General features: G+C 49.0%; 1 protein-coding gene and 1 non-coding gene across 3 annotated transcripts; both read left to right on the top strand.

Moving 5' to 3' along the window:
• The first annotated feature begins 20349 nt into the window (after nucleotides 1-20349).
• Nucleotides 20350-83693, top strand: LOC119952285 (lysophosphatidic acid receptor 4-like). Of its 2 annotated transcripts, none has more exons than XM_038775908.1 (2): nucleotides 20350-20791; nucleotides 81080-83693. In XM_038775908.1, exon 2 carries the CDS (start codon nucleotides 81234-81236, stop codon nucleotides 82281-82283), a length of 1050 nt encoding a protein of 349 aa, XP_038631836.1. In that variant the 5' UTR covers nucleotides 20350-20791; nucleotides 81080-81233; the 3' UTR covers nucleotides 82284-83693. The 2 variants fall into 2 exon arrangements, with proteins under 2 accessions (XP_038631836.1, XP_038631837.1); XM_038775909.1 differs by lacking the exon at nucleotides 20350-20791 and adding an exon at nucleotides 54936-55014.
• Nucleotides 83694-141232: 57539 nt separating this feature from the next.
• Nucleotides 141233-141314, top strand: trnas-gcu. The gene has a single exon. It is a non-coding gene; the product is annotated as a tRNA-Ser (tRNA).
• The last annotated feature ends 2865 nt before the right edge of the window (nucleotides 141315-144179 follow it).

A 144179-nucleotide genomic window follows, 5' to 3' on the forward strand; every position in this document is an offset into this window, starting at 1 on the left:
TACCTAGTGACGGTGATGCTTCCAAACTCTGCCCAAAACTCTGTGCAAGGTTGATACTGGGTTTCTCACTGCCAGTGAGTGTGATGCAATGTGCCATGATGATGTGCCTGTCCTGTATGAATAACTCTCAGCATTTACGAGCTCCGAGATGTGGATGAATAACTTCCAGCAGTGCTAGGTGTGGTGAGAGTGAGGTGAAGATATGAATGTGAGGTATGAATGTTTGGTAGAGATTGTTGGTAGGTGAGAGGTATCGGTGTAGTGCATTGGGCAATATATGATGCCACTGGTACAATGGGTGTGGTATGGCATGTTTGGGTGCATTCACTGAACTTGACCACTCATGTGAGGTCATTAAACTTTCATGGCACGGCATCTAGATCCTTGCGGCTGCACTACTGAAATTGGTGGTGAAGGTTACCCACATCCATTGCTTTCACAGCCTCTGCCCCCATAGGCCTTCTTGGTTCATTGTGGATCGGGAATCGATCTATTCTTTTCACCCCCTGCAAGAAGACCTCCAGTGCTCCCCGGGAGAAAATTGAAGCACTCCTCCTGCCTTATTGTGCCATCTGGGGCCTTTCTTACTGACTTCTAGAATGACGTCCATCGCAATGAACAGATGGCATGAAGTTTGCATGCTGGCTGTATCTACAGCAACGGGCACATGTTAATCGTAATCTACCCCTGCCTATTTCTGGTCAGATTTTGACCCCTCTTGTCAGTTACCTGTATAAAAACGACTGACCTTATTTACAGCCTGTTACCACGTTACATCTAGTAGCTAGTTGCCATCTCTGGTGGAGGCAAAGGGACATGTTGGCCATCTCATCAAGACATTTCCTGTGTAATGCCCGGATGGATATTGTGGATTCACTTTCCCATTTGGAATATACAAAGTAATGCTGAAGAGGTGTCCCAGGTTATCCATCAGTGTGTGTAATCCAAAAGAAAAAGTACTGGAAGTTGGGCACAGAAGTAAAAGCCAGCACTTCTGTAACTACCATTTTTGCAGGTGTCTCTCTCTCTCAACACAGGTTGTGGAATCAACATTAACACCAACCACTTGTTTAGAAAAGAACATGTGAAAAGTCACAGGGTGAGCAGCCCTGTTTCTTGGTCTGCTTAAAGGAACAATTAATTCTACCAAATATCAGCAAAGTACGTTGTGGGACATTAGGCAGCCTAAGTATGTAACATATTCTGATTCACCCGTGAACCAACTTCTTCGAAATTTTATGAAATGAAATCTCGCAACCCGCTGTGAACCATTCACTGTATAAGACCCTCTCACTTCAATTGTAACTCATCAAAACCATTCAAAAGAGTATTGGCACACCATGTGGGAAACGGGAGTACATAAATCAGATTGGTGTAACTATAACCGGTGAACGTGCACTATCTTACCTGTATCTAATCTTTGCGTGTGAATGTGTATGAGAATGAGTTTGTGAAATGTTGCATTTAATTTAGGTATCTGTGTGCGAATAAATAACAGCCTTTGTTTCTAAATGCACAAATGCGTGCTACTGAATTATATAATAGGGCCACACACTCTAAGGGGTAAAAAAAGCTCCTTGAGGCTATTTTGCCATTCAGTTAGATAATGGCTGATTTATACAGCAACCCCATTTCCTGGGTAGTGTCGCAGTATTGTTAGTGGACTAGTAATCCAGAGCCTCAAAGTAATGCTGTGGCGACCCGGGTTCAAATCTCACCTTAGGACGATCAAATTTGAATTACATAGAATTACATAGAATTTACAGTGCAGAAGGAGGCCATTCGGCCCATCGAGTCTGCACCGGCTCTTGGAAAGAGCACCCTACCCCCTATCCAAGGTCAACACCTCCACCCTATCCCCATTACCCAGTAACCCCACCCAACACTAAGGGCAATTTTGGATACTAAGGGCAATTTATCATGGCCAATCCACCTAACCCGCACATCTTTGGACTGTGGGAGGAAACCGGAGCACCTGGAGGAAACCCACGCACGCACGGGGAGGATGTGCAGACTCTGCACAATTAAATAAGAACACCTCAAATTAATAGTCCAATTGGATTTGTTTATTGTCACATGGACCGAGGTGAAAAGTATTTTTCTGTGAGCAGCTCAAACAGATCATTAAGTATATGAAAATAAAATAAAATACGTAATAGGGCAACACAAAGCACAAACGGTAATGATGACCATAGAACCATTGCCGATTGTTGTAAAGACCCATCTAGTTCACTATTGTCCTTTAGGGAAAGAAATCTTCCATCCTTACCTGCCATGTGATTCCAGATCCACTGTAAATGTGATTGACTCATAAATGTCCTTGAAATGGCCGAGCAAGCCATTTGGGCAAAGAAATGCTGGCCCCACCAGCTACACCCACATCCCATTAATAAGTAAAAACTGTGCATCCTTTGAAATTGGCAGGCAACAAAAATCCATACATTTTAGTCTTGAAAATTTTACTGATCCCAGCATCCACATACATAAGAACATAAGAACTAGGAGCAGGAGTAGGCCATCTGGCCCCTCGAGCCTGCTCCGCCATTCAATGAGATCATGGCTGATCTTTCCGGCCCGAACACCGTAACCCTTAATCCCTTTATTCTTCAAAAAAACTATCTATCTCTATCTTGAAAACATTTAATGAAGGAGCCTCAACTGCTTCACTGGGCAAGGAATTCTATAGATTCACAACCCTTTGGGGGAAGAAGCTCCACCTACACTGAGTCCTAAATCTACTTCCCCTTATTTTGAGGCGATGCCCCTTAGTTCTGCTTTCACCCGCCAGTGGAAACAACTTGCCCGCATCTATCCTATCTATTCCCTTCATAATTTTATATGTTTCTATAAGATCCCCCCTCATCTTTCTAAATTCCAACGAGTACAGTCCCAGTCTACTCAACATCTCCTCATAATCCAACCCCTTCAGTTCTGGGATTAACCTAGTGAATCTCCTCTGCACACCCTCCAGCGTCATTATGCCCTTTCTCAGGTAAGGAGACCAAAACTGAACACAATACACCAGGTTTGGCCTCACTAACACCTTATACAATTGCAGCATAACCTCCCTAGTCTTAAACTCCATCCCTCTAGCAATGAAGGACAAAATTCAATTTGCCTTCTTAATCACCTGTTGCACCTGTAAACCAACTTTTTGCGACTCATGCACTAGCACAGCCAGGTCTCTCCGCACAGCACATGTGTTAATATTTTATCATTTAAATAATAAACCCTTTTGCTGTTATTCCTACCAAAATGGATAACCTCACATTTGTCAACACTGTATTCCATCTGCCAGACCCTAGCCCATTCACTTAACCTATCCAAATCCCTCTGCAGACTTCAGGTATCCTCTGCACTTTTTGCTTCACCACTCATCTTAGTGTCGTCTGCAAACTTGGACACATTCCACTTGGTCCCCAACGCCAAATGATCTATGTAAATTGTGAACAATTGTGGGCCCAACACGGATCCCTGAGGGACACCACTAGCTACTGATTGCCAACTAGAGAAACCCCCATTAATTCCCACTCTTTGCTTTCTATTAATTAACCAATCCTCTATCCATGCTACGACTTTACCCTTAATACCATGCATCTTTATCTTATGCAGCAAACTTTTGTGTGGCACCTTGTCAAAGGCTTTCTGGAAATCCAGATATACCACATCCACTGGCTCCCCATCATCTACCGCACTGGTAATGTCCTCAAAAAATTCCACTAAATTAGTTAGGCACGACCTGCCCTTTATGAACCCATGCTGCGTCTGCCCAATGGGACAATTTCTATCCAGATGCCTCGCTATTTCTTCCTTGATGATAGATTCCAGCATCTTCCCTACTACCGAAGTTAAGCTAACTGGCCTATAATTACCTGCTTTCTGCCTACCTCCTTTTTTAAACAGTGGTGTCACGTTTGCCAATTTCCAATCTGCCACACCACCCCAGAGTCTAGTGAATAGAACATAGACATAGAACAGTACAGCACAGAACAGGCCCTTCGGCCCTCGATGTTGTGCCGAGCAATGATCACCCTACTCAAACCCACGTATCCACCCTATACCCGTAACCCAACAACCCCCCCCCCTTTTTAGGACACTACGGGCAATTTAGCACGGCCAATCCACCTGACCCGCACATCTTTGGACTGTGGGAGGAAACCGGAGCACCCGGAAGAAACCTACGCACACACGGGGAGGACATGCAGACTCCGCACAGACAGTGACCCAGCCGGGAATCGAACCTGGCACCCTGGAGCTGTGAAGCATTTATGCTAACCACCATGCTACCGTGCTGCCCTGTTGGTACCGTGTTTACCGTGTTGGTAAATTATCACTAGTGCATTTGCTATTTCCCTAGCCATCACTTTTAGCACTCTGGATTGCATTCCATCAGGGCCAGGAGATCTGTCTACCTTTAGCCCCATTAACTTGCCCATCATTACCTCCTTAGTGATAGCAATCATCTCAAGGACCTCTCCTGTCATAGCCTCATTTCCATCAGTCACTGGCATGTTATTTGTGTCTTCCACTGTGAAGACTGACCCAAAAAACCTGTTCAGTTCCTTAGCCATTTCCTCATCTCCCATTATTAAATCTCCCTTCTCATCCTCTAATGGGCCAATATTTACCTTAGCCACTCTTTTTTGTTTTATATATTTGTAGAAACCTTTACTATCTGTTTTTATATTCTGAGCAAGTTTACTCTCATAATCTATCTTACTCTTCTTTATAGCTTTTTTAGTAGCTTTCTGTTGCCCCCTAAAGATTTCCCAGTCCTCTAGTCTCCCACTAATCTTTGCCACTTTGTATGCTTTTTCCTTCAATTTGATACTCTCCCTTATTTCCTTAGATATCCATGGTCGGTTTTCCCTCTTTCTACCGTCCTTCCTTTTTGTTGGTATAAACCTTTGCTGAGCACTGTGAAAAATCGCTTGGAAGGTTCTCCACTGTTCCTCAACTGTTCCACCATAAAGTCTTTGCTCCCAGTCTACCTTAGCTAGTTCTTCCCTCATCGCATTGTAATCTCCTTTGTTTAAGCACAAAACACTAGTGTTTGATTTTACCTTCTCACCCTCCAGCTGTATTTTAAATGACTAAATCATAGTCATTCACGATGATTTGCATCATCAACTCATTTACCTTATTCCGAATACTACGATTATTCAGGTAAAGTACACTTATGTTGGCTTTTATACCTCTGTTTTGAATCTTAACACCTCGATCAGTAACCTCTCCTAAGTTATATTTCCTCTTAACTTTTCTCCTAATTTTCCTTGTCGTTGAACCCATATCTTCATGTAACAACCTGCCGCATCGCTTACCATTTACGTTTTTACTTCCCGTTTTATTCCTTTTAGTATTACTGGGCCTATTCACTGAGCTCCCCTCAGTCACTGTATCTTGTACTGTCGCCCTTTTTGATTTTTGACTTAGGCTTCTCTGCCTTACACTTTCCCCCTTACTGCCTATTGTTTTTGTCCCTGTTTTACTACCTCCCGACTTCCTGCATTGGTTCCCATCCCCCTGCCACATTAGTTTAAACCCTCCCCAACAGCTCTAGCAAACACCCCCCCCCCCCCCCCAGATCATTGGTTCCAGTCCTGCCCAGGTACAGAACGTCCGGTTTGTACTGGTCCCGCCACCCCCAGAACCGGTTCCAATGCCCCAGGAATTTGAATCCCTCCCTCTTGCACCATCTCTCAAGCCACGCATTCATCCTATCTATCCTGACATTCCTACTCTGACTGGCTTGTGGCACAGGTAGCAATCCTGAAATTACTACCTTTGAGTTCCTACTTTTTATTTTAACTCCTAACTCCCTGAATTCAGCTTGTCGGACCTCGTCCCGTTTTTTACCTATATCGCTGGTGCCTATGTGCACCACAACAGCTGGCTGTTCACCCTCCCCCCCCCCCCCCCCCCCCAGAATGTCCTGCAGCCTCTCCGAGACATCCTTGACCCTTGCACCAGGGAGGCAACATACCATTCTGGAGTCTCGATTGCGTCCACAGAACCGCCTGTCTATTCCCCATACAACTGAGTCCCCTATCACTATAGCCCTGCCATTCTTCTTCCTGCCCTGCTGCACAGCAGAGCCAGACATGGTGCCATGAACCTGGCTGCTGCTGCCTTCCCCTGGTGGGCCATCTCCCTCAACAGTATCCAAAGCAGTATATCTGTTTTGCAGGGAGATGACCGCAGGGGGCACCTGCACTGCCTTCCAACTCTTGCTCTGTCTTTTGGTCACCCATTTTCTATCTCCCTCAGTATCTTTCACCTGCGGTGTGACCAACCCGCTAAACGTGCTATCCACGACGTCCTCCGCATCACGGATGCTCCAAAGTGAGTCCATCCGCAGCTCCAGAGCCGTCAAGCGGTCTAACAGGAGCTGCAACTGGACACACCTCTTGCACGTGAAGGAGCCAGGGACAGTGGACATTCAAGTGAGAGCTCCAGAAATACAAGACCCTTTTGCATGAACAAGGGCTTCCTGATTTCACTATTTAAAACCTAGTTGGAATAATATTATGCCCTCTTATTTTGATTTCCCCCATCAGAAGACTGGTCTACAGGATCATTTGAAATGAGCAATCACGACTTCTAGAATTTAGGAGACACTGGTGACAACACGCGACTTCTTGTTTGGCTGAAATATATTTAGGTGTTACAAATGTCAAATGTGATTTTGCGAAATGAATTATTTGCACTTCCTGAGGAGTGGTTTTCAGGTGGAAAGCTAGCACTTCTCTGCGACTGTACTTGACTTTCTCCACCCAACCTGAATTCAATCTTCCCTTGGTATTCAAGCACTTTTATTAAGAGTAACTATTTGGCTCGTGACCAACTAATGAAAATTCTGGCTGAAGATTTCATCCTTCCTCGTTGGCACTGAGGTGATGAAATGCAGCATGTCTCACTGACACCAGCTGGCTCAACCCTGGTTTGCATTGAGGAGGAATCCAGCAAAAAGAATGGTGACTTCTTTTTTCCTGCAAGAAACGTTCAGTTAACCTCACTCCTGATCACACTTATGGAAAAGTATTTGAAGCTATGTTTTAGGAGGTACAGTACAAGAAACCATCTTACCCATGTTAGTCTGTATGACATGTTGTGCTACTTTAGATCACCTTAAGAATCTCATCAACTCGATCATCAGATGTAGCAATATTATGAAAATTTCAATTAGTATACCGTGGGGCAGCATGGTAGCATGGTGGTTAGCATAAATGCTTCACAGCTCCAGGGTGCCAGGTTCGATTCCCGGCTGGGTCACTGTCTGTGCGGAGTCTGCACGTCCTCCCCGTGTGTGCGTGGGTTTCCTCCGGGTGCTCTGGTTTCCTCCCACAGTCCAAAGATGTGCGGGTTAGGTGGATTGGCTATGCTAAATTGCCCGTAGTGTCCTAAAAAGTAAGGTTAAGGGGGGGGGGGGGGGGGGTTATTGGGTTACGGGTATAGGGTGGATACGTGGGTTTGAGTAGGGTGATCATGGCTCGGCACAACATCGAGGGCCGAAGGGCTTGTTCTGTGCTGTTCTATGTTCTATTAGTGGATTGAAGTGAATTAGCAACTTCATTTTCCTACAGTTCTTCCAATGGTTCACCCGCACCGCAGGTTTTGTGGGTGCATTCAATGGGAAACCCATTGACAATAGCAAGACCAGAAGATCCCACCACCTGCTACTGGCGAATTGCCCAAGGCTGCCGCAGTACATTCCACGAATGGGGAGGGGGGGGGGGTAATCTTGCCCATCGGAAATAAGGGTGGGTGGATGAGATGTGAGATGGTGAATGGGGAGCTTTGGAGAGGAAATGGAGATGGTGTGGCTAGGGATGGAGATAAGGGATGATCGGGATCATAGAAAGGTGGATTTGGAAGATGGATAATATGGAAAAGGGAATAATGGAGGAATGTGGCAAAATGGGGTCGGTGGAGAGAGGACTTGGGCAAGAGAGGAGGATGGAGGAGAGAACAAAAAGACGGGGAGAGAGGAGTGGGGAGGGAGGAGGATCAGGAGAGAGGTGTATGAGAGGAAGGACGTGAAGAGAGAAGGAGTATGGAGTGGGGAGATTGGAAAAGAGGAAGGTTGGCTGAGCGGGGAGAGAGAGGGAGATGCATAGAAACTAGAAGCTGGGTGGGCCATTCGGCCCTTCAAGCCTGCTCTGCCATTCATAAGGCTGCTTTAGCTCAGTGGGCTAGACAGCTGGTTAGTGATCCAGAACAAGGCCAGCAGCGTGGGTTCAATTTCCGTACCAGCTTACCTGAACAGGCGCCGGAATGTGGCGACTAGGGGCTTTTCACAGCAACATACTTGTGACAATAAAAGATTATTATTATTATGATCATGGCTGATCATCAAGTTCAATACCTTGATTCCTTTCCCTCATATCCCTTGATCTCTTTAGCCCCAAGAGCTATAACTAATTCCTTCTTGAAATTACACAATATTTTGGTCTCAACTACTTTCTGTTGTAGTAAATTCCACAGATTCACCAGTCTCTGGGTGGAGAAATTTCTCCTCACCTCTGTCCTAAAAGGTTTATCCCTTATCCTCAAACTATGAGCCCCGAGCTCTGGACTTCCCCACCATTGGCAACATTATTTTTAAATCCACTTGGTCTAATCCTGTTAGAATTTTATAAGTATCTATGAGATCCCCTCTCATTCTTCTAAACTCCAATGAATATAGTCCCAACCAACTTAGTCTTGCCTCATATGATAGTTGCGCCATCCCAGGAATCAGCCTGGTCAACCTTGGCTGCACTTCTTCCACAGCAGGAACACCCTTCCTCAGATAAGGACACCAAAACTGGACACAATACTCCACGTGCGGCCTCACCAATGTCCTATTCAATTGCAGTAAAACATTCCTATTCCTACACTCAAATCCCTTTGCTATCAAGCCGACATACCATTTGTCTTGAAAGAGAATAAAGCTTTGACAAAGTCATCGGACTCATAACGTTAGCTCTTTTCTCTCCCTACAGATGCTGTCAGACCTGCTGAGATTTTCCAGCATTTTCTCTTTAGTTTCAGATTCCAGCATCTGCAGTAATTTGCCTTTGTACCATTTGCCTTCTTTACTGCCTGCTGTACCTGTGGGAGAGAGGGGAATGGTTGGAGAAAGGAGGTGAGAAAGAGATAAGAGCAGAGAGAGCAGGGAGCGGCGAGGAGAGGGAGAGAGAGCAGGATAGGGGAGAGAAGAGGAAGGAGAAGGGAGGTGATGAGGGGGTGGTGAAAGGAGAAGGAGGGCGGTGGTATAAAGATGAGAGGCAGGGAGAGACAGGGAGGGATGTGGAGAGATAGGGAAAGAGGGTGCGGGAGGAGGAATGTAGAAGGGGAGGAGTGAGAGGAGAGGAGAGGAGGACAAGAGGGGGAGATCGGGAGACATGGGAAGGGGAAGAGAGGAGGATCACAGAAAGGAATGGGAAAGAGGGTGGGAAAGGGGAGTGGAGAGAAGAGAGTGGAGAGAAGGGAGTGGAGAGAGGAGAGTGAATGGGAGAGAGGAGGGGAGAGAGAAGACAGGAGGAGGGGAAGAGTGCAGAGAACAGGAGGCGATAAAGCAGAAAAAAGGGAGAGCAGATGAATTAGCAAATTAAATAATGGCGGGGGTGGAGATAGCCAGCAGAATGCATTTGTTTTAAAGTCTCTGCTTTCATGTTCAACTTATGTTTTGAGCTTGTTGAGCTAACGATTGCTGCCAGTTGTTATTTGGTACATGAATCATGCAGCCATCCTGGCACTTTTCCAGTGTGGTTTCCTGGTTCCAGGAATACAGGGAGCTCAGTGTGGCCTCAGGTCACTTCCAACAGTAAATAAATACACATTCCGAATTGTAATCACTGCGCAGTAACAAAGCCCCTCAGTTACTAACTTTTGTCATAAAAATGAAAAATAAATAAATTGCTGGGAGCCATAGCAGCCCGAGTGTGAGAAAGTTGGTTCACAAGGTGACTATATTCTCTGTTCCTCGTCCAGTTTGTGTTACTGTATACGTTCTCTGTTTGATCACCAGATGAAGGCCCATCCAGCAAGTGTCCCAGCCCTTGCTCCGAATTTGCAGCCTATTTGAGCCAAGCAAAAGCAATCAAACATTCATGCCTTGCTGTTCAAATCCAACTCGGCTTCCTGGTGTCCTCCCTCACCCTGCCAACCCAACACCCTAGTCATGCCCCTCCCTCTTCAAATCACCACCCGCATCCACCCACCCCACCCCCACACCCCCAGCAGCAGCGAGCTGCTCTAGTTGTGTCCTGACATTGCATACCACCTTATTTCCTGTTACCGTTGCTTCATTTTCAGTTGTCTCTTCTCCTGCCGCTAAGATCCCTGTTCTGTGGGACTCCGCGCATGCCCTCAAACATCCCTCAATAGCCCTCCCTCGCCACTCTTTTACCCTCGTGCTGTTCATTGTCATGTTGGGCACTCGGGGATGCGTCTGTCTCTGTGAATTGCAATGGAACCTATTTGTCAACTTCCCTTCGGTTGTTTATAACATCCATGAAACTTTACAGCACTATCGATTAATCGAAAAAGAAAACCTGCAAAATCAAGAGACGCAGGCAAATGTTTGGGGGAAATGGGTTCAAGACCCACTCAGGGAGCCGATGGAATTTCAATTCAATTAATAAATCTGGAAATATAAAGCTAATGTCTGCAATGGTGACCACAACAACTATCATCGATAACTGTAAAAACCCATCTGGTTCACTGATGTGAACTGATGGGTAGCACAGTGGTTAGCACAGTTGCTTCACAGCTCCAGGGTCCCAGGTTCAATTCCCAGCTTGGGTCACTGTCTGTGTGGCATCTGCCTGTTCTCCCTGTGTCTGCGTGGGTTTCCTCCGGGTGCTCCGGTTTCCTCCCACAGTCCAAAGATGTGCAGGTTAGGTGAATTGGCCATGATAAACTGCCCTCAGTGTCCAAAAAGGTGAGGTGAGGTTACTGGGTTACGGGGATAGGGTGGAGGCATGGGCTTAAGTAGGGTGCTCTTTCCAAGAGCCGGTGCAGACTCGATGGGCCGAATGGCCTCCTTCTGCACTGTAAATTCTATGACTCTATATTCCTTCGGGAAGGAAATCTACCGTCCTTACCTGGCCTGGCCTACATGTCATCCAGACCAGGTTGACTCTTAACTGCCCTTTGAAATAATCCCGCATACTACTCAGTTCAAGGGCAATTAGGGAAGGGCAACAAATGCAATAACACGCACGACCAATGAAATAAAATCAAGTCAAACGATTGGTTGCAGAGCATGTTATCTCTGGCTCATCAGAAGGAAGCCATGCGATGTATAATGGGAACTGTAGATTAGCTAGGATGTGCGTAAGTACAGAATGTGGTGATCGGTTTTCTGACCCATGACCGAGGCAGCGTTCAATGTCATGATCCATCAATGGAATCTGTCTGTTGCGGCTCCCCCTCCCCCAGCCAGTTAAAGGAAGTGTGGATGCCGGATGTACTGAGAAGACAAGACCGTGTCCATCTCCAAGCCGGTCAATTTCTTTGCTCCACTCCAGTTAATTGGTCAGACCTGGTCCAAACACACACTGAAATCATAACTGAGCATCCTGTGAGAATAGTTCTTTCTGCCGCAAGTTAACAGCTGCCACAAACATCTGTCATTACTGGAAATATCCCAGCATCCTTTTATTTCTTTGACAAGGGCTGCGGAGGAAAAAAAGAGATGCAATTAGAGAAAGAAGGGATAAGAAACATAGAAAGTAGAAGCAGGAAGAGGCCCTTCAGCCCGTTGAGTCTGTTTGTCATTTATTATGTCCATGGTTAATCATCAAGTTCAAAGAGAAGGGAGGGATGAGTGAAGTGATGGTTAATGGAAGGGAGGAATAAGAGAAAGGAGGGGTAAAGGAAGGGAGGGACAAGGGATGGAGGGATGTGAAGGGAGGGATAAGGGAAGGGAGGAATGAGGGACGGAAGGAATAAGGGAAGGGAAGGATCAGGGAAGGGAGTGAAAAGAGGAGGGATAAGCAAATGGAGGAATAAGAGAAGGGAGGGAAGGGGGAGGGAGGGATAAGAGAAAGTAGGGATAGGGAAGGGACAGATCAGGAAATGGAGGGATAAGGGAAGGGAGTGATAAGTAAAGGGAGGGATAAGAGAACGGAGGGATAGAGAAAGGAGGGATAAGGGATGGAGGGGTAAGGGAGGGGAGGGATCAGGGAATGGAGGAGTAAGAGAAGGGAGGGATAAGGAAATGGTGGGATAAGGGAAGGGGGGATAAGGGATGGATGGTTAAGGGAAGAGAAGGATCAGGGAGGGAAGGGATAAGAGAAGGGAGGAAAACGGGAAGGAAGAGGGCTAGAGATTGAAGAGGGGAGGGATGAGAGCAATATAAGGGAATGGAGGATAAGGGGAGGGATAAGACATAGTAGAATTAGGCCATTTAGCCCATCGTGTCTGTTCCGCCATTCAATTATGGCTGATATTTTTCTCATCCCCATTCTCCTGCCTTCTCCCCATAACCCCGATCTCCTTATTAATCAAGAACCTATCTATCTCTGTTGTAAAGACATTCCACAGCCTTCTGCGGCAAAGAGTTCCACAGATTCACCACCTTCTGGCTGAAGAAATTCCTCCTCCACGTTTTAAAGGTTAGTTCCTTTAGTCTGAGATTGTATCCTCTGCGTCTAGTTTTTCCTACAAGTAGGAACATCCTCTCCACGTACACTCTATCCTGGCTTCGCAATATCCTGTAAGTGAGGAACAAGAGAAGGGGAGGATAAGAGAAGGGAGGCATAAAGGAAGGGAGGGATAAGGGAGTGGAGGGAGAAGGGAATGGAGGGATAAGGGAATGGAGGGATAAGAGAAGGAAGAGAAAAGAGAAGGAAGGAATAAGGGAAGGGAGGGATACGGGTACGGAGGGATAGGTGAAATGGAAGGCATAGGAGATGGGAGTGATAAGAGAAGGGAAGGATATGAGAGGTTTAAGTGAATGGAGGATATGGGAAGGGAGGGATAGGGAATGGAGGGATAAGGAAAGAGAGGGATAAGAGAATGGAGGGATAAGTGAAGGGCGGGATACGGGAAGGGAGGTTAAGGGAGGGATAACGGAAAGGAGTGATAAGGGATGGGAGTGACAAAGGATGGAGGCATGAGGGAAGGGAGAGATAAGAGAATGAAGGGGTAAGGCAATGGACAGATAAGAGATGGGAGGGACAATAGAAAGGAGGGACAATGGGAAGGGGAGGGATAAGGGAAAGAAGAGATAAGAGAAGGGAGGAATAAGGGAAGGGGGGTTAAAGAAAACAAGGGAAAAGAGAACGGAGGGATAAAGCAATGGAGGGATAAGGGTTGGGAGGGATAATAGAAGGGAGGAATATGGGAAGGGGAGGGATAAAGGAATGAAGAGATAAGAGAAGGAAGGGATAAGGGAAGTAAGGGATAGGGGAAGGAGGGATAAGGGAAGGGATAGATAAAGGAAGGGAGGCAAAAGAAGGGAGGTATATGAGAGGTTTAAGTGAATGGAAGATATGAGAACGGGAGGGATAAGGGAATGGAGTGATATGGGAAGGGAGGGATAAGGGAAAGAAGAGATAAGAGAAGGGAGGGATGAAGGAAAGGGCAGATAAGGGAAGGAAGGAAAAAGTGAAGGGAGGAATAATGGATGCAGGGATAAGGTAATGGAGGGATAAAGGAAGGGAGGGATAAGAGAAGGGATGGATATGGGAAGAAGGGATAAGGGAAGGAGGGATAAGAGAAAGGAGAGATAAGGGAAGGGGATAGGTAAAGGAAGGGAGGGATAAAAGAAGGGAGGGATAAGGAAAGGAGGGATAAGGGATGGGAGGGATAGTAGAAGTAAGGGATGAGAATGGTGGGTTAGGGAATGGAGGGATATTGGAAGGGCAGTGATAGGGGAATGGACGGCTAAGGTTGGGATAAGGGAATGGTGGGATATGTGAAGGGAGGAAAAAGTGAAGGGAGAAATAATGGATGAAGGGATAAGGAAAGGGCTTAAGAGAAGGGAGGATAAGAAAAGGGAGGGATAAAAGAGAGGGATAAGAGAAGGGAGTGATAAGACAGGAATAAGGCAGGGGAGGGTTATGGGAGGGAAGGGAGAAGAAAAGGGAGGGATGAGGAAATGGAGTGATAAGGGATGGATGGGATAAAGGAATGAAGGAATAAGAGATGCTAGGCATAAGAGAAGGGAGGGATAAGAGAAGAGAGAGATAAGGGAGGTGAAGGATAAGGGTGGGATAGGGAAGGGAGGGATAAGAAAATAGTGGGATAAGGTAATGGAGGCATAAGCGATGGGAGGGACAGGAGAAGGGAGGGATAATAGAACGGTGGGTTAAGGGAATGGAGGGATCTGGGAAGGGGAGGGAAAAGGGAATGGAGTGTTAAGGTTGGGATAAAGGAATGGAGGGATATGTGAAGGGAGGGATAAGGTAAGGAGTGATAAGGGAATGGAGCGATAACAGAAGGGAGGGATAAGAGAAATTAGAGATAAGGGAAGGGGATAGATAAAGGAAGGGAAGGATAAGAGAAGGGAGGGATAAGTGAAGGAGGGATAAGGGAAGGAGGGATAATTGAATGGAGGGATATCAGAAGGAAGGGGTAATGAATGAAGGGATGAGAAGGGTGGGATAAGGGAAGGGTAGGCTCAAAGAAGGAAGAATTAATGGAATGGGAAGATAAGTGAAGGGAGGAAGAAGGGATGGAGGCATTAGGAAAGGGATGGATGTGGGAAGGAGATATAAGGGAAGTGAAGGATAAGGGCAGGATAGGGAAGGGAGAGCTAAGGGAAGGGAGGGATAAGAGAATGGTGGGATAAGGGAATGGAGGGAAATGGGAATGGAAGGGACAGGGAATGGAGGGTTAAGGTTGGTATAAGGGAACGGAGGGATATGTGAAGGGAGGGAAAAGTGAAGGGAGGAATAATGGATGGAGGGATAAGGGAAGGAAGGGATCAGAGAAGGGAGGATAAGAGAAGGGAGGGATAAGAGAAGGTAGAGATAAGAGAGGGGATGGATAAGCGAAGCAGTGATAAGGCAAGGATAAGGCAGGGGAGGGTTAAAGGAGATAAGGGATATAGGTAAAGGATCAGAAAAGGGAAGGATAAGGAAAAGAAGGGATAAGAGAATGGAGGAATGAGGAAATGGAGTGAAAAAGAAGGGATGGGATTTGGGAATGAAGGAATAAGAGATGCTAGACATAAGAGAACGGAGGGATAAGGGAGGAGAGGGATAAGGGAATGCAGGGATATGTGAAAGGGAAGACACAAGAGAAGGGAGGGATAAGAGAGGTATAGGGGATGGGAGGGATAAGGGAAGGGAGTGATAAGGTAAGGGTTGGATAAGGGAGGGTTAAGGGACGGGAGGGATAAGGGATGGGAGGGATATGGGATGGGAGAGATAAGGGACGGGAGGGATAAGCGAATGGTGGGATAAAGGAATGGAGGGATGTGGATAGGATAACAATAATAATAATCGCTTATTGTCACAATTCGGCTTCAATGAAGTTACTGTGAAAAGCCCCTAGGCACCACATTCCAGTGCCTGTTCAGGGAGGCTGGTATGGGAATTGAACCCGCGCTGCTGCCTTGTTCTGCATTAAAAGCCAGCTATTTAGCCCACTGTGCTAAATCAGCCCCTAAGATCAGTGAAGGGAGGGATAAAAGAGAGAGATAAGGGAAGGCAGGGATAAGGTAAGGGTGGGATAAGAAAAGGGAGGGATTAGGGAAGGGTGGGATAAGGAAAGGGATGGATACGGGAAGGGATGGATACGGGAAGGGATGGATACGGGAAGGGATGGATAAGGGAAGGGTGGGATAAGGGAAGGGAGGGATAAGACAGGGATGGATAAGAGAAGGAAGGGATAAATGAAGGGAGGGATAAGTGAAGGGAGGGATAAAAGAAGGGAGAGATAAGGGATGGATAAAGGAAGGGTGGGATAAGGAAGGGTGGGATAAGAAAGGGAGGGATAAGGGAAGGGAGGGATAAGGGAAGGGAGGGATAAGTGAATGGAGGGATAAGGGAAGGGAGGGATAGGGTAAGGGAGGGACAAGGAAAGGGATGGACAAGGAAAGGGAGGAATAAGGGAAGGGAGGGATAGGGGAAGAGAGGGATAAGGGAAGGGAGGGATAAGGGAAGGGAGGGATAAGGGAAGGGAAGGATAAGGGAAGGGATGGATAAGGGAAGGGAGGGATAAGGGAAGGGAGGGATAGGTGAATGGAGGGTTAAGGGAAGGGATGGATAAGGGAAGGGAGGGATAAGGGAAGGGAGGGATAGGTGAATGGAGGGTTAAGGGAAGGGATGGATAAGGGAAGGGAGGGATAAGGGAAGGGAGGGATAGATGAATGGAGGGTTAAGGGAGGCATAAGTGAATGGAGCGATAAGGGAAGGGAGGGAAAAGTGAAAGGAGGAATAAAGAAATGGAGGGATAAGAGAAGGGAGGGATAAAAGGAGGGTAAGAGAAGGGAGAGTTAAGGGAAGGGGAGGGATAAGGGAAGGGAGGAATAGAAAAGGGGGGTATAAAAGATGGGAGGTATAAGGGAAGGGAGGGCAAAGGGAAGGGAGAAATAAGGGAATGGAGAAATAAGGGAAGGGAGTGTTAAGAGAAGGGAGGAAGGGATGGAAGGATAAGGGAATGGAGGGATAGGGAAGAGGAGGGATAAGAGAAGGGAGGGATAAGGGAAGGGTGGGATAAGAGAAGGGATGGAAAGGGAAGTGGAAGGATAAGGGAAGTGGAGGGATAAGGGAAGTGAAGGGATCGGACAAGGGGAGCAATAAGAGAATGGAGGAATATAAGAAGGCAGGAATAAGGGAAGGGGAGGGATAAGAGAAGTGACAGATAAGGGAAGGGAGGGATATGGGAAGTGACAGATAAGGGATATGGGAAGGGATGGATAAGAGAAGGGAAGAATGAGGGGAAGCAGGAGGAGGAAGGGGCAAGGTAGAGAGAGAAGCAAGAATGACATCAAAAGATGTGCAGGTTAGGTGGATTGGACATGCTATAATTTCTCTTCCATGCCCAAACGATGTGCAGGTTATTTGGAGTTTTGGATATAGAGTGAGGGAATGGGTGTGGTAGGGTTCTCTTTCAGAGGGCCAGCGCTTACTCAATGGGCAAACTTGCCTCCTTCTGCATTGTAGGGATTCTATGATTCTATGAAGGGGGAAAAGGCAGAAGGGACTAACAAGGCAAGGGATATACAATGAATGGTAGGACCTGAGGAAGTACAGCGGACCAGAGAGACCTTGGGGCCCATGTCTATAAATCACTGAAAGCAGCAGAACTGGTAGAAAAGGTGGTTAAGAGGGCATATGGGCTTCTTGCTGAGGCATATTATAGAAGAGCAATGAGGTTATAATGGAGCTATATAAAACACTTGTTAGGCCACAGTAGAATACTGTGTGCTGTTCTGGTCGCCACACTATAAGAAGGGAGTGATTACACTAGAAATGGTGCAGAGGAGATTCACCAGGATATTACCCGGGTCTGAATGTTTCAGCCATCAAGACAGGTTTGTTAGACTGGGGTTGTTTTCCTTGGAGCAGAGAAAGCTCAGGGGGGACTTTATTCAGGTATATAAAATTATGAGGGGCATAGGTAGGGTGGATAGGAATAAACCTTATTGGAGAGGTCAATAACCAGGGGGCACAGATTAAAGGTAAGGGGCAGGAGGTTTAGAGGGGATGTGAGAAAAGACTTTTTCATCCAGAGACTGGTGGGAATCTGGAATTAACTGCCTGAAAGGGTATTAGAGGCGGGAACCCTCACAACGTTTAAGAATGATGTGGAGATGCTGGCGTTGGACTGGGATGACCACAGTAAGAAGTCTTACACCAGGTTAAAGTCCAACAGGTTTGTTTCAAATCACTAGCTTTTGGAGCACTGCTTCTTCCTCAGGTGAATGAAGAGGTAGGTTCCAGAAACATATATATAGACAATGTCAAAGACGCAAGAAAATGCTTTGAATGCGAGCATTTGCAGGTAATTAAGTCTTTACAGATCTAGAGATAGGGGTAACCCCATGTTAAAGAGGTGTGAATTGTCTCAAGCCAGGATAGATGGTAGGATTTCACAAGCCCAGGCCAGATGGTGGGGGGTGAATATAATGCGACATGAATCCAAGGTCCCGGTTGAGGCCGTACTCATGTGTGCGGACTTGGCTGTAAGTTTCTGTTCGGCAATTCTGTGTTGTCACGTGTCCTGAAGGCCGCCTTGGAGAACGCTTACCCGGAGATTAGAGGCTGAATGCCCTTGACTGCTGAAGTGTTTCCCGACTGGAAGGGAATATTCCTGCCTGCCGATTGTCATGTGATGTCCATTCATCCGTTGTTGCAGCGTCTGCATGGTCTCGCCAACGTCCCACATTTCGGGACATCCTTTCCTGCAGCAGATGAGGTAGACAATGTTGGTCGAGTCGCACGAGCACCACCCTGGTGGGTTGTGTTCTCATGTGTAATGGTGGTACCCATGTCGATGATGTATTTGAACATTTAAGAAGTATTTGGATGAGCATTTGAAACACCAAAGCATACAAGACTACGGGCTAAGTGCTGGAAAATAGGATTAGAATAGATGGTACTTGATGGCCGGTACGGACATGATGGGCCGAAAGGCCTTTTCTGTACTGTCAGAAACTCTAAAACAAAAAGGGGTCAGTGGAAGAGTGGAAAAGGGAAGAGGAAGAGAGCGGGGTATGGAGAGAGAGAGGGGGATGGGAAGAGGGGTGAAGAGGGATAGAGTGTAAGAGAATGGGAAAGAGTGGGTCAAGAGAGAGTAAGGAAAGTGAAGAAAACAGGAGAGAGGAGACAGTGAGGAAGAGAGGGGGCAAGACTAGGGCAAAGGGGAGATTAAGGAAGAGGGGAGGGAGCCAGGGAGAGAACAGGAAAGAGAACGGGGAGAGGAAAAGGAGAGAACAAGGAAAGAAGAGTGGTTGCGAGGGGAGGAAGAAGGGTGGAGGAGAGAGAGAGAGAGAGCAGAGGAGCTGGGGAGAGATTGGGGTGGAAGAGGGGCTTGTAGGTATGAGAATGGATGGGATAAATGGGGATTGGAGGGATAGGGAAGAATGTGAGTGAGGTGAGATGGTGAGGGTGTAAGTTCATTCCCATAGCGGCAGCAAGTCTTCAAGGTGAACAGCCTCTGGCATGTTAGAATAATGTAGGTAAGGGAAGTTGGCAAATTAGATCTGTAACTTCAGGATAAGGATTGACTGTAAGGGCTGGGATGCGAAGCAGGGGTGTGCATGTGCCACGGCTGCATTAGGCACAAAGGAGACCAACTCCCTCACCATCACCAGGCTAAGCATCGTGATGGCTGTGAACAAGCACCATCATATCTCACAAGTGTACCTTTGACCAGCCCAAATACAGCCACCTCGGTGGATCTTTGCACACACTTCAATGGGGTGGCACTAGGTGATGACCCCAACATGAGTGATCAGGAGGAGGTGAGAGAGGCAGAGGCAGCTGTGGGGAGTTCCGCTTGGAGGATGGAGGGCACGCACAGCCCTGCTGAGCTGCGAACAAATAAGGAGCCCAGGGAGTCACCGGAAAGGATCCTCTGCCAAGACAGACAGCAACAGATGTGTTTCCACATGTGAAATTTCTCTGTGGGAATAAATGGGCAGGCTGGCTCCTGATGCTCAGGACCTTCTGCTGACAGTGTTGTCCTCAATCACCACTAGACCCAGCATCTGAAAGTGGTGCCACCTGTACCCACTGCTGCATTTCTTGTGTTTGCCCCTGCCCTCCCCTCAATTGTGATTGGCATCCTTGCCCCTCCTCTTATGACCCCATGATGCCTAGAGGGTGACCACTCCTACACTTCCTGAGCTCATTTTGGAATTCTCTCCCCTCAACATGCCAATGGCCAAGTTCCCCTCTATACCCTTCACCCTGGGATGGCTGATTGGCAGCTTGTTATGTGTCTGCCTGCATTCGGCTGGCTTGCCCTGGACAGTGCATGCAACCCAAGAGCCCCCTCAACAAACTCTCATTGAGCTCTTTATCCGTCTTAATTTACCTGCTTAATGGATTGGATGGATTCTCAAGAGTCATCCTCCCTCCGCCCTGGGTACGGTGTCCTGCCCTTGATGGGGCCTTAAACTTCAACTCCCAATCTTAACTGGTGCGCCCAATTTCCGCCATGATCAGATTCTCCCTCTCAGCTTTGTTTGGGGAACGAATATGACCTTCCAAATTGTAAATGGCTTCAGAAGTTCAGTTTAAATAAACAATAAAACAATGGATTTTTAAAAAATCTGTTGCTGCCAGCTATAACCTCGTGGGCAATGGCTCAAAAGATTGTTCGATCCCCCCCCCCCCTTAAGTAGAATAAATACGACGGATCTGCTGTGTTGTTCCTAACAGTATGTGTTAGACACGAGGAGAGCTCCTCGGGGGCTCAACTGACATAAATGAAACCATCTGATGGGGGTGGTTTGGTGTGTGTGTGTGTGACCAATCATGGGGTGGTGGAGTGGAAGTATAGTGCTGGGCTTAGACAGGGATTGAGTTACAGACAGGGAGCTGGTTGATGCTGCACAGTGCGGTGAAAATCTCTGGCTCCCAAGTCCAAAGACTGCTGCTCGGGACTCGTGCAGGTTTTGGAGCCTGTTTCAAAGATGCCACAAGGCAGCACCGACGTCCCGCACAAAGCCTCAAGGTGTGGCATTCGAAGCCAGGAGCGAACAACAGGGGGAAGGAACTAGCCTGAAGCCAGCTATTTCTTTGTAAAGTTGCCGAACGCGTTCAAAAAGTCTTCACATTTGAGCTGAGTGAAGACGGGGCTCCTGAAGTGAGCGGAGGTGAACCGCAGCCCGGGCTGCTCGGTAAGTTTATTTTCCCTCCCTCCCCAGTTCTGAGGTATTCTCCATGCTTTGCGTGTTTTCTGCAAGGACATTTCATTATTGTGGCGCCCCCCGCCCCCGCCAGTGAGTGGCAGCTCCTTTGATCCACATACTCTCCGGTTACTGATTTATCCCATACTAACCTCGGTACTGAGCAAGAATCCAGCTGTAACCTTTTGTGCAGAAAACTGCCTCAGAGTTCCCTCCAATTCGGCCAGCTCCCTTCGCCCCCCCCCCCCCCCCCCCCTTTCTTTTGTACAATGGCAGGCAAGAGACTGCTGGACTTCTCCCAATAGAATCGCCAGCTCAGGGTTTTCAACTTGGTGGGGAATGAAGCTGATAAGTGTGTGTGTGAGGATGTGTTTTTAAAAAATATATACAGCATTTGAACTGAGACTCGCTGCCGTCCCCACCCTAAACGGCGTGGACAATAACACAGTTGTACCAAGATGCTGGACATTAACAACGAAGTTCTGTCAGCATCTGAAAGAAGGGCTGGATTAAATCCTGGGCATGCAATCCTTCAGACCCTTGCTGAGCCTCTATGTGTGTTCTCGGTTTGTTTAAGATTCTGGCCAGTTTGTTTTCTCCCCTTTTTTAAATTAGAGTTTGCACAACACTTGTGTCACCAGTATGTGTGATCATACAGATAATGGAGACAATGCAGATTGACTAGTACACTGACAGTTCGACACATCGGTGCAAATCCACACACTAGAGAGGGATTGCTTTGAAGTGTAGTAACATTTGATCATGTTACAATGCTAACGTGTCTTGGGTGAGATAATAGACTGAGGTCCTGTGCAAATTGTTGATACCATAACATGATTCCAAAGAAGAACAAGGGAGCTATCCTTTCTGACCAATATTGATACATCAATCAACATCGCAAAATCAGATTTTTTTTTAATAAACATTTTATTGAGGTATTTTTGGTATAGTGACAACAAGAAAATAAACAATAGACATGAAACCATAAACATAGTGCAAAAGCCATTTACCTCTCGTACAGATCCCACTCTTATTGACCCCCAACTCTAATCCAAACTACTCACCCTCCCCCCCCTCCCCACCCGCCCCCTGTCTGCTGACGATTAATTTCCCGCAAAGACAAACGGTTGCCACCTCCGGGACCCTCTCAAGGCAAACTTGATTTTCTCTAAACAGAGAAAGCTAGCCATGTCCAATAGCCAGGTCTCCGACTTCAGGGGCTTTGAGTCCCTCCAAGCTAATAGTATCCGTTTCCGGGCTACCAGGAAAGCAAAGGCCAGAACACCTGCCTCTTTCTCCTCCTGGATTCCCGGGTCTTCTGACACCCCGAAAATCGACACCTCTGGATTCAGCGCCACCCTTGTTTTTAACACCGTGGACATGTCATCCGCAAACCCCTGCCAAAATCCCCTAAGCAGTGGACATATCCAAAATATGTGGACATGGTTCGTCAGTCCTCACACATTTTGTGCACCTGTCCTCCACCCCAAAGAATCTGCTCATCCGGGCCACTGTCATGTGAGCCCGGTGAACAACCCAAATTGTATCAGGCTGAGCCTGGCACATGTTGCGGACGCATTGACTCTACTCAACGCGTCCACCCACAGACAATCCTCTATCTCACCTCCCAGCTCCTCCTCCCACTTGCGTTTCAGCTCCTCAGTCTGCGTCTCTTCCAACCCCATAAGCTCCTTACAAATGTCTGAGACGCTCCCTTCTCCTCCCCACCCTCCAGAAACTACCCTGTCCTGAATCTCCCTTAGATGTAGGAGCGGGAAGGTTGACGAAGGAAGGCCTGCACCTGCAGATACCTGAATTCATTTCCCCTCGCCAATCCAAACTTTTCCTCCAACGCCCTCATACTCGGAAAGCTTCCCTCTATGAACATATCCCCCATCCTCTCAATCCCCGCTCTCTGCCATAACTGGAACCCCCCCGTCCATACTCCCCGGGGCAAACCGGTGATTATCACAAATTGGGGCCCAGACCGATGGTCCCACTGATCTCACATGCCTCCTCCATTGGCCCCAGACTCTCAGGGCCGCCACCACCACTGGACTGGTGGAGTACCATGCCAGCGGGAACGGCAGAGGCGCAGTTACCAACAGCCCCAAACTGGTGCCCTTACATGAAGCCGCCTCCATACGCACCCATGCCAACCCCTCCCCCACTGCCCACTTCCTGATCATGGCTATATTTGCCGCCCAGTAATAGTTACTAAAATTTGCTCAAATTTGGCAGCGCCAGCCCGCCCTCTCCCCGACTCTACTGAAGCATTACCTTCCTTACTTATGGGGTCTTGCCCGCCCAGATGAAGCCCGTGATCACTCTGTTGACCCGCTTAAAAAAGGACTGTGGAATAAAGATGGGGAGACACTGAAATACAAATAGGAATCTCAGGAGGACCGTCATCTTCACCGTTTGCACCCTCCCAGCAAGAGACAACAGAAGCACATCCCATCTCTGAAAATCATCCTTCATTTGATCCACCAGCCGGGCCAGATTCAATTTAGGCAGCCGGTCCCATTCCTGCGCCATTTGGATGCCTAGGTACCTAAAGCTTCCCTTTATTAACCTAAACGGCAGCTCTCCCAGTTGCCACCACCTGTCCCCTCGCCTGGACCACAAATATCTCACTCTTTTCAATATTAAGCTTATACCCTGAAAACCGGCCAAATTCCCCGAGAGTCCTCATGATTTCTTTCATCCCCTCTATTGGGTCCAAAATGTACAGAAGCAGGTCATCCGCATAGAGCGAAACCACGGACCAGTCCTCTCCAGGTTCTCGAGGCTCTCAGAGCAATTGCCAATGGCTCTATAGCCAGCGCGCAAACAACAGTGGGGAGAGGGGGCATCCCTATCTCGTCCCCGGTGCCGTCTAAAATAGTCCGATGTTGTCCTATTCGTCCGTACACTTGCCACAGGAGCCTGATACTGTAACCTGAACCAGTCAATAAAGCCCCGCCCCAATCTGAACCATCCCAGTATCTCCCAAAGATAGTCCCATTCTACCCAATCAAAAGCCTTTTCTGCATCCATTGCGATCACTACCTCCACCTCCCTACCTTCCGGAGGCATCATAATCAAATTTAACAACCTTCTTACATTGGCCACCAACTGCCTGCCCTGAACAAACCCCGTCTATTATCCCCAACGATGTCCGGAACACAACCCTCGATCCTGGAGGACAAAGTTTTGGCCAGCAACTTGGCATCTACATTCAACAGGGAGATAGGCCTGTAGGACCCATACAGCTCCGGGTTCTTGTCCCGCTTAAGAATAAGCGGAATTGTTGCCAGTGAGGGCAACACCCCTCTTTCCCTTGCCTCATTGAACATCCTCAACAACACCGGCCCCAATATCCCCGAGAACTTTTTATAAACCTCCACTGGGTACCCGTCCGGATCCAGGGCTTTACCCGCCTGCATGGCCTTCAAGCCTGCCACTATCTCTTCCAGCCTGATTGGGGCCCCCAGCCCTTCTACCCGCTCCCATCCACCTTTGGGAAATTCACCCCCCCCCCTCCCCCCCAAGAAGTGCCTCATCCCCTCTGGCCCGGTAGGGGGCTCCAACCTGTACAGCCTGCTGTAGAAATGTGAGTAGAAGGAGAACTCCTTCACCCTCGGCTGCCCAAATCTCCATGGATCCACCCCCCCAATCAGCTCCATGAACCCTCTTAGTTCCTTTGCCATTGCTGGCCCCCTGCCCGTTTTCGAGCTTGACCGGTCCAAGCCAGGGTCCATATGTGTGTTGATGTCCCCTCCCGTGACCAACCTATGCGAGTCCAAGTCCAGTATCTTCCCCAGCATCCTCTTTATAAACTCCACATCATTCCAATTTTGCACATACGCATTTATTAATACCACCTGCACCCCCTCTAGCTTCCCACTGACCATAATGTGCCGACCTCCCACGTCCATGACTATTCTACCTGCCTCAAACACCACTCGCTTATTGATCAGGATTGTGACCCCTCTAGTCTTTGAATTTAGTCCTGAGTGAAAGATCTGACTGACCCAGCCTTTCCTCAGTCTAACCTGGTCCGTGACTCTAAGGTGCGTCTCCTGCAACATCACCACGTCTGCCTTCAATCCCCTAAGATGCACGAACACACGTGCCCTTTTGACCGGCCCATTTAACCCTCGAACATTCCAGGTGATCAGCCTAGTTGCCGGGGGGGGGGCTCATTGCCCCCCCCACCCCTCCGCCGATCAACCATTCCCTTTTTTAGGCCCGCCTCCAGCCCGTGCTCCGCACCTCCACCGGTCCATCCCCAGGCAGCCCCCGCCCCCAACCTCCTCTCTGTCCCTCAGCCCATGTCCCTCCCTCATCAGCAGAACATTCACCCCCCTCCCCCCCTAGTAACAACACCCTGTAACCCAACCCCTTTACTAAACCAAACATATGTACACCCCCCACTGCGCTTCCAAGAGCTAGCTCACCCAGCTAGCTTGGTGGCCCCCTTCCCCAGCGCCAGCTGGTCTCCCACCTACTGTTTCGTCACCCCCCCCCGCTCATACAAACAAACTCCAACATGAAACAATCCCCACACAATTGCCCAACAAAAAAACATCAAGATCAAAACAAGCACACCTCCTTCCCCCAACAGTGCAAATGAAAACCTTAACTCACTCAGCTCTACCGCTGGTTCCAAATCAATGCAAACGGCATCACAAACATCTTCCATGAAATGCAAAACAAGAAAGTTTTTACAAAAACAGAGAAACAAAAAGAAAAAACAAAAACATGAACGTTGCAGCCAATTTCAAAAGATCTCAATCCTTCACCTGCCCTTTTTCGCAAAGTCCAACGCGTCCTCAAGCGACTCGAAGTAGAATTGCAGATCATCATGCGTGACCCAGAGACGGGCTGGGTATAACAGTCCAAACTTCACCTTTTTCTTAAAAAGGATCGACCTGATCTGGTTGAAGCCTGCTCTCCCCCTGGCCACCTCCACACTCGGGTCCTGGTGAACCCGCAGGATGCTATTGTTCCATTTACTCAGTGTCTGCTTGGCCCACTGTAGAATGTGCTCCTTATCCGAGAACCTGTGGAATCTCACCACCATTGCCCTTGGGGGGGTCTCCCATTCGTGGCTTCCTCGCGAGTGCTCTGTGAGCCCTATCCACTTCCAAGAGCTGAGAGAATGCCCTATCCTCCAGCAGCTTCACAAACATGTCTGCGATGTATGCCCCTCCGGGAGCCCGACGATTCTTAGGTTCTGCCGGCGGGACCTATTTTCTAGGTCCTCCACCTTCTCAGGAGCTTCTTCTGCTGGTCCCTCAGCATCCCCACCTCCAGCTCCACTGCAGTCTGATGTTCCTCCTGCTCAGTCAGCGCCTTCTCGACCTTCTGGATCGCCTGATCGTGGGCGTCCAATCTAAGCTCCAGCTGCTCAATCGACTCTTTTATCAGGTCAAAGCAGTCTTGATTCTGCGTAGCAAAGCTTTCGTGAATGACATGCATCAGCTGCTCCATAGGCTGCTGGGTCAACAAGCCAGAGGTCCGAACCTCCGCCATGCTGTCTCCTGCTGAAGCTTCAGCCCAAGCCTTCTCTGTATTTTTGTTTCTGACCTTACGAACACTTCTAGTCCTTCTCTCCATGCAGCAAAATGGGAATTCAGTAAACAATTGCCACTAACATCTATTTTACAATTCAAGTCCGGTAGAAAAACGGGGGAAAGTTCCAAAAGTCCGGCCAGAGCGGGAGCCATCAAATGTGTGACTTACTCCTTCATAGCCGCCACCGGAAGTCACAAAATCAGGTTTAATTATCATAACTGCTGTTTGTGGGACCTTGCTGGGTAGAAAGTGGCTGTCAAAGGCGTTTTATTGACTGTGTCACACTTTGGTCATGGAAGGTGCTATACAAATGCAAGCCTTTCTGTCCTTATTATCTACCAAAAGAACTGGGATATCCTAATGGTTGCAGTTTATAACCGGTACTTGGAGCAAAGGCAATGTGGTGGCATTGTGGTAATTTGGAGGGGACAATTGTCTACCCCTTTTTTAAGAAGTCACCTGATTTTCATTCTATCTGCCTCTGTTAACTATTCTTCCACCCACTTCACTGACTGCCTGACAAGGGTACATTCCAAAACCAACCGAATGCCCATAAAGTGTGCAACTATATGCCAATGATGCAATCAGGCAGCATGCCATCTTAACCCAAAGCCTGACGAGTGATGGACCCCTGGCCTCATTTGATTGGGTAGCACAGTGGTTAGCACTGTGGCTTCACAGCCCCAGATTCGATTCCCGACTGGATCACTGTCTGTGCGGAATCTGCATCTCCCCGTGTCTGTGTGGGTTCCTTACAGGTGCTCCGGTTTCCTCCCACAAGTCCCGAAAGACGTGCTATTCGGTAATTTGGACATTCTGGATTCTCCCTCTGTGTACCCGAACAGGCAGCGGAATGTGGTGACTGGGGGCTTTTCACAGTAACTTTATTGCAATGTAAGCCTACTTGTGACAATAAAGATTATTATTATTTGTGTTCCTGACATCCCAGACTTTATTATAAAGTTAGATATCTGCAATGACGAGCAGTCATTTGTCGCTCTCGCATTTGGAGAGCATCTTTCTGACATCAGCCCTTGCAAGAAAACTGGGGAGGAAGATCTTTCATTTTTTATTAGCCCAGAAACCATATCAGATAGGTTTTTTTTAACCTCTATAATGAATGGCCTGCTGACAAAATCAATAAAATTTGCAGAATGTGTGATTTCTGAGAATGAAATTTCTTTTGTACCATTATCTGCTCTGGAACATGGTGCCTTTTGTTTGAAGAGGAATTTTACCCATAAATATCTTCAAAAACCAATGCCTTCAGAAATGTTGTTGTACCTGGTCTGGATTAAGCAGACATTTCCTTAAACCATTTAATGACTCGGACTCCACCCCACAATGGGGTAACAAGTTCCACAAATTCACCACCCTCTGCCAGAAGTAGAGGGTGTAATTCACCACCCTCTGCCTCCTCGCCTCGGTTCTCAATCTCCCGCCTCGCAACCTATATCTGTGACCTTCATAGAATAGAATCCCTACAGTGCAGAAGGAGGCCATTTGACCCATCGAGTCTGCCACAACCCCTCGAAAGACCACCCTACCAAGACCCAATCCCCTTCCCTATTCCTGCAACCCCACGCTAAGGGGAAATTTAACAAGGACATTCCACCTAACCTGCATATCTTTGGACTGTGGGAGGAAACCGGAGCACTCGGACGAAACCCACGCAGTCACAAGGAGGAAGCGCAATCTCCATACAGAGGTCAGAATCAAACCTGGTTCCCTGGCGCTGTCAGGCAGCAGTGCTAACCACTGTGCAACTGTGCTGCCCCTCATTCTAGATTTCCCTCCGCTAGGGCAGTTGCCCACTCAAATGTGCCAATTACGTTTTACAACAAATACTTAAAATCCAATGGCATTTCGCAACATACACTCTACCAGTCATAAAAATCCTCCCTGAACACCTAGCCTCTGTTTGCCACTGTGTGGCCATCTTTCAATCTCTTTGCTACCTGATCCCCTACACCCTCAGGAGTCTCTAAGTACCACCGTATCATAGCTCGGCACAACATCAAGGGCCGAAGGGCCTGTTATGTGCTGTACTGTTCTATGTTCTAAAAGTTTACATCTACACTGCCGGATTCATACATGTGAATTGTTACTTTACATCATTTGCAAGAAATGGATTTGCTTTTCCCTCTTCTGTTTCTGTATAGTAGCGAGATATCAAAGGAGTAAACTGACCGTCACACCAGTAAATGACGAACAGTTCCGAGAATACTTAAACTGTATTCACAGTTGTGAGGCTTTCATGTTTGCGAAGTAGTTCACCAGCCAGTGATTGACTAATTAGGTCTGAGGGAAGTGTAGGACTTGGATGCGGGTTCTGTACTTATGCTGGACTCGTGTCAGAGCAATAAATGGCCCTTTTCATCATGACTTTGGACTGGTGTGGGAGGCCTCTAAAGATAGCTGCAGGCCAAATTAAAAATTGCAGGGTGTTTTGCATCTGGCAGGATCAGCAATGGGAACAGCTGCTAAACTACTAAGGATTTGAATGGTTTGCTGTGAATCTTGTCATCAATGGGCTTTCACTCTCTGTTTTTTTTCTGACTGATTTCGTAGATGTACAATGTTTTTGATTTTTTTTTAAAAACAGGGCATTTGGTGAAAATGCATAATGGTCAGGAGATGATGGAGCACGAGGCAGGATTAGGTTGGGGATGGTTGTTGTGCCGCTGCATAAGTCCAGTGTGCAGATGCAGTAAAGAAGACCTTGGGGTACACAGCCAGAGAGTTTTTATTTGTTGGATTGTGGGATTTGGCTGTTGCTGGCATGGCCAGTATTTATTGCCTTCAAATGTGGTGGTGAGCTGTCTTTGTTGAACTGCTGTAGTCGGTGTAGTGTAGGTTGTTATGGGCCAGCGCTTAGAAACTCCAAAGTGTATTATGAAGTTCACCTGACCTATATGTTGAATTTGGCTAGGATGAGCACAAGAACCTTCATTCAGGTGTGATTCATCAGACTTCCTAGGCGCTTTTATCAAAACAAAGTTTATTATGAAAATGTAGTTAACATACAGCAAGAATTTCAATTACAAAAATAACAGCTGCAGTAATCTATGTATATAACTCTTAATGAATCCCCCTTCATAGCTGTTCCAATTCAATACAAAATCCAATGAACCAAAACCCACTTTAAGGGTGTTGCCCAGCACACTGTAATCTCTTTTGAATGGGACTAGTCTTTTCCTTGAGATCGAGCCTCCAACCAGCAGATTCAAAACTCCTTCCGGAAAGCAGCTCTATATTTAAAGTTACCAAGGCTGTTTGCCACACTCAATGTGCTTTCCGTTCCCTAGTAGAGCTTTAAAATGAAAATGGAGAAACACTACTTCTGCAGTCCAAAGCAACAACCCAAAACTGAAACCCAAACACTAAACCCCCTCTCACCTGACAGCCACAGCCCAGCTCCATCCACAAATGACATTACTGAAGCCGTGCTCCAAGTCATGTGGTCAGCCCAAACCTTTCTTAAAGGGACACGCACATGACAAGGTACAATAGTGCCGTTGGAGATGGAGTTCATCACAGAATCATAGAATTTACAGTGCAGAAGGAGGCCATTGGGCCCATCGAACCTGCACCGGCCCTTGGAAAAAGCACCCTACCGAAGCCCACACCTCCACTCTGTCCCCGTAACCCAGTAACCACTTCTAACCTTTTTGGACACGAAGGGTAATTTTGTATGACGAATCCACCTAACCTACACATGTGATTCATGTGAGAGGAAACCGGAGCACCCGGAGGAAACCCATGCAGACACGGGGAGAAAGTGCAAACTCCGCATAGACAGTGACCCAAGTCGGGAATCGAACCTGGGACCCTGGAGCTGTGAAGCAACTGTGCTAACCATTATGCTACCATGCCCCTACTGTTGCATGATTCTGGCCCAGCAATAATGATGGAATTGCAATATATTTCCAAGTCAGGTGTTCTACTCCAGAAAGTTAGGTTGAAGGATAGAACTGGAGCCCATCTTGTGCACAACATGTGACTTGGAGACTTACTCACAGGTGATGTAATGTTCTACATACTTGCTGCCTCAATGTCTAGGTGGTAGAGGTCACTGGTTTGGGAGATACAATCGAAGAAACTTGGCAAGTTGACACTGTCTTGTAGACCGTGCATACGGCAGCTAAGATGCATCAGTAGTGAAGGATGTGAATACTTAATGTGGTAGATGGGGTGCCATTCAAGCAGCCTGCTTTTCCCTGAGTTTCTCAAGAGGCGTTGGAGCTGCACTCACCCAGGCAAGTGGAGAGCATTCTCTTGAGCCTTGTGGAAAGGCTCTTAGGTGCCTGGAGATGAATTATTCACTGTGGAATGCCCAGTCTCTTGACCTCTTATAGCTACAGTATCATGATTGGTTCAGATGGAACACAGAGCCCAAGGGATAATAAGAAGATTCTTGTATATGGCACTAGTTTATTCCCATTTGGGCTACAGTATTTAGTTCTGTAGTGCTTTGAACAGGGTAAAGCTGAGGTCAGCCAAAATGGGGCATCAAGCTGTGAAGGCAAGTTATTCAGGGTTTTGAGATTCCAACTGACCCCAGAAAAATACTCCAGGCATTGATACCACCTCAGAAAAAGAAAAGCAACAGGTAGCTTTGTTACTGGATTTTAAAACATAAAACGAAAAAGGAAGAGGAGTAGACCATGTAGCTCTTTGAGCCTGCCCCGCCAATTCAATATGATCATGGATGAGCTTCTGCTGCAACCCCACTTTCCTGCTCACCCACCAAATTCCATGATGCCTGAAGAGTCCCAAACATTGCCTACCTCAGCCGTAACTGTATTCAATGATGGAACATCCATAACCCTCTGGGATAGAGAATTCCAAAGATCCACCACCCTTGGCGTGAAGTAATTTCTCCTGATGTCCTAAATGACCGGCCCCTTAGCCTGAGTCTGTGCCGCCATGTTTAGACTTCCAGACCAGTGGATACAAATTGCCCAAAGGAATTGTGGAGGCGTGTAGTCTCAACAAATATAAGAGAATCTGTTTTTGACGTGGCAAATTATGTGAGGTGAACGCAAGAGAAAATGAATCAGATGGAACTTGGTGGCCTTTCTGCTGCTTTATATTCCAATGTTTTATTTGTGGAACCATGTTATTATGCCTTTACCACAGCTGACATGCATGTGTGCTTTCATGCCCATAATGAGCCCAATACAACCTTCCAGCGATTGTTATCACTGGCACCATAGTCCCTGAAAGTAGATGGTTGTGCATTGCCAATTGTCTCTATGCCAAGAACCCGCTCAATTGGTATTGGTTGAACGTGCATGCCATTCACTGAAAACCAAAGCTTTAATCTCGTCATCACTTTTCTGTTTTTCTGAACACTGCTCCATTTAGTTGTAAGGGAATGTGAGAACAGGAATGGCCGACACATCCCTTATGCCTGAGGGAGGGACATTGGGTCTTGGGTGGAGAGTTCAAGATTTCCACTGTGAAGAAGTGTACGATATCCCTGAAGTTACAAGTTGTAACTATTTAATAAAAAATACTTGAAGATAAATAATTATTGCAGCATCTATTGTGCCACCATGACACCCCAGAATGTCTTCCAGCCAGTGAAGTATTTCTGAAATGTAATCACTGTTGTAAGGTTGCTCTAGACTCTCGGGAATACTTTCTCTCGAGTGGATTTGATAATCAGCTTAATCATTTCAAAGATTGGATCTCCTTAATCTTCTATAATCGAGAAACTATAAAGTTGTGCTCTGCAGCCTGTCTTCATAATTTAATCCCTTTATCTCCAGTTCCATTTTGGTGAATCTGCACAGCAGTCCCTCCAAGGCCAATACCCATTTTTCCTGTGGCGTTGTGCCCAGTATTGAATGCAGTCTCGATTCAGAGTCTAAGTTTGTGCTGTTATATTTTCGCTTTCACCCTTTTGTATTTTGGTGCTCTTTGAGATGAAGGCCATTCGGCATTGTAATTATGTTTGTACTTTACCACTGCTAGGGTGGAAGGAAGTCTTGTAGCACAGTGAGTAGCATCGCCATCTGAGCGGGAAACCCCGGGTTCAAGTCCCACTTACAAACTTGATGGGCCAAATGGGTTGATTATCAACTTAAAGATCCTTCAGGTACACCTATGAGAGGTGGTAAGTCAGAACCTGCAGAAGGTAACAGCTAAACACTGCAATATCTTGCATAACATAACCATGAGCCAACACATGGAAGTACATGGTTGACCATGCCCTCTCAGGGCATGATTTCTGAAGAGAGAGAGAGATTGTCCACTAGCTAGTCTTTTGTAAATAGTCTTTACGATGAGATATTGAACCAAGGCCCTATCGGCCCCCTCAAATGGAGATACAAGGTCCCAAAGAATCAACCGGAGAAGATGTGTCCTGGCCAGCATTTAATTTCCAAACATATTGCTAAAATTGATTAGCTGGTGCGCAAATTGACTGCCGCATTTTCCTGCGTGATGGCACATCAGAAGTATTGAAGCTGCAAAAGCTACTAGATAAACGCACGTTCTGTTTTTGTTTATTTTCAAAAGAAGAAAATAGCATTTTATTCTAAACTAAGAATCTGAATTTGCAATCTAGATTTGAAACTAAATATTTGAAGAATAGATCTGGTTTGGTGGAGACGTGCCAGTAGCGTCTAGAAAAAATATTTGGCAAACTTTTCATTTGCAGGGGGATGATTAATAACCAGAAGTGCTGTGCATCAAATGAGAGTTTAACAGTCCCCTTTTCACTTCACTGTAGGATATGCAGGCTGTGTGTAAGAGGAAAAGCCTATATGTTGAATGAAACTTTCTGTGTCTCTCTGGGCAAAAAAAAAATACCAGTGTGTCCAACAGTATATAATGCCTCTGTACATATACACTCTTTGTTCTACTGATGGGTGCGACATACTCCTTGTTCTACTAATGGGTGTAGAGGAAGAATGCAGAATCTATTAGAGTCATTGAACAAAGGTATTTTTAACTTAAAATAATTTGATTTAGTGGGCAATTGTGTCAGATTCTTATTTAATATATGGTACTCAAACTTTGGATCCAAATATGATTCAGAATATAATTATTTGCCAGAATTCCGAGGGTGAAATGGAAGGTAAATGGCTATTTTATTTAAATATATCTAATTCCATGAGGATTTTTACAGAATGACCAGTAAATCACTCAACAAATTACACAAATACATTTCCCATTTGTATTACAAGGACAAATGAGAGTTTGCCATCTGTCCCTTGGAGAAAGTGGGATTTGAGGTTGGAATGAAATTGTGGGTGGTCTGTTCAGAGAGCAAGATAGCAATTAATATAATGAGGTTCAATACCTCAAGTTAGTTTACGAATAGTGCTTTTATGAATACTTTTTAAAATTACTGCGCTGAACATTGAAATATATAGTGATGTGTACAGCAATTGGTAGTTAGGCAATAATTGGAGTTTCCTGCCCACTTTTTTTAAGTATTGACAAAATTTGGCACAGAAACTGTGTAGTGTTTCCGTGGCCAAAATAGAGTTTAGAAAAGCATTTCATGCTATCATTGTTTGTGCGTTTCCTTGTTGGATTTGGATGGGTTCTGCAGTCAAAGCCAGTATTGAAACTGAGTATTTCAGATGACTGAGGTGATTATAGCTGGAAAGCAGACAAGCTTTCAAATGAATCTTTTTTTGTTAGCGTTTTAACACAAATTGACACATGGAATGTCAGAGGTTTGAGTGGAGGACATTAAGGGATGGTTTTACCAAGGATTTTATATGGTCGATTATGGAGAAGCTATTTCGGCAACTATGGCTGGGATTTTCTTCATCCGATTAGAGATGGGCGTGTTCAGTGTCAAGATTTGAAAACTTCTCGAGGAGGCATGGCTGCATTTCCCACTTAATTTTAATAAATTTGCATTTCAACATTGAGGCCACAAGCCAGAAGCATCCCTCGACGGCATCAGATGTAAATCCCATGTCTGTATGATTCACAACAGACTTTGAAAGGCATTCACCTGGCGACCTGAACCTGGAGGTGAATTCACACAGCTTAGCGCAAGGAAATGGCTCCTTGGATTCAGAGGGGGTCACGGGTAAGTCTCCATAATGGCTTCTGCAACATTACCAGAGAGAAGGGAGAATAGGGAAGCTTGGGCAGCAGTGCAAGAAGAGTTCATGGCAGCACGGACTGAAGGTTGAATGGAAATGTCTCGGTAATAGTGGGAAAGAGGGTGGGGTTGAAGGAAATGGCCAGGCAAATGGAAAAACATGTTAAATATGAGCACTCGTCCACAGCTGAGACCACTTGGCTTGAGCTCAATTGAGTAGGTCTAGTCCAGGGATAGTACCCACTCACGCAGCACTAATTCCTGGGAGTGCTTGGTCAGTATTCAATCTCTCGAGTGCAATGAATCCTAAGTCTAATGAAGACTGTGGTGCTGCAGAACCATTGGGTGACACCGCAAGCTTGACGTTCCCCTTGGAAAGGTGGCCATGGAACATTGAATGGTACGCCCCTAATCTCATGGAAACGTCAGCCTAGTGTTCAAAGCAAACCGTAAAGCGATGGAATGTAGGTTAGGACAATGCATGTACCTGAGATGAGAACTCAGGATGCCATCAAGTGACTGAAGCTGTCGCCATGGCGGGGATTTTGAGCAAATATCATGTTCAGTAAACAATGGCATCCATTTGGTGGTCAGAACTCTCGTGCATCAAAGGGGCCTTGAGAGGCAATAACTAAGCGTGGTCCTTAAGAGACAATTGCTCAAATTTCTTTGTGATACAGCAGTGAAGGGAGTCAGGAAGTTGGAACCTGGTGATCTCTGTGTACCTCATTGCTTATAAGCAGGAGAGAAAACCAAGATGAAAAGCGATGGCGGCACCTGGATTACCAAAGGCAGGAGCAGAACCCTCCAGACTAAGGGGTGGTGGGGCCTCTGCACATAGAACATAGAACAGTACAGCACAGAACAGGCCCTTCGGCCCTCGATGTTGTGCCGAGCCATGGTCACCCTACTCAAACCCACGTATGCACCCTATACCCGTAACCAACAACCCCCCCCTTAACCTTACTTTTTTTTAGGACACTACGAGCAATTTAGCATGGCCAATCCACCTAACCTGCACATCTTTGGACTGTGGGAGGAAACCGGAGCACCCGGAGGAAACCCACGCACACACGGGGAGGACGTGCAGACTCCGCACAGACAGTGACCCAGCCGGGAATCGAACCTGGGACCCTGGAGCTGTGAAGCATTTATGCTAACCACCATGCTACCGTGCTGCCCCATTGGAAGATGAACTCCAGACTGTCATCATTCCCAGGTGCATCAATAGAACCAGGATCTATAGACAGCACATGTGCTACATGCAGATTAGCGAGAACCGGTGTCCTGACTACTGTGCATATCAAGAGAACTGTTCACATACACATGCCACTTTCTGCAGCTTTTGGTGCCATGGGGACTAGAGGGCATCTAGTGACAGTGGAAGTGACCACTGCACTCAAATTGGGGGTCTCTCCAGCCTCCATTCACAAATGTATCCAGGAGGTCATGGATGCCATTTTCTCGAAGCTACACAACATTGTCAGCTTTGACTGAGATCAGGCTAGCTAGGAAGCCAGGGCTGGTGGTTTCTAGATTCCGACAGATGCAGGGTGCTACCAACTGCACTAGTGTGGCCCTTAAAATCTCCTCGGCAACAAGCAGCCCAGTATGTGAACCACAAAGGCTTTGATGTTCAGCTGGTCTATGCCGTAACAAATGGATCGTGCAGGTTTGTGAAGATACCCCGGCAGTGTGCATCCTCCGCAAGTCTCTGATCTCTGACCGCTTCCAGGGACAGCAGAGGCTGCAGGATTGGCACCGGAGACGAGGCCTTCCTGCAAAGGACATGGCTGATGCTGCCATCCAGCAGCCTCCAACCCTGCTGAATTGAGAAATGAGCTTACCCTCTGACTCCTGCTGAAAGAAAGTAAAACGAGGGTAATGCCGCAACCCGGAGTTTGGTGGAAGATGGGCACCAAGGTTCGGGTGTCTTGATCTGGTTGAGCACTCCGTATACCCCAGAGGGTGTTATGCGTCATAATGGCTTGCTGCGCGCTACACAATCTACTGATGGGGGGAGAAGCTCAATGGTGGGATGAACAACTGCACGTCTCCTCCGATAAGGCGATTGAAGGTGAGGATACAGGCCAAAAAGGCAATTGCTCTGTGCAGACTATGCAGGTGTGCTCATGAAGCCCTCATAGCCACAGGATTCCAGGAGGTTGAGGAAATTCTTGAGAACTTGACATTGCATCTGGGAATGTCAGCCACCTATCAGGCTGAGTGCTGCACACACACATGAGATGCTGCTGAGATATAGCAGGCACATGGATGTTACCAGCACTTGATCCTTTGGGCATCACCTGTTCCCCACAGCACCACACCTTCCCCATGTCAGGAGTACTAACAAGATTGGGGCAGGAGCGCCTCTTAAGATGCTGAGCACACATGAAGGAACCTTGTGACGTTTGTGAATGGGATTTTTACAGCAAATATAAGCCACTTTGAGTACAGGCATTGCTGACCTAGAGGGTGACTTTGAAGCCAGACAGTCACTGTGCTCGAAAGGCTGCATGCTTCACATGGGGAAAGGCTCTGAAGGCTGACATTTTTTTGTGTAGGAACCAAGATTTCACATCTGACTGACATGAACACTGTTCATCATAACAAGGCACCTCTTGGAAGTGTATTTACAATGATCTGTATTACATCATGCCCACATTGTGGAACCATGTTTCCTTGACCTTTCTAACCATGTTGCTGTTTTGGTGCATCCACAATGGTGGCCGCCTCGGACTGCTGAATGCCATACACCCTGTGTCTGTGATGACTTTGAGTGTCCTCCTGGAGTGTCAAGATCTGGAGGGCCTCGGTCTTGTTGCATAGCAGGCCTCACTCTGCATGTGGGGCTGGAGCTAATGAGATGACTAAGAATCTAGAACAAGAGGTGACCGGTTGGGAGGTGGTAGATTTAAAACTGAGATGAGGAGGAACTACTTCTCGCAGAGGATGATGAAATTGTGGAACTTGCTGCCCATAGTCCGGTGGAGTCTGAATCATTTAAATGGTTTCAAGAAGGAGATAGATATATTGGGATATGGGGAACCGGTAGAGAGGTGGATATGAGATTAGCAATGATTGAATTGAAATGTAAAGCAGCCTCGAAGGGGTGAATTGTCTACTTCTGCTCCTAATCCCTACGATTGGAAGAGGAGATTTTTGTGGGTCACTCCGTGTCACCTGGATCGATTGGCCCTGAAATGTGTCAGCTGATCCTCCAGCTGATGGTTTCCGAGGGGCACCTGGCTGGTTCCTTGAGAGGTTTAGAAAGATTAGAGGGGGATCTTATTGAAACTTGCAGGATACTGAGAGGCCAACATACAGTGAATGTGGAAAGGATATTTCCACTGGGAGGAAAAACTAGAACCGAGGGCACAGCCTCAGACTGAAGGGATCACCCTAAAGAACAGAGATGAGGAGGAATTTCTTCAGCCAGAGGGTGGTGAACCTCTGGAACTCTTTGCCACAGAAAGCTGTAGAAGCCAAATCAATGAGTGTCTTCAATACAGAGATAGATAGGTTCTTGATAAATAAGGGGGATCAGTGGTTATGGGGAGAAGGAGAATGTGGATGAGAAACATATCAGCCATGATTGAATGGTGGAGCAGACCCGATGGGCCAGCTCTGGGACCAATGTCTTATGGTCTTAGTTAGAAGCAACTGGATTGGAACCAGTTTTTCCCCAACATGTGACTTAATCCTCAAAAGGGCTCTCGATCCAGCGCTTAAAGACATTACAATTGATGAGAAGGTCATTGACGAGAAACTCTGCTTATCAGCTCAGAATATCAGTGCTCATGCTATAGAGCTGAAGAATACTGGTAAAAGGCACGATGAAGCAGAGGAGAGAATCCTTACTGTCGAATGTAATTTGTTGGTTGAAGCCGGCTTGCAATCCTGATGTCAGAATTCCTGAATGTTCTGGCAAACCGAGACAATGGAAAATGCCTGGGTTGTTGATTTACCAGAGGTAGCTGAGGGTAAGCTCCCAGTTAAATTCTTTGAGAGCTGGCTACCAAGTTAGTCTGACTACGAAAGCAGGGTGAATTAAGTTAGAAAGGGAACATTATATCCAATCTTTTGAGGTCAAGGGATAATCAGCTCCCTGGCCTGTAACTATGCATTTTCATAATTTTGCCAAAGAGTTTTGGAAGAGGAGTGACATAATGATGGAGCAACAGCCTCTTTCTTTCAAGTTTCTCGGTGGTGATACAACAAAAGCACAAGGGTTTGATCAAGTTGGAAAACAGCTATCGGACTGCAATATGCCGCGCTACATGCTGCTACATTGAGGGTGATATCCAACAACTCTGTGAAGACGTTCCACAATCGGTCAAGGCCATGGTCTTTGTGAACCCTATAGAAAAACAATTTTGCAGTTTACAGTAAATTCTGGACACTCTTCCTTGTCATTATACTTCCTTCCTGATACTTAATGCTGATAGGGCTGATTTGATACTCACAATGAGTGTTTTATCCTTAATACCAGACATTTTCTTCTGTCTTGAATAGAAAACACCCCTCAGCATGCTCCTTCTAGTTAAGGATTGTGCTGTGCAGGTTGTATACTAGGGCTGTGAGATAGATATCCATCTTTTCTTATCTGTACATTTATATTGGTAGTATATGCTTTCTGGCTCCTTTGCTTTAATCATGATAAGGACATGTTTGCAGACTCGCAAGTGAGAGGCACCCTTCCTCCTACGCTAACAAAGGTCACAATATCGCTGATACCCAAAAAAGACAAGGACCTGATGGAATGTGGATCATATAGACCCATTTCACTGCTTAATGTAGACATGAAGATACTTGCAAATGTCCTGACCAAGAGACTGGAGAGCTGTGTACCGGAGGTGGCTGCAGAGGACCAAACGGGCTTAGCTATGGGTAGGCAGCTAACTGCGAACATCAGGCAGCTGCTGAATATAATAATGACCCCCTCAAGGGAGAGAACACCAGAGGTGATCATCTCTCTGGATGCAGAAAAGGTGATCAACAGAGTTAAATGGAAGTGGTTTGGCCTGGGGACAAGATTCACCACGTGAAACTCTTGTACAATGCCCCCAAAGCGAGCATTCGGACCAACATAACCAGCTCTGAATACTTCCAGCTGCACAGAGGCATACGGCAGAGATGCCCACTGTCCCCACTCTTGTTCGCTTTGCCGATCACTCTGCGAGACGCAGAAAGCTGTAAGGGCAGCCAAAAAGGGGGCAGAGGACACAAAGTGTTGCTCTGTGCGAATGACCTGCTTCTCTATGACTCAGACCCACAGAACGCCCTGAAAGCAATCATGGAACTTCTGGTAGGGTTCAGATCCTTCTCGGGCTACAAACTCAACTTGGGCAAGAGCGAGGCATTCCCGGTGAACCCGAACAGAGGAGGGACAGAGCTGGAGGGACTACCATTCAAACCATCCCAAAACAAATTCCGTTATCTGGGGATCCAGATAGCCCATGACTAGACACAGATCCACAATGGAACCTGACCAGTCTGGCGGAGGAAGTAAAATACTTACAGGGATGAGATGCACTTCGCTTTCCCTGGTGGGGAGAGTGCAGACTATCAAAATGAACGCACTTCCGAGGTTCCTCTTCCTGTTGAGATCCATACAGATCTTCCTCCCCAAGGCCTATTCCCACAAAGTAGACAAAATGTTTGTGTGGTGGGTAAGAACAAGAGGATCCCTAAGTCGACACTGCAAAGGAGGAAAAACATGGGCGGTCCAGCCTTGCCAAATCCACAGTACTACCACTGGGCAGCCACAACCGAGAGGGTGAGAGGATGGATAGGAATCATGGAATGGGTGAGGCTGGAGGAGTCCTCCTGCAAGGGAATGGCCCTCCACACACTCGCCACGGCAGCGCTCCCATCTTCCCATCAATGTCCACATCCAGCCCAGTGGTGGGAGCCACATAGAAGACGTGGAAAAAATGAGGCAACATTTCGGTATAACCAAGATGTCCTCCGTGGTCCCCATCTGTGATAACCACAAATTCCCACCAGCCATGCTTGACGCCACCTTTTTAAAAAATGGAGAAAGGACGGGGGGACGCTCGTGCTTAGGGACCTTTACACAGGGGACAGACTTGTGACCTTGGACTTGCTGACCCAGGACTTGGGCCTGCTGATAGCACAGGAGCTCCGGCACCTTCAAATTAAACAGTTTCTCCACAAGGAGAAGGCAAAGTACCCCAAAGTCCCTAGAGACACCCGACTAGACGAACCAATCAACACGGACAGTAAGGAGGGGGGGGGAGAACTATGGGAACATACACGGATAGGGCAAGACGACTACTGGACGAAGCTAGACGGAAATAGGAGGATGAACTGGGGACGGAAGTGGGTTGGGGACTCTGGAGTAAAGCACCAGCTCCTGCGCTAGGCTAAGCTTCATGCAGTTTAAAGTGGTGCACAGAGCCCACCTAACCAGAACCGGAATGAACAGGTTCTTCCCAGAGGTGGAGGATAAATGTGACCGATGCCAGAGGGGCCTGGCCAACCACGCCCCACATGTTCTGGGTCTGACCCAGACTATCCGGTTCTGGACAGCCACCTTTGAGGCGATGTCCAAGGTTGTAAGGGTGGAGCTGTACCAGAGATTGTGAGGTAATGCATTTTGGAAGTTCTAACACAGGTCGGGAATATGCAGTGAATGGTAGAACCCTCAACAGTATTGACAGTCAGAGAGATCTAGGTGTACAGGTCCACAGGTCGCTGAAAGTGGCAACACAGGTGGAGAAGGTAGTCAAGAAGGCATATGGCATGCTTGCTTTCTTGGCCGGTGCATTGAGTATAAAAATTGGCAAGTCACGTTGCAGCTGTATAGAACCTTAGTTAGGCCACACTTGGAAGTATAGTGTTCAATTCTGGTTGCCACACTACCAGAAGGATGTGGAGGCTTTGGAGAGGGTGCAGAAGAGATTTACCAGGATGTTGCCTGGTATGGAGGGCATTAGCTATGAGGAGCAGTTGAATAAACTCGGCTTGTTCTCACTGGAACATCGGAGATTGAGGGGCGACTTGATAGAGGTCTACAAAATTATGAGGGGCATAGACAGAGTGGATTGTCAGAGACCTTTTCCCAGGGGAGAGGGGTCAATTACTAGGGGGCATAGGTTTAAGGTGCGAGGGGCAAGGTTTAGAGGAGATGTACAAGGCAGGTTTTTTACACATAGGGTAGTGGGTGCCTGGAACTCGCTGCCGGAGGAGGTGGTGGAAGCAGGGATGATAGTGACATTTAAGGGGCATCTTGACAAAAACATGAATAGGATGGGAATAGAGGGAGACAGACCCCGGAAGTGTAGATGATTTTAGTTTAGGGGGGCAGCATGGCTGGCGCAGGCTTGGAGGGCCGAAGGGCCTGTTCCTGTGCTGTACTTTTCTTTGTTCTTCGTTGTTATTGGCAGTCTTTAGGGTATCAGACCAGCCAGATCTCCATACGGGGAGGAGGGCCGACACCCTGGCTTTTGCTTCCTTAATCTCACACCGGAGAATCCTGCTCAGCTGGCAATCAGCAGCACCACCCACAGCTGCAGACTGGCTGGCAGACCTGGAGAAGATCAAGTGCACCATCCGAGGGTCGGAAGAGGTCTTCCACAAAGCGTGGGGGCCATTCATCAGCCTGTTCCAAGACCTGTTCCATTCCAACAGCGACTAGGAAGATAAGGAAGGGGGAGAAAGAGGGAGGAAGGGGGGGGGGGGGGGGGGGGGGGGGGGCGTGGGGAAGAGAGGGAGGGAGACAAGGGAAAGCACCCACAAGAGAATGGGGCAGGCCCCCCCTTCCCCACAACACTAAATAATAAAAAATATGAGCCCCGACAGAAAGAAGCGGAGCACAGTACGTGGCACCCAGGCAGAAGGCGACATTAAAGAGGGGGAATAAACTACCAACGAGGGGCGGGTGGGAGGAAGGGTGGGACCTCGTGCAAAAACCATTGTAAATAAGACAAACCTGTTTGTAAATATCAGATATATTTGAGTTGTTACTCTGTAAAAACTGGAAATACTAATAAAATGTTTTTAAAATGATAAATATGAGTAGCGCCACTGCTGGGGGGGGGGGGGGGGTAGGCGAGTACAGTAGGGGCATTTGGTACTCCTCCTTAGTGTGGTATTTTGAGGGGGAAGACGCCTTGTGTAAAATTGGAGAGGTAACCCTACAGGTCCTCACATTTTGAGAACAGTACCCCCTTAAAACTAGCAAGGCTGAATAAGCAATGGCAGCTGCTACTTTAAAGCTTTTCTCCTGGAGCGTGCAAGGAGTTCATCATCCGATTAAAAAGATTTTGTCTTCCCTTAAAGGAAATAGTTGACATAGCTTTATGAAATGAAATGAAAATCGCTTATTGTCACGAGTAGGCTTCAATTAAGTTATTGTGAAAAGCCCCTAGTCGCCACATTCCGGCGCCTGTCTGGGGAGGCTGGTACGGGAATCGAACCGTGCTGCTGGCCTGCTTGGTCTGCTTTAAAAGCCAGTGATTTAGCCGAGTGAGCTAAACCAGCCCCCTTGCAGAAACTCATTGAGATGACGAGGAGCACCTACAATTGAACAGGGACTGGGTGGGGCAGCTTTGTTTTTGCCTCATTCTCGACCAGTAGCTGAGGTGTTGCAGCATTATTCAATAAAAATGTGCCTTTTTAGAATGGAGGACAGTGTGAAGATAAGGGGGTTAAGTATATGATCATGAAGGGGTTACTGTCTGGGGAAAGTGTCTTGATAATGAATGCCTATGGTGCCCCCAAATTATTTCCCTGATTTGTTATTAAGGTCTTCATGGGATTGCTGAATTAGCATCAACTAATTCCTTTTATAGGTTGGGACTTCGACTGTCAACTTAATCCTTTGGTGGACAACCTCTCTGTAACTAGAAATCTTCACCCCCCCACTCCGCACCCAACAGCCAAAGGCATCAGTTTGTGAGGAGGTAGGACGTTTAGATGTGTGATGAACACTGCATCCGAAAAGTTCACTTTCCTTTCTACCCCCTACCAATGTCATTCTAGAATTGAGTGAATCGTATACTCAATAACATCCTGCCTCCTTCCCCCCCGTCGCAAGTAAAGATCTTTGGAGATTTGGTCATCTTTGTTCGGGGTGTATTCTCAGGCTGAATTTGATCCCTACTCAGTTCATTCTCTCTCCGATGCAAGACCTTCAATCCTGTGGGAAACCTGCACTGGTGAGATGAATGTTCTGCCGAGGTTATTATATCCTTTACAGATGCTGCTAATCTTGCTGTAAAGGAAATTAATGGGCTGCCCAGTTCTTTAACAGCGAACAAAAAGTAACCTTGCTCAAACATAGCCAAACCTTAGCTTCCCAGTTCAAAGTGGGGGTGGGGGAGGTAAGCGGTGCTGAATATTAAAATGTATCAGTTAGCTTCTCATCTTAGATTCAAATGGGAATGGATCATGAAGACCCTGCCTGCATTTGGCTCGATATTGAAGCTAGCCAGTTTGTGTACTCCTTACAGGCCCTGTGCACTCAAGTGTGAAAATCCTACAATTCACACTTGAGCATGGTGGATAGTCTGTGAGCTGGAAGGGAGATCTTCCACTCTCTCTCCCATTCAGGGCAATCTGGATTTCCCACCAGGTCTTATGGACCATGGATTTGATATCTTCGAGGGATAGGATTCTTCTCGGGTTGTGAGATATGTTTAGTGATGCTTCCTTCTCTTTTTTTTTTACATAGAATTTACAGTGCAGAAGGAGGCCATTCGGCCCATCGAGCCTGCACCGGCTCTTGGAAAGAGCACCGTACCCAAGGTTAACACCTCCACCTATCCCCATAACTCAGTAACTCTACCAAACAGTAAGGGCAATTTATCATGGCTAATCCACCTAACCCGCACATCTTTGGACTGTGGGAGGAAACCGGAGCACCCGGAGGAAACCCACGCACACGCGGGGAGGATGTGCAGACTCCGCACAGACAGTGATCCCCGGAAAGTTACTTTTGAGTAACTATGTCAACAAATTGATATCCCAAGATACTCCTGATTCTATCTCCTACATCTTTGATGCTAATGACTCCCTGGGAGAAAGAATCTTCATATCCACGGAACCTTAATCAATTAATCAGCACGTTTTATGACACCATGTGAATATACTAGAGAGCCTCTGTTTTTTTTGTGGAAAAATCTTTGCAGTGAACATTGATGAAGAGACCTGGGGCAATATATGAGAAAATGCTAATAGAATCCCAGACTGTAATAGATGAAGAAAACTCAGTTTCAAATACTACACCATCTGCATTACTTGCCAAGCTTAAGACACCGGTTAGACCCTACCATTTGCTTGCTGTACAAAGTAGTCGAAGGAGACTCCAAACATTGGGCTGAATTCTCCCTTTTGCCGGCAGTCCGGGGGGTTCCCGACGGGGTGGGGTTGCCCCACAATGGGAAACCCCGTTGACCAGCTGGTGATACAGAGGAACCCGCAAATTGTCTTTAGTCCTGTGTCAAAATTAACTCCTACTGGTCGAGTGTACTTCAAGACCTTGAAAAGATACTCAATACTCCATTCGAAATTGTTAAGTTTGGGCTCCCAGATTGAAAGATAATTGACAATAGTGGGAAAAGGCTGTATAATATCCTAACATTGCAGCATGGAAGAATATCCTTTGCTCCTAGATTAGCGATAAATCTCCTTCAGTACACAATTGGCATAACATTATCTCAATGGAATTCCTGACCTGGAATCTTCCCATGCAAATCAGATGCATTCCGAAAAATATGGGGTCCTTATCTCAAATATATAGTGCTCCTACCAGCTTGGCACTTCCACCCAGGCACCTTGGCAGTGCCAGGGTGGCAGTGCCAAGGTTCCTGCATTCCAGGGGGAAGGCCAGAGAGTCACCCTGTATTATTATGTGGGCCAGTACTGAACGGCACCTGGCTGCAGTCTCATTGGAGACGCTGGTAGATCCCGGGAGGCCGTAGATTCCCGGTAAGCTCGCCTAAGTAGGTTTAAAACCTAATGAGCAGCGCCGTTTGGTGATGCCCCTTTTCGGCAAGATTCTGATTTTGATGCCTCGCGGGACTTGGGTATACCCTGCAAGCCATGAAGGCTGCCGGGAAGCCTGCAGGAGACCACTCTCAGGATCTACCGCCACGGTGCGCTCGCGCCCGAGTGCAATGCAGACAGTACATCACACCCAACACGTTGGCAAGGCAAAAATCTGAAAGCCTTGTGAACCCCTGGAATCTCTTCAGAGAGCCTCATTTGAAATTGTTTAACAATCTTGTATGGGCATTATTAGCAAGGACAGCATTAATTGCCCATCCCTCCCATCCCTATTTGTCATCAAAGGGGATACTGCAATCCATGCTACCTAGATCCAAGATCAGTTCTGATGGAACAGTAATATACTTCCAGGTCGGGATGGTGTGTGACCTGCAAGGAAAGGTGTAGGAGGCGGTGTTCCCATTTGTCTACTTGTCCTTGTGGATTTGGAATGTGCTGCCGAGAGAGCCTTGGTAAGCTGCTGCAGTGCATCTTGCAGATGGTATAAACTTAGCTCCTATGGTGGATGGGGGTGCCAGTTACGTGGCCTGCTTTATCGCTGCCATGGTGCCTGGGTGGAACTGCCAAGCTGGTAGGAGCACTATTGTTAAATGTTCTGCAGGCTGCACCCATCTAGGTTATAGTGAGGGAGAGGGTGGTGTAGGGGTGCCCAGACTAATTCTGGGGTTAGGTTTCAAATCCCACCATGGCTGCTGGTGGAATTCAAATTCAGTGAAGGATGGTGAGCAGGAAACCATTTGTCGTTTTAAAAAAAAACCATCTGCTTCACGTGCATCCTTTTAGGGATAGGCTACCTGTGACTTCAAGCCCACAGCCCTTAACTGCCTCTTGAAATGGTGTGACAAGCCACTTTAGTTCAAGGACAATTTGGGATGGGCAACAAATGCTTAGTTTGCCAGCAACACCCAGATCCCTATGGATTAAAAAAAATATCCATCTTGTGTGAGAAGGTGAGCCACTTACTACAGGATTTCCAGCCTCTAACTTGCTCTTGTAGCCACAGTATTATGTGGCTGATCCAGTTTTGTTTGCAGCAACTCCCAGGATCCTGTTTAGAGGGGGAAATTCAGCAATAATAATGCAGTGGTAACAGCGGGGAAGAGGCTGCTTTTGAACCTGTTAGTGCGTCCGTATTCTTAGACTTTTCTATTTCCTGCCCAATGGAAGAAGTTGAAAGAGTAAATAACCCGAGTGGGAGGGGTTTTTGATTATGCTGCCCGCTTTCCCATGGCAACGGGAGGTGTAGACAGAGGCGATAGATGGGAGGCGGGTTTGTGTGATGGACTGGGCGGAGTTCGCAACTCTCTGTAGTTTCTTATGGTGTTGGGCTCAGCAGTCGCCATACCAGGCAATGCAGGCACATAGGGAGGGGTTTTTGATTATGCTGCCCGCTTTCCCGTGGCAACGGGAGGTGTAGACAGAGGCGATGGATGGGAGGCGGGTTTTTGTGATGGACTGGGCGGAGTTTGCAACTCTCTGTAGTTTCTTATGGTGTTGGGCTCAGCAGTCGCCATACCAGGCAATGCAGCCACATAGGCTTTTTTCTATGGTGTATCTCTAAAGGTTGGTAAAGTTAATGTGGACATGCCGAATTTCGTTAGTTTCCTGAGGAAGGATAGGCGCTGTTGTGCTTTCTTGGTCCTCGCGTCGAGATGGGTGGACTAGAACAGATTGTTGTGATGGGCACACCTAGGAATTTGAAGCTGTCAGCCATCTCCACCTCAGCCCCGTTGATCCAGACAAGAGTGTGTATAATACTTTGTTTCCTGAAGTCAATGACCAGCTCTTTAGTTTTGCTGACATTGAGGGAGAGATGGTTGTTGTTACACAGCGCTACTGGGCTCTATATCTCCCTCCTGTACTCTGACTCATCATTGTTCGAGATCCGACCCACTGTGGTCCCCAACCAAAGAGGGAGGCCCTGTGCCGGGCCGGTGCACTAAACATCCAATTAGAGGCTGATTACTCATCAGCAGTGTTGAGTGAAAGAGTGGGAAAACTGGTAAAGTACAAAAGTACAGCTAAAGCAGGCGCCCGCGAGGCGAGAGAGGCTGTTGAGGTTTGCGAATCAAACCACGAGGAGGTGAGCAAGTCTGCGCTAGATGTCAGCACTAGCAGATCAAGGCCAGCAACAGGTGCACGAGGTGAGACGCCCCGAATCAAGCCATGAGGATCTGACTAGTGGAGGAGAGGACCCAGGTCCACAACAGGTGCATGCCAACACCGTGAGGTGAGAGAGAATTGTGGAGGCAGGCTGCCTTGGAAGACCAGACAAGCGAGGTGAGTGAGATTGTGTGAATGGGAGTGAGGAGTGGGAGAGGGAGTTGGGTTGCAGACTTACAGGGAGGGAGTGTGTGTGTGAAGGCCAGGTTGCATAATGGAAGGAGGGAGAGTTTGTGATGGGGTTGTGGGGTCCACGGGTATGGAGAGTTTTAGTGGGGGGGGGGGGGGGGGGGAAATGGGCAGAGGAAAGTAGACTGAGTGTTTGGAATCCATGATCCGAATCACATCTTCATAGTTAAAATATGAATCCCATTTTTGCATAGCTTGAACCTAATTTTAAAAACATGGCATTGAGATTCCAAAAAAAACGCCTGCTCCTCCAGACACTTTGGGCTTCTTAAAGTCAAGATCAATTTCTTCAGCAGTGAAAGTGACACCTGCCAATCTGGCAGTCAAAAATGCAGAAAATTAAAGGTGAGGCAAGAGGACGAAGTATTGAACAGTGCACAAACTGCACATTCATCCTCATTCAAAGTATAGGTGAATCATCTGATGACTTGGACTTGATGATTTCTGAAGATCCTACATCGCCTGAGAAAGTTGAACAAGAATTGGACTCTGAAATGGCAATGGAACTACTAGTTATTACTGATTCTTCTGTAGAAGTGAGGGAAGAAACCTTATGGCCTTATGGCCAAAATCTGTTCCACTGGGTATGGAAGAATATTTTGTACTAAAAAAAAACAGAAAACATTGGCAATATGGAAAATTTGAGAGAGTTTTGTGATGAGGTCGAAAGCAGGCTGGATCCCTTGGGTGAAGAGATGTGGGATGACGGAAATTAAATTGATTGAATTTTTTGTTTGGGAAACCTCTAAAGTTGTTTGCAAATTATTGCTTGACCCGAGTGATGCTGCCAGACAAGGGCACTGATGTCTTGGACTCACTGGGCACTTCACTCGCGTGAATTTATAGCAACTTCCTTTTGTGAGAGGAAGTAAGGAAATTGACATTTTGTGAGACTCTGTGAAATAAACAGAGTGACAGTGTATGCATCTTGTTGTTTGGGTTATTTGCTCCTGAACTGGCATTTGCTCCTGCACTGGCCTTTGCTCCTGCACTGGCATTTGCTCCTGCACTGGCATTTGCTCATGCACTGGCCCTTGCTCCTGCACTGGCCTTTGCTCCTGCACTGGCCTTTGCTCCTGCACTGGCCTTTGCTCCTGCACTGGCCTTTGCTCCTGCACTGGCCTTTGCTCCTGCACTGGCCTTTGCTCCTGCACTGGCATTTGCTCCTGCACTGGCCTTTGCTCCTGCACTGGCATTTGCTCCTGCACTGGCCTTTGCTCCTGCACTGGCCTTTGCTCCTGCACTGGCCTTTGCTCCTGCACTGGCCTTTGCTCCTGCACTGGCCTTTGCTCCTGCACTGGCATTTGCTCCTGCACTGGCCTTTGCTCCTGCACTGGCATTTGCTCCTGCACTGGCCTTTGCTCCTGCACTGGCATTTGCTCCTGCACTGGCCTTTGCTCCTGCACTGGCATTTGCTACAGTGATATAATCGTCTGATTTTCTTTCCATTCCATTGCTCATCAGTAAGTTCCATGTTTGCTCACCTCAAGACGCACATTACACCATTGACCATCTTTACCGTCACTTTGACAAGAGGTAAAGCTGGATTACAATTCCGCAATTATTCATGCAAACGTGTATTTACAAGTTTAAAAACCAGTGATCAAGGTGTATATTTTTGGATTTGGGGGCGTGTAGGGTGCAGAAAAGGTGAGTGTCAGGCCCCACGAACTGTATACCTGGCAATGGGCAATTAATGCCGGCCTTACTACATCACCAGATTGAATTTAATCTGGGGGGCGGCACGGTAGCACCGTGGTTAGCACAGTGCCTGGGTCCCAGGTTCGATTCCCGGCTTGGGTCACTGTCTGTGCGGAGTCTGCATGTTCTCTCTTTGTCTGTCTGTGTGGGTTTCCTCCGGGTGTTCCGGTTTCCTCCCACAAGTCCCGAAAGACGTGCTGTTAGGTAATTTGGACATTCTGAATTTTCCCTCAAGCAGTGCGCAGGCCCAGGGCCCAGCGGGGTGGACCTCTTCCTCCTGATGTCAGCTCGCCGATCAGGCCCAGTTTTCTTTTCAGCAAATTACCCGAAGCGGCGGCAGAGAGCAGGTCATGCTCCCCTTATGCTGATCTCACGTGTTCTGGCACGAGAGAGATTCCTGCATTTTGCCTGGAGTGCTGGTGTGAACTCCAGGACCTGTGGTGAACAACCCATGAAGAAGAAGCTGAAAACAGAAACAAAGCAGCATAAAGATTGAGGTATGGTTTATTAATTATGCCACTGCAAATCAGGATTCAAAGTTTGATGTACCATCAATTGGACTCGAGACACGATTAAGATCCAAACATAGGCTTTAATCAGCTAGTTGTTAGCCCGGTGGTCGACTACAGAGAAAGGCCGACCGCCGGGAACTCTGGGTACTTATATCCCACCTCGGAGGCGAGGTCTACTTGCCTCTCGACCAATTGGTGAGCAGTCACATGACTAGTCCCAGCCAATCGGACGAGAGGCACATGACCAGCCAGAGCCAATAGGAAACCCATGCTCTGCACCAATGGCAGTGCTCACATTCATACCACCACATTCACCCCTTGTGGAGAAAGAAGGGAGGGGTGTAAGTGGAAGAGAGAGAGGGGGGGAGGGGGGTCCGAGGACTGGTGGTATGAGCAGTGAAAATCGAGAAAGGTGGGCTGCCCACTGGCTTGTGGTAAAAAAAAACTACTACTACTAAAGGTGCAACAGAATAACAACAAAGTCCAAAATGTCCCATGGTCGCATCAGGTGGACACGATCAGCCTGTCGGGTGCCCGTGGTGTTCTGGATGACCGTCGCAGTGGAGCCAGTGACGTTGGGCCGATGGTCGTCCTTGCCTCCTGGAGCGTCGGTCGTAGATGTGTCTCCGTACCCCGGGCCGGTAGTGGAGACGCTGTAATCGGGGAAGAGGGGGTCTGTGCGCTGGGTCGTGGGGGCGCGGGAGGCGCTGAGGGGAATTGGGGTTGGGGGGGGGAGGTGTTGGTGTAGGGGGAGAAGGCCGCACGCCTGCGTGTGCCAGGTCCTGAAGCGAGACCGTATCCTGCCGACCGTCGGGATACTCCACGTACGCATACTGCGGGTTGGCGTGGAGTAACTGGACTCGCTCAACCAACAGGTCGGACTTGTGCACCCGCACATGCTTCCAGAGCAAGATGGGCCCGGGGGTGGCCAGCCAGGTCGGGAGAGGGGATCCTGAGGACGACTTCCTAGGGAAAACAAGAAGACGTTCATGAGGTGTTTTATTAGTGGTAGTACAGAGGAGAGACCGGATTGAGTGAAGGGCATCGGGGATGACTTCTTGCCAACGGGGAATAGGGAGATCTCTGGACCGTAGGGCCAGCAGGATGGTCTTCCAAATGGTGCCATTCCCCCGCTTGACCTGACCGTTACCCCGGGGGCTATAACTGGTCGTCCTGCTAGAGGCTATGCCCCTGCTGAGCAGGAACTGACGCAGTTCGTCACTCATAAAGGAGGACCCCCGGTCGCTGTGGATGTACGCGGGGTAACCGAACAGGGAGAAGATGGATAGGAGGGCCTTTATGATGGTTGTTGTGGTCATGTCGGGACAGGGGATGGCAAAAGGGAAGCGGGAGTATTCGTTGATAACACTCAAGAAATATGTGTTACGGTTGTTGGAGGGGAGGGGGCCCTTGAAGTCTATACTGAGATGTTCAAAGGGGCGGGATGCCTTGATCAGATGCGCTCGTTCGGGACGGTAGAAGTGCGGTTTGCACTCGGCGCAGATGTGGCAGTCCCTGGTGACGGTCCTGACTAGGGCAGGTTGCGAGTCTTAATAAAATGGTAAAAATGGGTGACCCCTGGATGGCAGAGGTCCATATGGAGGGAGCGGAGGCGGTCAATCTGCGCGCTGGCGCAGGTACCGCGGGATAGGGCATCGGAAGGCTTCTTGAGCTTCTCAGGACGATACAAGATATGATAGTTGTACGTGGACAACTCGATCCGCCACCCCAAGATCTTGTCGTTCTTGATCTTGCCCCTCTGTGCATTGTCGAACATGAAAGCTACTGACCATTGGTCTGTGAAGAGGGTAAACCTCCTTCCGGCCAGATAGTGACTCCAATATCGCACAGCTTCGACTATGGCCTGTGCCTCCTTTTCCACCGAGGAATGGCGGATTTCGGAAGCGTGGAGGGTTTGTGAAAAGAAGGCCACAGGTCTGCCCGATTGGTTCAGGGTGGCCGCCAGAGCTACGTCAGACGCGTCGCTCTCGACCTGGAATGAGAGGGACTCGTCGATAGCGCGCATCGTGGCCTTTGCGATATCCGCTTTGATGCGGCTAAAGGCCTGGCGGGCCTCCATCGACAGGGGAAAGGAGGTGGGCTGGATGAGGGGGCGGGCTTTGTCGGTGTAGTTGGGGACCCACTGGGCATAATAGGAGAAAAAGCCCAGGCAGCGTTTGAGGGAGTTGGGGAAGGGGAGTTCCATCAGGGGGCGCATGCGTTCGGGATCGGGGCCTATCACTCCGTTACGCACTACGCTACGTAGTGGCTACCAAGGATGGCTAGACGGTCTGTGCTGAACACGCACTTATCCTTATTATAGGTTAAATTAAGGGGTTTTGCGGTTCGGAGGAATTTTTGGAGGTTGATGTCGTGGTCCTGCTGGTCGTGGCCGCAGATGGTGACGTTATCGAGATACGGGAAGGTAGCCCGTAAACTGTGCTTGTCGACCATTCGGTCCATCTCCCGTTGGAAGACCGAGACTCCGTTTGTGACACCGAATGGAACCCTGAGGAAGTGGTCGAGGCGCCCATCCGCTTCGAACGCAGTGTACTTTCGGTCACTCGTGCGGATGGGGAGCTGGTGGTAGGCGGACTTAAGGTCCACCGTGGAGAAGACTTTGTATTTCGCGATCCTGTTAACCAGGTCGGAAATACGGGGGAGAGGGTACGCGTCCAGTTGCGTAAACCTGTTGATGGTCTGACTGTAATCGATGACCATCCGGTTTTTCTCCCCAGTCCGAACTACCAGCACTTGGGCTCGCCAGGGACTGTTGCTGGCCTCGATCACTCCTTCCTTAAGGAGCCTCTGGACCTCGGACCCGATGAAGGTCTGGTCCTGGGCACTGTATCGTCTGCTCCGAGTGGCGACAGGTTTACAATCTGGGGTGAGTTTAGCAAACAAGGAAGGGGGGTCCACTTTGAGGGACACGAAGCTGCAAACAGTAAGAGGGGGGAATAGGACCGCCGAATTGGAAGGTTAAGCTCTGCAGGTTGCACTGGAAATCCAGGCCCAAGAGTGCCGGAGCGCATAGACGGGGGAGGATGAGGAGTTTGAAGTTTTTGAAAACCCTCCTCTGGACCGTGAGGTCCGCTATGCAGCACCCGGTGATTTGGACAGAGTGCGAACCCGAGGCCAATTCAATCTTATGCTTAACTGGATGGATGGGGAGCGCGCAGCGTCTTACCGTGTCGGGGTGGACGAAACTTTCCGTGCTCCCGGAGTCCAGCAGGCATCTCATTTTGTGTCCGTTGAGCTGGATCGTTGTCGTAGTCTTGGTGCGCGTGCGTGGTCGTGACTGGTCGAGTTTGATGGAAGCAAGTCGTGGTGAGAGTTCCAGATCATCCTCGGTGGCAGAGTAATCGCTGGCAGGGCCTTCCGCGTTGGCCCAAGGTGGCGGTGCCCAGGACCCACACGTGGAGCCGGGGCCCCAAGATGGCGGCGCCCATGGCCCGCACATGGCGTCCGGGGCCCCAAGATGGCGGTGCCCATGGTCCGCACATGGCGTCCGGGGCCCAAGATGGCGGCCCCCATGGGAACCTCATGGTGGCTGGGGACAGGGTCAGCGGCATCTGCGGGCCGGCCGGGGCAGCTGGGATCGAGGGTCGGGAGGACCGTGGGGCCGTTGCGGGGGCCGAGAGGCGGGCCGGAGAGGTTGGTGCGCGGTGCGGGGCCCTGGGGGGGCCCGGGGGGGGCAATCCGCGGTCGCTCCGGGGAACAGCAGCGACCGACTTGGTCTAGCAGACCACCGCGTAGTGGCTCTTCTTCCCGCAGCTCTTGAACAGAGCGGAGCGGGCCGGGCAGCGCGGGCGGGGATGCTTGGAGAGACCACAAAAATAGCAACGGGGCCCCGATAGTTTGTCGGAGCGACCCGCAGCGCAGGCTTGGGGGGGGTCGGGGTCCAGGGAGGACGGGGTGGCGCGTGCCATGAAGTCCAGGGGGTCGCCGCGCGGCTGAGGGCGTATGCACGGGCGTTCAGATCAGCAACCTCCAGGGAGGTTGCAAGAGCCCGTGCCTCAGCTAGGCTGAGGATGTTCTTCTTCAGTAATCGTTGGCGGATAGAAGGGGACTGCATGCCAGCAACGTAAGCGTCTCTGATTAGAGGTTCCATGTGCTCAGTCGCCGAAACTTGGAGACATGCGCACGTTCTCCCTAGAGCTATGAGGGCTATGCTAAAACTCGTCAAGTGACTCAGGAGATGCCGTGCGTATACTTTGTTGACCGGCCGGAGAAAGTGTCCTTTGAGAATCTCCATGGCCGCATCATAATCGCTTTCGTCCTCAATCATTGAGTATACCGCTGTGCCCACGCATGAGTGGAGGATGTGGAGTTTCTGCTCCTTGGTGGGCTTGCTGGCTGCAGTTGTCAGGTAACTGTTGAAACACGCCTGCTAGTGTTTAAAGATTGCAGGCGCATTTGAAGCATGTGGGCTGGTGCGGAGGCAGTCAGGCTTGATGCGAAGCTCCATTCCAAAATTCTAGCTGATTAAATTGATGTACCATCAATTGGACTCGAGACACGATTAAGATCCAAACTGTGGCTTTCATCAGCTAGTTGTTAGCCCGGTGGTCGACTACAGAGAAAGGCCGACCGCCAGGAACTCTGGGTACTTAGGCGGGGTCTACTTGTCTCTTGACCAACTGGTGAGCAGTCACATGACTAGTCCCAGCCAATCGGACGAGAGGCACATGATCAGCCAGAGCCAATGGGAAACCCATGCTCTGCACCAATGGCAGTGCTCACATTCATACCACCACAAAGTTCATGTGTGTTATATGTAGAGAAGCACTGGAAAATGCAAGTTTAAAACCCTCCGAACTTCAAAGACATTTGAAGACTAAACATGGCAAGTTTGAGGACAAACGTCTCTGATTTATTTCAATGGATGCAGTGACATCTTCAATCATTAGCTGAACATTGAATAACGAAGCAAGTGAGGTAGTGAGGATCAAGCAGGCTGACCTGTCGCATTAAAGGTAAGTGAGAATGGTGGATAGCAAAGATCGGCCGGCATGGGTCTCAAAGGATGGCCGGTTGGTAAAAATGGGTCCCGGCCAAAAATGTTTGAAAAAGCACTGCTTTTCGATGCATCAGCTTGGTTCAGTTGGACACCATTTCCAACCGAGGCAAAAGGCTGTGGTTTCCAACACATATGGTGTTTTTTGTGCTATCTTCCAGACCAGGTGTTAACCAAAGCCTCTGTCTGCCTGTTCAGTTGTCTGCAAAAGAAACGTTAATACTATACAATAAAGCACAGCGAGGCCTCTTACTGTCCAGACCAATATTCATTCTTCAATTGAAACCAAAACACACACAACCAATCCTCCATCACAATTGCTGATGCTGGGACTTTGCTATGTGCAAATTGTTGCTATATATGCCATATAAGAATAGGGACTACAGTAATAATTGAATATGAAGCATTTGAGCATTCCTGAGGATGTGAACATTCATTATCACGTTTTTTTTCTTCTTCCTCACTAACCTGATTATTGTACCCATTTCTGCAACAGAAATGCTTCATAATATAGTTTATAGACTCTATAAAAGGCAAGTTCAAATCATGTTCACTGAAGAATATTACAGCTTTAAACTTTTGCCACTCTCTCTCTCCTGGAAACTTAATCTTTTGAGATTGGCAGTTTGCAGAAGATATTTTTAACAGCGAGTTTAACACAATCATTTCGGGTCTATTGATGGAAACCAGTGGTTTCCGTTCCTGTTTTCACAGTAAAAGGTAACGAAATACCTCATGTGATGCATTCCTTCAGAAATAAATGCATTCCCATGTTACTGTGTAGGAAAGCCTGAAACAAAAATACTTGGGATTTGTTCAAAATGAATACGTTAAACAAATTGGTGGGATGGAGAGATGGTGGTATCGGACTGGTGTCAGAAATTGGCAAGCGTGCTGGCCATGCTGGGAGCACCCGCTTGATCATGAGGCCAAGATTCAAAGCAAAGAAGGTCTCATCGCCTCCAATTAAAGCTAGCAAGCCCCACAGGCCAATCAACACCCGGCCAAATTCATGACATGCAGCCCTGTGTCCTTGGAGGGGTTTTGAGGTAAACTGGGCCGAGCTGAGAGTCTGGGTAGGCAGCCGCTCACTATATTGCTGGTACTAGCTTTAAAAAGAAAACTTGCCCATCCGTAGGGGGTGTTAAGCAATACCTTTTTTTTTTGTTTTTTAAAAAATAAACACTCGTTAGGCCAATATAAACCCAGAAAAACTGCATGGAACATGAGGCTCATAGTGGGGTGCTACTATAGAATTGAGGCCCATGCTTGGAATATTTAAGGGCCTGATGCTTGGTTGAGGTGGGGCACTGGGCACGCAGCGCTCACTATCAATATCCAGGTGAGATTGGAGTTAACTGATTGTGTCTGCAAATTGGTAGCCTCTCCAAAGCCCAGAACTCTAATTTTGTTTTCCAAGAAATGAGTGTTGGAACTATGGGTGCGATCGAACCATGTCCCATAGCGAGTGCACTTAGCCACCTGTCTCCCCGCCCTCATAGCGCCGAGAAACACAACAACAGCCGAGGCGCTGCGTAGCCTGTCCCAGTTGCCGGTGGGCATTGCCGGGGCACTCCAGAGCCTGTCCCAGTCGCCAGTGGGCATTGCCGGGTCACTCCAGAGCCTGTCCCAGTCACTGAGGAGCATCAGAAGGTGTTGACACCGTGCTGCAGACATTGGGGAGCCGCCAGGGCAGGTAGAGCTAGATGACACAGGGAGCCGGGGTTCGATCCAGCTGCCCCTCCGTCCCGAGGTGAACCCCAGGGCTCTATGGGCACCAACTGGGAAGAGGGGGCACTGTGTGGCAACAGCGGCCACCAACTCCTGAGACCCACCCCTGACAGCGGCGCATCTCGGAGTCAGCACCCGGAGCAGGGCGGCACGGTGGAGCTTGTGCTGCCAGCTCTTAGAGGGTTATCATCATTCCCCCCTCCCCCCCGCCCTCGACAGTGACCCGCTGACAGTGTCGACAGAGTCCCAACACCCTGGAGTGATGTTACACAGACCCTGGGAGGGTGGAACAGAGTTGGGGGGGGGGGGGTGGGAAGAGAGAATAGGGAAGGCTGGGGGGAGGGGGGAATGATGGATGAGGCCATGTCCTATGTGAAGCAAGCGAGGATGAGGGCCTCCGGGCTTGTCAGACCTTCGCCGCGACCACCTGACCTGTCCTGCGGGTCCTCTTACCCTCCAAGAACCAACCGGCAATCCTGGGGTGGTCCTCGAGAGGCACCGACTGCCCCAGGCTGCACACTTCCTGGGAAGTGTGCACACACGTGCATGATCTTCCATGTGGTGGTTGTGCAAGAGCTGGATGTTCAGGGAGTGGAACCCCTTTCCTGTTGATGGAGGGCACTCGCTGATAGTCTATTGAGTGGACAGCAACATGTGTGTCATTCGCTCCCCGTGGACTTGGGGCGTCCCACCGATGTCGGAGAATCCTGCTGCCCAGACATCCTGTTGGGCCTGCTCCATGTCAAAGTTGGTAGAGTTAGCTGCCCTTGCAAACAGGGCGTTCATGACTTCACGGATGCACTTGTGGGCTCTAGTTTGAGATTCCATACTGTCCCCATTCTAGCCCTGGAATGATCCTGAGGTATAAGAATGTCAGGGCTGTGGTGATCTTAATGGCCACCGGGGGTGATATCCTCCTCAGGTGCCAAGTCCACAAGGACGTGGCTTCGGTCCATCCCGTGTAATATCTAATAATAATAATAATCGCTTATTGTCACAAGTAGGTTTCAGTGAAGTTACTGTGAAAAGCCCCGAGCCGCCACATTGTGGCACCTGTTTGGGGAGGCCGGTACGGGAATTGAACCCGTGCTGCTGCCATTGTTCTGCATTACAAGCCAGCTGTTTAGCCCACTGTGCTAAACCGCCCCTCTGTAGAGAATTGGAGAGGGTGTGAGACTGACAACCAGCAGCGTCGTCCACCATGGACCTTCCATCCCCCACACTCCCTGGCCATCTGGCACAGCCTGTACCCCAGACACCCGCATGTAACGTTAGCTGGACTGGGCGCTGGTCCCCTTCCCAGTACACACACCCACCCTCAATCGTCGGAATGGCCCCGATGCAGGGGCTCGGCCTCTGAATGTTCGTATGTTGGCCGCTATGTCCGTGGTGTTGCCTCCCACAGTGCACAGGCACAGTGTCTCGACATCAGAGTCTGAATGGGATGCTAGGCGATAATGTCTGCATGCAACATGGCACGCCCATTCATTGGAATCCACTTAGGAGCTGTGAATTGCACACTTAACTACGATTGCCAATTATCCTTTAGCCGCGCGGAGGGCACGTGGTCAGCAATGGGAGTTGTGAGTGGTTGGTGGTGCAGACAGGCTGGGGTTGAGATTGCACCGTAATGGGAACATATGATCCAGGGGGTGGCATACCCCCCCCCCCTCCCCCTGGTCGGGCCCTGACCCTTGGCAATGCCATCCTGACACCTGGGCGCCCTCACCCTGGTGATGCTCCTGCTGGCTTGGTAGTGCCACCTGGGCTCCATGGCAGTGCCAAAAGATGAGGGCCTGAGGGCCACCCTGCACTATCCTCTTTGGAGTGAGTTGGCAGATCTCAACATGGAAGAAAATGGCACCACAGGAGTCTTATTACTCTCGGCCTTGAGAAGGCCACATCAGCCAGGATTGCCCACTTTAAAGTCTATCACCGTGGACCTTAAATGAGATCAGGCCCATCCCTAACTGCAATGCTTGCCATCGATGAATGGCCACCTGGCAATCCCTGCCTAGATTCCTATATCGGGAATAACCATCTGGGCTAACTATTGGATTGAGCACTGGTGTAAATGTACCTTAGCTCAGTTGGTTGGATGGCTGGTTTGTGATGTGGAGTGTCGTCAACAGCGCAGGTTCAATTCCCGTTGAGGTTATCCATGAGGGCCCCACCTTCTCAAACTTTCCCTTGCCTGAGGTATGGTGGCCCTCAGGGTGGCACAGTGGTTAGCACTGCTGCCTCAGTGCCATGGACCCGGGTTCAATTCTGGCCTTGGTGACTGTCCGTGTGGAGTTTGCACCTTCTCCCTGTGGTATGCTTCGGTTTCCTCCCACAGTCCAAAGATGTGCAGGTTAGGTGAACTGGCCATGCTAAATTTCCCCTTGGTGTCCAAATGTTAGGGTTCATGAGTATGAGGCAGGGGAGTGGGTCTAGGTAGGCCGTGGTCGGTTCAGATGCGATGGGCCGAATGGCCTCCTGCACTGTAGGGATTTTTTTCCGCAAGCAAAAATAACCACCAATCAACACTCCCTGTCAAAGGGAGGAGCGTCCTATGGGACTGTGGCAATTTTCATTTCACCTCAAAATACCAACCCCATAAAGAGGGGAGAGGACAAAGAGGTAGGAAGCAGCATATCCATTTTGTGATCTGTTTGACTTGAACAAAACTGAACTACAAAATGCACCTTGACCAGGTTTCGTTCTGGAATATTGCTAAAATACATTGACTGAGAAGAGACACTGACACAGCAGTGTTTATAATTCTAGGCAGAATTTGTTCCGTAAACTGCCAACTCTGGCTATCTTCCAACCAGTTCCCTTCAAGAGCAAGAGTAACAACGGATCCCAGTGCACTGACTATCAGAATCATAGCATTCTCACAAAGGCGGCCATTCAGCCTATTGTGGTTATGCCAGCTCTTTGAAAGAGCTTCCAAAATAGTACCACTTCCCTGCTGTTTCCATATTCCCTTCTTTGACAGGTATTCCCTTTGAAAGTTACCACCTAATCCACCTCCATCACCTTTTTCAAGCAGCACATGCTAGATCACTGTGCGGAAAATCATTCACCCAGTGATCAAGCCTCCTGTCACACATACTTGCATTGTTTAAATGTCTGCCTATGTCATTTTATTGTGTGTTATACTCTCAGTAACAGAACATTCACAATAATCCAAGTGAGCACTCTGCTACCTCTTCGCTATTACACCAGTGAAATTCTCTTTCTGTGGATTGACTACCCTTCTTGGGCGATGCCACTTATTTGTCCTTGGAATGTGAGCACCACTGACCAGGTCAGCATTTATCACCCATCCCTAATTGCCCTTTCAGTAAGTGATGGTGCACTGTCTTCTTGAACTGCTGCAGTCCATGTGGTGTATTGTACATACATTCAGTGCTGTTTGGGTGGGAATTCCAGTACATTGACCCAGCATCATTGCCTCTGCTGTTGCTGTATCCGCTGCCATTAGCTGTGTATTAATATCATGTGGAGCAAATCAGATTGGCATCAGTGAATTCCATCTCTACATACGTCTTAAAGATGGCACAAGTCTCTTTTGGAATAGAGCACTGTCTAAATATTCAAGTGCTTGGAGCTGGATCCACATCTGGGATGAAACTGACAGAATTAAAGTTTTTTTTCCCCCACTTTTGGCTGCAAGGGCCTAATGGGAAATATGTTTGGGTCTGAACTTCAATCGATTTGCGACGCAGACCTGCACTTGCAGCACAGAACCTGCGCCTTAATTTATCACTAATTGTTAGTCCTCATTCTGGGGTGGCCACGGGTGGGTAGTGTGGGGACTGGAAAGTTGCCAACTGCTGCAGTAGGCCATGCTCCTCCGAGAGGCTAGTTTTGGGGGACATTGTTGGCAAAGTATACAGTGCTTCTACTGTGCATCTCACCGGTGCTAAAGCCAACCTGGGTAGATTTGATGCTGACAGAGGTTGCCGAGAAAGCAAGTATTCATTTCCTCAGCACCAACATCCCTCCCACTTGAAGGCAGCGAAGAGACAAAAAGAAAACGAGTTCCGTAAGAAAATTTCAGCCAATGAAATACCAACTTCAGCTTCAACAAAATCTGCCAGCAAAATTGCTAAAATACAAAGATGTTTTTCACGGTTTCATGGGTTAACTTAGCATGTTAAAGTGCAGGGAAGTGTTAAATTAATTTACTTTTAGTTCGGTTTGAATTGGTTTAAGGCGATCATCTTTTTAACAAAGAAATACTGCTGTCAAGAGTTAAATAGAAAGAATGTGTTCGAAGCCATCCTCGTCCCCTCTTGCTCCTGCAAGCTTAATGGATTTTAAATGGCCCAACATCACAATCCCAGGAGATGTTGGTCCAGATGGTCTGTAAGTGCAATAGGAAGTAGCAGAACATCATAGATTAAGAGATAGTCTTGTCAACTTGTATATTTAGTGGAAGTCGATACTCCAAAATTATAGTGTTTATTCATTGGTACTCTACTACTCTGTAACAAGTCAGTGATGGTCTGAACTTCTCAGTTCATTTACTGAGCAATTATCAAAATACCTGTGTGTGACAGAGGAACGATCCAATTGTAAATTGTCACTTAAAGAAATCAGTTGTTTTCCCAAAAGGAAAAACAGTAAAAACTGGGAAATAAGAATAGTGGTCTGAACTGTTTTTATCCTTCTGGGTTGGAGTTTTTAAGAGAAGAAACTGGAAAATAATTTAGGTGATTATAAGCTCTTAAACAATCAGACACGGCATTATATGTTTGTGGGGAGCAATAATGAAGTTGTCTTTTTTTAGCTGAATCTGCAGTTTTGGGTGAGAGCTCTAAAAGCGGAGGTCTCCGATCGATCAATCCTTATTGAACGTGTCTGACCCTGTAATGAGCACATTTCCTGCCATCTAAGCAAATGCTGGGCGTCTTCAAAAGGTTTTTGTTTAGATGTTGTCTCCCTCCCACACACCACCCTATGCATTTGATTGATTGAAGTAGATGGTAAATGAATAAGATTTCTTCTGCGAGGCGTAAATTAAATCGTGAAGTTGGCGGTGAGGGTGGGGGTTGGCAAAATATTTTGCGATTAAAAAAGGAAAATGAAAGGAATAATTATATTTGTTTTGGAAAAAGACAAAAAAAAATTCAATGCCACATTTGTGCAGATTGATGGACAGACCCAGCTACATGCCAAAAATGCTTGTCAAGCTGGTACTTAGTTACAGCACATAATCTTGTTTCAGGACGAGAGATTCTTGAAGCGCAGTCAAAATGGGTTTGAATCAAATCTCATTAACTCAAGAATCTGCAGCAAACCTCATCTCAGTTCAGCCAAGAGTCCTTTTCTATGGGGTGGCACAGTGGGCACCAGGAACCGGGTTCGATTCTGGCCTCGGGTAACTGTTCTCCCCGTGTCTGCGTGGCTTTCCCCGGGTGCAACGGTGTCCAAAGATGTGCAGGTTCGGTGGGGTTAGGGAGGTCGGCAGGGACTGGGCCTAGTTATTGGAGGGTCGGTGCAGATACAATGGGCCGAATGGTCCTCCTTCTGCACTGTAGGAAATCTTTGAAATGATTATTTCATCCTCCTGCCCCCTTATTATTGGAAATTTGTTTGTGCAATCCTCCTAACGTCCCTCCCATCAACTTTGACGATGCTCAGATTGAGGAACAAGCCTGCATTGAACGGTTAGGAATCTGGATTCAAAGTGAATCTGAAATGGGATTACCAAGTGAATGAAATGTGTTATGAGCAAGTGAGAAGGGGTGAAGTGGCTCTCCACTACTTTCCAACCTCCTCGGTTAGTCACAAGAAAAAGGATTAACGTTCCTTTTTCATGAGGGTATGCCCTTTTCCAAATCTTTGAGTATAGTTTACTATTTAAGCTGTGAGCAATAAGACGACAAGCAAACTAAGGTTTACTTGAGACAAGGAAAGAGCATGGGCACGGTTCCCCATCGGCTCATGCCGCAGTCGGGAAACGTGATTGGGCAGAGAATTGGTTTTGACTCCAAAATCGTGCGGGCGCCAGTTTCACGCCAAATCACATTTCTCAAGAACCTCGACAGCAGCGTCCGTCCAGAACGCACATACAGTAAACACCGTTTGCATATTATTAATGGGCCTGAGCCGGTATTCTCCAGGACCGCCGCGATGCTCCACCTCAACTGGGGCGAATTCCCACCGGTGAGGTTCGCTCGTGCATTTAAAAATCGTGAAACAGGCACCTTGGCCGCTGAGAGAGAGAGAGAGGGAGTATGTAAATAGTTTGCTGACAGTCACGTCGCTGGCCAGGGAGCTTCTGCCAGGGCTGGTGGGAATAGCTGTGGGGCCGGGGTGGACAGGCACGGAGCACCATTGCCGTGGCCTGCAAGGCAGTCATGCAGATTTGACGCCGCTGACTGCTCACTGTGAACTTAGTGCCACGGGTTGAATGGGTGCCCCCCCCCCGGACACCCTCCGAGGTGCTCTCTGGCCCCAGCCGACAAATCAGCAGCATGGGCGCGCTCCAGTGCCATCTTGTTGGCTGGGGTGAGTGTGTGTGGGGAGTGAAGTGTGTGTATGCGGCTGCAGCTTGTCAGTCTCCTGAGTGTCAAATCACGGACCAGGCGAATCCTGCACCATTTTTCCTTGGAAGCGATTGTATTCCACGTGGCGCCAGTGCTAGCCCCTCAACGGTCGATGAATTGTTCCAGATGATGCCCCACTTTAGCTGTCATGGAAGTCCACTAATCCTGCCCAACGTCAACACTTAGGGCTGGATTCTCCCATTCTGAGGCTATGTCCGTAGCATGTGTCTAGTATTATGACCAAAGCTTCATGCCGATGCTCCGGGTGTCAGCAGCCATGCAACATAAAACCCCCCACTTTCCCTGCAGATACGGACAGAGAATTGCTGGGCCAGTGGCCGCGCATGCGCACGGCGGCAACCTGCAGCGGTCGTGCCGTACAACTAGGCGCTGGCTGTGCGCGGACCTGGCCTGCCAGATAGTACCCCCCCCCCTGTAAACCCCCTCACCACCCCCGGACCACCACCGTCTCTGCAGCATACTCAGCAATGATGCCGATTTGGAGGGGGTGGAGCCTCCAAAAACAGGCACCGCCCCCCCGATTTTGGCATCAAAAGGGATGCTCCGGCCAATTGCCGATTGCGATTTCGGCATCGGCAATCGGAGAATCCCGCCCACTGTCTCCGGAAAAGAAAATCCCGTCCAATATATTAAGCCCTGGAATCTAATTTTAAAAATAAATAAAATCATGCACGGTTTTTCTTCATTGATCCCTAGGTTCTAAATGTTGCAGCCAATTTTGGTTGAGCCGATTTTTTTTTTGATGCCGTCAGACGTGGAAAATGTCACCAGCAAACCAAGATCTTGTAATAATTATAAGTATCTGCTAAGTTGGCATTTCAAACCAGGCGACAATTTTATTCCAAAAGAATGCTTCCTGTTTTTCCCTTGCACCTGTGAGTGAGAGAGGTCAGAGTGAGTGGCTGCATGACCACCCTCCAACATGGAGGAACACATGACCCTTGGGTACTGGACGGAGGCTGCCTCCGACTTCCCTTCCCCTGCCAGCCGGGCGGCCCATTCCTTGACTCCTTCCTGAGGTATCTTTCTCATACTTGCAGTTTAACAAACAACCCACTGGATTGTGTGCGAGGGTACTTGATGCACTGCAGGTTGTCCAGAATGTTTCTGGGGCAGCACCCTCCAGACCGGTGAGCCCAGACATTTATGGAGGATAAGGCTCCATATAGCAACACATTAGCAACACTTGCTAGTTCCTGCACCCCCCACCTCCCCTCCCTCCGACAGCATCTGAACTCTTATGGAAGGGTCAGGGACCCACTGTGGACCCCTCCACCTGCAAACTAGGTGTGGGGCCATGAGGCATTACCTTATCACATTGAGTAGCTCTTGTTTGCATGAGCTGCACAAGATGGTGTCCTTGACACCGAGGCCCATGTCCCCTCTGCCATTCAGTAGGTGAGTATGAGCAGTGGAGGGTTCCCTTACCCTGATGGAGCGAATTAAATCATTGGGCGCGATCTAACGGAAAGATTTCAGGCGGGGTTCCTCCCCGGTCCTGTCGCCGTCTTCCCACTCCTATCTAACCACACTTCGCGGGTCTTGGGGAATTTCTCTCCCAGCTAGCCCACACTGGGCGGAAAAAGCACCGTGGTGCAACATGGCCGGTAACTTCTGGGAGATCCGCTCCCGGGATCTGCCTGGCTCGCCACACCTCGCGCGACACTGGGAGGTGATCAAGTCCCCTTGTGAGCGGGATCACATTGTGGCAAATCTGCATATTGGAACGAGACAGCTTCTGTAATGTGCAGTTCCCTGAGGTAATCAAGGCGTTGGGATCTATCCATTTTGCCTTGCAGACCTCGGGTGAGTGCTGTTCACTAATGGTCTCCACAATAGGGAACAGATGAAATGGAACTCGTGGCATTCTCCCAGGGGGTTGGAGACCCCCAGGTGCATGCCCTCTGGTGACCCCCCTCCCTTAGTGAGTTGGAGGTGGTTTGGGGTTCACGCTGGGGTCTCGAGATCAGGATACCATTTTTAAATGCTGTCCTTATCTCTCCTTGCACTGAGGAGTTTTGGCGAGCGGGGCTCCCCATGTTGGAAATGGGACTAAGTACAGCCTCGGCCATGCGTTCCTCGCTGAGGCCCTCTAACCGGAGTCGCGTTAGATTGCGTTGTGCTTCTCAGAACTGCGAGCGCCAGGAAACACGCAGCTAAATGTGCTCGCTATGGGACAAAGTTCCTATCTGGTTCAATCTTGCCCTTAAAATTATTTTCACCACTGGGGAGCTGAACTCGCTATTCAAACCTGCTGCTCCGAGATCAGGCTACCATTTTGAAACAGTGCCCAGATTGCTAAGTGATTGATGGTCCAACACACCCACCACCCATGGGCAATGTGACCCCACACATACATGGGCACTACCCCACAAGTGAGAAAACCCCACTATGGGGTCACTGAGGGCCTTGACCCGTGGTAGTGCTCCTTTCAACCTGGCAGTGGCACCTGGGTACCTTGGATGTGCCATGGTGGCAGTGCCAAGGTGCCCAGAGAGAGGCAGGGGGGCATCCTGCCCTGCCCCTGACCACCCAGGGGCCTCCAATGCCTCCCTACCCCCACCCATGCATCCCAGAGCCGTTCTGCCTAGTCCAGGTTACTGTGGACCAGTACTAAATGGCGCTTGGCTGAGGTCTCCCTGGGGAGGCCGGTAGATGCCGGGAGCAGGTTAGATCCAGTGTCAGCGTGCAAGACTGGGTCGTGCCCATTGTGGGTGGCACCAGATCACGACACCTCGCGAGACCTGGTTAGACCTCACGAGGCACCGCGGGTGTCAGGAAGGCTGTGTGAAGTTTCTCCCGGCATCTACCAGCCGGGTCGCGCCCCTGTTCGGATGGGACACAGCCTGTAGATCGCACCCATGATCTAGTTCTTTCACTGCAGGGTAGTCCTCTGATGGAAGCTGTGGGCACTGACCACCCTGGGGACTTCCTCCCTCCCATGCTGGGTTGGTCAGATGGTTTGCTGCCCTCCTTCCATCCTCTAGGTAGAGGATGCCTCTCCTGGCTTCTACCGCATTGAGCAGTATTCCACAGATGCGTCTCTGAATTTCCTGACCGGAACTCCCCATAATCAATGGGCTGTCTCTTTTTTTTCCAAATGTATTTTTTTCAAAACTTATACAAAAGGTTACAAAACATAAACAATTCGGGGAACAAACTCCCCAAATATTTTCCCCACCCCCTCGTGACAAACAGCTTCTCAAACAAGCAGTGTCCACTACTGAGCTCTGGGGTGCTGCTGGGATTGATGGATCTGGCAGCCAGTCAGATTGGTCAGTAACTCCTGAGAGCAGGACTTTCTCTCACTGAGGGTCAGAAATCTCAGTGAACAATATAACCTGCCCTCGGTCTGTTATGTCTGCAGACGGGCTTCCTCGGCAAGCAAGTCAGACACAGAAGGCAAAAAAATGTTTGATCCAGTATTCTTATTTTACTGCTTTACTGGTGTTCCATTTTAAGTATAAAAGACCAGTTCAGATCAGTAATCTTATTTCCCCCTTTCACAGATTTTCTTGTTTTGTTTCACCTCTGATACAGCATATTTAATGCTTCTTTACTAAAATGGCTACATGGGGAATCCAATAACAAAACTAATTGTGGCTGGAGGGAGTTTCCATGAGGGGTGGGATGGGTTGTTGCATGGAATGGAGTAAACGCAATGAAGATAGCATGAGAGGCATGGCATAGGCATGGGCAAGGGCAGCACGGTAGCATTGTGGATAGCACAACCGCTTCACAGCTCCAAGGTCCCAGGTTCGATTCCGGCTTGGGTCACTGTCTGTGCGGAGTCTGCACATCCTCCCCGTGTGTGCGTGGGTTTCCTCCTGGTGCTCCGGTTTCCTCCCACAGTCCAAAGATGTGCAGGTTAGATGGATTGGCCCTGGATAAATTGCCCTTAGTGTCCAAAATTGCCCTTAGTGTTGGGTGGGGTTACTGGGTTATGGGGATAGGGTGGAGGTGTTGACCTTGGGTAGGGTGCTCTTTCCAAGAGCCGGTGCAGACTCGATGGACCGAATGGCATCCTTCTGCACTGTAAATTCTATGAGAATAAGAGTAGGGCATGGTATAGATGGATGAGACGATGGAATTGGTTAAGTGGCAAAATGGCAGCGACAATTCTTTGGTTTAACTTGTTATTCCAAATCTCTTTGTGTGCTGACAATGAAGATTCAGTAGATTTAAATGAAAAAATGTTAGAAAAACAGTCAGTGTTGATTCTGATGAAGAAGACCCCCATACCCTTCAGAGATTCTATACAAGTTTCCAAGCCGTCTAACTCGAATGAGCATGTCACCAACACACACCTAAACTAAGGAAGGAGCTGTAATAATGTTGCTACAAAACTCGAAACCGAAACAAAAACTGGGGCCGGAATTCTCCGCCCATCCACGTCAACGGGTTTCTCTGTTCCGGCTGCAGTGAATGGAGTTTTGGCTGAGCGAGGGGTGAACTCGAATAGGAGAATCCTGGCCAAGGAGCTGGATTTTCACGTTAGAGGTGAAAACAGGGATATATGAATTGTCCCTTCATTGTGATTTCACACCCTCCCCGGTCTTGAGATTTACAGTAGGTGGAATCCTCCAGGGTTTCATACCCTGATTGGCCTGGAGGTGGGGGTGGAGGTGTACCTGGTCCTGCACGGGCAGATTAAAAGGCCTACCTCGGTAACCAAAAAGTGTCGGCACAGTGCTCCCGAGGCATCAGCAGCTCTCCTATCTACAGTTGAACTTTCTGACTACTTTTTAAACTTCCCCTCACTCCCCTCACCATCTTACCTTTGCCCTCCTCACACATTTTCCACTTATTGTAACAGTTGAAACTCATTAAATTGCCCGTAAAACTCCCTAAGTTAACAGACTTCCAGCCTTGCTACCTCAACAGATGGTCAACTGAATACATAAAATCAATGGGGGAAAATTACACTTGGTTGTCATACTAGGCTGTCCTTTTGAAAATGTGAAATATCCTTTTTATCCATTAGATAAACTCAGCTGATCTGTTGATCTTTTACTTGACAACTTTTTTCCAGTTGGCAGAACGAAGAACCTTGCAACGGCATTGTTTGAGTGGTAGTTTCATCTTCCACTTGTATCACTCCATCACCTTACTGAACACAGATATACTTCATGATGCAGTGGTGAACTGGAAAGAGGGGGAAAAACATTTCCTTTATCTTTTAAACTCTTCCCTCCACCAACCCGTGGTTAAACCCTCCATTGGACTGGTGTAAAACCTTGACCTCCTCCAAGAAAATTCTAAAACTTAAAACTTATATTGAGTCCACAACACTATGACTTTCATCCTGCGTGGGTGTGGGCGGGTTCCTTTCCCCCACCCTCGTTAAATTGGGGGGGCAGGACCTCGGGTCACCCGGTCCTGCCTCCATTAATTCCAGCAGGGTCTTGAACTACAGACCTTACGTCTTGGGACAAGCCATTTGGAAGCTGTTTTAGGTGATGATAGGTTCTAATGGGCAGAGTTTGTGGGAACAGTGTGTCCATTTCTCGAATAACGTTGAGCCCATCAGATGTAAACCTGCTTTTTCAACTCCGGAAAAAATTGTTCTCAGTTAAACGTTCATATTCCAAACTATACAAATTACAAGGTCAGACACTCGACGCAATTCCTATTTATATCCTAGGCCTGTTTTTTTACACACAGACAGCTTTATGCAGCTTTTTCCAGAGTGTGAATGTTAATTATCAAGTCTTTGGAGAAAGAATAAAGAGAAATCCTGGGTGCGATTCGCCCATGCCGTCCGTATGGAAGAATCGGCGTGCACGCCATTTTTTCCCGCGCGCCGGTCCGACACCGTTCCGCAATTCTCCCAGACGGCAAGAACGGCGACATCGAGGTCAGCGCCGCGCCTGCTGGAGAATCGTCCGAGGTACCAAGTACGGCGATTCTCCGGGCCCCCCGCTATTCAGCGGCCCGGGTGGACCAAAGTCCCCACGCCGTCGAGTTGACACCTGGTAAATAAATTCGTCAGCTAGTCGTGCTGGCTGATGATGTGGCGGAAGGAGGTGAGTGGCCGGTCTCACGTCGGCAGCAGGTGGTGGCGTCACGGCCCGTGCTGGGGGTGGGGGGTGGGAGGGCCCTTGGAGTAGGATGCCACAGTGGCCGGGGTGGGGGGCGTTTGGAGGAGTATGCCGCAATGCCAGGGGTGGGGTGGAGGGAGGAGGAGGGGGTGGAGGAGGAGGGGGTGGAGGGAGGAGCGGGGGTCGAGGTAGGAGAAGGGGGTGGTTAGGAGGGGTGGAGGGAGGAGGGGGTGGTGGGAGGAGGAGGAGGGAGGAGGGGGTGGTGGGAGGAGGAGGGGGTGGAGGGAGGAGCAGGGGGTGGAGGTGGAGGAAGGAGGAGGGAGTGGTAGGAGGAGGGTGGAGGTAGGAGGAGTGGAGGTAGGAGGAGGGAATGAAGGTAGGAGGAGGGGTGGAGGTAGGAGGAGGGGGTGGAGGGAGGAGGAGGAGGTGGAGGTAGGGGGTGGAGGGAGGAGGAGGAGGGGGTGGAGGGAGGTGGAGGGAGGAGGAGGGGGTGGAGGGAGGAGGAGGGGGTGGAGGGAGGAGGAGGGGGTGGGGGGAGGAGGGGGTGGGGGGGAGGAGGAGGGAGGTGGAGGGAGGTGGAGGGAGGAGGAGGGGGTGGAGGGAGGAGGAGGGGTGGAGGGAGGAGCGGGTAGAGGTAGGAGGAGGGGATGGAGCTAGGAGGAGGGGGTGGAGGTAGGAGGGGGTGGAGGGAGGAGGAGGGGGTGGAGGGAGGAGGAGGGGGTGGAGGGAGGAGGAGGGGGTGGAGGGAGGGGGTGGAGGGAGGAGGGGGAGGAGGAGGAAGGGGAGGAGGAGGAAGGGGTGGAGGTAGGAGGGGGGGATGGAGGTAGGAGGGGGGATGGAGGTAGGAGGAGGGAATGGAGGTAGGAGGAGGGGGTGGAGGGAGGAGGAGGTGGAGGGAGGAGGAGGAGGAGGTGGAGGGAGGAGGGGGTGGAGGGAGGAGGAGATGGAGGGAGGAGGAGGTGGAGGGAGGAGGAGGAGGGGTGGAGGGAGGAGGAGGGGTGGAGGGAGGAGGAGGGGGTGGAGGGAGGAGGAGGGGGTGGAGGGAGGAGGAGGGGTGGAGGTAGGAGATGGGGATGGAGGTAGGAGGAGGGGGTGGAGGTAGATGGGGATGGAGGTAGGAGGAGGGGGTGGAGGTAGGAGGGGGGAGGGGGGGGTGGAGGGAGGAGAAGGGGGAGGAGGGGGTGGAGGGAGGAGGAGGGGGTGGAGGGAGGGGGTGGAGGGAGGGGGTGGAGGTAGGAGGAGGGGGTGGAGGTAGGAGGAGGGGGTGGAGGTAGGAGGAGGGGGTGGAGGGAGGAGGAGGAGGAGGAGGAGGAGGGGGTGGAGGGAGGTGGAGGAGGAGTGGGTGGAGGGAGGTGGAGGGAGGTGGAGGGAGGAGGGGATGGAGGTAGGAGGAGGGGGTGAAGGTAGGAGGAGGGTGTGAAGGTAGGAGGAGGGTGTGGAGGTAGGAGGAGGGCGTGGAGGAAATGTTGCCGCCTTGCTGTTGGGGAGGGGGAGGTAAGGACGGGCACGGCTACCTGCGGGAGCGACATGCCAGCCGGCCTTCCATGGCAGGACGGTGGCGGAGACACACTTCCAAGTGCAGGTCACACTGATGAGCCGAGGCAAGTGACGCCTCAATGAGGAGGGACGGGGTTAAGTGCGCGGTGGACGGAGACTGTGGGCAGGGCGAAGGTTCCATGTGTGTCTGCAGTGGTACAGGGCAGCCGGGGCAGCCGGGGCACCCATGTATCCCATGGGCCCTGGCTGTCGAGGTGTCAAAGCGCCATCGTTGAACATGTTATCGTCGTCTCTCTCTCTCTCTCTCTCCCCCCCCACCCCCCCACCCCCCATTCGTGGAGGTCATTATGTTGATGCACCATCCAGCAATGTTTGCTGCCGTGGCGGGAGTGGCTGGCCTGCAGGTAGCCATTCTTCGCCGCCGCCAAAGGCGGCTCAGAGCAGCTGCTGCAGCAGCGGCTGCAACAGAGGGACTGGCTGCAGATGGCCCCGTGCCAGCCGCTCAAGCCGCAGGCCCTCCCACCCGACAGGCGCATGAGGAGGCGGAGGGTGACAATGACCACCACATCGTCAGGCATGCGGAGGACGCTGATTTGGATCCTGATGGGGCACAGGAGGAGGAGCAAGAGCAGGTGGTTGTGCCAAGGCGCCGGAGACGCCCCATGCGGCCTCGAGTGTATCGCGACCGCATGTCATTCCAGGAGCTTCCGAATGCGGCATGCAGGAGGAGACTCCGATTGAGTCGGGAGACCGTGGCACATATGTGCCATCTCGTGGCACACCTGGCACCACGTGGAACGGGGTGAGGACATACTATCCCGGTGGCCGTCAAGGTGACAGTTGCCCTTAATTTCTTTGCAACGAGATACTTCCAGGCGTCGAGTGGGGACCTCTCTGGAATCTCGCAGGCATCAGTGCACCGGTGCATCTGGGCCTTCACCGACGCCCTATATGACATCGTGGAGAGATACATTAATTTTTAAGAGGACCGCGCACACCAGGCTGACCGGGCAGAGGGATTCGCCTCCGTGGCCAGGATGCCGATGGTCCAGGGGGTGATTGATGGGGTGCACGTCGGCATGCGTCCACCCTCAGACGACAGGGACGTTTTCCTGAACGGAAAGGGCAACTATTCTATGAACATTCAGGTTGTCTGCGACCATCGCATGAAGATTATGCACGTGTGCGCCCAATATCCTGGCAGCGTACATGATGCCTTCATACTCGCTCATTAGTTCATCCCCGCTATTTTCGAGGGACACCCCCCCCCCCCCCCGGCTGAGGGGCTGGTTGCTGGGCGACAGGGGTTACCCGTTGCGGTCGTGGCTGATGACGCCTATACGGAGGCCACAGTCCAACGCGGAGACCCGCTATAATGAGGCCCATGCAGACTTGCAGGGGCGTTGTGGAGAGATGCTATGTCCTCCTGAAGATGAGGTTTCAGTGCCTGGACCGCTCTGGAGGGGCCCTGCAGTACCACCCCGACAGGGCAGGGCGCATAGTTGTGGTTTGCTGCGTCTTGCACAAAATTGCCCAGCAGAGGGGCGAGGTCCTGGAGGAGGATGCACAGGTGGAGGCCGATGAGGGCGACGCCTCTGAACATGGGGAGGAGGAGGAGGATGGGGGACACGACCTGGGGGTGGGATATGGCCAGGACGCTGCCCGACGACACCGGCGAGGAGAGCGAGCACGTGACGCTTTGATCGCCGCACGTTTCATAAACTAGGGGGAGGGCAACGCTGAGCAAGGCACTTGCACCATGGATTGCGCACAACCGCACCACCCAGCACCCTCCACTTCTCGCACCATCGCACAACCCTACCGCCCACACCACCACTTTCACAGCACCTTACACCTGCAGCACATCGGGAATGTTTTAACACGGTTGCTTGTGTCAGCGGGTGTGATCAGTGCCATGTTGAATGATGCCAACCCGCTTTGTGATGAGCTGTGAGCTCCGGATCGCTAGACAATGTCTGACTCATGGCCACAGCTACACCCTCCACCTCGGTGGTCCCTGTATGTGTCACGGACAACCCACCACATGGCCATGTAGGCCATGGGTGTCGGTGTGCAGAAGGCGGTAGGGTGCTGGGGGTGGGGTGGGGGGAGAACACACACCCGGCCTCACCGTTGTACGGAACTGCGACCCTCAGCGTCACTCGGTCCCCCTCACGACCCCTCAGGCACCGGACATAGCACTGAGGCACCTAGGTTTGGTGTTACAGTGAATTTAAGTGTGACATTCAAATACAAGTGCCCTAGCCCCTACAACTAAGCTGTGCCCTGCACCCGGGCCAAGTTACTAGGCGGCTAACTTCTTGGCCTTACGGACCCTACCACTACATCTTGGTGTTTCCCCAGATGGTACAGCAGGAGTGGAGGCGGACTGCTGAGACTCCTGCCCTGCGATGTTGGTCCACTTCGGCGGCGTTTCCTGGGGTGACCCGGCTTGGATGGGCCAGGTTGCTCGGCGGGCATGCTGGATAGCGTGGTGCCACCCTGCTCTGCCCGCTGCCCACCCGATGCACCAGGCACGGAACGGGGGGAGTCCGAGTGTTCCGGGACCTCCCTTGCTGGAGTCACCGGGACGGCCACCAGAACCTCCTCCTCCCTCGGGAGCCTGGTGGGCCCCGGGCCTCACTATGGGACAGTGGTGCCCGCGGAGACATGCGCCGTGGCACCACCAACACCTGGCGCTGCCAGTCCTAGAGGCCCGCTGTGGAATCGACCAGAGTCTGAACGTTCCCAGCAATGGACCTCAGGGAGTGCGCAATCGCTGTGAGGATTTGCGCAACCTCCCGCTGGGATTCTGTGACACCACCCAGCACGTGGCCAAGGCCGCCGATGCTCTCAGCGATGGCCTTCTGAGACTGGACAAGACCCCGGAGCACGGTGGCAATGTCCAGTTGCTCTGGCACATGGCTGCCTGTGAGAGGGCAGCCCTGTCTTGGGCCATGGATGACGTGTGCACATCAAGCCCCACGCCTTGCAGAACCTGACCCATGGCCGATACCGCTACCCCCATTGCCTCCACTGCGGACGCCACCCGTGCGGTGTCGGCCTGGGTGGTAGCCATGACCGGCACCAGTCCCTGCTCCTGGACGCGGATGGACTCCTCCAACCACGTCTGCATTTTCTGGAAGACGGCCGTCATCCCGTTGTCCACTCCCAGGGTTTCCAAATGCATCTGGTCTGTAGGTGGATCTAGTAAGTCCAGGAACCCGGGAACTGTCTGGGTGGCAGCTGTGTGCTGGGCCTGGGCTGCCCTCCGACCGTCCAGCCCCTCTGCTGCTCCTACCTCCACCTGCTGTACCGGAACGGCTGTGTGGTGCGCACCAGTAAGTGAGCCCGAAGCCTCATCACTTATGTGCCCAACCGAGGTGAGTGTATCTGGGATGGTGGACATTGTTGGTGACAGCAGTGTCGCAAACTCAAGCTCATCATCTGTCCCCAGGTCTGGGGGCTCCTGGGTCAATCTGGGACTGGTGTTATTAGTCCGTGGCCCACATTAGGTGCCGTGTCCGGTATGAGCGTCGACTGTCTGGCCGTCCTCTGTGTGTCACTGTCCATAGTCCTAGTCCTCTCTCCGTCACTGTCACGGCTTGCAGCCCTCTCCTCGTCCGACTCACGGCCATCAGTGTCCTCAATGTCCGTCATCTCTTCGTCTCTGTCATGTCTGTCCGTCCTCTGTGCGTCCCCGTCCAGTGACACGGCCTCAAGGGAGAGCCCTCCTGTCAGTCTTCCTTGCCCCCACTGCCGTGCGTCCGTGGGGGCGGATGTGCTTGCATCTGGATGGCGGGACTTCTCCGCGACGTCCCTGGACGATCAGCTCCTGGCCCTACTGACGACAATGAGGTATGTATCGTTAGACACCGGGAGTTGGGTGTGGGAGTTGGGGGGAGCATTGTGAGTGGGTGCAGTGTCGGGGGGGGTTAGGGGGCGGAGGGCATTGTGAGTGGGTGAAGTGTCGGGGGGGGGGGTTAGGGGGTGGGGGGCATTGTGAGTGGGTGAAGTGTCAGGGGGTGGTTAGGGAGTGGGGGGGCATTGTCAGTGGATGTAGTGTCGAGGGGGTTAGGGGGTGGGGGGCATTGTGAGTGGGTGCAGTGTCAGGGGGTGGTTAGGGAGTGGGGGGGCATTGTGAATGGGTGCAGTGTCGGGGGTGGGGGGCATTGTGAGTGGGTGAAGTGTCGGGGGGTGTTAGGGGGTGGGGGCATTGTGAGTGGGTGAAGTGTCGGGGGGGGTTAGGGGGTGGGGGCATTGTGAGTGGGTGTAGTGTCGGGGGGGTTAGGGGGCGGGGGGAGCATTGTGAGTGGGTGCAGTGTCGGGGTTGGTTAGGGGGTGGGGGGCATTGTGAGTGGGTGCAGTGTTGGGGGGGTTAGGGGGTGGAGGGCATTGTGAGTGGGTGCAGTGTCGGGGGGGGGGTTAGGGAGTGGGGGCATTGTGAGTGGGTGCAGTGTCGGGGGGGTTAGGGGGTGGGGGGGGCATTGTGAGTGGGTGCAGTGTCGAGGGTGGTTAGGGGATGGGGGACATTGTCAGTGGGTGCAGTGTCGAGGGGGGTTAGGGAGTGGGGGGGCACTGTGAGTGGGTGCAGTGTCGGGGGGGTTAGGAGGTGTGGGGGCATTGTGAGTGGGTGCAGTGTCGGGGGGGTTAGGGGCATTGTGAGTGGGTGAAGTGTCAGGGGGTGGTTAGGGAGTGGGGGGGCATTGTCAGTGGGTGCAGTGTCGGGGGGGGTTAGGGGGTGGGGGCATTGTGAGTGGGTGCAGTGTCGGGGGTGGTTAGCGAGTGGGTGGCATTGTCAGTGGGTGCAGTGTCGGGGGGGTTAGGGGGTGGGGGGGCATTGTGAGTGGGTGCAGTGTCGGGGGGGTTAGGGGGTGGGGGGGCATTGTGAGTGGGTGCAGTGTCGGGGGGTTAGGAGGTGGGGGCATTGTGAGTGGGTGCAGTGTCGGGGGGGTTAGGGGGTGGGGGGGCATTGTGAGTGGGTGCAGTATCGGGGGGTTAGGAGGTGGGGGGCATTGTGAGTGGGTACAGTGTCGGGGGGGTTAGGGGGTGGGGGGGCATTGTGAGTGGGTGCAGTGTCGGGGGGTTAGGGGGGGGCATTGTGAGTGGGTGCAGTGTCGGGGGGGTTAGGGGGTGGAGGGCATTGTGAGTGGGTGCAGTGTCGGGGGGGTTGGGGGGCATTGTGAGTGGGTGCAGTGTCGGGGGGGTTAGGGGGTGGGGGGCATTGTGAGTGGGGGCAGTGTCGGGGGGTTAGGGGTGGGGGGCATTGTGAGTGGGTGCAGTGTCGGGGGGTTGGGGTGGGGGGCATTGTAGTGGGTGCAGTGTCGGGGGGTTAGGGGTGGGGGGGCATTGTGAGGGGTGCAGTGTCGGGGGGTTAGGGGGGGGGGGCATTGTGAGTGGGTGCAGTGTCGGGGGGTTAGGGGGTGGGGGGCATTGTCTGGGTGCAGTGTCGGGGGGTTAGGCGGTGGGGGGCATTGTGAGTGGGTGCAGTGTCGGGGGGGTTAGGGGGTGGGGGGCATTGTGAGTGGGTGCAGTGTCGGGGGGGTTAGGGGGTGGGGGCACTGTGAGTGGGTGCAGTGTCGGGCGTGGTTAGGTAGTGGGGGACATTGTCAGTGGGTGCAGTGTCGAGGGGGGTTAGGGGGTGGGGGGCATTGTGAGTGGGTGCAGTGTCGGGGGTGGTTAGGGGATGGGGGGCATTGTCAGTGGGTGCAGTGTCGGGGGTGGTTAGGGGTGGAGGGCATTGTGAGTGGGTGCAGTGTCGGGGGGGGTTAGGGGGTGAGGCGACATTGTGAGTGGGTGCAGTGCGGGGGGGTTAGGGGGTGGGGGGGGCATTGTGAGTGGGTGCAGTGTCAGGGGGTTAGGGGGTGGAGGGCATTGTGAGTGGGTGCAGTGTCGAGGGGGTTAGGGGGTGGGGGCATTGTCGGGGGGTGCAGTGTCGGGGGGTTTAGGGGGTGGGGGGCATTGTGAGTGGGTATAGTGTCGGGGGTTAGGGGGTGGAGGGCATTGTGAGTGGGTGCAGTGTCGGGGGGATTAGGGGATGGGGCATTGTGAGTGGGTGCAGTGTCGGGGGTTAGGGGGTGGAGGGCATTGTGAGTGGGTGCAGTGTCGGGGGGGTTAGGGGGTGGGGGGCATTGTCAGTGGGTGCAGTGTCGGGGGGGTTAGGGGTGGGGGGGCATTGTCAGTGGGTGCAGTGTCGGGGGTTAGGGGGTGGGGGCATTGACCGGGGGTGCAGTGTCGGGGGGGGTTAGGGGGGGGGGGGGGCATTGTGAGTGGGTGCAGTGTCGGGGGGGTTAGGGGGTGGAGGGCATTGTGAGTGGGTGCAGTATCGGGGGGGTTAGGGGGTGGGGGGCATTGTGAGTGGGGGCAGTATCGGGGGTGGGTTAGGGGGTGGGGGGCACTGTGAGTGGGTGCAGTGTCGAGGGGGTGAGGGGGTGGGGGCATTGTGAGTGGGTGCAGTGTCGGGGGGGTTGGGGGTGGGGGGGCATTGTTGGGGGGTGCAGTGTCGGGGGGGTTAGGGGGTGGGGGGGCACTGTGAGTGGGTGCAGTGTCGGGGGGTTAGGGGGTGGGGGGCATTGTCAGTGGGTGTAGTGACGGGGGGTTAGGGGGTGGGGGGCATTGTGAGTGGGTGCAGTGTCGGGGGGGGTTAGGGGGGTGGGGGGCATTGTGAGTGGGTGCAGTGTCGGGGGGTTAGGGGGTGGGGGGCATTGTGAGTGGGTGCAGTATCGGGGTTGGGTTGGGGGTAGGAGGCATTGTGAGTGGGTGCAGTGTCGGGGGGGTTAGGGGGCGGGGGGGCATTGTCAGTGGGTGCAGTGTCGGGGGTGGTTAGGGATGGGGGGCATTGTGAGTGGGTGTAGTGTCGGGGGGGTTAGGGGGCGGGGGGGGGCATTGTCAGTGGGTGCAGTGTCGGGGTTGGTTAGGGGGTGGGGGGGCATTGTGAGTGGGTGTAGTGTCGGGGGGGTTAGGGGGTGGGGGCATTGTGAGTGGGTGCAGTGTCGGGGGGGTGAGGGGGTGGGGGGCATTGTGAGTGGGTGTAGTGTCGGGGGGGTTAGGGGGTGGGGGCATTGTGAGTGGGTGCAGTGTCGAGGGGGTGAGGGGGTGGGGGGGCATTGTGAGTGGGTGCAGTGTCGGGGGGGTTAGGGGGTGGGGGGCATTGTGAGTGGGTGCAGTGTCGGGGGGGTTAGGGGATGGGGGGGAATTGTGAGTGGGTGCAGTGTCGGGGGGTTAGGGGGTGGAGGGCATTGTGAGTGGGTGCAGTATCGGGGGTGGGTTGGGCGTAGGGGGCATTGTGAGTGGGTGCAGTGTCGGGGTTGGTTAGGGGGTGGGGGGGCATTGTGAGTGGGTGTAGTGTCGGGGGGGTTGGGGGTGGGGGCATTGTGAGTGGGTGCAGTGTCGGGGGGTAGGGAGTGGGGGGGCATTGTGAGTGGGTGCAGTGTCGGGGGGGTTAGGGGTTATCGGGCATTGTGAGTGGGTGCAGTATCGGGGGTGGGTTGGGGGTAGGGGGCATTGAGAGTGGGTGCAGTGTCGAGGAGGTTAAGGGGTGGGGGAATTTTGAGTGGGTGCAGTGTCGGGGGGGGTTAGGGGGTGGGGGGGCATTGTGAGTGGGTGCAGTATCGGGAGTGGGTTGGGGGAGGGGGCATTGTGAGTGGGTGCAGTGTCGGGGGGGTTAGGGGGCGGGGGGGCATTGTCAGTGGGTGCAGTGTCGGGGGTGGTTAGGGGATGGGGGGCATTCTGAGTGGGTGTAGTGTCGGGGGGGTTAGGGGGCGGGGGGGGCATTGTCAGTGGGTGCAGTGTCGGGGTTGGTTAGGGGGTGGGGGGGCATTGTGAGTGGGTGTAGTGTCGGGGGGGGTTAGGGGGTGGGGGGCATTGTGAGTGGGTGTAGTGTCGGGGGGGTTAGGGGGTGGAGGGCATTGTGAGTGGGTGCAGTGTCGGGGGGGTTAGGGGGTGGGGGCATTTTGAGTGGGTGCAGTGTCGGGGGGTTAGGGGGTGGGGGCATTTTGAGTGGGTGCAGTGTCGGGGGGGGTTAGGGGGTGGGGAGGGCATTGTGAGTGGGTGCAGTGTCTGGGCGGGTTAGGGGGTGGGGGGATATGTTTCACGGGGTGGGTTGAAACGGGGGGGGGCTTAGGGCAGTGGTAGAGGGTGCAGTGAGGGGGGGGTGGGAGGAGGTGACGGGCTGAGGAGGTGTAGCTAGGCACGGTTGTCTCACTTGTTCTTGCGCCTCTGACCTGGCATGACATGGCGCTACCTCCCGGGTGCGGCTCCCCCAGCGAGGTCCAGAGCCTCTGCCCATGGACGGTGAGGGGGAGCAGCACAGGTGATCCCCCATCGGTTCTTGAGTGCTCACAAAGGTTGTGCGCAGTCTTGTCCTGCGGGGTTGGGGGGGCGGGGGGGAGAAAGCATCAGAGTTAGGCAGTCACCATCAAGACGTGCGGATGTTGTCACCATTATTACTGGGTGGGGGGGGACCTTGGCACCACGCCATGGCAGCTCTCGGGGGGGGGGGGTGTTGCCCATGTGGGTCGGTTACAATGTGGTATCCCCCCCCCCGCCCCTCCCCCAGCCCCCTGCGTGGGCAGAGGGGGGGCTATGATACGTGATGGGGGACGTTGGGGGGGGGGGGGAAACCTCGGGGTACTTACCCTGGCAGCCCTCGTGAGGTCGTGGACCTACTTGCGGCACTGTTCTCCAGACCGGGGGGTGTGCCCCACAGTACTTACTGCGGTGCCCACCTCACGCCAACCGCGCTTCACAGTGCTAGCTGGTTGCCGGTACCCACGTCTTGGGCATAAGATGGCCCTGCGCTTTCCACGACGTCCAGCATCGTGTTCAGATCACTGTCCCTGAACCTGGGAGCGGCACGGCGGGGCTCAACCATCTCCATCGGTCGGGTCCTCTGAGCGCGCATCACCCACTTTAAATTACACGGCATGGCATCATCCGGTCGTCGTGCGATGATGACGCCGCTCTGGCGCCACGTTTCTCACGGGCCCTTTATCGGGGCCTGAATTGATCGTGCCCGAGGCCGTTTTGCATCGTCGTGAAACGCGACGGCTTTCACGACAGCGCAGACGCTCTGCCTCATTATCGGACAATCGCGTCCCTTGTATTTATTGTTACAATAAAGATACTAATTTGATAGAAAATGTTTTGCAGAACTCTGCTAGTATTAAATATGACAATTTTCCATTTTTAAGTGTAACTAGTTTTGGTACGTTACAACAGTGACTGTCTTAACTTCAAAAGTTTGTTGTTCATAAAGTGTTCTGGATTATGCAAAGTCTATGAAGGACACTATATAAATGCAATTATTTTCTCGCTTTGGAGAAAGCCAGAATCCCTAAACTGCTTGGCTTCTCAGCATTATTAAATATAGTGTGTAAATCTATCTATAGGTTAAATCAAGTTCTTCCCTTCTTGTTTAAATACAGTACTACACCAGGAATTTCCTTTGGGTTTGACCTGCTGAGCTGCTGTGGCTTCTGCCAAAGATACAGTGACAGCGCAGGAGAAGCCATTCCTGATGCATTCCTTCTCTTGGAAAGCTCTTAATGTTAATCGCCTACTGCACTTTGGAGAAAAAAAATCCTGCTATTGAATCATTCAAATGAAATACCAGCAGCACAGCAAAGTGTCCAAAGGAAGCAGCAGATAATTCAAATCAAGTGACTGGATTAAATGGAGCCAGCTGCTATGAGCTGTATTAGTAATAATATAAAGCTGATTTTGAAACATGTAACCATTTGGCAAAAAACAACTCCGACTGTCGAACAAATGAGACATCATTTCCTCAGGAAGTGTTGTACAGCCTTGTATCCTGGAACTCCTTCCCTAACAGCACAGTGGGTGTACCTACACTTTGGACTGCAGCGGTTGAAGAAGGCAACTCACCACCACCTTCTGAAGGGCAACTAGGGACGGGCAATAAATGCTAGCTTAATCGGTGACGCCCACATCCCTTAAATGAATTTTTCAAAAAATATGACACAACAGTAGAACTGTGGAGCTAAAAAAGGAAGTTAATACTCACGGCAATTTCCTTTGTACTGTTTATTTTTTTACAGGAGCTTGTACAGCAGTTTTTCGGGGAAGAACAGAAATTATGCTGTTTAATGCTGGGGAAATGCAATGCTTTTTAAAAGGAGCGGCAACCTCCATTTTCTCATGTTGTTTATGTTTTGTTTTCTCTCTGCAGGCATAGATCAGCGGTACAGACTGTAAACTATGGTGCAAAGGCAACAGCATATCAGGAAACCTTGGACGTGACTCCTGCCACAATTCATTGTGTGCTGAAATCGACTGTTTCCCAACTCTCACCTGCTCCTGTACAACACGCACACCAACGAGGCATGGGGAACGACAGCCAGAACCCTACGTGCTTCACCAATGATTCATTCAAGTACACCCTGTACGGCTCTGTGTACAGCATTGTGTTCATTCTCGGATTGCTGACTAACTGTATCTCCCTGTACTTCTTCAGCTGCAGAATGAAGATGCGGAACGAAACGACGATATTTATGACGAATCTCGCCGTATCTGACCTCCTCTTCGTCTTCACGCTGCCCTTCAAGATTTTTTACAACATCAACAGGCACTGGCCATTTGGCGACGGGCTGTGCAAGGTTTCTGGGACGGCGTTCCTCACGAACATATACGGGAGCATGCTGTTTCTCACCTGCATCAGTGTCGACCGATTCCTGGCCATAGTTTACCCGTTCAGATCTCGGACCATCAGGACAAGGCGAAACACCAGCATAATCTGCGCTGGGGTGTGGCTCCTGGTTCTCAGTGGGGGAATCTCTGCATCTCTGTTCTCCACCACCAACAACAGAGGGGATAACTCCAGCACGACGTGCTTTGAAGGCTTCTCCAAAGACACCTGGAAAACCTACCTGTCCAAGATCACCATATTCATCGAAATAGTTGGATTTCTTATCCCCTTGCTGTTGAACCTGACCTGCTCCTCGTTGGTGCTGAGGACGCTGAGAAAACCAGAGACGTTGTCTCCAATTGGAGCCAACAAAGAAAGGGTGCTCAAGATGATCATTGTGCACTTGTCCATTTTCATAATATGTTTTGTGCCCTACAACTCCATCCTATTTATCTATGCCCTTGTGCGCTCGCAGGCAATTGCAAATTGCCCCTTGGAGAGGTTGGCCAAGATCATGTACCCGATCACTTTATGCCTGGCCACCACAAATTGCTGCCTCGACCCCTTTGTTTATTACTTTACGTCAGAGTACTTTCAGAAGTATTTCAACATCAGGCCCCGCAACAAGCTTGATTCCATTTTTAAAAGCGAAACACCCCTAACGGTCAAGGGGGAGCCAACGGCGGAGGGAGCAGTGGGTTCTGGCAATCGGAACGGAGCCAATATTCAATTGGAATCTCAGTTTTAAGCTTGCGTACCTGAGTGAGAGAAAGATGGGCTTCAGGACTTTTGAAGACCACACCTGCTCAACAATGTATGCTCTGCGAGGTAATGCTCCAGGATTTCAGAAGGGAACTGCTGGAGATGACGTATGTTGCCACACGCTGAATAGAATGCAGTACCTTGCTAGAACCAAAACAGCCACTGATTGCAATGATTCTCCAGTAGCAGGGTTTTGCACTACTGTACGTCGAGCAGACACACTTGCCACTAGTATGGTTCACTTACAAGCTTTCATGGCCATAATGAGAAATTCCCTTTATTAATTCTGAAATGTCAGTTAAAACCGATGATGTGTAATCTCTAACTGTACGCCGTATTGCTTTTTTTTATGTCAATGAACTAGGCATCCGTTGCGTCATTTAGTTAAAAAGAATGAAATGAAATGAAAATCGCTTATTGTAAGGAGGCTTCAAATTAAGTTACTGTGAAAAGCCGCTAGTCGCCACATTCCAGCGCCTGTTTGGAGAGGCTGCTACGGGAATTGAACCGTGCTGCTGGCTTGCCTTGGTCTGCTTATAAAGCCAGCTCTTTAGCCCTGTGCTAAACCAGCCCCTTATTGTAAACTGTGCCAATTTTGGCTTTCGCAGTTCTGGCATCTAGTTGCTAACTCAAATACTTTACCAAGTTTTTCAATTAATTAGTACTTTAAAATCAGCAGTAACCTCCATCTGCACCGATGTGCCCCTGACATGAACCATGTTAATATTCAAAGAAGGACTTTTGAGCATTGGCCACCACACTTTTGACACATTGCGTGCGATCTACCGGCCGTATTGCACCCAAGTGGAGCGCAACACAGCCAGGAGGTACCAGGAAAGGCCTCCTTCGGGCTTCCCCACAGCCAGTACGCCTGACGAGATCTACCCAGACATCACGAGGCGTCTCCAAGCCTTGCATGCCTAAGTAGGTTTAAAACCAGCTTAGGAGTACTCACCCGGGATCTTTCGGGCTCCCGTCAACTAGCGGCCCCCCCAGGGCGCCCCCAGCCAAGTGCCGTTCAGTACTGGTCCACACAAATGTGGAGCAGATGGAGCGATATCTGGGAAGTCTACCAGGCCATTGGCAGCCCCTGGGTGGTCAGGGACAGGGCAGGGTGGCCCCCTGGCCCTCCCCCATGCACACGGGCACTTTGGAAATGCCACCTTGGCACTGCCACCCCGGTTGGCATGGCCATGGGTCAGGACTTGAGGAGGTCATGCCCTGAAAAGAGGGTTGGGGGTGCAGAGTGGGTATGAAGGGGTCTCTGGAAGGTAGGGGTGAAAAGAGGGAGTCCTGGAATGGGGAGAGGGTGGCGGGGGAAGGCCTGAAAAGGGGGGCCCTCAGCTACGCCTTAGCGAGGTGTCCTCACTTCGGGGTGTGTGAGGTAGTGCCCATATCGGTGTGTATGGGAAGGGGGGGGGGGGGGGGGGGGGTAACATTGTTTGTATGTGGGGTGACCCTCAAGCCCACTTGGAGATTAGGGCACCCTTTCAAAAATAGTGGCCGAATAGAGGAGCCAGCCTGATCAGAGAGTTCAGCTCCCCAGTGATGAAAATAATTCTTAAATGTGGGCTATCGCAGCGAGAAACTCTCCAGGGCCCCCAAAAAGTGACCAAGTGTGGTTAGATAGCGGTGGGGAACTCACCGAGAGAGCCGGCAGTAAACTCCCAGCTAAACCCGCCACAAATGACACTTTTAGAAACATTTCCGTTAGATCGCACCCATTGTCTTCGCTGACAAATATCAAGGATGGAATGAAACTAGAGGGCTTCAAAATCTTGAGGAGAAAAATATAGCAGAAGTTCAAAAGGAATTTCTAAGTCTTTAAGGCCACAGTTATTTTGATGGGATGTAGAAGACTAGACTACAAATGAATTACATATAGAATCTGAAGCTTGAGAGTCACTATTCTGTGTTGGTAACAAGTCATTCTGTTCAGAAGTAGAGCTGCTGTACTATTTAAATGAAATGTTGCTTTACTTGTTTGTGTGTGACTGCACTTAAAATAATGAAAATAAATTTGCATTTAAGTGATTGCAGCCTGCCTGAGCTCAGTGTATTTGCAAATTTTGTGTCAAGTGTAATCTATATCATCTCGTCACTAATTTTGAGCATTTACTATCTGGCTACGTAATCCGTACCAATTGCTTCCAAACATATCACTACACATGTACAAAGAGCTGTATCGTAAAGACCAGCAGCGCGGGTTCAATTCCCTTACCAGCTGAGGTTATTCAACCTTCTCAACCTTGTCCCTCACCTGAAGAGTGGCGATCCTCAGGTTAAATCACCACCAGTCAGCGCTTCCCCCTCAAAGGGGAAAGCGGCCTACGGTCAATTGGGACTATGGCGGTTATACATAGAGCTGTTATGGATAATAGCCCCAGGTTCACTGTGGATAGCCCCATTTCCTTACACTTCTTAATGGACCTTTTCAGTGCTTAGGTTACATAATGGATTTTACAGACAAAAAAGCGAGGCTCGCGTTTGGAAGAAATTGATTGACAAAATGTGCCTGTGTACGATTGGATGACATTCTGGTCATGGATACACAGACTTGACTAATTGGAGTAAAATTACAAGCTGGGAATGAGGTTGAAGGTCAAGGCATACACTGTTAACCTTGCAGGCTGGCGAGGCAGTGAAGAGATAGGTGCAGTTCCTGCAATGGAGTCTCCGTGATTAAGTGGCATTAGGCAGATGACTGAATGAATGCAGTATTGTATTATTTCATAATGTAATACATTTGCTAGCTTTTGGGCATCCAGCACTAGATTGCTATCGATGTACATTTTTACTGTCCCAACTCTGGAAACTGGTAAGCATAAAATTGAAACTAAGCACTCATGAGGGAAATAGGATGTTACCAGACACCGTTAATCGAGCTCTCTGAGATCAGTAACAGTAGGGTAAGAATGGACAGATGGGAGATTGTTTCAGTGTCTAGTTGAGCAAGAGCAGCTGTCCTCTAAAAGAACAGTTTGTGTTTATTTAGACCCAGAGTTAGCGATTGATATAATCTGGATGCTAATGTGATGCTGTACTGCAGCTGGGTCAGGCTGTAGCCGCAATTTCGCCCTCCCACCCACCCCCTTAGTCTCAGCACAGAACAGAAAATAAGTTTGTTCTGATAAAATTCACAACTTCCTCTGCTTGGAACACACCTGCCTCTTGCTTCAAGTCATAAGCCTGCCTCAACCCCTGGGTTCTGTCCCTCAGGAGGAGCCTCTCAAAATGCAGCTGCTGTCGCCAGTAAAACAATTTAGGGATTTAGGAATGGGATCCAGACCATTCAGCCCCTTGAGCTTATTCAGTTCGATCATAGCTGATCTGTATTATAACTCCATCAGCTGGCCTTGTTTATGTAACCCTTCGCTGACAGACTATTTTCCAAATCTCAATTTTCAAATCTTCAACTGACCATCCCCCCCCCCCCCCCCCCCCCCCCCCCCCAACAACTTCAACGATTTCTAATGTTTAGCGGGATAGACTTTCTGTCGTCCAAATGATTAAAGAGAAAAGAGAGAGACACATGGAGCCGGATCTTTCAGCCTCTCCCGCTGCAGGATCTTCCGGAACCGCTGAAGACCACGGAGATTTCAATGGCTCGCCTCATCCGACATGAGGGAAATCGCCTCAGAGGGGCTGGACAATCCCACTCATAAACTCGTTCACCCGCACACAAACAAAATGGCTGCAAATTTATATTGGCGGGAATTCCACTTTCTGCAGTTGTATTTGGATGGATTTGGATTTGTTTATTGTCACATGCACCGAGGTACAATGAAAAGGAAATAAAAGAAAATATATAATAGGGTAACACAAGGTAACTACATAAATACCCGCATTGGGTGAAGCATACAGGGGTGCAGCGTTAATCAGGTCAGTCCATAAGAGAGTCGGTCAGCCCATAAGAGGGTCCATAAGGAGAGATCAGTCACTGACTAAATGACAGATCAATCCTGCTAATGTTGCTGTGATGCAAGCAGTGTGCGGAAGCGAGTGAACTGTTGCTGTTTGATTGTGAACTTTTCACATGCAAGTCACAATTCAGTGAAATGTTGATGTGGGTGAGTGGAATGGGTGGAACAAAAACAAAAAATACTGCACAATCTCAGTAGGTCTGACAGCACCTGTGGAGAGAGAAGTAAACTAACGTTCCGAGTCTGGATGACTCTTTGTCATAGCTGGAGAGAACTGGAATAGGGTCAGATTTATACTGCTGTGGCGGGAAGGGGTGGGGGGAGCACGGAGCAGTGGGGTTGGAATGGATGGGCTGCACTTTCTCTCTTTTGTGCATTCTACACTGGGCAGCACCGTAGCGCAGTGGTTAGCACAGTTCCTTCACAGCTCCAGGGCCCCAGGTTCGATTCTCGGCTTGGGTCACTGTCTGTGCGGAGTCGACACGTTCTCCCCGTGTCTGCGTGGGTTTCCTCCAGGTGCTCCAGTTTCCTCCCACAGTCCAAAGATGTGCAGGTTAGGTGGATTGGCCATGATAAATTGCCCTTAGTGTCGAAAAAGGTTGGGTGGAGTTACTGGGTTATGGGCTATGGGCTACAGGGATAGGGTAGAGATGTGGGCTTAAATGGGGTGCTCTTTCCAAGGGCCGGTGCAGACTCGATGGGCCGAATGGTCTCCTTCTGCACTGTAAATTCTATGTAAATACACTAGATTACTATTGATGTAGATTTTAAAATGTCACAATGATATAACAGCAAGAACCACAAAACCCAGCTTTTTGAGCTTGGGCATGGCTTGAGGTAAGACATTGCTGAAGTAAGTGACCCTGATCAATATGTCGTGTCACACCATAATCCCTCTGGGCAGCTGTCGACTACAATTGAAACCACCGGAAAGATTATTGTAGAACAAAGCGCGACTGGAAATTTGCTGTGAAGCCCATGTTAAATTGAAACAAAGCAGTGGGAGGATGTAAGTCTATCTTCAACCGTGGCAACGAAACTACAGCAGCTGTGAATCCCCTGAACAAGCTGGAGACACTTCAGGGATTATGCCCGCTGTAAACATCCTATTCAGTCTGTTATAAACAAACGTTCATTCACTGTCCAAAGAGCTGCTTTTTTTTAAATCGGGGAATTTGAGCTGTTCTTCAGATTTGAAAAAAAAAGTGATATCTTGAAGGTTACCAAAACTGAGCTCGAGCTACAATATATACTGATAATGTGGGCCAAGTGATCAAAGCCACCAGACACAGTTTGTTCCAGGGCTGGTCATTATTGGGATATCTTTAGTCCTGGATTAGGTGTAGCGCAACCACTATTGAAATGGTAACGAATATACGCTACACTTGATGAGCCATTCATTTAACTTCAATGAAAAGGAGGATTGGGTAGGGCTTTAAAGAATCAGTGGAAAAAAAGTCATTATTCATCCGAAACCATCAGGAGGAATCCTTCTTCCAGCCACCTATACAAATTATTTTTATAAATAATTTCCGGGAGAGAGAGCCGGGGAGCAGCTTGGGAACAGGTAAGTGATCGATATTCTGCTATTCTGAGTGATCCGACTGGGGGGTGGGTGGCGGGGGGGGAGCTGAAAAGTGACGTTGCAGGAAAGCTGTGACCTGATTGTCTGGTGGGGAATCTGCACTAAATTTAAAAATTAAACATTGATAAACTGATTAAACATAATTAATCAATTACTAAATCACAATTTAGAGGGGTATCCAAGCCAGAGATCGGAGAGTACTGTATTTAACATTTACATTTATAGTAGAAATCTAGTGCTCGGAAACATATAGTTAACAGTAGCTTTTAGATTTTTAAAAAATTTATTTTAAATTTAATTTATTAATTAGTTAACGCAATGTCAGTCAGAGGGGTGCAGTGCTTTGACTGTGAGATGTGGCAGGTGCGGGAGGCTTCCAGATCCCGAATGGCTACATCTGCAGAAAGTGCACCCAACTGGGTCTCCTCACAGATCGCATTGTTCGGTTGGAGCAGCAGTTGGATGCACTTAGGAGCATGCAGGTGGCAGAGAGATGGGTGACCACCAGAAGGGGCAGGCAGTCAGTGCAGGAATCCTCTGTGGTTGTCCCCCTCTCGAACAGGTATACCCCTTTGGATGTTGTTGGGGGAATAGCCTATCAGGAGAACACAGCAGCAGCAGGAGCAGTGGCACCACGGCTGGCTCTGATGTTCAGCAGGTACGGTCAAAGTGTAGCAGAGCAATAGTCATCGGAGACTCAGGGGCACAGATAGGCGCTTCTGTGGGTGTGAAAGAGACTCCAGGATGGTATGTTGTCTCCCTGGTGCCAGGGTCCAGGATTCTCAGAACGGGTAGCGGGCATCCTGAAGGGGAAGGGCAAACAGGCAGAGGTTGTGGTACATATTGATACTAACGACATAGGCAGGAAGGGGGATGAGGTCCTGCAGCAGGAGTTCAGGAAGCTAGGCAGAAAGTTAAAAGACAGGACCTCTAGGGTCGTAATCTCGGGATTACTCCATGTGCCACGTGCCAATGAAGCTAGAAATAGGATGATAGAGCAGCTAAACACCTGGCTAAACAGCTGGTGTAGGAGGGAGGGTTTCAGTTATCTGGACCACTGGGAGCTCTTCCGGGGCAGGTGTGACCTGTATAAGAAGGACGGGTTGCAGATAAACTGGAGAGGCATAAATATCCTGGCCGCGAGGTTTGCTGGTGTCACAAGGGAGGGTTTAAAGGAGCAATAGGTCAGTAGGTGAAAAAATTGAGGGAGAACTAGGGAATAGGGCCAGTATTGGTCTGAGGAAGAGCAGACAGGGAGATGTTGCTTAAAACAGCGGGACTGGTGGCCTGACGTGCAAATGTTTTAATGCAAGAAGAATAACAGGTAAGGCAGATGAACTTAGAGCTTGAATTAGTACTTGGAACTATGATGTTGCCATTACAGAGACCTGGTTGAGGGAAGGACAGGATTGGCAGCTAAACATTCCAGGATTTAGATGTTTCAGGTGGGATAGAGGGGGATGTAAAAGGGGTGGCGGAGTTGCGCTACTGTTTAGGGAGAATATCACAGCTGTACTACGGGAGGACACCTCAGAGGGCAGTGAGGCTATATGGGTAGAGATCAGGAATAAGAAGGGTGTAGTCACAATGTTGGGGTTTACTACAGGCCTCCCAACAGCCAGCAGGAGATAGAGGAGCAGATAGGGAGACACGTTTTGGAAAGGAGTAAAAGCAACAGGGTTGTTGTGATGGGAGATTTTAACTTAGTGCTAGGGGCTTGGACGGCGCAGAGTTTGTGAGGAGCATCCAGGAGGGATTCTTAAAATAATATGTAGATCGTCCAACTAGGGAAGAGGCTGTACTGAACCTGGTATTGGGGAATGAGCCCGGCCAGGTGGTAGAAGTTTCAGTAGGGGAGCATTTCGGGAAGAGTGACCACAATTTAGTAAATTTTAAAGTGCTGGTGGACAAGGATAAGGATGGTCCTAGGATGAATGTGCTAAATTGGGGGAAGGCTAATTATAACAATATTAGGCGGGAACTGAAGAACCTAGATTGGGGGCGGATGTTTGAGGGTAAATCAACATCTGACATGTGGGAGGCTTTCAAATGTCAGTTGAAAGGAATTCAGGACCGGCATGTTCCTGTGAGGAAGAAGGATAAATATGGCAAATTTCAGGAACCTTGGATAACGAAAGATATTGTAGGCCTCGTCAAGAAGGAAAATGAGGCATTTGTCAGGGCTAGACCGCTGGGAACAGATGAAGCCTGTGTGGAATATAAGGAAAGTAGGAAGGATCTTAAGCAAGGAGTCAGGAGGGCTAAAAGGGGTCACGAAAAGTAATTGGCAAATAGGGTTAAGGAAAATCCCAAGGCTTTTTACACGTATATAAAAAGCAAGAGGGTAGCCAGGAAAGGGTTGGCCCACTGAAGGACAGGGGAGGGAACCTATGTGTGGAGCCAGAGGAAATGGGCGAGGTACTAAATGATTACTTTGCATCAGTATTCACCAAAAAGGAGGAATTGGTGGATGTTGTGTCTGGAGAAGGGTGTGTAGATAGTCTGGGCCACATTGAGATCCAAAAGGAAGAGGTGTTGGGTGTCTTGAAAAATATTAAGGTGGATAAGTCCCGAGGGCCTGATGGGATCTACCCCAGAATACTGAAGGAGGCTAGAGAGGAAATTGCTGAGGCCTTGACAGAAATCTTTGGATCGCACTGTCTTCAGGTGATGTCCCAGAGGACTAAAGAATAGCCAATGTTGGTCCTTTGTTTAAGAAGGGTAGCAAGGATAATCCAGGGAACTACAGGCCGGTGAGCTTGCGTCAGTAGTAGGAAAATTACTGGAATGAATTCTTTGAGACGGGATCTACTCCCATTTGGAAGCAAGTGGGCGTATTAGCGAGAGGCACGATTTTGTGATGGGGAGGTTGTGTCTCTAACTCGATAGAGTTTTTTGAGGGGATCACAAAATGATTGATGCAGGTAGGGCAGTGGATGTTGTCCATATGGACTTCGACAAGTATGGAGAAGATCCCTCATGGCAGACTGGTACAAAAGGTGAAGTCAAACGGGATCAGAGGTGAGCTGGCAAGATGGATACAGAACTGCTAGGTCATAGAAGGCAGACAGTAGCAATGGAAGGGTGCTTCTCTAATTGGAGGGCTGTGACTAGTGGTGTTCCACAGGGATCAGTGCTGGGACCTTTGCTGTTCGTAGTATATATAAATGATTTGGAGGGAAATGTAACTGGTCTGATTAGTAAGTTTGCAGATGACACAAAGGTTGGTGGAATTGCGGATAGCGATGAGGACTGTCAGAGGATACAGCAGGATTTAGATCATTTGGAGACTTGGGCGGAGAGATGGCAGATAGAGCTTAATGCATTTTGGAAGGTCTAATACAGGTAGGGAATATGCAGTGAATGGTAGAACCCTCAAGAATGTTGACAATCAGAGTAAGAAGTCTTACAACACCAGGTTAAAGTCCAACAGGTTTGTTTCAAACACGAGCTTTCGGAGCACGGCTCCTTCTTCAGGTGAATGGAAAGGCTTGTTCCAGAAATGTTTATATAGACACAGTCAGAGATGCCCCGGAATGCGAGCACCTGCAGGCAATCAAATCATCAAAGATGCAGAGAGAGAGGTAACTCCAGGTTAAAGAGGTGTGAATTGTCCCAAGCCAGTTCAGTCGGTAGGCCTCTGCAAGTCCAGGCTTGTTGGTGGGGGCCGAATGTAATGCGACATGAATCCCAGATCCCGGTTGAGTCCGCATTCATGCGTGCGGAACTTAGCTATAAGTTTTTGCTCAGCAATTTTGCGTTGTCGCGTCTCCTGGGGCGGAGAAACTACGACATCTTCTTCGCAGCCTCCAACACATCATCAGCGAGGATGGACATCTTGCCAAGGTCATCCCCACACCCCCACTACTGGCCTTCAAACAACCGCGCAACCTCAAACAAACCATTGTTTGCAGCACATTACCCAGCCTTCAGAACAGCAACCACAACACCACAAAACCCTGCCAGGGTAATCTCTGCAAGACATGCCAGATCATCGACATGGACACCACCATTACACGTGGAAACACCACCCACCAGGTACGCGGCGCATACTCGTGCGACTCGACCAATGTAGTCTACCTCATACGCTGCAGGAAAGGATGTCCCGAAGCGTGGTACATTGGCGAGACCATGCAGACACTGCGACAACGAATAAACGGGCATCGTGCGACTATCAACAGGCAGGACTGTTCCCTTCCAGTTGGGGAACACTTCAGCAGTCAAGGACATTCAGCCTCTGATCTCCGGGTCAGCATTCTACAAGGAGGCCTTCAGGAGACGCGACAACGCAAAATTGCTGAGCAAAAACTTATAGCTAAGTTCCGCACGCATGAATGCGGACTCAACCGGGATCTGGGATTCATGTCGCATTACATTCGGCCCCCACCAACAAGCCTGGACTTGCAGAGGCCTACCGACTGAACTGGCTTGGGACAATTCACACCTCTTTAACCTGGAGTTACCTCTCTCTCTGCATCTTTGATGATTTGATTGCCTGCAGGTGCTCGCATTCCGGGGCATCTCTGACTGTGTCTATATAAACATTTCTGGAACAAGCCTTTCCATTCACCTGAAGAAGGAGCCGTGCTCCGAAAGCTCGTGTTTGAAACAAACCTGTTGGACTTTAACCTGGTGTTGTAAGACTTCTTACTGTGCTCACCCCAGTCCAACGCCGGCATCTCCACATCATGACAATCAGAGAGATCTAGGTGTACAGGTCCACAGGTCACTGACAGGGGCAACACAGGTGGGGAAGGTAGTCAAGAAGGCATACTGCATTCATGCCTTCATTGGCCGGGGCATTGAGTATAAAAATTGGAAAGTCATGTTGCAGCTGTATAGAACCTTAGTTAGGCCACACTTGGAGTATTGTGTTCAATTCTGGTCGCCACACTACTAGAAGGAGGTGGAGGCTTTAAAGAGGGTGCAGAAGAGATTTACCAGGATGTTGCCTGGTATGGCGGGCATTAGCTATGATGAGAGGTTGAATAAACTTGATTTGTTCTCACTGGAACAACGGAGGTTGAGGAGCGGCCTGACAGAGGTCTACAAAATTATGAGGGGCATAGACAGAGTGGATAGTGAGAGATTGTTTCCCGTGGTAGAGGGGTCAATTACCAGGGGGCATAGGTTTAAGGGCCGAAGGGCCTGTTCCTGCGCTGTACTTTTCTTTGTTCTTTGTTTTTTGAACGTGACAGGTAGTTGCAAAAATAGATTAATAAATGAAGCTCTATTCACATCGCAGGATATCACAGTTAGACACATTGAAGTGTGGTGACTGATTGTACTTATCGCAACAAAGGTTCAGAATAGCAGCACAGGTTAATTAACAAAATAGACAAAACATTTGCTCCCTAGAGAGATGGAACTGAAAAGTAGATTAGTTGCATTGAATCTGTATATATGCTGGATTAGACCACACTGGGTGTACTGTGAACATCAGGGCAGGAACCTGCGTGGGTATGGTGTGGAGTTGGTTTGTTAGGACAACCCTCCAGAGAAAGCACTTTGCTGGCCATTAGTGGTACATGTCGACCTGGTCTACTGAGAAGGAGGTCTTGTTCCAGAAGGCGTCAGACGTCAATAACAGCTTCCCGTGAACACTGAGAGGCACTGGTGCTCAGACATATTGAAGGTGTTGATCCTCTCTCGTACACCCAGTGCTGGAGAGTCTCACCTACTTGGAGTTGGATCTCTGCGTCCAGCACCACTAGAGCAGAGGAGAAGGAAACTTGCACATTCTCCCTGTGTCTGTGTAAGTGGTGGTAGTTCTGCTGCTGCTAGTGTTGTTGGGGTTGTTGTTGCTGCTCTCTTTGTTGGTGAAATGGATTGGTTGTGCTAAATTTCTCCTTAGTGTCCAGGTTAGGTGGGGTTATGGGGAGTGGGCCTAGGTGGGGTGCTCTTTCAAAAGGTTGGGGCAGACTCGATAGGACAAATGGCCTACTTCTGCACTGTAGGGATTCTATGATTCTCTCTCTGTCTTGTTTTTATGTTGCAGAATGACCAATAGAATTATTGTAAGCATACTTTATTAAGAACAGGATGTATACACACAATGAAGGCCTGTGCAGCCTGGTTTCAACTTACATTTACATGTGCTTGCTGATCTCTGACTCCATGTCAGGTGACCCACGAAATACTGAGTGTACTGTATTATACCTAATACTGGATTTACTACCACATTCACTCTAATATCATGACAGAGGAAGAACACCTGTATCCACCTTGAATATCCCTCTGGATATCAACCCAGAAACCAGTACCTAAGCACCAGAATGAATGTTCGATCCCTGCACCGACCAACTCCGAGGAGGCAGATTGTTACTGATAAAGGTTTATTCTTCACAGCGATCCCTCATTGCTGCACTGAAGTGTCAGCTAAGAGTAAGTACTCAAAAGTCCAGTAGTAGGGTTTGTACTACAACATGCATTTATATTGCTCCCTTAGCATAGACATCTAAAGCTACAAAGATGTGGAAGGAAGAATAAAGAAGCTATTATGAGGGGTGACCAAAAAGCTGACCAACAAAGTGGTTTCTAAGCAGGGTCTTAAGAGGAAGAGGGGTGGAGGGGTTTAGGGGGGCAATGCCAGAGTGTGAGGCCTACTTGTTTGAAAGCTTAGCTTCTGAGTGTGGGACGGAAGTCCAAAAGGGCACATCCAAATAAGCAGATAGTTCCGCAGGTGAGTTGTAGAGCAAGAAAAGATTACAGAGATAGGAAGGTGAAAGTAACAAAGGAATTAAATTCAAGGTGAAATTCTATCTTTGAAACTTTGGGAAGGCAAAGGTGATATAATTGACTCCCTTTTTTCTTATGTTTCATAATCTTTTTATTACAGGAGACCTCCTTATGTATCTAATGAAGGACGTGTTCAGTGCGTAAGCTAATCAAGTACTCTGCAGTGCAAATTAATGATAAGAGAGTTTTGTATAAGTTAAAGTTTACAAAGCGTGGAGGATGTAAGGTTGACAGGGAGCCCATTGGAATAGTCAAGTTTGAAAAGGACAGAGGGACGAATAAGTCTTCAGCAGCAGGTACGCCAAAGCAGGGGAAAAGACAGACAATGTTACAGAGGTTGGAGTAAGCATTCTTGGTGATGGAGAGAACCATGCAGTTAAAAATCTCACTATGCATCCTTTAACAAGATGCTATTGTTCAGCCCCTGGTGTAAGAAGTGTTAGTTTCCTCCCCCCTCACCCACCCCAATCAGAGAGCTGCCTGCCAGATCCCATTCAGCACCGGCAGCTTCTGTTTCAACATATTTCAGACCTGGACTGAGAGGTGGTGGATGTCAGGAACAGTGGGGGGGGGGGGGGGGGGGGGGGAGAGTGGGGAACCTGAGGAACGGCAGGAACATATTTAACACGCCTGATATCCAGGGAAAGCTTTCCCCAATATTCCTCAACAGCAATAGCCTATCTCTGCAGCACCAAAGTTACATCACTGTTGCACTAGACTGGCAACTTAGAAAAAGATTAGGGACCACTTTGTTATCATGCACTTGGGCCCATTAGAAACCGGTGTGTAGCTGCTTAAATTCATAGAATAATTTAACACAGGATGGGGCTGTTCAACCTACTTGGCCTGTTCTTTGAAAAAAACTATTCAATTAGTCCCACCCCCCAGTTCCCTCCTTTTATTATGCTCCTGGATTATCTTTTATTATTCTTCTCTGTGTGGCTTGATATACTGTGGAGTGTAATATGTGTAATATGTGTCAAACCTTGGTTACTGATGAGGTCTTCTGAATCTCGATGCAGAAGACTCAAACTCGTCCAGTAGTGACAAAAGGTTTATTGAGTAACTATACCAATAATTGCCTGAGTTCTTTACTTTAACATTGATACTAGTGATAAGGTTAACAAGATCTAACTCCAGTAACTATGCGTAACTACACTAACCATCTGAGCTAATCTGATACTCCTGTCCTGGTCACAGTCCTTCCAAAAGAGAGAGTGAGAGAGAGAGAGAGAGACCCAATGTGGTTGCCTTTAACCCCTGTTGGTCCGGCCTTCGAGTGATCATCTGGTACCACTGATTACACATTAACCCCTTATGTACATGCACATACAGAGATCACTACACTCCTGTCTTGGACCAGCTTAGCGCAGTTGACTGGACAGCTGGTTTGCAGAGAAAGACCACCAACGTGGGTTCAATTCCCATACCAGTCCCGCCTTCCCAGCCTCGCCTGAGGTGTGATGATCCTCAGGTTAAATCCCACCAGTAAGCTCTCCCTATCAAAAGGGGAAAGCAGCCTATGGTGATCTGGGACGATGGTGACTTTTTACTTTAATCTTTCCTCTCGAAGCTTAATCTGCTTCCACCACTCATTCAGGCAATCCAATACACATCATAATGTGATGCACCAAATATTTATTGTCTGTGCAGAGTCTGCACGTTCTCCCCGTGTCTGGGTGGGTTTCCTCCGGGTGCTCCAGTTTCCTCCCACAGTCCAAAGACGTGCAGGTTAGGTGGATTGGCCATGATAAATTGCCCTTAGTGACCAAAAAAAGGTTAGGAGGCGTTAGTGGGTTACCGGGATAGGGTGGGTGAGGGCTTATATGGGTCGGTGCGGACTCGATGGGCCAAATGGCCTCCTTTGGCACTGTATGTTCTATGCTCAACTCCCCTGAGGTTTGTCTCCCACTGATCATAAATCTGAGTCAGCTGGTTACTGACCTACCTGTTGATTGGAAACAGTGAGCTGGATTTTCACAGAGCCAGGAAGTATTACTACCCACTGGCTGTTCATCCGTCCCCTCACCCCCTTACTCCAGGGTCTTCTGCTCTGCTCCTGGCGCCAGGGAGGCAACATACTTACCTTGACCGCAGAAATGCCTGTCTGTCCGCCAGCTCTTGAATATCCTATAACAATCGATTTTCTAGGCTTCTTCAGATCATGAGTCGTACCTGGCACAAAGAAAGATGGTTGTGGTTGTTGGAGGTCAATCAACTCAGCACCAGGAGATCACTGCAGGAGGTTATCAAGGTAGTGGTCTCTGTCCAACCATCTTCAGCTACTTCATCGATGACTTTCTTCCTTCCATAACACTGGGGAAGTGCGCTGAACACTGCGCAATTTTCAGCAGCATTTGCGAATCTCAGATACTGACGCAGTCCATGTCCAAAAGCAGTAATACCTGGATGATATCCAGACTTGGGCAGACAAGTAGCAAGTAACATTTGTGCCACACAAGTGCCGGGTAATGGCCATCTCTAACAAGAGAGAAAATAATCGTCACCCCTTGACGTTCAATAGCATCACTATCACTTAATCCCCCACTATCAACATTCTGGGAGGTACCATGGACCAGAAACTGAACTGGATCAGCCATATAAATACTGAGGTGGCAAGAGCAGGTCAGATGCGAAGAATCTTGCAGTGAGTAACTCATCTCCTGACTCCCCAAAGCCTAACACAATCTATAGGGCATAAGTCAGGAGTGTGATGCAATCATTTCCCCTTGCCTGGATGAGTGCAGCTTCAACAACGCCCAAGAAGCTTGACACCATCCAGGTCAAAGCAGCCCTTCCACAAACATTGACTCCCTCCACCACTGACGCACAGTGGCAGCAGTGTGTACGATCTGTAGGATGCATTGCAGGAACTCACCAAGCCTCTTTAGACAGCATCTTCCAAATTCACACCCACTACCATCTAGAAGTGCAAGGGCAGCAGATATATGAGAACACCAACACCTGAATGATCCCCTCCAAGTCAGTCACCAACTTTACTTGGAAATACATCACCATTCCTTCACTGCCGCTGGGTCAAAATCCTGGAACTCCCTCCCTAACAGCACTGTGGGTGTACCTGCACCACATACACAGTAGCAGTTCAAGAAGACAGTTCACCACCAGCTTCTCAAAGGCAATTAGGGAAGGGCAATGAATGTTGGCCTAGCCAGCGATGCCCACATCCCTTGAATAAATCAAAATAACACAGGAATTAGCCTTGTTTTCCCAAATGGAACCGCATATACATTCCTCAGGGTTGGAGCTGCCCTGCCATTCTTCTACATGGTAAATAATAACATTTGCTACTTAAAAATTAAGGATCCCCTGCAAGTCAGTTCTCGGGCAGCACGGCAGCACGTGGATAGCACTGTGGCTTCACAGAACCAGGGTCCCAGGTTCGATTCCCCGCTGGGTCACTGTCTGTGCGGAGTCTGAACATTCTCCCCCTGTCTGCGTGGGTTTCCTCCGGGTGCTCTGGTTTCCTCCCACAGTCCAAAGACATGCAGGTTAGGTGGATTGTCCATGATAAATTGCCCTAAGTGACCAAACAGGTAAGGAGGGGTTATTGGGTTACAGGGATAGGATGGAAGTGAGGGCTTAAGTGGGTTGGTGCAGACTCGATGGGCCAAATGGCTTCCATCTGCCCTGTATGTTCTATGTTCTATGTTCTTGGTTCTTCTGACACTGAAAATAGGGAAAATAATTGACATTCTTTGCTTAATCATTATGATATAAAGAACACTAACATTTTTAATTTTCCAACTGCTCACCTCCCTAACTTTGGAGAATGGGAAACCAAGCTAAAATACTCAACAGCCAATCAACTTATGGCCAACCTGATTCTTTGCTTTTATCTAAATGATCCCAAGGGGCTGAGCCATTCTTCTGATCTGCTTTATATTTTTCCTGAATTACATCACTCTCCTCTGTGTACTTCACACTAATCCTGACCTGCTTCACACCCTCCCAGTCTGCTTCACAGTGATCCTTACCTGCTTCACACCCGCCCAGTCTGCTTCACAGTGATCCTGACCTGCTTCACACTCCTCTCGGTCTGCTTCACAGTGATCCTGACCTGGTTTACATCCTCCCAGTCTGCTTCACAGTGATCCAAATCTGGATCAGACTCCTCCCGGTCTGCTTCACAGTGATCCAGACCTGCTTCACACCCTCCCGGCCTGCTTCACACTGATCCTGACCTGCTTCATACCCTCCCAGTCTGCTTCACGGTGATCCTTACCTGCTTTACACCCTCCCAGTCTGCTTCACAGTAAGCCTGACATGCTTCACTCCCTCCCGGTCTGCTTCACAATGAGCCTGATGTGCATCACACCCTCCCGGTCTGCTTCACACTGATCCTGACCTGCTTCACACCCTCCCAGTCTGCTTCACAGTGATCCTTACCTGCTTTACACCCTCCCAGTCTGCTTCACAGTGAGCCTGACCTGCTTCACACCCTCCTGGTCTGCTTCACAGTGATCTTGACCTGCTTCACACTCCTCCCGGTCTGCTTCACACTGATCCTGACCTGCTTCACACCCTCCCAGTCTGCTTCACAGTGAGCCTGACCTGCTTCACACTCCTCCCGGCCTGCTTCACAGTGATCCTGACCTGCTTCACACTCCTTCCAGTCTGTTTCACAGTGATGTTGTCCACTATGTCTACAAGGGCAGGTGATAAACAAGGCTCCATTGGCAGCACCTTCCAAACTGGTCATCTCTACCACCTATAAAGTCAAGGTCAGCGGGCACACAGAGCACCACCAACTACCAGTTTCCTTCCACCCACACACCATCCTGACTCGGCACTATATCACTGTTTCTACACTGCTTCTGAATCAAAATGCTGGAATTCCCCTCCGAAGAGCACGGGGGGTTTACCTATGCCAGCTGGACAGCAGTGGTTCAGGACTTATCACCACCTTCTCAATGGCAATTAGGGATGGGCAACAAATGCTGGCCTTGCCAGTGATGCCAACATTCCATGAAAGAATAAAAAAAGCTGAAGTGCAAATGATGTCTGGTTTGGAGCAAGGTGTGGATCTAACTTAGCTGAGGGGAGCTTGTTTTGTTGCACCCAGGGCAGTCTAAAAATTTGACAAGTTTTGAGAGACTTAACATTGAGGTGACCATTAATAGAACGGGGGCAAAGAATACCCTTGAAAAAAATGCATTCTCAGAACTTAACTTCTGTAACTCCAACAATTTACTAAATTGTTACTAAAAATCAAACTATGTAGCAACACGATGACGGTCTTCCGCCCTTAGTAGTATAACTAAAAAAAATTGTTTAAAAAAACAACTAAACAAAATTTGTTTTAGAACTATTAATAACAAAACAAAATGATATGAAACAATTATTAATTACAAATCTTTCAATCGCTGAAGATTCCACATATTAAAGCACCCTTTCACGTGGTCTATATTGAAATAGGGTTTACTTAGCAGACAGAGTGCATATGGGAAACTGGGTTCTGTCAAAACACAGCTGCTTTACGACGCAAATTTCACCAGAGCGCTTTACATTTTTGGAGAGGTGGACTAAATTGTTCAGGAAAAACCCTCTCAGGCTCCAGTGGGCAGCCATGCTGTGAAGAAACCATTCTTGCAAAGACTACTTGTGCTATGCTTTCTTTGTTAATGACTGATCTGCGGCTCTATTTTTAAAAATGTCTCCCAGTCCCATCATTGGCCTCTCGAATTCTTCCCACACTTGAATTTGTTTCTGTGTCACCAAGTCCTTGTGTCGAACTCCCACTCTTGTTCCCTGTCCATGTTCAAGACCATTACATTTTCTCGTTATCTACCTTTCTGACTCCAGCTCCTTTCTTCACTATTCCTCTCCCACTTGTTCTGTGACTTTCATCTTCACAATTTCTCCTCCCTCTGCCGTATGTTTCATAGAATTTCATAGAATTTACAGTGCAGAGGAAGGCTATTCAGCCCATCGAGTCTGCACTAGCCCTTGGAAAGCGCACCTTACCTAAGCCCACACCCTATCCCTGTAACCCAGTAACCCCACCCAACGTAACCCAACCTTTTTGGACACTAAGGGCAATTTAGCATGGCCAATCCACCTAACCTGCACATTTTTGAACTGTGGGAGGAAACCGGAGCACCGGGTGTAAGCCCACGCAGACACGGGGAGAAAGTGCAAACTCCGCACAGACAGTGACCCAAGCCGGGAATTGAACCTGGGACCCTGGGGCTGTGAAGCAACTGTGCTAACCACTATGCTACCGTGCCACACGTTTCCTCATGTCCTTGTATGATTCTGACACGCCCTCTTCATTGCTGATGGATTTATCTGTTCATGATGATAACCGAGCAGTGCCTGTTCAGAGGCCGGCTCTGGGATTATGTGGGGAACTGCTGGGATACATTCAGCAGTGGAAGGGGAAACGACTGGGAGGAATACAGTCCAGCAATTTAATGAGCTAGGGTGGATCCAGAAAATAGCTGATGGAGGGTTGGGCATGGGGCATGTGGAAGGGTGATATGGTGTGAAACCTTGTGGAGTATATGGGGGTTCAGCACTTGGATCAGTGAGAGATGATAAATTAGGCTACAGAGTACAGGCAAGCTACTGGACGCAGAGGCACCATCATCGGCAGACACCAGTAGGAAGCAAAGCTTTCTTGGGGCGTGGTGCAGCGGAGACAGAATTAGCTAGTCTCTAGCAGTTGCTGCTGGCTGCCCTTCAGGAGTGGGGACGGGAAGAGTCATGAATGTGAGGCTCATTCAGGTTTGAAGCTCACGCAAAAATGGAGAACCAGAGTACAAAACGACAGCTCTGAGAATTGAGTAATAGGGGCTGGTTTAGCACAGGGCTAAATCGCTGGCTTTTAAAGCAGACCAAGGCAGTCCAGCAGCACGGTTCAATTCCCGTACCAGCCTCCCTGAACAGGCGGCAGAATGTGGCGACTAGGGGCTTTTCACAGTAACTTCATTTGAAGTCTACTTGTGACAATAAGCGATTTTCATTTCATTTCATTTCATAGGAGGTGTGTGTGTGTGTCTGTGGTGGGGAGGGGGTTGCAGCACAGGGCAGTAGGAGGGCAGAGAGCATGTGTGTTCGCAGAAGGGAAGTCCATTCAGTACCAAATGAACATTTCAGGCTGTTTCAGAATATATATAATATTAGTGGGATGAATTTGAACTAATTTTAAAGGTCGTCTGCATATCCATTTCCTAAACAATAGCTGAGGTTATTGCTGATTTTTCTAGACCTGAAGAGAACTGTATCCAATCTCTTCAGCCTCACATTCCCTACATACTACCTGTACAGTATTTTCCATCAGTTCTTACTGCCTCCACCCTTCCTGCTGGCCTTGCCCGACCCTCTTCCTTTCTGTCACCTCCAGGTGACCCCATCATATTTTCATGACTTTAGGCGGCCGATTTAAATTGAGGGGAGAAGAAGAAAGTTGTAAGGCTGAGCGTTAATTTTTCAGCTTCGAATTTATATCTCCTCCCCCGCACTTCCTCACAACATGCAAAGCATTTACCATTGGGTTTTGCTATCTTTGCAGTAATATTCTTTCCTCTCGAGTCCGCAAAGTGCAAAGCTCTGCTTCTCGCCTTAGTTACCAGCAGTAGTGTGCAGCAGAGCAATCCCGAATTCCGGGAGACTCACTATTAATCAGGGAGAGTTGGTAACCAGCCCCATTCATTACCAACGGCTGGCTCCTGCAGACTCTGCCCCCTGACCTGTGAAATTCTGTGGGGCCAGTGGAGTAGTCCCATACCAAGCCCAGGCCTGGCATAACTCTTTGCCCATTGCGCTCCCATAGATTATACTGGCCAGGTGTCTGAATGGAAAGCGATTCCCTTTATACCTACATCTAGTTAAATAATGTGTGGAGAGAGCAAGAGGGGCTCCAACACAAATCGGTGGGAGATACCCCCTAGTTAACCATACAATTATCTGTTTGGAAAGGAAAAATGAAACAAGTTGTCGGAAATCGGGCCACATGTTTATATCAAGATGGGCTTACGCATGGGCTTGAAATAAAAGCAGGTTTTCTGTGCGAAATAACTAAGTTCCCAATCATAAATGATGGTCTTTTTCTGTGTCTACATTGTTTTAATCTAATTTCACCAGAGTATAGATAAACAACTGATGCATTTCCATTCTCAACAGTCTCCTTTCCCTTCCCCGATTCTTTTATCACACTTGTTCAGTCCTTGGGCAAAATCGTATTCGAGGGAGAACGGTCAACTGCTTAACTTTACTTTACAACACTCCAGAATTCCTAACTCCACAGGACACACCATTAAGAACAGTGAGACAGATACAAACCGGCTGCCAATTATCCCTGGCCCGTGACACCCTGACCAGCTCAGTTGCTAAAATGAGCTTGTACCCATGAGGCAGGGAGATGATAACTTTTTTAATTTGAGCCTTGGGCCTCATAGATTAGACTCCGCTGCTCGTTGCTATGACAACATTCTCATTTATGCTGGTATCTGGAGATGTACATTTTAAAATTGCTTTACATGCCCTGGGATTAATTTAAGATACCCCAATTTACATATATATCAAACATCAGCAGCATTAAATCTAAATTTGGGAAAACAGTGACTAATCTCCAGGAGTGATGTAGATTGGGACATTTTGCTTTACCAATCTGTTCTTTGTTTACTCTGAGGAAATTCAGTTATAAACACAAATGTAGAAGGTGTTTTCCAGTGATAAAATTTAACTCAAACAATTCCTATTTGAAACTTGTTTCCTAATACACAAAATCTAAAATGCATACGTGGCTAATAAATGCATTGAAAACATTTACAAGGCTGTCGTTTTATGTTCTATTTCATTTCTACATGCAAATTATTCTCTTTAGTTGGAAGAGTGGGATGGCATTCTAGTCTCTAGTTATCTCCATGGACACCATCAATGGTGTTCTTTCATCAAGAGGCCCACTTGAGCAGTGCTGGGTGAAAAAAGACAGCCTTATTTTTCTTTCCTCTTCAGAAAGGCCCCAGCTAAAGCTGCCAGCTGAGCATTGGTGGTGGAAATGCTAAGTGTGAACGGGATTCAAATTCAAGTAGCGCACAACACAAGGATTTTTCAATCTTCTATTTCTGATGCTCCATTGTGTAAATTAGACCTGATAAAGTTCTCGGCACACACATACCCCAGAACACAGCTTTGAATCGTCCTGGGTTACCCTAACAACAGCATTAGTTCAGTACAAAGGTAGACACTAAACACATGAATTCACTCTTACTTATCCAGCCACCATTATGTTTGAAAAATGATATTCCCAAGTTAGAAAACTTTGACCGTTCTGCCTCAAGTGTGTCCAGAATATGTTTCGCAAAATAAAACAGTTCCTGTTAATGAGTAGGGAGTTTTGATTTGTTAATCTGATGATAGTCAGTGAACAAGTAGAGTTGCATTTGCTAGTTCATTAAGGATTTTAGCTTTAAATAAAACCTGAGGCTAGCCTTCTCCTATTCCCCTCTTCCCAATTATGTCATTCACCATAATTAAAACAGTACCCTCAAAGCCAATGGTCCAACTGGACAAAAATCCTGTGTGCGAAATTATGGGAGCAGGAACCCAAAATTAGTGCTGGTTTTGGGTGGGATTTTGCAGCTGTTATAACCCCAATGGAGGCCCCGGAATAAGAACCATACAGTTTCCCATGACCATCCCGGAATGTGAACTTCCCCTTTAAGGAGGTGGGGCTTTGCCTTAACAAGGAGAGCACCAGCTGTATAAAAGCCTTGGCCTGCATGCAAGTCAATAAATGAGACCTTCGGGGATTGGGGGAGTTTTGGAATTGTATTGTAACGTAACAAACCCTGTTCATTAATTTCTACTATTGTCTATGCGTCCTGCTTACCGCAGAATCGACAGCAGCCCTCCCCTTCCTCACGGCGTGTTTTCCGGCGGCTAAGGCAACTCACCATTGACCGACAGCTGGATCGTCTGGACCTGCTGATTCCCGTGCCGTTTTGCGTGGCTCGCCTGATTGCATTTGGCAGGAACGGAAGATCCTGTCGGGGGGTGGGGTTGGGGGGGGGGGGGGGCGGGGGATAGGCTGGAAAATCCCACCCTTGACTGAAAGAAATGGGGCGCGATTCTCTGGTAGCCCGACGGCGAAATCGTGATCGGCGATCAGGCGGAGAATAGATTTCGGTGCTGGTTTGATGCCGGTCCGCCACGCTCTGCCCCATCCTAACTGGCGTCATCGAGACGCGCGTTGTGCGCCATTTCAGAGCTGTTAGCGCATCATCGGCCGGCCCTTCCGCTATGGTCCTCCCCTAATTAACTGAGTTCCCAATGGCATGGGGCACGTGTGGTCCCGCCCGGCATGCCGGTTATGGACGGTGTCCAGCGCCACCACACTTGACCACGATTTGTGCCGCTGGTTGGGTGTGGGGCGGGGGCTTCTGCTAGGACTGGGGGACCTGGTGGGGGTGGGCGAGGGTGGGCTGTGGGTCGCGGTTTGCGGGTTTGCTAGCGCCATGTTGTACGGTGCAACCGGTGTAGGTCACGTGCGCATGTGTGGCCTGGGACCTGGCCATTCTGTGGCTGTTTGCGGCGTGATCCACGGGACTATCACTTAACACCGGTGCTAGCCCCTCACCAGTACCGGAATCGGTGAGGGGTCAGCGCCGAATTTCCTGTTGTGAAAGTCCACACATATACGCTGGCGTCAGCACTTCGTCTCCGGAACGGAGAATCCAGCCCATGGTTATTTAGCAACTAGTAAGTAAACCAATTTTCAGCCCTAATGCAGCAAGAATCGCAAAGAAAACAGGATGTTCTGGAAAATAAATCATAAGCTGTTCAGTTGTCACTGGCATGAATAAGCAATCAGTCACATTTAGCCGCTGTGTGGTACAGGGCTGCCATTTGCCTTGAAAATTTTTGTGGAAGTGTTACGTCAGGCTGATCTTAATTTGGCAAAACCTAAATACGTTTAGATTTTAGATTGTAATGAAAAAAAAAAGGATGGTCATCAACCAGAGCCTATATAACCCTGCTCTTCCCCCAATTCCCACATTTGAACACTTTCCAGAAAAAAAGATGGCGTGGATTTTCCACCGGCGGGATTCTCCGTTGCGCCGGCAGCGTACCCACAACCCACAGGTTTTGAGGCAGCTTGGGGTGACCACGATGGGAAATCCCACTGGAAGGTGGCGTGAACAGGAAATCCCACTGCCGCTGCGGGCGCGCAGCCCAGGAAAACGCCGGTGGTGGACCAGACAATCCCGTCCGACATGTTTAACAGGGGAACCTAAGAACAGGAAAAGGCCATTCGGACCCTTCAGGCAAATTCTGCCATCCAACTGCACCATGGGTGACCTGTGCTCAAACTTATAGTCAGCCTGTACATCTTTCCATGACTGCTCACTATTCTCCAAGGGAGAATGTGAAGTCAACAAAAACAACACAAATTATTTTGACAGTATGATACTTTTTTGAGCATGAAAGCCTTAATTAATTCAAGCCAGCAAGGCAGCTTATTATAATGCCTCACAAGCCAAATGAAAACAGCGTAGTATTGACAATGGATGCATTGATACGCTTCAGCTTAATGTCACCATTGCAAGGCTGAGCATTTGCCAGCTCTAATGAAAATGTGCCTTGTTTTAATTTCCATATGCTTGTGTAGACCCAATTCTCAGATACAAACAGACTCTTGAGTGCACTGTGCAAATAGTCAAAACACTTCCAGATAGAGTAGGCGTGATTTACTACTTTTGATATTTTCTACATCTGAGGAGTATCAGGCCACTCTGCATCCCACACAGCAGGACTTACAGCTGTCTGCAACCGAAAGGCACAGGAACCCATCTAAAATGAGAATAGGAGATTGAAAGATAAACACCTGGCATCTGCAATCAGTGAAAATCTAATGCTGTCTGAGTAATGTTCTAATGACAGTCATTGAAGAGAATGAGGCAATATCTGAAGACTTTGCCTTGAGTGCGAGCCGTGGCTCAGTGCTTCCACACTTGCCTCTGAGCAGGGAGAGGAGTTGAAGGTCTACTATAGAGACTTAAGCACACAATCTAGGCTGACACTCCAGTGCAGTACTGGGGGAATGTTGCACTATTGGGGGTGACACCTTTCAAGTGAGTTGCACAACTGAGATATTATCTGATCCTTTAGAGGGCTGTTAAAGATCCATAGCCCTATCCGAAGGCAACAGGCCAAGTGCCGGAAATAGGACTAGAGCAAATAGGTGCTTGATGGTTGGCGTGAACACGATGGGCAGAAGGGCCTGTTTCCGTGCTGTAAAAACTCTATGGGCAGATTTCTCCATCCCGCCGCACCAGATCTCAGTCAGGATTCTTCATTTCGCCGGCTGGTCAATGGGCTATCCATTGTGCGGCAGCCCATGCCGTCAGGAAACTCCCGGGCTGCCACCAAAATGGAGAATCCTGACGGCAGAGAATTCAGCCCTATGACTCTAAGCAATGTTTCTCACTCAACCGACCTAACCAAAAAAAAAATTACCCGATCATTACCATAAACCTCTTTATGGGATCTTGCTGTGCACAAATAAGCACCTACATTTCCCTACATTTGCAACAGTGACTACACATGAGAAGTACTTGAGTAAAAGTCAGCTTGAACAATAAGTTCAACGTTTAAGAGGCATTTTGACAAATACATGAATATGATGGGGATAGAGGGATACGTACCCCGGAAGTGTAGAGGATTTTAGTTTAAATGGGCAGCATGGTCAGCGCAGGCTTGGAGGGCCGAAGGGCCTGTTCCTTTGCTGTACTTTTCTTTGCTCTTTTTTCTTTGTTAATAAATTTAAATTAAGTAGTTTATCCTGACAACCTGGTCTTTAGCCTTGTGTGTTCCCATTAATTATTTGGCACATTGTATCCCAGTATCAAATTACGATTCATAGGAAATGTGGCTTACCCATGGAAGCAGACTTATTTCAAAGGTCACAAAGACAAAGTATTGTGCAATAGCCTGAATTCAGTATTGACAATATCTCGGCCTTTTGGCTAAGATCAAGTGTTGTAGCCTTTTGGCTCAGATCTGGTATAATAATAATAGCTTATTGTCACAAGTAGGCTTCAATGAAGTTACTGTGAGAAGCCCTTAGTCGCCACATTCCGGCACCTGTTTGGGGAGGCCAGTACAGGAATTGAACCTACGCTGCTGGCCTTGTTCTGCATTACAAGCCAGCTGTTTAGCCCACTATGCTAAATTCTTGCAGGGACCATGAATTGGATTCAATTTGAATTTGAATTGGTTTTTGGAGCAGGCAAGGAGGCTGGATTAGGGTTTGCCCCTGACCACACTCTGAGCCCTGGCTTTGTAAAAAGTAATATCTTATGCATCCCGAAACTGTTTGGCTGAAGCATGAATGATGTCTGACAAAAGCAGCACACAGTTGGAATGTTGAGCACTGAGGTTCATGGTTCATAGCTGAGGATAAGAAGAAGGAGATTTTGCAAGCATTATTTTTGGACCATATTATGACCACACGAGGAGAGGTGAAATTACTCTCCGATTCTCCCACTGCAGGTTTGATTTTGTGGTAGTCACTACTGTTGTATATATATATCACATATGAGGTGCAATATGGTAAGGCTCCTGTACTACAGGTATGGGGGTAGATCCCTGCCTGCTGTCTCTGCCCGGTAGGCGGAGTATAAATGTGTGTGCTCACCGATCTGCAGCCATTTCAGCAGCAGCTTTGGGAGACTACACATCTCTGCTTAATAAAGCCTTGATTACTCTCTACTCTCGTCTCATCGTAATTGATAGTCCATCAATTTATTAAGCAGAGATTCTACAACGATGGATTTCCGCATCAAGCCTGATCGCCTGCAGCTTCACCCTCAAGCAGACAACGCCAAGTCGGCCTTCGCACATTGGCTAGCTTGATTTGAAGCCTACATTGGATCGGCGACAGAACCACCCTCAGAGGCACAGAAGCTCCAGATCCTGTATACGCAGCTGAGCTCCGATATCTTTCCCCTCATCCGGACGCGTCTACCTACGCTGAGGCCGTGGCGCTACTGAAGGAGAACTACACTCAGAAGACCACGCGGCATCAACTCCCCGGTGAGTCTGTGGAAGATTTCTGGCGTGCCCTGCACACCCTGGTAAGGGACTGCGATTGCCAGGCCATTTCGGCCGTTGAACATTCCGAACTCCTAATTAGGGATGTTTTCGTTACGGGCATAGAGTCGGCACACATCCGCTAGCGCCTCTTAGAAGGGGCTGCCCTCAGCGTCGCGGTGACCAAGAAACTCGCGATCTCACTAATGGTCGCCTCCTGTAATGTACAAGCGTAGTACGCCCCCGACCACACAGCACCCCCCTCCTGGACATCGTGGACCCCACCAGCAAACACCCCATCGTGGACCCCACCAGCGACTGCTCTCAGCCAACTCCAGACCTGCGCCGTGCAGCAGACAGCCAACCCTGGGGGACCCAAGTGCTACTTCTGAGAACAGACAAAGCACCCCCGGCAGCGCTGCCTGGCGCAGAGTGAGTGCACTCTGCAAGGCCTGCGGGAAGAAAGGACATTTTGCTGCTGTGTGCGAGGCCCGCTCGATCGCCGCTGTAACCAGGCCCATTGTTCCTGCACCCCCCACGTGTGATCCATGGGCACCACCATTTTTGCCCCCGCAACCCACGTGCGGCCCGTGGGTGCCGCCATCGTGCTTGCCTCAGGACACGTGTGGCCCGTGGGCGCTGCCATCTTCCTCCCATCAGGCCCCGTGTGGCCTGTGAGCGCCGCCATCTTCCCCGCCTCAGGACTCCTGCTCATCGGGCAACTCATCGGGCCGCTCAATGCCTGCAACCGCCACCGACCAGCCAGGAGCGTTCCAACACCAGCCATATCTCGCCTCCATCACGATCGACCAGTCACGGCCGCACAACCTCACAACCACGTTGATGACAGTAAATGTCGATGGGCACAAGCCATCATGCCTTCTTGATTCCAGCAGCACAGAGAGCTTCATCCACCCCGATACGGTAAGGCGCTGCTCCCTCGTGGTAAACCTCATTCACCAAGAATCTCCCAGTCTCCCGCTGGTAGGAGGTCATCCCCGACACCCTCACTCCATTCGGTCGCTACTTTGCACTGCGACTAATGCAACCCCCCATGAACGTCTCCTTGCCTTCCCCCGGAAGTCCATCTCCGGGGTTTCCCTCCCAACATGGCTGACAGCTCCAGGGCCCGTTCTCCACAAGCACATGTGGCTCCACAAGGCGCACCCTTTGTTCGAGAGGGAACAGCTACTCCATGCAAACCCGCAGTACACCAGGCGTACCCTGACGTTCGCCAAGACACTGTCTCCCTCAGGGACCTGGCACCAGCTGGGTCCCCACCCCCACCCCCTGCCCTGGTGCCACCCTTCCTCCCCCAGCGCACCTCACCACAGCCCCCTCTCCAGGACGATCCGTTCTCCCCTTGGTCCCACCCGGGGATGAAGATGAAGTCTACACGCCCCCGGAGTCATTGGCGACCGAGCCGACGCCTGCATCGCCACCGGGACTGCGGCGCTCGCAACAGAGGATCAAGGCACCCGATCGTCTTAATTTGTCAACTTTCCCCAAAATGTTAACCTATGCATGTAAATAGTCTTCCACCACCCCTGCTGGACTCTTTTAACAGGGGGTGAATGTGGTAGTCACCACTGTTGTATATATATCACATTTGAGGTGTATTACGGTAAGGCTCCTGTACTACAGGTACGGGGGTAGATCCTTGCCTGCTGGCTCTGCCCAGTAGGCGGAGTATAAATGTGTGTGCTCAATGAGCTGCAGCCATTTCAGCAGCAGCTGTGAGAGGCTACACATCTCTACTTAATAAAGCCTCGATTACACTCTACTTTCATCTCGTCGTAATTGATAGTGCATCAGATCGTAACGGGGTTATATGTGAATTTAGAGAGGAAGTGCTTTGTCAATTCTGTAGGAGTCCCAAGAATTACACTTTCAGATTGCAAAGAATTAGTCAGACAGGTTTTCTTCGAAAAGGAAGATAAGTTTATTAAAACTATTTTCTTGAACTAAACAGAAACTAGTTCAGAATCATCATTTATACGTCACACACATTTGTCTGGGCCCACACATACACCTGTCCAAATGACAGAGTAAGAGTATAGGCTTATAGGAATTTCACAGTTTGTGAAAAATATAACAGAGGAGTATATGGTTAGTTGTGCCCTGGCTGGTCTCAAGGGAATGATTCCTCGTTGCAGCCACTTTGTTTAGTTGTTTTCCTGGACATATTTGCATGGACAGATGTCCATATTTTATTAGGTTCACAATAGATTTATTTTCCCAGGATGATTACTTTACAAAATCATGCAGCACTTCTGGAAGAGAGGGGCAGAGAGGGCACACAACTTGTACAATCTGTGTTCAGTACAGTATTGTCTTTTGTTCCCTCTCTCCTGCTTGGTAAACAGTCCTTTAAAGTACCTTGCTAGTTGTATATTCCAGGTATATTCTATTAGTTCATGTCTGCTGCAGTTATTGTTTCAGAACAGGTAATTGCATTTTGGTATCTTAGTCTGAAGATTGTTTGAACCCAATAGTGGGATGAAGCCTTTCACCTGCTCCAGGGGATTGAGCATCTGTCCTTTGCACCTCACTTGGTGGAATACAAGATTGTGTGGATTGCTACAGTCTGGGCTGTTTTCCATTGTCTGCAGAGAATGTGCTCGTGTTTTTTTTTAGATTCCAGCTGGAAAAAGAAAATTAGAAATTGTATTTTTTTAAAAAACATCCTTATAACAAACAGCTTTATCCAATGTAACAGGACACAAGACATGAGTTGTCACCCAAAACAAAATGATTGAGTTGAGGATGTGACAGCAAATGGAAGAGAGCAAGCATTTCCTTCAATACAGATAACAACTTGCATTTATATAGCACCTTTGATATAGTAAAATGTTCAAGGGCACTTCAGGGGAGCTCCATCAGACAACATTTAACACAAAGCTACATAAGGAGTTATTAAGACAGGCAACCCAAAAACTTTGGTTAAACTAATAAGTCTTAAGATGGAGAGGAAGGTGGACAGGGTTAGGGAGGGAACTCCAGGAATGAAACTTGTTTGGCCTCATATTTGGATATGGCACCATGTGAAGTATCTCATTCTGGTCAAACAGTTGGAAGAGGATCTGTAAACATATCCTTTACAAAGTTTCCTGCAGAAGCTGCAGTGTTGACATGAATTACACTAAAAAATGGAATGTGCTCGCTCATAACAAGCTAAAGTTTCAAGCTGTTGTTGCCCAAGTCATTACTGGGTCAGTTTGTCCGCTATATGTTCACATTCTGTTCCAGTTGACTTTTCATTCAGGAGCACAGTAATTTCTTGCAAAATTGCCTCACTTTTGTGGAAGTAATGAACGTTCTCCACAACTCTGCGTTATTTTTCAATAGGTGTTCAAAATGGCCTAATAATGTGTAGAAAATATTTATCTTATCTATCCTTTAGTATGTAATGTCAATAGGACAGCAAAGTGACCCAGTGGCATTCATGACTGTGGTTGATTACAAAGTGACTGTTCAACAATGGTTTTCATCAGCCATATTGACAGATATTAGTAAAGAAACAACTGTTCTTTAAACACACCTATGGTGTTGTGTTGAAGCGTCCTGACTTCATATTTCCCCCAGGGAGCACTAAATAACACTCAGTCCTTGATCCATGGCACAGATGCTTACTTGTACTTACCAACCTCTGCCCTTCCTGGAACTAGCCATCCCAATTCAAACTGAGGAGCATTCATGTCACTGAGTTGAAGGTTGCAGAGTTTTAATCCCATGTCCGGAGATCTGGTTCTGAATTTTGAGTTCACGGTTTTGTCAGGAATGTGGGAAATTAGCAAGATTAACAGCGAATTTGAGATGAAAACAAAATAACAGAAAAATAACAAGATTAACAGGTGTCTCGAGACATTGAGGTGCAAATGGCCATATCAGAAACATTTGTTTACCAAAGATCAGTGGGGTTATACAAATGATAATTTCTAAAGGCAAGTGATTTGAGCAAAATAGACAGCAGAATCCACAGAGGAGAATATCAAAGAGACTGATCAGTATAATTCATTGCTAGCACCCTCACTGGGGAAACAGGTCAGTTTTCCATTCCAACGGTCAGACAGGCCAGTTCCATCTGTGATCCAAGCATTGGAGGCTTCTTACATCTAGGACAGCGGCATGGTAGCACAGTGGTTAGCACTGACACTTCACAGCGCCAGGGTCCCAGGTTCAATTCCCGGCTTGGGTCACTGTCTGCGGAGTATGCACATTCTCCTCGTTTCTGTGTAGGATTCATCTGGATGCTCCGGTTTCCTACCACAAGTTCCGAAAGACTTGCTATTAGGTAATTTGGGCATTCTGAATTCTCACTCAGTGTACCCGAACAGGCGACGGAGTGTGGTGACTAAGGGGCTTTCAACAGTAACTTCATTGCAGTGTTAATGTAAGCCTACTTGTGGAACTAATAAGGGTTATTATTATTGTTGTAAGAAGTCTTACAACACCAGGTTAAAGTCCAACAGGTTTGTTTCAAACACGAGCTTTCGGAGCACTGCTCCTTCCTCAGGTGAATCTGAGGTAGGAGCAGTGCTCCGAAAGCTCGTGTTTGAAACAAACCTGTTGGACTTTAACCTGGTGTTGTAAGACTTCTTACTGTGCTCACCCCAGTCCAACGCCGGCATCTCCACATCATTATTATTATTATAACATTTAGAACCACAGAGCGCAGATATTCTCCTCTAAAAGATGCAGTTTTGTGCCTTCGCTGAACCAGCAAGAGGTGTAGTTATCTAAGCGGTATTGTGTGGTAACTGTGAACTGAATTTGACCATACAGCTTCTGATCTTAAATATTGCTTAGGAAAAGAGTGTTTCAGTTTGTTCAGGTAATTGTGGGCGTACTTTGGGAACAAGAGGTAAAGCCAGATAAAAGGATGCTTTCAGCTATTCATATACTCAGGTGTCATCGTGTATATTAGTCTTTTGCCATGTGTTTTTTTTCTTTTAATATTATTAATATTCTTTATTAATTCTTTGCACAATGACTGGACTGGTTCCTCATTAGGTTGTACATGGTTCTTCACATTATTCCAAAAACAAACATCACCAAGGACCAGTGTTTCAAGTTCACCTTCGGGGTTTTAAGACACTCTTGCCGGTAACATTAGCGGAGTTCCTAACAATTCCTCTCATTTCTACTGTCAGCTAAGCAGTGTAATATATTAGAGGCAATGGAGGGATTTAAAGTGATAGTGGTGGCGAAGTGGAGATGGGTGTCATCAGCGTGCATGTGCAACCTGACATGTTTCAGAAAAATGGAACCAAAGAGGTAGCAAGCATATGGGAAATAGAAGAGTTCGCAGATAAATTGTACAAAGGAGGAGAAGGTACGAGAAGAGTAGAGGGAGAAACAAAGTTGTGATTTGGTGATAAGGGCCGCACTATTGTCCGAGAGGCTTTATGGAACAGGTGAATAAAGATCTAGGCCTGTGGGGAGGCTGCATTTCAGAGGAAGACGTCATCACCCCTTAACTAGGATTCTGTCAAAACCATGGTGTTGACATAGCCATCACAATATGCTCAATAAACAAGGAATTTTCCAACAGTGAACAGGCATTCTAGAAGGAAATACGGCAAGTAGGAAGTGAGAGGCAGAGCTGATACACTGGCAGAGTCCACAGGGTCAGCATCGGGAGGGGTTAGTTGGGCAGGAAAGAGGTAGCAAAAACTAGCAGACTCAATGGGCGAAATGGCCTCCTTCTGCACTGTAGGGATTCTATTGTTCTATTAAGAACTGGAGCAGGGATTTGGGAGGGCAGCACATGAATGAACAATTGAGACACAAAGCTGAGGGAGTTGATATATGAGAGAAATATCGAAGCACAAATGAAGAGGATATGAAACTTTACCCGAATATGTTTGAACTAAGCAAGAATATTGTTTTAGAAGGAATAAAATGGAGATTTAAGTGGAAGAGCGACTTGGTATTAACCTGGTAAAGAGAGGGATGGAACAAGATTCAGAAGCAATAAATCAAACATGAAAGACAGTTCTCCCCCCCTCAATTGCACTTTAATTTGCTGCAGCAGACATTTTGGATATCTTCCAGCGCGTTTGAGAGTTGGGCTGGATTCTCCGCTGGCGGGATTCTCCGTTTTTCCGGCCCTCGGGGGTTTCCCAATGGCGTGGGGCTGCCCCACAATGGGAAAACCCACTGACCGGCCGGCATAATCCCGCCGGCCGGTTGAGGCAGAAATGTGGCGGGGCAAGGCAGAGAATCCAGCCCGTACATCAGTCGGCAGCGATCCCTCATTATTAACAAGATTTAATTTTATGGACAGATGCTCTGCTCCCCTAAAAGCTGCTCAGTTGCAGCACTATATGAATCTTAAAAGGTTGAATAGATCCATTTTTTTAAAATCACAGCTCTAACTGTGAATTTATGATGGAGCCTGGGCGTTAATAAAAGAAACAAAATGAGTGAAAATGGATGAGTGAGGACCTACTGAAAGAGTGGGGAGTTTTGTTCACAAGAAGTGCTTTTTCTCTCAAATTCTGCTAATTTGATTGTTGGACTTCAATACTAGTACGCTGTGGAAGGTATCTCTAAATTTCCACCTTCTTCATAAAGAGTCACTATTCTTTTTAATATGAAGATAGCAGAATACAAAGCCATTAAGATAGTTAGAGGCAGGAAGGGTAACAAAGATCAATAATCACTTGAATACATAAGACACCGAATGAACTATCAATGGAGAGAGCGACAGGAAATGGAGGGGGGAAAGGTCAGGAGGGCAAGGTCAGTAATGGAATGGAGATGTCAGAGGGCGATAGAGACCACAGTTATATTTTCCCTGATTGCTTTATAAAGAGTAGTTAGCTTACAGTAGAAGGCACATATTTCACCAATAGGCATGTATTTCATTAAAGAAAAACTGCAGTGTTTGGAGGAATGAGACAGAGATCTGTTTATTCTGATGTACTCCTCCAGAATTTGGGACACAAAGGGAATTGAACATTGCAGGGGATGATAAAGTAAGCAGAACAAAACAGGGCATTTTGAGCCAGCATAGAATAATGGTAAAGTTAAATTGAAAATTCTGGAAGTAAAGACAGTATTTTGCACAATGAACAAGACAGTGATGTCCCAGACAGGATGCCTGGTCGAGCTGTGCATAACTAATTTCTGCTGGAGTAATGCTAGAGGAGCTATACTGGGTTTAGTGCTCCTCTTCCAGTGAACAGAAAACCCCCAAGGGAATGGATTGAAGCTGCTGATTTATCTGTCAGTGAGGGCAGCAATGACCTGCAATGTGATGCTTGTGTGACATGTGAAGAATGGTCACTGGTTTGATGCTTTGAAGGCAACTTTTATCTGCGTAATGTACCCAGCAACAGTCAGGGCGTTCAGGAGAAAGAGGAGGAACAGGAGATGTGGCAGTCAGTACCTTCAAGAGGAAAAGGAAGACAGCATAAGGACATAAGAAATAGGAGCAGGAGTAGACCAAACATATCATCGAGCCAGCTCCGTCATTCAATAAGATGATGACTGGACTTTCACTCCGCTTTATCGCCCAATCCCAACATCCCTTGATTCATTCATGCCCAGAAATATATTCATATCAGCCTTGAATATATCAGTGACGGACATCGACAGCCCGCTGGAGTAGGCAATTCCAAAGATTCACAGCCCGCTAAGTGAAGAAATTTCTTCCCATCTCAATTCTAAATGGCCAACCCGTATCCCGAGTCTATGGTTCTAAGTTGTAGATTATCCGGCCAGGAATACAGCCGAGAGCAACATCTTCCTCGTTAAGCCTTCAAAAAATATGCACCAATGAGATTTTGGGTGGAATCTTGTGGAGGCAACAGTGAGCCGGCAAGGCCTGCGTGTAACCTCTTTTCAAGAAGGTTTGCCCACATCTTATGCCACTCAGGCACATGACAGACCAACAATGGGCCTCATCCGGAATCAAGGACCCTGGGATCAGAAGTCCTGCCCACTGAGAGTTGCTGGCCAATCGGAGGCTGGCAACGTTCCTGTACTCAGCACTGCCCAGCGAGGGGGTGGCTACTGCTGGTCCTGTACCCACCTGAAGCCACAGACTGGGAAGAGACCCAGGCGCAGGTGACTGATGGTGGAAAGTTGAGGTGAGGAGTTGAAGTGGGATGGGGATCATGGGGGGTGGAAGTGAGAGGTGGGTGCAAGGACATAGTTGTGGCTTTCAGTATGTTGCCCACTTTCTTCAGAGTGACCAACACTTATGAAATAAAGTAAGGGTTATTGATCCATGGGACAAGACTGGAACAGGGCTTGGGGTGATACTGACAACCACGAAGTGGGGAGATGTGAGAGTGAAGGGACATTGGTAAACATGAGAGCAGGGTGGTAGGGCGGGGAGGGGGCGGGAGGGCGGGGGGAGGTGGGGTGTTGCTGCGGAGGGTGGTCTTGAGACCTTTATAGCAAGGGGGGGGGTTAAGATCAACTAAAACTTGCAACTTTTCTTGTTGAGTCACAACATTATCATCTCTCTGTTGACCAACTAACTCACTTGCAGATCCACTCGAGTCACTCAAACTCACCCTAGGGTCTCCCAGGATCAGTCCCCACAGCCAGTTCAAGAAATATAGGACAAATGGTGTCTCTTTCATGGGGCAAAAAAAAAATGACAATCCCTTAAAATAAGGAAAAGCTGGTCACCCTGCCTTCCCGATATTGGTACCCTCAATCAGTCACTGAGTGCACTTTAATGAGAGACATTCCTGAACCCCCCGGGAGCCTGCAGACAAACCTGCCATGGTTTGCTTGTCATGTTCCTCACATCACAAACACCCTGCCCTCCATCAGGATAATACAATTAATAATGTCCATTAATTAGAATACAAGATCGCAATCCTACCCTTTGAAATTATACACTGCAGTGCCTCCTGAAACTTCCCCATATGAAGGACCAGAGTTGTCATAGACATTGCTCTTTTTTAAAATGAGAATTATTGTTCATCAAGAATAGTTACACCTCTTCATAAACACAGATAGGGACCTAGACATTCAGTCACCCAGCTCCATGGAAATGAGGCCCTCATCCCTATATCTGGCATGCTTTTGCCTTCAACATTAAACAAGTTGTTGGGAGTATGTTGGTTACAGAATAGTACCTCTTAAAGAAGTCTTTCTACACTTCAGCATGTTAAATGTAATATTTTATAAGTAGAACTGTTTACATAAGTATAATAAAGGGGACAGGATAGGAGTTACCTCCATTTTCAGTTCTTTACCAATCTCTGCTCAACACCAGACAAACCTCTGGTCCTGGATCATGTACCTTCTTACATCACTGTGTGGCGGTATTGTACTCAACCCCACATTAACCTTGTATGTGTCAAACCCTGGTCGGGATTCTCCTAAGTCCCGGAAAAGTGTTGCCGCCGGCGTCAAAACCGGCGCGAGTGACGCCAGCATCAACGGGCCTCCAGGCATTCTCCCCTTCCTCGGGGGCTAGCACAACGCCAAATGCCAGCCCTACACGGCCGCCGTAGGTCCGCGCATGCGCGCCACGGCCGGCGCGAGTCCGAGCATGCGCGACATGGCGGGCACAGGTCGGCGCATGCGCGCCACGGCCGTCTCCGCGCCGGCCTCCCGGGCAACATGGTGAAGCCCTACAGGGAAGCGGTGGGGAGGAACATAGGCCTCCCCCCCCCGTAATGAGCGCGCCCGCCGATCGGTTGTCCCAGATCGCGAGCCTGGCCACCGTGGAGGCCCCCCCCCCCCCCCCGAGACGGCTCCCCCCCCCCCCGCACACCCCCCCCAAAACAGGACGGCCCCCGCAACCAGAACGCCGAAGTCCCACCCGGGTAGGCTCATTAGTGAACGACGCCGGCGGGAATCGGCGGAACTCAGCGGGCACTAGGTCCGTTGAGCGCGGAGAATCACTGTAGGGGCCGGTTTCAACTGCCCCGACCGGCAGTGCGGCGACTGCGCCGGCATGATTGCCGCCGATTCCCCGGTTGCCAGGGAATCGGCGGCCCGGCGTCGGAGCGGCGTGGCGGGATTCGCACGCCCTCCCCCGACACGGCGCGGGTTTGGAGGATCCCGCCCCCTTATACTACAGAACCCACTTCCAAAGTTGAGATGAGGGCATGCTCTAATAACGATCTTCATACCAATTTGTTTGGTGTGATGTGGTTAGCACAGTGGATTTGACGGGAATCGACATTCAACCTCAGCATCAAGGTCACAGGTGATCCTGCGGCACTGATAATGAATGTTAATTTGAATGGTGACAACATGCAATACTAAAAGCAGACTGAGAAATCATTGAATCAGAGAATTTACAGTGCAGAAGGAGGCCATTTGGCCCATCTGGTCTGCACCGGCCCTTGGAAAGGGCTCCCCACTTAAGTCCATCCCATCCCCATAACCCGGTAACCTCACCAAACCTTTTTATTGGACACTAAGGACAATTTATCATAGCCAAACCACCTAACCTGTACATCTTTGGACTGTGGGAGGAAACCGGAGCACCCTGAGGAAACCCACGCAGACATAGGGAGAACGTGTAGACACCGCACAGACAGTGACCCACGCCGGGAATGGAATCAGGGACCCTGGAGCTGTGAAGCAACTGTGCTAGCCACTGTGCTACTATGCTGCCCTGTAGGTGAAATGTGGAAAGAAGCAGCAAATGTTTCAATACTGTCTCAAACAGATGGACCTAGTCGTATAAAGCAGAAAGTGACAGCTCCTTGGCCCTTTGGATGGCCATGTGATGTGGGGCAAGCCCCTCATGTACACTCGTGAAGCCCCTCGAGCTGCAGCTTGTGATTGGCTTCAGGAAAGGTAAAGGTTTGGATTGGGTGCACAGTTTTAGTGAACAACATCTACGTTGAATAAAAACAACATATTACTTTTGCAGACTGTCACCTGGCTTTCTGTGTTTGCGTAGAACTTGGTGCAAAACATAAGACTTAGATCATTAGATAAACCGACTGCTACAGTAGCCAAGATTTACTAACCACATTCAGTTAGTTTGTATATTGCAATGCATCTGATAAACAGAGAAGGGTCTGTATAATGTCACGCAGGAGATCAGGAGACTGCGACATATCAGGATTGTTATTCCTCTCACAATCTATTTTGGGTAATTAAAGAATTGTGTACTCATGTAATTTTGTTTTTCACCCTAATAAAGCCTCTTAAAGTCCCACATTTATACCATCCCCACATTGACACAGAACCAAAGGAATATTCGTGAACAAACTAAATAGCTTACTTAAAGAGAAAAATACAGGCATTGGTTGGGGTGGCAGTATTAGGACACTGTTCCCAGTGCCAATTATTTTGGTGGAGAAGGATACAAACATCTGGAGGGCCACCATCCTCCAGTGATGAGATGGCAATTAGACCCATTAAGAGCCTGGTTAAAGTCAAGTTTAGGAAGCAGCTAGGATTTGAAATGAAAAAAATGAAAATTGCTTATTGTCACGAGTAGGCTTCAAATGAAGTTACTGTGTAAAGCCCCTAGTCGCCACATTCCGGCGCCTGTTCGGGGAGGCTGTTACGGGAATCGAACCGTGCTGCTGGCTTGCCTTGGTCTGCTTTCAAAGCCAGCGATTTAGCCCAGTGGACTTTTTGGATGACCTCCATTTTCCTCGTGCGTCGGATAACAATTGCCTGGTGGTGGGCACCTAGCAGCAGGGTATACCTACTGATGACATCCCTCTCCATGGCAATAGCCCGAGTGGTGGCACAGTTGGACAGTGGTTAGCATCGCTGCCTCACAGCACCAGGGACCCGAGTTCAGCTCCAGTCTTGGGTGACTGTCTGTATGGAGTTTGCACTTTCTCCCAGTGTCTGCGTGGGTTTCCTCTGGGTGCTCTGGTTTCCCCTCACAGCCCAAAGATGTGCCGGTCAGGTGGATTGGCCATGATAAATTTCCCCAGTGTTCAAAAGGCTAGCTGGGGTGACTGGGATACGGAATAGGCAGGGTGCTCTTTCAAGGGGAGTGCAAACTTGATGGGCAGAATGGCCTCCTTCTGCACAGTAGTGATTCTCTGATTCTGAACCAGTCTATTCTCAACCTTGGTGTCACATTTAACCCCAAGACGAATTTCCGACCTCATATTTGTGGATCGCGAAGACCCATCTATCTCTGTTAAATTGCCTGACTTTGCCACTGCCTGAGCGCCTGTGCTGCTGAAACCCTCATTCATGCCTCTGTTACATCTATTGCAATGCACTCCTGGCTGGTCTCCCATATTCTACCCAAGTGGCCATCCACAAGTCTGCTGCTCGTGATTTAACTTGCACCAAGTCCCGTTCGCCAAGCAGATGCTGGAAATCTGAGACATGAAAATACAACTATTCAGCGGGTTATGGCAGCACCCATGGGGAGAGAAACAGCGTTAATCTTTCAGGTCTGTGGCCTTCCATCAGAACTGAGGAAAGTTAACAATGTGATAGCATCAGAGAGGGGAGGGTGAGAAGAACAGTGCAGAGCAGAAGAGATTAAATGATAAAAGGTTTCATGGTGCAAATGAAAGCCAAAGGGAGTGGTAAGGGAAAAAAATAAAGAACCAAAAGCTGTACCCAACTGAGATTTGAATGATTAGAGAGCAGCCACCTGAATTCAAAGCAAAGGAATAAAAAAGAAACGAGAAAAAAACTACGAAAATAATCATGACACAAAATGGATGCAAAGTTGCTGACTAAAATTCCTGAAATTCAAACAATTGTTGAATTTAAATGTTGAGTTCAGATGGTGCTGAGTTGAAAGCTGAGGTGCTGTTCTACAAGCTTGCACAGAGTTTAATTGGAATAATGCAGGCCAGAAACAGTAAGGTCAGATTGTGAGTAAGGTGGAGAATTCAACTGACAGGGCACAGAAAGCTCAGTCATGCTTGTGGACTGAATTGATGTGTTTCACAAAGCATTTTAATCTGTGTTTGGTCTCCCCAATCCAGGTGAGACCACATTGTGAGCAACAGAGACGGTGTACAAAATTGAGAGAAGTGTTGTATGTTGCATGTTCAGTATCTGAGGTTCCGCCTCTTGTGCAGTTGAACATTAACTGTTTATTGTCAACACATGACAAGTGGCACTTGCTTGGGTTCCACCAACGTCACTCATTACAGCCTTGGTTCAAACTTGGACAAAACATCTGAATTCCAGAGGGGAGGTGAGAATATCTTTGACATCAAGGCAGCATTTGATGGGGTGTGGCATTAAGAAGCCCTGGAAAAACCATACCCGAGTCAATGGGAATCAGTGGAAAACTCTCTACTGGTTGGAGTCATACTGAGCACAAAGAGAGACAATTGTGGTTGTTGGATGTCAGTCATCTCAATTCCAGGATATCACTGCAGGAATTCCTTAGGTTGGGGACCAAGAGCCAACCATCTGCAGCTGTTCCATCAATAAATGTCCTTCCAGCATAAGGTCAGACGTGGGGATGCTCGCTGATGATTGCACATTGTTCACCACTATTCATGACTCTTCAGATACTGAAGCAGTCCATGTCCAAATGCAACAAGGCCTGAACAATATCCAGGCTTGACTGGCAATGACAAGTAACATTTGTGCCACACAAATGCCGGGCAATGACCATCTCCAACAAGAGGGAATCTGACCATCACCTCTTGACATTCAGTGGCATTATTATTGTTGAATTCCTCACTATCAACATCCTGGGGTTTACCATTGACCACAAACTGTACTGGACTAGCCATAAAATAACGTGGCTATAAAAGCAGGTCAGAGGATTGGAATCCTGTGGTAAGTAACTCACACCCTGACTCCAAAAGCCTGTCTACCCTTTATAAAGCACAATCAGGAGTGTGACGGAATACTCTCCCCTTGCCTGGATAAGTGCAGCTCCAACCACATTCAAGAAGCTCACACCATCCAGGACAAAGCAGCCCGCTTGACTGGCACCACATCCACAAACAATCACTCCCTCTACCACCGACAAACAGTGTGTGCCATCTACAAAATGACTGCAGGAACTCACCAAGGCTTCATGGTCAGCATCTTCCAAACATATGACTGCTACCACCTAAACTGGCATGGACAACAGATACATGGCAACACCACCAACAGAAATTTTCTCTCCAAGCCACTAACTATTCTGACTTGAAAATATATTTTTGTTCCCTCACTGTCGCTGGGTCAAAATCCCAGAACTCTCTCCCGAATAGCACTTTGGGTGTACCTACACTACATGGCCTGCTGTGGTTCAAGAAGACAGTTGAACATTATCCTCTCAAGGGCAATTAGGAATGGGAATGAAATGCTGGCCTAGTTAGCTATGCCCACATTCCCTGAATGTATTTTAAAGAAATACATATATACAGGGTACAGTCCAAGCAATAAGCTAACTCCATGCATGCTGCTAAAAGGTCTCTGACCACTCCACAGCTGACCCTTGCTTTTCCAGATGCCCTAAAACTTCAAGGCGTACATGTTGTTTCACCTGGAAGGAGCATTTGGGGTTTGCAATGGTGAGAAGGAAGGGTGTTGCATATCCTGTGTTTTCCGTGAAAGGTGTCGGAGGAAAGGGAGTGATTGTTGGGGGTGACTGTGGAGTGGATCAGGCTATTATGGAGGGAATAGTTCCTTCAGAATTCTGCCAATCACTGATGGGTTCACTGCAGTCATGATGGAATAATTCTGCAGCTGTCCACTGTGCCACCTACAATTGAGCTCCCAGCACAAACCAGAGGGTAGCTGCTGGGCTAATCTTTGACAGGGCTCATGACCCCGGTGCATGACCCATATGCTCATGGTTAACTTGCACAGAATAAAAACAATGTCCCGTCACATGAAAGCTGATAAAGTAAAGCATTGGCATTCTGAAACAATGTTCTGTAGCCTGAATCACTCATGAATATCCCAGAAGTACTTGGCAGATTGGGTATTAAGGTGGTCTGCTGCATCCTGTACATCATGAGGGGGCACAACCTTTGCAATCAATGACATTGGAACCGGTTGAGAAGGAATAGCAGGAAAAAGAATAAAGGTTCAATCCATAGAATCCCTGCTGTGCAGAAGGAGGTCATTCAGTCTATTGAGTCTGCACCGAACCTCTGAAAGAGCAACCTACCTATGCCCATTCCCATGCCCTATTCCAATAACCCCATAGCCACACCTATCCTGCATATCTTGGGACACTAAGGAGCAATTTGGCACGGCCAATCCACCTAGCCTGCACATCTATGGACTGTAGGAGGAAACAGGAGCTCCTGAAGGAAACCCATTAAGAACAAGGGAGAATGTACAAACTCCACACAGACAGTGATCCAAGGACGGATTCAAACCTGCGTCCCTGGTGATGTGTGGCAGCAGTGCTAACGACCAACAGTCAAGATGTCCGCTTTCTGGCCTGGCTGTCCATGAACAATTCAACCAACAGCGATGTCAGTAACTGCAATCCCAACTCCCCATTCGCCTACAGTATTGTGGTGGCTCGAGGCATCGCCAGGGTGACTTCCAGTACAACTGAACAAGGGATTATTGATAACAAGCAAAGGTAAATTATACAGAGTCATTAAACAGGTCTTCACTCTCTTGCTTGTTACAAAACCCTGAGCTAATGCGCGGTCAATTCCAGCCCTACTTGACAATTAAATCAAACGATAGTTCTTAGAAAAATGCCCAAAGTCTTTGGCCATTGGCTGCCCAATAATTACAGTCATCAGGTTTGCGAATTTAAACACAATGGGCGGGATTCTCCACTGGCGGGATTCTCCGTTTCTCCGTCAACGCACCCACGTCCACGCGTTTCCCGGTGGCGTGGGGTGACCGCATTGGGAAATCCCATTGCCAGGTAGTGGAAACGGAGAATCCCAGTGCTGGCAAGGTGGGCCACTGTGGAACACGCAGCTGGCAGATCGGAGAATCCCGCCCAATTACTTTTTATTTCTCACAAGAACTGCGATAAAATATGCAGCAAATACAACTGGTTAAATATTATCCCCACTTAAGTCCCTCAATAATATATTTACAGACCAAGTTATGTGCAGTTACTATATACAATAAGGGGTTGAGAAAACACAAGGGGAGTGAGTCCATGAGTTCATCACAATGTCAATCTATCGAGGAATGATCTGGGTCTCCTAGACTGCCTTAGTCCGCCAACTGGCTCCTCCAGCTCTGAGGTCGCAATGTTGTCATCTGTGGAAGATTGTCTTTGAGATTCAACTACTACAGCAGGGCGTTCCCTTCTCCAGCTCCCTCCTGGGTCATCGATGGGGGAACCTCAGAACTCCTAGATTCCCTCTGTCTGACTCCACCACAGGGGAGCTGGTGCTGTCTGCTGACTCCAACTGTTCCAAGATTGGGATTATGGTCCCCCAAATTCTTATGTGGTCAACATGCTTCTGCACAGTCCTGTCATTAAAATCCAGCACAGCCTGAGCCTGACTGACACAATTTAGCAAGGTAGCCAAAGTGAGCCTGAGGCAGTTCCTGACAAGGACCAGGTCATCCAGTTGAAATGACTAGTCTCCTTTATGCAAAATCCGCTGTTTCCTCTGGGTGCCTCCACCCTCCCTGCCAAATTCAGGAAAACGCAGTCCATTTGGGTCTGGAGGCGACGGCCCATGAGTAATTCTGCCAGTGCGAAGTCCATGTTGGCATGGGAGGAGCTGTGTTATAAAATAGAAGAACGTTGGCCAGTCTAAAGCTTAGTGGTCTACTGGACTGCTTCTTCATGGTTGTCTTGAATGTCTGCACAGCTCTCTCTGCGAACCAGTTTGAGGTGGGATGATAAGGGGCTGTTCTAGTATGGCGATTACCATTGGTTCGGACAAAGTGCTGAAACTCTTTTCCAGTGGACAAAGTGCCATTGTCAGACACTATCACTTCAGGGAGGCCATGGGTAGTACAAACCTGCCACAGGGACTCTATTGTGGTCGCTGAGGTTGTCATCCCTATTTCTTGGGCCTCCAACCACTTTGAGTGGGCATGAACCAAGACGAGGAACATTCTGCCCAAGAAAGGGCCTGCAAAGTCCACATGCAGCCTCGTCCATGGGCGACCACACCGTTCCCATGGGTAGAGTTGGCTTTGGGTGAAAATATCTGCTGACTATGGCAGGGGTAGCACCATGCATTCAATATCCTTGTCTATGCCAGGCCACCAAATGTAGCTCCTAACTAGCATTTTCATTTTCATTCAGCCAGGGTGGGCACAGTACAATTCATGTAACTCTCTTGCTAGGGATGGCACTTGAGATCTCCAGAGTATGATTCCATCCTCACAACTGAGTTTGTCTTTGTGAATGAGGTAAAGCCTTAACTGGCCAGGTTTATCATGATTCCACCTAGTTAAGATCATACACTTCAATTTGGACAAGACAGGGTTGCATTGTGTCCAGTTCTTTATATGACCTAACAATACTGCGATTGGCGGTATTAGATTGTCTTCATGGAGGTGCCCCAACAGAGGCCTGTGGTCAGTTATTATTGTGATGTTCGCCCAAAGATGAACAGTGAAATGCTTTGACACTAGATTACGGCACGGCCTTCTTTCTCGATCTGTGTATATGTCCGCTCAGCATTGGAAAGAGTTATGGAAGCGAAGGCAATTCACCTCTCTGAGCCATCTTCCACTTTATGGGACAGGTCTGCCCCTATTCCGTATGGTGATGCTTCGCAAGTAAAGATGATTGGCTAACCTGGGTCAAAGTGAACCAATAGACTCAATGACTGCAAGGCCTGCTTGATATGTTGGTAGGTTGCTCCTGTGGTTCCTTCCAATTTGAACACTGGTGTTTTCTTAAGAGTAAATGTAGTGGCGCTAATGTTGTTGCTAGGTTGGGGATAAAGCATCCATAGCAGTTTACCATCCCAAGGAAGGGCTTTAATTTTACCATGTTCTTAGGTGCCCAGACGTCTCTTACAACTCTCATCTTGTCTTTGAGTGGATTTAGGTCTTTTGAGTCCACTTTGAACCCTGAGCAAGTGACCTCACTAACTTGAAAAGTGCATTTCTCACAATTCATTGGATTCCCACGTCTCTAAATGTTTTGAGCACCTCTTCATGTGATGTTCCTGTTATTAGAACATCATCCAGGTAGACCACAGCCTGCGGGATACCCTGGAGCAGATTCTCCATTGTGCGCTGGAATATCGCACAGGCTGAGGAGAAACCAAAGGGTGACCTGGTGTATTGAAACAGGCCTTCACGCATGTTAATTATCGCAAACTTTTACGAATCTTCATCCAGTTCTAACTGCAAATAGGCAATGACTAAGTTCAAAATTGGTACACATGAGGCCTCCGCCAAATTCACATAAAGGTTTTTAATTCATGGAATTGGGTATTTATCTACTTGGATTACATGCTCTATCATGAGTTTGTAATACCCACATATTCTAACTGAGCGGTCCGGCTTTAATACAGGGACAATGGGGGCCGCCCATTCAGAAAACTGCACAGGTCTGATCATTCCCAATTCTTCCAGGCATTGAAGTTTGGCTTCCACTTGTTGGCATAACATGTCAGGGATGGGTCTCGCCCTGAAAATCTTTGGTGTTGAATCACGGTTGATGTAAATCTTGTTGTGGAGATGCCGGCGTTGGACAGGGGTGAACACAGTAAGAAGTCTTACAACACCAGGTTAAAGTCCAACAGGTTTGTTTCAAATCACTAGCTTTTGGAGCAAAGCTCCTTCCTGAGGTGAATGATACAAAGGCCAAGTTTGCAACATATATAGGGGAAACCCTGTAAAATTTGGGGATAACCACAACGCCAGTGTTGTATAAGCAACAAGATGTCCAGCTACCTATGACCATTGTCGAGGGACGTGGTCAAGTGTCATGGGACGAGACTGACTGCACCAAATCAAGTTGAACTGGTTGAAGATCTTCAAAATTTCAGATAGTGTTTTGTTGGAAGTCTGATGTAAATATAAAGACGTATTCCAGAATTAATTTGGGTGAATAAGGGATTAAAGACCATGATTTACATCGTAAGAAGTCTTACAACACCAGGTTAAAGTCCAACAGGCTTGTTTCGAATCACTAGCTTTTGGAGCACAGCTCCTTCCTCAGGTGGGTCCCCCATATATGTTGCAAACTTTGCCTTTGTTCTACTTAGGTTCAAAGATGGAATTCTTTCTCCAGGATATTTAAACATTTGTTCACCCATAACCATGGCCAATGTCCCAGTGTCAGTCTCGAACTTTAGTGGTCTTCCATTTACCGTAAAAACTATCTTGATTCGGGCTATCTTTGCAACTTTCACTACGTTTAATCTGTACGTTTCAAGTTCTTCATCTGAACTCTCCACTTTGTTTACTGGAGTCATGACTTGTTTCAGTTTTTATTTGGCACGCTCTGCCTGACGCTTCAACGTGCCTGCATGTGGCCCTTCCTATTGCACTGAAAACAAATAAATTCTCTGCAGCAGCACAATGCTTCGGGGTGGTCACCCTACATTGGTAGCAATCATCTTGACTTGTGGGCCCATGACCCATTTTGTTCCCTGACCACTGCCTATGGCCCTTTCCTGGGTCCTCTACACATAGAAGGTCAGGAGACCCTCCCGGCAAACTTTGCACTGGCAGTAGAATCAAATGCTATATCCCGGAAACTGTGCCACTCGCCTCACACACTGCTGATGCCGAAATCGGGACAGGCAATTGGGTGGGGAATGGGGTCTGATGCCGAAATCGCCCAGGTGGCGGTAGGAGGCCAAATCGTAATGCTCGAGCACCTCAACAGTGGTGTCAATGCGTTCCGGAACTCATGTACAATAAACACCATTTGCATATCATTAACGATCCTGACCCGGTATTCTCCGAGGCCTCCGCAATTCTCCACCTCTGATGGGCCAAGTTCCTGATGGCTCTCCTCCCTCGCCACCTCCTCCATCAAGACAGCTTCAAAGAACCTTGGAAAATACATGCCATAAATCAGTGTTCTTCCTTCTCAGGCTCTCATTTCTGAACAGTTGCAGCACTGGCTCCAGTCAGTAAGCATCTCCCCTTTAAGAGGCCCAAGCTGGCTGTAGGTAGTGCAAGCTAGATTTAAGTATCATCATTGAATCCCTACAGTGCAGAAGGAGACCATTCGGCCCATCAAGTCTGAACCGACCGTCTGAAAGAGCGTCCTACCTAGGCCCACTACCCCACCCTATCCCTGTATCCCCACCTAATCTGCACATCTTTGGGCTGTGGGAGGAAACCAGAGCATCCGGAGGAAACCCACGCAGACACGGGTAAAACGTGCAAACTCCACACAGGCAGTCACCCAAGCCCGGAATTGAACCCGGGTCCCTGGCGCTGTGAGGCGACATAGCTAACCACTGTGCCACCAAGCTAGAACTGCACAAAACTGCCTGCTGAGACGTGCAGCCACTCAGCGACACTGCATGCAGACATCATCCAGATGAAGCTGGCATGTTGCCTGCATAAAAGCACAAGGGGGTGTTAACTGAACAGTGCCACCCCCCCCCCCCCCCCCCGCCCTCCTACTCCCCCCACCCACTTCCTGTCCACTTTCAGGGTGACTGAATTTTTCCCCCAGCACTTGCTTCTGGAGAGCTGATCTGTACATTCCAAACGATCACTCCTTTTTCACTCTATACTTCTTCATGAAAAGTGTGAAAACGGAAATTTAATTAGACAGTGGGATAAATGCCGTGGTTCCGAGCTCTCAGCCGGGAATTTTACTTGTTTGCAATGTTGGTTAGCGAACTGAGGTTACAATGATGTAACTCCCATTGCTGCTTTCCCACTGGGAGTGTTGGATTACAGAATTTACTCAAGTGTGTGCTGTCTGAAGTGTGATTGGCAGCAAGTGTGCACATTGTGTAAAGATTTTAGCTGTGTACTGAATTTCTCTATGGCGTACATGTTAAGCCTTAAAAAAGCGGTTTGATAACATTAGTGATACTGTATAATGTCAGTTAATGAGCAATATCTTATTACGAGTATTGGTTTACGGTGACTGAATAAGACAAATTTTGTTTCTTTATCACAGAATAATTTAAGCTTTTTATTGATATCTGGGGCTTGTATTCCATCTAAGTGCTCTTTGCGCTCAATGGCAAATAACAGGCCTCAATTATGTTTACATTGAAAAATGAGCTACGTGGTGTTTATTTTATTTATATTCTTTGCGCATGCACATAATTTTAACCCATAATATGATGGCATGCAAGGACAAGTATGTGAGTGATAATATTTGAACTAAAAGTGGGTACTTTAATCACATCTGGCTTCCTTCAGGCTCAGGAGATGTCAGGAGCCCACGCCTGCCCAGGGGGGCTGGCTTGAGGTTACCCCCTCCTTCTGTTCATTCACCACTCGCCACTATCTGTCAGCCCACTCCTCACTGTGCAGGCACCCCACTGCCAGGTCCCGTGTGAATTCTGCAGTTTTGGAAGGGGGTGGATGGTCAGTGGGTCAAACAGTGATGGCAGGTGGGCGCGTTCAGAAAGCACAAGAGAGCTGAGGGGTGGAGGAAGGTTCAGCTCAGTGGGCTAGACAGCTGGTTTGTGATGCAGAACAAGGCCAGCAGAGCGGGTTCAATTCCATACCAGCTGAGATCTGGGGCGAAATTCTCCCCTACCTGGCGGGGCGGGGGGTCCCGGCGTAGCGGAGTGGCGCCAAACACTCCGGCATCGGGCCTCCCCAAAAGGTGCGGAATTCTCCAGAGTGGCTCCCGCTACGCCAAAACTGGCGCCAATGGCCTTTGGTGCCCGCCGGCCGGCGTCGGGGCTGGCCGAAAGGCCTTCGCCGGTCGGCATGAGTCCGCGCATGCGCCGGGGCATCAGCGGCTGCTGACGTCACCACTGGCGCATACGTGGTAGGGGAGTCTCTTCCGCCTCCGCCATGGTGGAGGCCGTGGCGGCGGCGGAAGAAAAAGAGTGCCCCCAGGGCACTGGCCCGCCCGCCGATCGGTGGGTCCCGATCGCGGGCCAGGCCACCGTGGGGGCACCCCCCGGGGTCCGATCGCCCCGCGCCCCCCCCCAGGAACCCGGGGGCCCGCTCGCGCCACCAATCCCGCCGGCACAGAGGTGGTTTAAACCACGTCGGCGGGATTGGCCTGTCAGCGGCGGGACCTCGGCCCATCGCGGGCCGGAGAGTCGAAGCGGGGGGCACGCCGATCGGCTGGGCGTGATTCCCGCTCCCGCCGGTTCCCGGGGGCGGAGAATTCCGGCCACGGCGGGGGCGGGATTTACGGCAGCCCGGGTGGGTTGACCTGGCGACCCTGCGGTGGGTCGGGGAATTCCGCCCCTGAATTCTCCCTCTGTGTACCCGAACAGCCACCAGAATGTGGCAATCAAGCCTTTTCACAGTCACTTCATTGCAGTGTTAATGTCAGTCTACTTGTGACAATAAAAATATTTTAAAAAATGGTAGGAATGGAGTTTAGCAGTCATAGAACATAGAACAGTACAGAACAGGCCCTTCGGCCCTCAATGTTGTGCCGAGCAATGATCACCCTATTCAACCCCACGTATCCACCCTATACCCGTAACCCAACACCCCCCCTTAACCTTACTTTTAAGGACTCTACGGGCAATTTAGCATGGCCAATCCACCTAACCCGCACATCTTTGGACTGTGGGAGGAAACCGGAGCACCCGGAGGAAACCCATGCACACACGGGGAGGACGTGCAGACTCCGCACAGACAGTGACCCGGCCGGGAACCGAACCTGGGACCCTGGAGCTGTGAAGCATTTATGCTAACCACCATGCTACTGTACCGTCCTGAGGAAGCAGTCAATGGGGCTTAGGTCTAAGGGTGCACGGTCATGACATTTAGTGGGATTGGGGGAGGGTCCTCAATTTTCACAGCAGAGAGGTAGAAAGTACCGGACATTCTTGGGGGAGCGTTTCCTGAGCTTCGGTGATTCTATAAACTGCTTGGGTGTAGCAGACCTGTGATGGACTGTGATGACTTGCTGGTGGGTCCCTGGGACCTCTCATCAGTGAAGGTGGGAGGGGCAAAGGCCTGACAGCAGGGCCCTGGATTCATGTTTCTGATAGATTTCTGCAAGTCATGAATACATTTTGACTGAACACTGGAATACAACAACACCACTAGCAACTTGTATTTCCATGGGTCTTAACATAGATAAGCAAGCTTCCTTACGTGGATCATTCGAGAAGGCAACAGCGCCGACAAATTAAAGTGAGTAATCTGCTCTCCCCTGGTGCCTCATAATCTGGGCTGCCAACATCCAAACAAACATTTTACACATGATGAACTGGGTAATGTTAGAATTAAAATTGGGAGATACCGTAAACATCCAGGATGATTATCCTGCTCTACAATTTGAGTAAATTGTTTGCACATGGGCAAACTCTTCCAACACTGAGGCTCAGAGAAGAGCTCCAAATTCATACACAGGGAGAGACAAGATTGCCTCTATGATGTGACCATCAATTCACTAGACACGTGATTGTAAGTAAACAGTGGTTTTAATAGTCTAACAACTAACCAGCCTGTGACCAGAGGAACTGAGAGCAGCCTTACGGCTGCAGTGCCTTATACTTCCGGTTAGTGGGAGGAGCCATTGGTGGAGCCATGGGCGGAGCCAAGGGTGGAGCCCAGTACAAACTCCTCATCTCCCCCTATGGGCAGAGCCGCGCAATGGCTCACATACAAAGCCCACAAGGACGCAATGCATGCAAGGCAATACAGTGTGAATTACGATGGCATATAATTCTCCACACTCTATTACACCAGAGAATCAAAGTCTTGAGCTGGCCTCCCAAGTCTCCGCAGGAGATATAAAGACACCAAAATGCTGAGAGACAAACAAAACTGAGAAATGAAGATGGACATGGGCAAAAAAAGAGGAAATACGGATAGAATCATTGTGTTCTGGGCAATATTTCCCACTCATGTGGCGGTATTTAATGGAGTAAATGGAAATTTCTGCATTGCCTCTTTTCGAGCAGGCCTTAATTGAGCAGTGGCAAACCTTCCCCAGGATCAAGGACCCCAGGGACAGAAGTCCCACTGCCAAGAACTGTCAATCAATCAAAGGCTGGAAGCGCTATTGAACAGCAGTGCCATCAAGTGAGGCAGACATGCCAGGGTTCGCTTGTCGCTTTCTCTGCAGGGCGGACGCCCCACCCACCGGTGGGTAATATCAGCATTGCCAGGATGAGGCCCTTAAGTTAGTGATGGAAAGGGATAAGTATACCCCGCAGGGCAAGAGTTATAGCTGGGGGAAGGGCAATTATGATGCCATTAGACATGACTTAGGATGTGTTGGTTGGAGAAGTAGGCTGCAAGGGTTGGGCACACTGGATATGTGGAGCTTGTTCAAGGAACAGCTATTGCATGTTCTTGATAAGTACGTACCAGTCAGGCAGGGAGGAAGGGGTCGAGCGAGGGAACCGTGGTTTACCAAAGAAGTGGAATCTCTTGTTAAGAGGAAGAAGGAGGCCTATGTGAAGATGAGGCGTGAAGTTTCAGTTGGGGCGCTTGATATTTACAAGGAAGCGAGGAAGGATCTAAAGAGAGAGCTGAGACGAGCAAGGAGGGGACATGAGAAGTCTTTGGCAGGTAGGATCAAGGAAAACCCAAAAGCTTTCTATAGGTATGTCAGGAATAAAAGAATGACTAGGGTAAGAGTAGGGCCAGTCAAGGACAGTGGTGGGAAGTTGTGTGTGGAGGCTGAGGAGATAAGCGAGATACTAAATGAATACTTTTCGTCAGTATTCACTCAAGAAAAAGATAATATTGTGGAGGAGAATGCTGAGACCCAGGCTATTAGAATAGATGGCATTGAGGTGCGTAGGGAAGAAGTGTTGGCCATTCTGGACAAGGTGAAAATAGATAAGTCCCCGGGGCCGGATGGGATTTATCCTAGGATTCTCTTGGAAGCCAGGGAAGAGATTGCTGAGCCTTTGGCTTTGATTTTTAGGTCATCATTGGCTACAGGAATAGCGCCAGAGGACTGGAGGATAGCAAATGTGGTCCCTTTGTTCAAGAAGGGGAGTAGAGATAACCCCGGTAACTATAGGCCGGTGAGCCTAACGTCTGTGGTGGGTAAAGTCTTGGAGAGGATTATAAAAGATACGATTTATAATCATCTAGATAGGAATAATATGATTAGGGACAGTCAGCATGGTTTTGTGAAGGGTAGGTCATGCCTCACAAACCTTATCGAGTTCTTTGGGAAGGTGACTGAACAGGTAGACGAGGGTAGAGCAGTTGATGTGGTGTATATGGATTTCAGTAAAGCGTTTGATAAGGTTCCCCACTGTCGTCTATTGCAGAAAATACGGAGGCTGGGGATTGAGGGTGATTTAGAGATGTGGATCAGAAATTGGCTAGTTGAAAGAAGACAGAGAGTGGTAGTTGATGGGAAATGTTCAGAATGGAGTTCAGTTACGAGTGGCGTACCACAAGGATCTGTTCTGGGGCCGTTGCTGTTTGTCATTTTTATAAATGACCTAGAGGAGGGCGCAGAAGGATGGGTGAGTAAATTTGCAGACGACACTAAAGTCGGTGGAGTTGTAGACAGTGCGGAAGGATGTTGCAGGTTACAGAGGGACATAGATAAGCTGCAGAGCTGGGCTGAGAGGTGGCAAATGGAGTTTAATGTGGAGAAGTGTGAGGTGATTCACTTTGGAAAGAATAACAGAAATGCGGAATATTTGGCTAATGGTACAATTCTTGGTAGTGTGGATGAGCAGAGGGATCTCGATGTCCATGTACATAGATCCCTGAAAGTTGCCACCCAGGTTGATAGGGTTGTGAAGAAGGCCTATGGTGTGTTGGCCTTTATTGGTAGAGGGATTGAGTTCCGGAGCCATGAGGTCATGTTACAGTTGTACAAAACTCTAGTACGGCCGCATTTGGAGTATTGCGTACAGTTCTGGTCGCCTCATTATAGGAAGGACGTGGAAGCTTTGGAACGGGTGCAGAGGAGATTTACCAGGATGTTGCCTGGTATGGAGGGAAAATCTTATGAGGAAAGGCTGATGGACTTGAGGTTGTTTTCGTTAGAGAGAAGAAGGTTAAGAGGTGACTTAATAGAGGCATACAAAATGATCAGAGGGTTAGATAGGGTGGACAGCGAGAGCCTTCTCCCGCGGATGGAGGTGGCTAGCACGAGGGGACATAGCCTTAAATTGAGGGGTAATAGATATAGGACAGAGGTCAGAGGTGGGTTTTTTACGCAAAGAGTGGTGAGGCCGTGGAATGCCCTACCTGCAACAGTAGTGAACATGCCAACATTGAGGGCATTTAAAAATTTATTGGATAAGCATATGGATGATAAGGGCATAGTGTAGGTTAGATGGCCTTTAGATTTTTTCCATGTCGGTGCAACATCGAGGGCCGAAGAGCCTGTACTGCGCTGTATCGTTCTATGTTAAGTGGGCATTAATTTCCAATTTAAGGGCCTCAATCAGCAGCAGGGTCAGAAGGTCATCCATGGGCTTTACCACCACAGTGTTAATCAGGATGGAGATGGGACAGTGGCAGGAAGGAGACAGGGTCCCCTGGCTGCCACTCTCCTGATCAGGTCCCGTCACCAAACCCACCACAGACACGGCTTTAAATTCCGCCCCGACACCAGTGGAATAGAACTTTATTCCCCAATGCTGAAGGATCAACCCCTGTTAATTTTTTAAAATTAGTCTAATTGCCTTCTTAATCTGGCTAATCTTTAAAATGACTGCTCCCAGTCTGGCCCTCTGTAGTATTTAGGAACATTGAGGTCATACCCTGTTAATTTTTGATAAGAGAGCAAAAGGAGAAAGAAAGGCCAACAGATGGAGAAGAGAAGCTACGGGGGTGATTTTGAGCCTGCATTAGCCATCAGCAAGAACAGCAATGCGGGAAGAAAATTTGGCGCGAATTGGAGAACACGATTCTCGCCGACGAGAACACGTTTCCAATATTCCAGGCCCCCGCCGTTGGCATAACAAGAAAAATGCTGCGGGAAACCAATCGGAAACCTCATTGAACACATTTTTATATCATTAAGGAGCCCTCCCACTGGGACCTCCGCCCTCTCAATGATGGCGCGATTTACAGCAGCTGTATGAAAACGAGAACCTGCCGACCTGACCTCTGAAGTGGGTATTGGAGGTCAGTGCTCAGGTCGCCATTATCATCAGGGTACCAGTCACAGAGGGTGTAGGGTATCATCAGGGTACCAGTCACAGAAGGTGCAGGTGAGAGGACACGGGGCACTCAGATACATTCAATGCGGGACTGGTTGGTAGGTTCAGTATCAGCAGCTTTGAGGGGTGGAATCACTCTCGGGCCTTAGCGGCCTCTCATGGCTGGAAGCCCCGAGGTTAAGGGGGTCTGGCGGCTGGTTTGCAGGCAGCGCTTACCGTCCTGCATCCTGGGCCTGTGGCGATATAACCGCTGGGCGGGGGGGGGGGGGGGGGGGCTGCCCTTCCAGATATGCAGATGGAAAGTAGGTGGGAGCAGGTGAATCCATAGGGTCAGCATTGGGGACGACTGTGCGTCTCTTGGGTGGGGTCCCATGAGATGCCAGGCTGAATGGGCAGAGTGAGGGACTTTTACGAGGGGTGTTGTCCTCATGAAGCCTGAAGACCCTCACACAGCGGGGAGGCTGACTGTAGTGAGAATTAACCCTCAAATTCAGGCAGCACTGTGAAGCCAGCGGACATGAGTTGTATGGACGTTCAAGGCCCAGTTTTGGTTATGGAGGCCAGTCTTACAGGAATTAGTGTATGGGTGGCTGGCCATTCAAGTTGGAAGGCTTGTTTACTCTGCAGCCCGTGTGAGCTGGGGGAATGAGAGTGCCCTCTAAAGATAAAGATAAAGTTGACAGGCTAATTATTGTCTTTATATGCTACAACAGGAAGCCAGTTGTCTAATCAGCACCTTGACCCTTCCTTGATGAGTTACTTGTGCCAATCTAGTCAGCCTTGCAATGCATGAGTGTGCCACTGATTGGCACTCAATTTTCAACCCTTTGGAAGCCCAGCCCCCAAGCATTGGACTCCAAGGCACATACTTTAGGGCAGCACGGTAGCACAATTGGATAGCATTGTGGCTTCACAGCGCCATTTTCCCGCTGGGTCACTATCTGTGCGGAGTCTGAACGTTCTCCACGTGGCTGTATGGGTTTCCTCCGGGTGCTCCGGTTTCCACCCGCAGCCGAAAGAGATGCATGTTAGGTGGATTAGCCGTGCTAAATTGCCCTACGTGTCCAAAAAGGTTAGGAGGGGTTATTGGGTTACGGGGATAGGGTGGAAGTGAGGGCTTAAGTGGGTCAGTGCAGACTCGATGGGCCGAATGGCCTCCTTCTGCACTCCTATGTTCTATGTACTCACATCTACATAACAGAAAGGTGCCACAGATGTGGTCCCCAATGCAAGGCACTATGATGAAGCTGCATATCAGTCACCCCATTCAAGGAATGCTGTGGGACAGCATCTTGTTCCCGCATAAGGTTAGGGTGCAGTTGGATGCACTCAATTGCCCTCATCCCTCACCCAAGGGGAAGTTATTTGGCTCACTGAGGCTCTCAAGGATTGAAGCGCTTCATTCAGGTGGAGGTGAGAGGAGGAACTGTGGTGAAGAGGCTATTGTGTGACAGGGGAAGGAGTGAGGCTCAGTAGAAAGAGGCTCAAATAGGGGGATGTGCATAGGTGGATGTCCCAGAACCTGAGAGGGCTGTGGGTCAGGGCATTGTCAGGCTTCCTCATCGCTCACTTTGATGTTCTCTTCCTTTCGGTTTTTAATCTAGAGAATTATGGAACCAGTTGAGCTGGTAATTCTTTTGATTGCGATCGAGCAGCAGCTGTTACCTCGACGCGTTGCTGCATGTGGCCAGGACCAGTGCCTTGTAGTGGACGGGGAGACAGGGCCCGCTGATCTTCTGAAAGCAGGCTGAAACCTTGGAGGAGACATTACTGGCCATGAGTGTTCTGGTGTAGAACTTCTTACCTCTAGATTTCAGAGGTGGTGCAAGAGTTGGCAGCACTTAGACTGGGAGGTCACCCATTGCTGGTGGCTTTGAGGTTATTGCTGCTCGGAACGTCTATTCCAGTGACTCCTTTTAAGGGCTGCACAGGTGACTTGAGCAGCATTTCTTAGTCAGCACCACAGAAGTACGTAACATATGCCCTATTTGCGAGGGTTCTCATGTACATAAACTTTGACCGGGACCAGGAAAGTCAGGATATCAGGTCCATGGGCTTTGCCCACGTAGCAGGCATTCGCCAGGTGCAGAGTGGCATCAACTGCACCCATGACATCATGGGATACCATTTTTGAACGGCAAGGGATTCTACTCCCTCAATGTCCAGATTGCCTGTGACCACATGATGAGTATCATGCAGGTGTGCGCTCGTTTCCCGGGGTGCATCCATGATAGTTACATCTTGCAGAGTTCGCAGATCCCAGCTGTCTTTGAGGGAAAGCAGTGGATGGATGGATGGATGGTTCCTCGGGGATCAAGAGTATCCCCTCAGGATACCTGCTGAGACTCGCTACAATGAGACTCATGCGTCAATTTGTGCTCTGGTCGATTGGACTGCTCAAGATGCCATTCCTGTGCCTGGACCAATCGGGGGGAGTCCTCCAGTACATCCCCCAGAGGGTGTCCCTCGTCATCGTGGTCCATTGTGCGCTGCACAATCTGGCACTGCAGCTGGGGGTGGAGTGCCACATCTCCTCTGATGAGGATGTCAAAGATGGCGGCAAAGATCAACCCACAGAAGAGGAGGAGGATGGACGTCGGGTGGTGGCCAGGGCCTGCGTGGGGCACAGGGCTAGGGACGCCCCAATAACCTCTCGGTTTGGTGACAACCACAACTACGGTGCAAAGACCTCATCTGTCATGGTGTCTGACGTCCTCTCACAACTGAGGTGCCTGCGGGAGGTCATCATGGTAGCTGCACCATTCAAGGGCAGGGTGCCGAAGCGATTGACAGTGGGTTGATCTTCGCCGCCACCTTTGACCTCATCCTCATCAGAGGAGATGTGGCACTCCTCCCCCAGCTGCAGTGCCAGATTGTACAGCTGCAGGAGAATAATGCTAACTTGCAGTGAAGACAGAGCAATGCCCCTCTCATTCTCTGTGATCTGTCTGGCTCCTGACTGAAAGAGAGCTGAACGAGACCTGCCACTGAACGTGCTCATCATGCGGCCCAGAGATGCTGGTTCAGCTGCTCCTGCCTCCTCAGAGGTCAGGGGTCCCAGTGATTTTCTCCAGCCACTGATCAGGTGAGAATGCTCTCAATGCCTTTTCAGCCCTTGGCAACCTCATCACGAGAGAATACTGGAAGACAGAGTGGCCTGAGTGTTGATGTTGGAGATGGGGGGAATCGGGTTTAATCTTCATTGGATGGGGTGTTAGGGGGGTGGTGTTGGTGTGGGACCAGCAATGTCCCCTCTTTACTGCGTGTCATTGTGGGTGGGAGTGACATAGCGCTGCCATTCTCACACTCCACAGGAATGAAGCACTAAGTGTGCCCTTCAGTTTGTGGAGCTGGTTGCCATGACATCACAGCATGGAGGATCCGTATGGGCGAACAAACTTATTGTTAATACAAATGCGATATTACAATAGTAACTTATCTCGACTATTGCCTCGGTTCACCCGTCCCCACTAGGTGACTTTTATTCCTTAGTATTCTTCACCCTTGCCCTTGTACTATGTCTAGGTGTATCCCCAGGATCCACAGCAGGGGTTGAGGTGGTCTGCTGACTTCCACGTCCTGTTACCTGAGGTGATCTTGGCGGGTGGCCCCTGAGACCGTGAGGGTCCTGGCCTACATTTTGGTGCGCAGGTGCTGCAGTGCTGCCCTCCTCAGTGTGCAGGGCTGCAGGTATGCCACTCACTGGGCTTAAGATGGGTGTCCTGTGTGGAAGACCCCGGGCTTTGCTCCTGCCAATCTGCTTCCCTTCAGGTGCCCGGGAGCTCCCAACCTCCCCCATGGGATAAAGGGGCAACTGGAGTGAGATCCAGAAGCCCGAACATCCTCTGGGCCTGACACTCATGGATTCCCACGAGTGCCTGCATCATGCAGTTGAATCCCTGCACCTCGGAGCTCATGCTTCTGCCATGGAGGTCATAGCTGAGCCATGGAGCGGATATCGCTTGCTGTGGAGTGCATATCCTGCACCAAGGCCTCCACTGCGGATGCCTCCCTCGCAGTGTTAGCTTTGTTGTATTAGAGTGACAGCACCATCTCCTAAACAGAAGCCGATGGGACTCCTCCAGTCGACCTTGTAGTCCCAGGAGGGATGCTGTCATCCATTCCTAATGCTTGTGATTCTCTGCCTTTGCAGTTCCAGCAGCTCTGGGATGACTGGACCAAGGAGCATGTCATCAGCCAGTATCCTGGGCTACGGCGTCTCTCCGAGTGCCAGATGCCTGGGACATTCCTTCCTCTGCCTGCTGCAGATCTTCAGCTGTGAGGTGCTCACCAGTGAGTGACCCAGAGCCTGTCAACTAGTTATTCCAAATGAAGCGTGAGACTCCGCGTTGTTGGAGGGTGTGGGTGACAGCGTGACACCTCCTCAGTGCTTGTCTCTGAATCGTTTCTCTCAGAGCTCCTTGGGTCTGTGGTCTCCAGACGGCGCGAGGATGGTCCAGGCTGGTCGATAGATTGACGTGTAAGGGAAGCGAGATGACATGAGTGGATCACAGGGGATGAATGATGGGAGAAATTTAACTCAGGTGAGGCTTGCACCATTGCTGGATGTTTTGATGGTTCTCACCTTTGTCTGCTGCCCCCATCTCACCCTCTGCTCAGGTAGGGTCCTGCACCTGGCCTGCCAGCTCAAGACTCTCTCTCCTCGTAGGGCATTAGGCTTCTCATTTCGGGCATGACTCTGGCCACCTGTGCCCGCTCACATTTGTTGTGCTCATGTTTTCCCTGCAATGAGTCAGATGGGGAGAGGGTAGGCAGATGCCCTGCCAGATCAGATGGTGATGGAAGCTGGCATGTGTGGGACGTGAGCGGGAGTGGAAAAGTGAGGAGCAGGTTATCTGATGTGGGGGTGAGGAGGGACCATGGGGAATGGGAGGGATGCCATGACAAGTGTTGGGACCCCGTGAGGTGTGAAGCCTGTGAAGGGGTGCAGCGGAACACATTGGGAGGAAAACTTACCCTGGCTGCATGAAGAAGGTCATTCATCTTCTTCCACCATTGTTCTCCCGTCCTCTTATGGAGTAATCTGGTTCTCACTATTGCAACCACTGCCTTCCAGGTGTTACCTTGCTTGATGGACATCTCGGATAAGGGATGCCACGACTGTGCCCCACACCATCCAGGAATTTGGTGAGGGCTCCCTCTATGAAACGTGTTGCTGTCTTTCTGGCAGCCGCCCACACCTCCCCCACCCCACCCCCCCTCATCCCCGACTGGACTTGGAACAAATGCAGGGGAGGCGTTTCAAAGGAGGGCCCCACTGACGACAGTTTTCCCGGGACGAGCGTATCAGCGGCACGTTGCCACGAGTGTGGCGTGAATTGCATGGGAAAAAAAATTCTTAAAGAAGCTGAATATTCAGTAAGGTTCTCCACCATTGTCGCTCCTGGCATTTCCGCCCATTTTCTCACTGGAACTGACACTTTGAAAAAATATGGTAAGGTTCTGCCCCATGAGGGGAATACAGAGAATGAGAGACCTGGAAATGCTGACAAAGAAGAGGACCTGCAGAAATAGAGAGAGAATAAAAATAAGAACTGAATAGAGACAATGAAAATGGAGTGACGAGGTGGCCGTGTGGTTAAGGCGATGGACTGCTAATCCATTGTGCTCTGCACGCGTGGGTTCGAATCCCATCCTCGTCGATCTTTCATTCACCGAAAATGGAGTGACCGAGAGTGAGAGTCGTACAAAGAGAGTGAAAAAGGTGGCAAACCAGGATGAAGGGAGGTTAGACTGGAAACAGGCACAAAGACAGTGATACAAAAAAGGCTCAAATTGACATTTGTTTTTGGCAGTGAGCAATGCCATGGAAAGTTAACTGCTAAATATAAATATATACTGAGCAAATATTTTTATAATGTGGTTTCAATCGAGAGAAAGATAAATACATTATTTCATTCAAATATTTACTCAAATGTGTGCATACATGAAACATGTTAGAGCAGATTCCCCAGACGATTTTGCACTAAAATCAATAACTCATTTGCAACTTCATAAACAGCAAATAGCCAAAATCTCCCTGATTCTACCGCTTTTTAATTAACTCCATAGCCTTGTGTGGGGCTTTTATCGAGTGGCTTTTGTAAATGTGGGTAAGCACCATTGCGGTGTTCAATCTTTATACATCAAGCAAGATCTTCGTCTTCTGAATTCATGTGGACTGCTGCTCAGGAGGTTACGACTGTACAGGTGAAAATTGATTCCATTACTTTGTATGGAAAGGGCATTCGATAAATTGTCTGTGGTTACTCTGTCTGCTTTTCCGTCCTTTTTAAGTAAGGGAACCACATTAACCTATTCCTAATCGACTGGTAACTCCCCAGTGTGCATTAATTTGATCATAATGATCTATGTCTGACAAATCTTCTGCCTGGTCTCGCTCAGCACACGGATAAATGCTTTTTGTCCCAGGAGAAATATTAATTTTACACTCATTTAGCTTATCTAGATTGTCATCTCATACACATTCATTATATTTGAGATATTTTGTTTGCTTTTGTCTTCCCTTATGAATGTTCAGAGGAAGTATTCGCTCAAACTAATTGATATTTTGTTCTCACCCTCCGTTTTGAGTGAAATTGGCTGAATTGTTGAACAGGAGTAAAAGCTGCAAACATTGCGCAGCACTGGGGAGGTGGAGGAGGGGGAGTTCCATGGACATTTTGTTCTAGGAGGCCATTTTGGTCCAGGATGCCATTTTGTTCTCAGAGGCAGTCACACCCTTAAGTAGAACATTAGAGATGGTCAATGGTAAGAGACAGAAGGATGTGACTGCAAGTAAGATGGGTATAGGCAACCCAGGATGGAGAGATGATAGGCCTTGATATTGCCCAGCCAAGGGTGGATAGGCAAATTGACCATAGCACCAATTGCAGGGAGCAATTCGAATGAGGGGAGTGGAAAAGAACCTGATAATGCTAGGGTACTGTATAGTCAGGGAATAGATACTGCACTGCAGCCGTGACTGCGAGTTCTAAAGGTTATGCTGCCTGCCTGCCTTCCTGCCTGGTGCCAGGGTTAAAGACGTCCCTTCATGACTGGAGAGAAACCTGGAGTGGGAGGGAGAAAATCCAGTTGTCGTGATCCATAGGAACTAATGATATAGGTAGAACAATGAATAATGTTCAGCTGAGAAAGTTACAGAAGTTAAGATCCAAGTCAAAGCATAGAACCTTAAAGTTAGTGAGCTCTTGATTATTACCTGAGCCACACACCAATTGGCACAGGATCAGACAAGAAATTAATTGCATGGCACGGAGAGTGGTGGGGGAAGAAGGTATTTCATTTCATCAGTCACTGGCAGCAGTATTGGAGAAAGAGAGAGCTATTGAATTAGGATGGGCTCCTCTCAAACCAGGCTGGGATCAATGACCTAGAGAATCGCCAAACTGGGTGTGATGAACGGTATTAATAACTGCCGTAAACAGTACCTGACCTTTAATACCTTGCCCCTTTAAGAGGCTTGGAACCCTGGGGGACTCCGCCTCTGGCTACGCCCCTAGGAAACGGTATATAGGATAAAGCTCCATGTGGTGAGCACACTTCTCCCGGATGCTGTTCAGTTCTCTGTAGATTAAAGCCTTTTGATTACCGACCTCGCTCTCGTGTCGTAATTGAGGGTGCCTCACTGGGGATGTGGAAAGGGCTTTAAAAGGGCTTTCAACTAAAATGGAGGAGGGGTCAAATGAAAGATGATTTAGAAATCTAAGGAGGAAGGTTGAGAAAATAAAATAGTGTCGCGTATTGGGTAAAAGTAGGCAGAGTGGGACAGTAAGAACAGAGAATTTGATAACAATGCATTATCGAATGAGACCCATGCAAAGATAAGTGGTAAAAAATAAAACTAAAGGCGCTTTATCAGAATGCATGAAGCACTCATATCAAAATGTATGAACTAGTCGCACAAATAGAGCTAAAGATTATAGATTCAATTACCATTACAGAGAAATGGTTACAAGGTGACCAAAGTTGGTAAAATAAATATTCCAGCACACACAACATTTTGAAAAGACAGGCAAATTATAAATTGAGGAGGAGTAGTCTTGATAATAAAAGATGACATAAAAACAAGAGTAATTAAAGGACCTTAGTTCAGAATATTGGGGTGTAGAATCAGTGTAAGAATAACAAGTGTTGGCGGGAATAGTTTATTGATTCCTCACAGTTATACTGTTGGGCAGAAATAATAAGAAATAATTGGAGCTTGCAAAAGAAGCCAACACAATGGGTGCAATTTAATGGCCTCTACATGCCCGACTTGCTGACGCAACAAGGCCGTTGAATCTCGCGAGAGGCCCGTCGCGATGTTCGAAGTGCTTTGTGAGATTTAACTAAATCTCGCGAGACGTCATGGTGAGTGCGTGATCCAGATATATACACTTTGTTTTTTACAAAATATTTTATTGAAGCATTTGTAATTTTCACAATTTAACATGTTGACATTTCTAAAAACAACCACGCGGGTCAGCGCACAAAATACCCCCTAAAAGAACAACAAAGAATGCACC

The sequence above is a fragment of the Scyliorhinus canicula genome, chromosome 17 (genome assembly GCF_902713615.1).
Source record: "Scyliorhinus canicula chromosome 17, sScyCan1.1, whole genome shotgun sequence".
In the NCBI taxonomy this organism is placed as follows: domain Eukaryota; kingdom Metazoa; phylum Chordata; class Chondrichthyes; order Carcharhiniformes; family Scyliorhinidae; genus Scyliorhinus; species Scyliorhinus canicula.

Excerpts from the sequence above, each read along its gene's own strand:
- LOC119952285 (XM_038775908.1), top strand. The coding sequence starts at position 81,234 with ATGGGGAACGACAGCCAGAACCCTACGTGCTTCACCAATGATTCATTC.